Here is a 137,351-nt window from a genome sequence, read left to right as displayed (position 1 = left end):
GTTCCCACTGCTTCTGAACACCTCTTTGACATGCAATCAGTAAAGGAAACACTCTTGTATTTTAGCTAGCTGTTATGGGCTTGGCTCCTTGCTATTCCATCTTCCTGTGAGGGGTTTTAAGTCAAGACTGATGCTGCCCAGCTGATTTCAGACATTTTGCCTTTCCAGCCACTCACCACCACCATCCCGAGGGCCTGAAAAGCTATGGTAAGAGTCAGGTCTGACTCTGGACATTCAAAGGACACATGAGTCATGACTTTATGGGCTGCTCAGTGACATTTTCCAGCCTAGCTGCCTCTCCCTTCTTTGAAAGGACAAAACTTTGACTTCTTCCTCTCCCTATGGCCTGTACCGGCTCTGCAATCCTCCTTACAGCCCAGATCTGCAGTGTTATGGTGTAAAAAGGACAAATTCCTCTGCCAAGTTAATGCTGAAATCAGTTGGCATTTATCATAGGTACATGATCCTCAAAAAAAAAGAAGGGTTTTGGGTGCTTGGTATAAGGAGAGCTTCTTACCTCAAGATTATGTTCCACAGCCACCTAGGAAACCTTAGCAAATTTATTTTGTGCAGCACAACAACACCATTTGTTCCTGGTTTGGTTTGTGGAAAGATCTCCCATTTGCAGGGGGAGAAGATGAGGTTTGGAGGTGCCCAGCCTGGGTTGGTTCAACCTGGATGAGCAATTTTCAGGAGTGCATTTACATGGGTAAATGATGTGGTTCATCACAGCCTGGAACAATGCAGCCCTGAGCTACAAAGTTAGGAAAAAGAGCCAGTAATCTCCTAGCCATCAGCATGATTCTCCTGTTCCATAAAAGAGCTGTGCTGCTACATGGGGATGAATGGCTGGGTCAAAACCAGGAAGAGTTACAGGTCTACTGTGCAAGAAATCCTATATTAAGGGGGTGATGCAGGCTACTGACCACCAGGTCTAGTAGGTCTTGGTCCTACTAGAGATGATGCTCACAATAAAACCCAGTTGACTTTTCCAACTTGCACACTTTTATGCTCTTGTGAGAGAGAAGGCAGCAGTTCACCATTGGGTCAAGGTCTGGTTGACAAACACAAGCTTCATCAAACCCCAAATATCATCTCTGCAGATTACTGATTGCACCTCAGCCATCCCAATAAGAGCATAGGTCGGGACCTCATCCGTACCAAGTGGCTCCAGCTCTAGTCACCGTGACACCATGACAATCAGCTTGTTTGCTGTTTCAGAAGAAGGTTTACAGTCTAAACCTCCTTGGCATGTCATTTGCAGAGCAATTTCCGGAAGGCTTTGTGTCGCTCTCCTGTACCCCAACCCTGCGAACACACTGAAAGGTTTCTTTACACATATGCATAATGAGCGAAAAACAAAGGAGAGGAAATTTTCACTTCCAGTAGCATGTTTCATATGAAATGTACCCTAAACTGGGTGTGAACATAAATATAAGAGCTGGATAATCATATGTTTGGGGGGAAAAAGGGAAGTAATTACTGAACAGAGGGTAGAAAACAACCTAGGAAGTTCTAGGGTTGGTTCTGGCAGAGTATATAAGCATGTGTTTAACTTTAAACCAGTGATTGGCAGAAATACAGGAAAGAAAAATAAAAAAAAAAAACATGGAGAAAAGATAGTTTACTGGAAGAAGAGAGAGTCGTGATGATGGAGAGTCAGTTAGTTTGTGCAAGCTGGCAGCCAGGGTTGATGAGTAGGGTGAAGGGGAGCAGCAGCGTTGGCTGGAAAGGAGCTGGTGGGTCTGAGGGGTGCACGAAGGACTGTGCCAGGTCACTGCATACATTGAAGCCAGCGTGGAGGCTTGTGACACACTGTCCACAGTGACCTGAGCTCTCTACAACTATCTGGTGGCAGAAAAAAAAGGTATGGGTCTCTTCCCTCAAGTGGCAAGTTGTAGGACATGAGGAAACAGTCTGAAGTTGCACCAAGTGAGGTTTAGGTTGGACATCAGGAAGAATTTCTTCATGTAGAGGGTGGTCAAGCCTTGGAACAGGCTGCCCAGGGAAGTGGTGGAATTCCAATCCCAAGAGATGTGTGGACGTGGCACCAAGGGACATGGTTTTGTGGTGGGACTCAGTAGGTGATGGTTGGACTTGATGATCTTGAAGGTCTTTTCCCCCTTAGATGGTTCTATGGTTCGATGGTGCATCAGGTGGTATAAATCGGTGTGGGTCCCCTGTACTGACTGAAGCTCTGCTTATTCACCAAACCACAACCAGGCTGTGGGCTGCTTGTGCTCGAAGCATCTCGATCCCCAGGAGCTGAGGACAGGCGTTTCCCATCAGTTTTCCCATGGCACCTTCCTCACCTGCAGCCTGGTGCAGTCCCTGTCCAGGATCCTCCTTTCAGATTTGCAGTGATGACATGGAAGATAAATATCTTTTGCGGATGCTGTGAACCTTGAGACTCTGTCTGACTTGGAAATCAGCTGTTTTTTTTGGGAAGGACAGACTTTACAGCACAGCACACTGACATTTCCATTAAATGATGCTGCAGCCCCCTGCACTGGTCACAGCTGAGTTATTTCTCAGCCCTAAGTATCAGGAACACTTTAAGGCACATAATTTTGGCGTAGCTCCTGCCTCGGGACCTAGGGCAGCAGCCAGTGTTGTTTGGCACCGATGCCCAAAATAACCAACAACTGGAGTACCTCTGAAGAGCTTGTGAGCAAAATACCCATCCCCTACTTCTGCGGGGAAGTACTGGCAGCCAGGCAGACAAACCCGGGAACTGCAGAATTACAGCCGAGATAAAACACACACAAGGCCAGTGCACGGTGCTGTGATAGCACAGTACAAACAAAAAAAAAAATCAGGAGAGTTATTAATGGAGTTATAAAAGACACAAAATACGTGGTTCACCATTTAAACCCAGTTGTTCTAAGCCCAACTCATTGCACGAGCATTTTATCTGATAAGCTGAACAAGCAGAAACCAGGGGTGAACTCCGAGGGTGAAATACATATCTGGTGAGAAACACAGCCTCTTCGGAGGCTGCCCACGGTTATTTATACGGCTATTCAAGCTCTGCACTGCAAACCCAACTCCTCACTTGCATACGTAGCGTTCCTAATAAGCCTTTGTGTTGTTTTTTTTTTTTTTCCCAGCAGATAAATATACCTGCAAGCACCAACGCAGCATCAAGCTTGAATATTCGTCTGTGGCGAGGGAGCAGATTGTGTGCTGTGTCCCTCTCCGAGCAAAGCAGGCTTTTGTGAGCACGGCGTAAGGCTGTCACAAGGCAGCAGAAGGGTAGGTTTAATCGTGCTTAATTCCTCAGCCCTGCCTTGTTCACTGCAAACCACCCGAATGCCTGTAAGCACATCCTGTATGTCTGTGTGGGTCTGTGTGCTACTCCTTGTCGTTTGCCTCAGCATTGACTGGAAAGGGTTTTCTTAAAAAATTAATTAATTAATTAATTAAATGTGATCCAAGACATGGCACAATTTTACAACCTTCCCATGCCAGGATCAGCCCAGTAGAGGCAGTTAGTTCTTGACACAGGGCATTTTAACACGTTCATAATTAAGCTACATCCTAATGTATATTCACTGTCTGTATCTGCCTTCTCTCCCTCATGCTGCAGGTGGAAACCCTCGCACCAGACCCAATTTTATGTGCCTGGACATGAGCCTGGTGTTTTTTCAGATGTGTCGGGGTCACCAGACTGTCCAGAAGGACCTGAGACCTTTCTGGAGCAGCAGCTGGAGGCTAACCCAGACCAGATTCTCCCACTGAGAGCATGGGAGCAGCTTCCCATCTAGCTGCTAGGTGCCTAAACCAATGTGTCTTCAGTCTGTCAGTAATTAAATATTTTTAATAATTTGAAAGCTGAGGCAGACAATAGGCACACGTCTGTGCTAGGGACTGGCCCCAAAACATACTTTATTTCCATCCTGATTTTTTCCAGTATGGTACTGGGTAATATATATGTAATAAAATATATATAGGATGGAAGTCTGCTCTTCCTGTGTGCCTTGTTGGGAACGAGCCCAATAGAAAGAGTCAACAGAGAAAATGGAAATTGGAGCAGAATGGGAAAGGGATCGAACTTAGGAACGAAGGCTTTTTTCCTTTTATGATCATTGCTGCTACTTTTAGGTTTATTTTGGCATGAATTAGGGCATTCAGGGCCTCCTAGAGCACATATGGATCCTGTAGCATACAGAGCATATAGACTACGTGTGGAGCAGTCGGCGGGCCAGCATCAGTGGCTCCTCGTCCAGCTCCAGCCGCATTAAGCAACAGGCTCGGCCATTTGCTGTCATCATCGGTGTCAGTATCCTAGGAGATCTCCTGATCCTGCATAATCACATCCCGATAAATGAGTACTTTGTGCTCGCAGCAAAAACACTTGCAAAATTAATATAACTGACAGATCGCTCCGGGTGCCGTACGCGTCTCCAAACCGTTAGGAATATCGTGCAGAAACATTTTATTTAGGGTCCTCAGTTAACACCCACCTGTAGTTTAAAGTAATAACATCCATGGACTTGAAAATGTTGTCATTGCTGAACCAAATTTCACAGCCTGTGTCAGGGGCTTAAGGATGAAAAACGATGCCTTGTTACCCCAGTAAATCCCTTGGTAAAATAAAATCCAGGTAAACAAAGTGGAAGGAACTGTTTCAAACAATCTGCTCACAGTGAATGCCGTTCCAGGTCCATGGGGCCAGCTCAGTGTGGGCACTGCGTGAAGATGTTTGCTGCAGGTAAACTGAATTATGACAATCCCTGGGTTCATAGTATTGGTTTTGTAGTTAAGAGCAATAACCCTTAAAATACCAATACATGCTTTCAACTATAAATCGATCTGATGCAACCCTTGTACGTAAAGAAGTGAGGTCTAGGGATAAATATGAAAATCACAGAAGCATAAAGGCCAAAGAATGCAAATTAATGTTATGACAAGTGTAAATACCTAGATACCTAGTGTTGGACAGGTTCTTCTTTCCAGACCTTTGTTTTTTTTCTCAGCATTTCTTCCTTACACATTTTGTGCCTGGAGTGGTGAAGGGAGGGTGGCAGCATGTGCAATGGGATGGGGTGTGGGACACCGATGCTCAGCAATGCTAACGGGTGGAAAGGGGAAACCCCAAAACCATCACCCTCAATCCTCCTTCCCCTGTCAGGATAACCCACTTGTGCTCTGGAACGCAGTCCTGAAAGCCTCAAAGCATGCAGAGAATTTCCTTTCTGCTTGCTGAGGAAGAAATAATTCAACTTCTAGATAAAAATACAGCGCAAAAGTAACTGCTGGAAGGTATTCAAACTCATTTTGTGGATTTGCAAATGCGGTTCCTGTTGCAATCAGGAGAGGCTAGACATTTTCAGATGCTAAAATGCTTAAGTAACTTTCAAAAACCTACCATCAAAATGGCTGGAGATAGAAAGTTGCAAATTGGTGTGTTATGACATTCGCTTTAGCAGAGGTGCCCACGCTCTTCCCACAGCAAAATGACTTTAATTTGCCCAACCCCAGAGTCCTTGAAAATGACACTCCGAGCATTTGCCGTAATGATTTCTCACTAAATTAGAAAAATGCCCAACTAAGGAGGGATTATCTCCGCATGTGGATGTGGCATAATGACTGTCGAGTGCACTGAGAGCCCCAGTGGGCTTTGCAAGGTACACAGGGTCTGCGGCAGAGGCCAGCATGCATCGGAGAATATTAATACTGTCGTGTTGGGGGCATCCATTGCGATGCTCCACCGCTGCTCAGGCAAAATTATACCATCCGGGGGAATTCTCTCTGCTGCTTTACATACATGAGGTGTCTTTTAGGGCTGAGGATTAGCCCTAAATTGTCTGGCTGACAAACTCAGTCCGTAAAGGACACGGGCACGTGTGTGCACACGCTGTCCGTACCGGGGACAATGTGTCCGTGCACTCTGCCTCGCAACCTGTGCACGCCGTGCCTGCAGCACAGAAACGTTGGTGAGCTTGCAGCAGTGCACCCAGAAAGTCTCCTAGCTGAGAGATGGGGAGCTCCAGCCTCAGCACCACGTGTGTTTGTCCCACAGGTGCCTGCATGGCCAGGTCTCATGGTGAACGAGGAGCAAGCCAGGCGGTCAGTGCCACCATGTCATTTTTTTTTCTCCTTTTTTCCATCAGGGCTTGCGCTGCGAAGGACCAAAGAGACGGTGGGAATGTGCTGGCAGAGCAGGACGTTGAGTTTCAACACAGCTGCCACAATAGCAGTTTAATAGCAGCTCTAAAGCGCCCGGCGCTGGTGTTCCTCCCACCCCACTGCCAGCCAGCTGGCTCAGCCCCATGCCAGAGGAGGCACAAGGAGCACACACACACACACACACACACACACACGGCTCCGAGGGCTCCTGGTGACTCCGATGCCAGTCCCCCGTTGAAGAGGATGCCAGGCCCCTCGGTGAGCCCGCATTGGGCTGCTTTTGCCTCTCTGTTTTGCAACGACTTCGCAAAACAAGCCTGGTACATGCGGCCAGGAAGGGGGGCAAGGGCTGGAAAGGCTGCAGGGCCCTGCTGAGCCAATTAGCCGCAGGGTCCCCGAGCTGGAGCTGGGCCACCAGGGAGGGCAACGAGGGGGCATCGCAGGGCCAAGCACAGCGTGAGGCTGGCTGACTCCTGCAGCAAGGTCGGGCTCTCTCTGCTCCGTACCCCCCAGGGCTGTTTCATCCCTCACCCACCGATTAATGCAAAAACAACCATGGGAAAAGGAGCCCAGGTGATGCTGGATGCAGCATCCTAAGCAGTAGCTTGCCCAGCCATCCCACGCCAGCCTGGTGATGTGCAGAGCCAGCAGAGGATGAAGCAGGCACTACTTTGAGCCTTGTCTGCAGGGTCCCCCCTGTCCCACACCTCCTGGGGTGCACAGGGAAGCCCCCAGTGCTCTGTGAGCTGTGGGTGCAGCAGAGGCAGGGTGTGAAATACCTATTTTATGGCCGGGACTTGAGGCCATGTGGGCAGAACCATTTTTGCCGACGACAGAGCTCTGCTTGGGGTAAATCTGCCCCTTTTCTCCAGCCTGTGTGCCCGGGGACCCCAACCCCACACCTCCCCACGCCGAGCTCAGGCTGTGCTCAGGGCTGTGTGGATCCTCCCCGCGGGTTTCCCCGCACCCAGAGCTTTCCTCCACGCAACCACAGCGGCTCCCCCATCCCCGCGCCGTGCGGGGACCCCCGGGGTGTCCGGTCCTGCCATCCCGTCCAGGTCCGGGGGTCCTGGCGGGGCCGTTTGTCACCGCGGGGTGACAGCAGGGCTCGGGGGCTGTGTGAGGGCAGCGGGGGGGCTTTCTGTCTGCTTCCCCCACGGGTTTCTCCGCCGGGCAGGAGCACGAAGCCGTGCGTAAAAGCGTGCGCTCCTCTCCCCCAACAGCAAAGGCTGCTCCGGCCCCGACGGGGCTACTCCTGCCGCCCGGACACCCCAGATCGACCGCGGATGGGATGGGGAAGCGTGATGGGAAGGCAAAAGTGTCCGGCACAGCCCGACCTGGAGCTGGGACTTTGCGGGGAGGCAGCGGGGAGAGCCCCGGGGTTCGCCCGCCAGCCTGCGGGGCACCGGGCAGGGACTCCCCCGCTCCCCGGATACCTTTTCTCCGCGGAGAAAGGAGGAGACCCCGCCGCAGGCTTGTCAGGGGAGGCTACTGGAGGGTCCCGGTGCTTGTCCCGGTGCCGGGCTAGGGCGGAGAGGTGTCCGTCGGGGATGGGGAGCGACGGTGCCGCGGGTACCCGCAGCGAGCGGTCGGTTTCTACACGAGGGGAAGGGAAATAAACCACCAGCGAGCCTTTTATTGTCATCACCGTCATTATTATCATCGCCATCATCATCGTTTCTCTGCACATAAATAAATAAATAAATATCTCCCGGGAGGACGGGGACGGACCGCTACAACCACAGCTGCGCGCCCGGCAGCGGCGGAGCCGAAAACAAAACCGAGAACGATTTGGGAGGAAAAAATAATAATAAAAACCAAACAAAGAAAGAAACAAAACGAAATAATAACATTATGATAATAACCCGACCGTCTCCCGGCTCTCCCCACCCGCCGAGCTCCCGGCTCTGTCCCCGGGGGGCTGCGAGGAGCCTGCGGGGGCTGCGGGGACACAAGTGGGACAGCGCTCCCGGGGGGCGCCGGGGGTCCTAGGGAGCAGTTTATTTACGGCCCTCGTGAGCCGGGGGGCTTAGAAAGGCGAGGAAGTCCTTCGTCAACGACTCGGCTCGTAGAAAACGGTACAAAATCCTCCGGCGGCACGTCGGCGCTGGAGCGGGCAGGACTCCCCCTCCTGCTCTCGGCACAGTCCCTGGGGAGCCGGGGGGGTGCCCAGGGTGGGCTAGGGGGTGACGGCGAGGCCTCTGTCGTCCTTCCCCGAGGAGGACGGAGACATGCGCAAGTCCTCGTCGTCTTCCGAGCACTTGGTGGTGGAAAGGGACGAGCATTTGCAGCTGTGGCCGGGCCCCCCTCCCCGATGGGAGCTGCTTTTGCCTTCTTTCTTGTGCTTGACCCGGCGGTTCTGGAACCAGATCTTCACCTGCTTCTCGGAGAGGTTCAGGTAGGTGGCGATCTCGATTCGCCGCAGCCGGGAGAGGTACATGTTGGAGGCGAACTCCCTCTCCAGCTCCAGGAGCTGCGTGCTGGTGAAGGCGGTGCGCATCCTCTTGCTGCTGGGCAGCTGGCTGGACGTGCTGTCTGCGGAGCCGAGCCGAGAGCACGGTCAGGACCCGCCGGGACCCACCCGGTTTGAGCCCACGGGGGGTCCCCAACATTTCCCCGGAGCGCCCTTCGAGCCCACGGGGGGCGCAGGGCCGGGAGCCCCCTCCCCGAGTGCCTTCAGCATCCACCCCCAGCATGCAGGCGTGCGGTGCGCCCCCCTTTTCCCACGGGTGTCCCCCTTTTCCCACGGGTGTCTCCTCTTCCCACGCGTGTCTCCCTTTTCCCACGCGTGCCCGTTTCCCACGCACACCCCCTTTTTCCATGCATACCCCCTTTCTCCACCCATGCCCCCTTTTCCCACCCATGCCCCTCTTTTCCCACGCGCACCCCCTTTCCCCATCCATGCTCCCTTTCCCCCCCCGTGCCCACTTTCCCCACCCGCCCCCCCTCTCCCCACGCGTGCCCCCCTTACCCACGGAGATGCAGTGGAACTGCCGGGGGTCTGGCAGCGGGTAGGCGCCCTGGTAGAGCGCCGGGGGGTGCCCGACGCTGACGGCGGAGACGGAGTGCTGCTGGCGACCCAGGGGCGAGTGGCAATACTGGGAGCCGAAAGGGGGGAAGGAGGCTTTGAGGAGGGGGATGGCGGGCGGCGGCGGGTGCAGCTGGGAGGCGGTGACACAGAGCGGGCAGACGCAGAGCAGCCCGGCTTTGCGAGCGTGGCAGGCTCCGGCCGGCAGCCCGGGCAGGGGGTGCGAGGGGTGCACGGCGTAGGGGAAGAGGGGCGGCGGGGGGCTGCCCTCGCCCTTCTTCTCGCCCGCCTCCCGCAGCACCAGCGAGTCCACCAGGAAGGAGCGCGGCATGGCCCCCGCGCAGCCCCCGCGCAGCGCCCGCGCAAGTCCCGCGCAGCGGCCGCGCAGCGCCGCTGGCCAGCCCGAGTGGTGCTGAACGGCGCCCGCCCGCCTTAAATAGCGCCCGCGCCATGTGATGGCGGCGCCGGGGCGCTCAATAGGCTTTCTGTGCCTCTTCTCTTGGCATTCACGCCGCACGCTCCCTCATTATTTCCCTTGTTAACTAAATGAACTGCATAATGTACTCTATTCTTGTCGACCCCACCCACGCCGTAGCAGGCGGCCTCTCCCCTCCTCTCCCTTTGGCGGGGTTATTTTCTCATTCTCTCGCGATTTAATATTCTTTTCTTTCTCTTTATCGCTCTCCTTCGCTTTCAGCCCAGCTTTCGGCCCGGCTCCCCCTTGTTTATTTTTGCCGGCTGCAGCCGCGCTTCCCCTGCCAGCCCCCCGGCGCCTTTCCCACCTGTGGCACCAGGTCTGCCCCCTCTCCTCTCGCCGCCGGGACGTTTCGCCCCCCTTTTCGCCGCCCTCCACCATCCCCAACCCCTCGGCTTTGTTCCCAGCTCGGGACCGGGACCCGGAGCCTCACCCCCGGTCCCCTCGAGGTGACAGCCGCCGCTCCCTGCGTGGGTGCTTGGGCACGGAGAACGGCCACAAGCAGCGTGGGTTTTGGGGTGCACGGAGCCCCCCACCCAGCGCCCCCCGTCCATCCTCCCGATCCTCCCCGCAGCCCCCGGCATCTCCCCGGGATGCGTCCGGAGCGCCTCCGAGCCCCGGCACCGGGAGCCGCCGGCAGCGGAGGGGAAACGCCGGGCTTCTTTCCGCCCTACAAGGCGAGGCAGCACGAAAAGAAAAGGTTTTTCCCCGATTCTGAGCGCAGGGGACCGCAAAACTTAGCGGCGTGGCCCTAAAGCGACTGTCCGAGGTAGGGCGCAAAAGCGCGCAGGGCTCGGCGTTTGGCTCCCCGCAGCGCGCCGGTCCGGTAGGTGAGGAAGGAACGGCAACAGAGAGGAGGAAAGCACTCCTCGGGGTGTATTCTCTTCCCCTTCTCCCTCTTTAATATATAGGAAAAGAAAAAAAAAAAAAAAAAGAAAAAAAGAAAAAAAAATCACCCGCCGCCCGACAAACAAAATTCGGGGAGATTTGTCCCTTGCGGGAACCTGCCCGCCTCTAACCCCAGTGCACATCTTCCAACGAAGAGAAAAACTGGGAAACAATCTCATCCCGTGTCCCTGGCTCGTCCAGGGGCTGCCCTTGCTTGCAATCTCATCTCTCGCTGAAATCTATGCGAGTTTTGCCGAGATGCTCTTGATGCCCGAGCCTGAAAACGTACGGATGTGCCCGAATAAAAGCCCGGAACGGTGAAAAACGAATGCTGGTAACAACTCAGTCCTGCAGTGATTTAGTAAGGCTCTCCGACTGTCTCCCCCTTTCAAGCGTTAATGGTTTGGGAATTTTTTTTAATTTTATTTTTTGGGGGGGTTATTTTTAAGGAGCTCGTGATTTAAAGGGTTTTCCCCTGGAGCTTGCTCCCGGGAAGGGGCAGCTCTCCCCCAGGCGCCGCCGGGGGGCCGGTTCCTCCCCAGCCCGAGGGATTCCCGCTGCCCAGGGGCTGAACCCCAGCGCTCCGAGCCGCGGGGAGGCAAAGGGTTAACGGCTCCTGAATGCACACCAAGCCCAAAGCTACTGGGAAAGAATATCCCAAAAAATAACCAGTTTTTTTTTCCAGCCGCTGGACCTTATTGAATGTCATTGAAGAAAGTTTTGAATGCCAGATAAAGAGAGGCGAATTAAAGTGTGTGACAGCAGAGGATAAGCAAACACAAAGAGAACTCTGTCACACTTTGGGCAAAATCCGTGGGCTTTTTACCAAGCCTCTTCGCTATGATTGAATTAAGTAATAGGAAAACATTTTCTTTCAGTTTAGAGCCATTAGACAAAAACTTCAAAGCGAATAACACTTTTTAATGTGCAGCCCAACAATGGAATCGGTTTTGTGCTGAAATGTTTAAATGGTTTGTTGTGCAACTGCGGGCTGAAATAACCCAGACTGCAGCAAAATAAGCATCCTTCAGGCCGTTTTATGAGCGCTTGAAACTAGCACAGACCTTTAATCCTGGCGCTTTAAACCAGCCTCCCCTGTCTTTTCTGCCCCGCTTCGTGTTGGCTTTTCCCTCTCTATTTTTATTTTTTTCACTTTTTTTTTTTTCCCTTGTTTTTTAATTTTTTATTTTTTAGGGGAAATTCACCTCCCATGTTTGCCACCTCGAAGCCATCCCCGCTAAACGAATCTGGCACCGGGAGCAGGAGGGAGGCTTCGCCCCGGGGGTACGCGCTGCGGGCGGCTCGGGGGGCGCAGGGGAGAGCCCCCCACCCATAGGGGCTGCTCGGTGCCTCCCCTCCGCTGCTCCCTGCCCTGCCCCATCCCTATTCCGCCACCCCAAATCTCCGGAGCCCGGGGAGCATCAGCGGTGCGAGGTCCTTGCCTCCGGGAGCGGTGGGTGGGAAATGGAAATGTGTCCCCCCTCCCTCCCCAGCCCCGGTCCCTTGAAGCCTCTGTCGCATCCCCAAGGGGATGGGGAGGAATTAGGGTGCGCATCGATCAGGGGAGAGGGGTAGCAGAACGAAGGGGGGGTCGTGGGGTGGAGGAAAAAGGGTGCCCCCTCCCTGGTGCTGCCCGGGAGGTGTCACACTGCTCTGCCTGGGGACAGCGCTAAGGACCTGGGCTGGAAAAGGGGGTTTTGAGGGACCTGCCGGTGCCTTTTGCAACGGGTCCTGGTTATTTGGGGTCCTTGGCATTAACAGCAGGGGTGGGAGGCGACACGCACAGCGCGGGGAGGCGCAGCACTTCGGGGCAGGGGCAGGCAAGGATGCTGTCCCTGCCGGCATGAGGGATATAATCCGTATTTCCAAGGAGACGGCATCCTCGCTAGCTGAGGATTCACGGCTCGTGGGTGACTGCGGTATTCCCCAGGAACCCAGCCTTTAACGGCAAATGCCAGAATATGAAGCAAAGCCAACGCCACGCACCGGCTGGTGGATTGCCTTGGGCAAACACACCAAGGAGCAGGTCAAGCCCATAAGGTACCTGTGCACCCCTTTAACCTGGGTGTCACAGAATGAATCAGAGTTTAATAGAGCAACCAGAAACGTATTTTTCTAAAGAAATCACTGTTTTTTTTTGTGGCTGCTGTATATTTGTCACTGAAGACCCCTGCTTCATGTAACAAGACTAGCTGCACAAACAGGTACAGGTCTCAGGGTATTTGGAGCCCTGGCTTAAACTGTACTGGATACAGAATTAAGGTTTCCTCGAGGACTCACCTGCACGCTGACACAGCAGGGGCCGTGTTCATGTGCACAGCATCGCTCTGTTCTGCTGATGGACCACCGAGACAGAGTGCTGAAGGCTGGGACCAGCCAGGGAGACAGTGAGAAATCACAGCTACTGAGTGACAAGTGTGGGGTGATCCTTCCCTGGTTTACTCCTGTGATCCGTAATGCAAGGGTGTCCAGAAACAGTGGTCATTCCTTTGTGTTTAATTCCAATTTCTCCAAAATAAAGGTAAAATGCAGCTTTCTTTGACATTAGGTTGTTCTAAGTGTTTCATCAGCTACCTTCTGAATTCATCACAGTATAAATGTGGTAACCTAACAGCAATGGCCCATGCAGCCCTGCCATGTTCCCATCACAGTTCCCATAGTTTCATCTCGCTGTCACTACAAGATATCAGGGCAATAATTAACATGAGCCAGTGAAAAACACTCCATAAGGACCAAATCAGTTTCTTGTTTCCAGGACATGATTTTTTTTCCTCGATCACTTTCAACAAGCAGATACCTAGAGCAGAGACCTACCATTTAGCTTTTCTTCAGGCCTGGTGCTTGCTGGCAAGGTGGGTCTCTAAGGGAACCCTGTAATCATCTTTCAAGAAGACAGTTTGCAGTATTGTTTCCCCTCCTTTTAATTCATCTTTAACTCAACAGGAGATGTCAATGAAGCAGCTGGACAGAAATGGTGAAAAGTAACAGGAAAAGTAGGAACATGTTAAATATACAACTCATAGAGCAGGAGGCTACATTGTTCCTGCTATTTCTATGAAGCATTTGAACATTTTTTTTAATTTTTTTTTTTCAAACTGATAAACTTCTTTGCAGGTTATTATCACACTTAACTTGGAAGATACCCAACAAACCATCCCAAAGGCACAAGGCCAATGTATTCGTCTGTAGCATGCGTGCCTGGGATTGTGGTATGAGGTTTCACATCTGGCACATCTCCCCCTTCCTGGTAGGCTTGGAGGGTTCTGCAATGACCATGGTTATTGCTGAAGAAGGCATCAGGTTACCTGTTTCTGTGATGGAAGAGAGGAAAATAAATATCCGTCCACAGGTATAACATTGTCACTATTGAAATCTTCAATTTTCCCAAGTGCAGTTGTACAGGGAGCTGATGGGACAAAGCAGAATTTTCCTGAGCCATTTGAAAAGTAATACCAAAGAGATGAAGAAGCTGGAATGAACAAAGACAAGACCAAACCCTTTGCTTGGAAGAATACCAGGAATTTGCAGAGTTCCCCAGTACACAGGAGACATTTCCCAGAGGGTTTTGCAGTGCTGGGGTATTGCCACATGCAGGAACACACTGAGAGGTGCAGCATTGACAAAGGCAGAGTTCAGCAAATGCTGCAGGGTGTTTGGGGCTGGATCAGTGGCTGGTACATCACATGTGGAAAGTGGCAGTGGCTGTGAGAAAGAGGGAGGCTGACTTGTCTACTTGCTCTGGTAAAGCAGAGCCCAGGAGCTGCAGGCAAGGACTGCAGAGCTTGCGCCTTCCTTTGATGTTGGCCAAAGAACAGTTCCTCCAGTGTTTATCACATGTGAATGTGAAGAGATTATCTTTACTCAGCTTGTGTAAAGCAGACCTCACCAAGGTGTGTTAACTCTAACTTGCCAGTCCTGTCAGCAGGCTAAGAGGAACACTGTGCTAACTAAACCGTTTTCTTCTCGTTATTACATTTCGAAGAACTAACAATAATTGTGAATATCGCAGACTATTCGGGATATTAGTTTACCTGTGTTTGTGTGTGCATATCTGAATATGAACCTGTATGTTGTATTATTTCATATCAATTGAGGGTACAGGATAAGGGTGTGCAGCCATACATTGCTGTATTGTGGCAACATTTTGAAGAAATGATTGCCTGGAAGCCAAGCAGAGGCATTTGTTGACCTCCTTCTTTTTGCATGGAAATGTTCCGATACACAACAGAACATTTTTAGAGATACTAAACAAACATTAGTTAAAAACATCAACATGAATAGCCAAGGCAGTATACCACAAGCATACATGATCACAATGCCTTTTTTCTTTTTTCTGTACTCAGAATGCAAGGAAAGCCTACAAATCTCATTCTTCCACTTCCCTGTTTTCGTTAGTATAATGCACTGGTGCTGGGGGAATTACTCTAGGTTTCCATCATCAAATCAGATAAACCAGTTTTTAACCTTAATCCTGTACAAGATGAATGTGCACCAGAGGGCAGTGCTTGGACTTGGTGTCACAGGGCCACCTTGGCCAAGCTCCAGGGAGTTCCAAAAATTTAGCCTTGCTGTGCCTGGAGTCTGACTGTAAAGTCTTAATTCTACAAATGTGAGATTTCTGTTGGCTTCTCTAGGGTTGTTAAGGAAATCCATGCACAGAGGAAAACCTGTGAGATAAGGCTGGGATTCTGACATGGCAAGAAGCCCAGTTGCTGTGGCTCGGGAGCTGTACTGCCTCACAGACCTGGCATCCGTATTTCTTTGGTGCAACCACATAGGGGTTTGGATATCTATTTGTTATAGTCTGTCCCGGGCCAGCAACAGACCTGTGAGTTCTCCTCCTCAAAATGTGAATCTCACAACTCTGACCTGTGCTTCAGTCCCCTTTGCCATTAGATCTTTGTCTTCCACGTTTTGAGAGTGGTGACAAAAATCTCCTGTCCTGTGGCCCTGGGTGCCTCATGTCATCACAGCTGGGATGGGATGAGTTATGCTGAGTTATGCATGAGCAAGGAGGCTCAAAGTCTGAAGGAGCTCATTTCTTGCCTTTAGTTTGATGCTCCAATCCCTCCCATTATGGGCTAAAGGTGGTACCCTCTATCATGCTTCAGAGAAACTATCCATCACAGGATCCCAGGCAGGGTTTTCTTGTATTTTGGGAAGATATACAAAAGTTGTGTGCTCTGATAGCTCCATGGAAGAGGTTATCCCAAATTAAATGCCCTATCCTACTGTCAGTGAAGTTCAATGGGAAGACATATCCCAAAAGACTAATAGGATGCCTCAGATTTCTGGAATCTCACAGAGCTTGGCAGAGCCGTGGACTCCCAGCCTTGCAGTTTGTGTGAAATGCTGACCTATAAAATGATGAATTTGCAAAACATATAGAATGACAAAGAATTCCTCTCTTAATGTTTTGTTTAATGTCTAGTTCTTTTTTTAATATTTGACCTACAGCAGCCAATGCTCTCTGCTGTTGTGCAGAGCATGAGATATACTAGATTTCCTTCTGCATGTGAGACAGACACATTTCTAGCAGTATAAATGCTTACTGTCAGCCATTCAAAATATTCCTTGTTTCCTTTGAGGAATAGAATGATATTAGTCAAACCTTGTTACCTTTTTCTTCATGTGGTATTGCTGTGGGTACATAAACACTTTGCCATCTCTCTGTACTCTCGTCTCCGCTGTTGCCTTTTCCCTCTGGAGCATGACCTCCCCAAAAGCTGTGGGGTTGCCACAGTGAGGTAGCGGGAAGAAGGCTGCTTGGGACCCCTCTACTCCATGGCTTCTCCCCCTGGTGACTTCTACATGTGAACGATTACTTTTCTGATGCCTTGGGGGATTTGCATAGATGAGGCCAGAACTCTTCAACTTCATGCCTGTCCCAGAATATGGAAATTAATCAGAAACGTGTGTGTGAAAAACATGCATCCTCAGGAGGATGAATTGGTCCATGAGATTTTAGTCAGCCACCCCCTTTACTCTATTTTCTGACTTTCCCTCCAGTTTTCCTGCCTTGGTTTTAATCTGCATGCTTTCCTTACTTCTTGTCTTGTTCTTCAGATTCATTTTCTCCATCACCATCTACACATTCAGTCTTTGCTTTCTTCCCTTCAGACAGATCTCTATCTCGGTAAATGGAGAGGTCCTTCTAATAGCTTGTCATGCAGAAGTGTGAGAAAGGAGGTCTGAGCCTGGATGAATGAATTATCCCCACCAAAAGATCAAACTAGAAGGGAGAACAAACAGGATTGATAGCATCTTCTCCAAAGTTTTCACATTGTCCAGACACAAGGTTAGATGGGGAAAAAGCAAAAAAGAAGAAGAAAAAAAAAAGAATTTTCCATAAAAGGACAGCATTTTGTCTGCCACTGATTAGGAGACTCCACTGTCTTGATCACAGGCACATGAGTTGGAAGGATAAATTAATCTCACCATAAAGGCAAGACTGAGGTGAGACGACTGCTGTGATCAAGTAAGATGAGGAGAGAAATTTCAGAAGTCTCTGTAGGTGCCTGGAAACCAGCTGTGGACAGAGATAGAAAAATAATTAGAAACAATCTTCAGCTCCAACTGCAAAAACTCAGCAACTGCACAAACTACATATTTTTCTTCTTCAGATCATCTTCATATACGAAGCTTGCAAGCCTTGGCCTTGCCACCGTACTCTTCATGAACCTACAGCTGTTTTTTGTGTGATTCCCTCCCTGCCTTCCATTTGCCAGGTCCTGACCCACCACTGTCCCTTCTTATCATCTAGCACTCGTGACTCTTTATATATTGCTATGAATATTCTCTATTTTATTTTTGTTTTGTTTTGTTTTGTTTTATTTTTGTTTTGTTTTGTTTTGTTTTATTTTATTTTATTTTATTTTATTTTATTTTATTTTATTTTAATTTAATTTAATTTAATTTAATTTAATTTAATTATATGTATGTCTGTATGTATGTGTATATATTTTAGATCGATACCCATGTCTGCTGAAAAACATCTCCAACGTGTGTTGAGTACCCTGGGGAATATCATGGGGTGCTCAAGTGAGGCATCTCCCTTATTTTACAAACATCTCAGCTGCTCATTCCTTGACTAACATTTAGGAAAAGGCTAACAAACTGAGCACTGCAATGCCAGGGAAATCTGGTCCAGGGCAGCACAGAGCACAGCGTGGTTCAGACCAGTGGCAAGAGGCTGTCACCATGCTGGTGTCACTTGGGCAAGTGGCTTTGTGTCCCACCTGGTGGTAAAAGACATGGAAGAGACCCTCCTCAGGAAAAGGTAGAGTGGGGAGTATAGGTTTGAGCTGCTTTTCTAGTTGTTTCATGGCTGGCTTGGCCACTTGGGAGGCTGGGTCTGCATCTCCCTCCTGCATGAACAGAGCTCACTCACCAGGTTTGCTATAGCTGTAGATGTAAAGAAAGTAAAGTAAATATCAATGTAAAGGAAGGCAAAGTTGCATATATGCTATTGGTGATTACACACTGAGAAACATGTACACTTAACTTTGTCCAAATTAGAAGTGAGACCTGATTCCCAGACTTTACTTGAAGCTTAACCCCCAGTCTTTGCTTATCCAAGACATGCACACAGAGAAATATATATATATATTAAAAAATAAAAATAAAAAAATAATAATAATAAAAAGAAAAAAAAGCAAATGGGAGCAGGTTTTTGGTACCATGATGATGCCAGTTTCCATTTTGCCCTCAGGTCAGGAGTTATGAAAAGCTGGTGAGAGACACAAAAGGGCAGAAATTGCTTTCTGACCGGGTGTTTGTACAGCACCAGGCACAATAGAAGATCCTCAGGTGGGAGCAGGGTTCAGCAGTATGTGGAGTCAGTCTGGAGGATTTGCAGCACAAGAGAAAAAGAAAAGCAGCTCTAAAACAGCTCTTCTGTCAGGTTCAGCAACGAGAAGCAGCTCAGTAATCAAATGTAGATCAAATATAAATCTAGCTCTAGATCTGGCTCTGGAGACAGCATTGGTCTTCTTTGGCTCAGGGGAGGAGAGAAGTGATGTGCTTCCTGAAATGCCATTGCAGAAGAGCATTTCTTGCCATGAAATGACATACCAGAAGAGCATTTTTTGCCATGTAAGCAGCCTTCTCTTGTGCTGGTTGGAGAGGTGGATCCAAGAAGACCAGAAGACAACAAAATCCTTGTTAAGAAGAATTAATCCTTGTTAAGCTAGAAATTCTAGGTATTTAAATTCTCATATTCCCCAGAGTTTCAACAAATACGATTTCTTTCCTACGTAGAATTGTATAGTGAAAATGAGTTAATAATCAACAGAAATTCCCTTCCCCATGGAAAAATGTCGCCAGAAAAGCTCAGGGGAGAAAAGCACATCTTTCAGTAGAATTTAAAATAATGTTTAAAGACATCTTGAAAAAATACAACAGATTTTATAAAAATGTTGTTCTAAATGCATATGCCACCTCTTTTTTATTTTTATTTTTATTTTTATTTTATTTTTATTTTTATTTTTATTTTTATTTTTATTTTTATTTTTATTATTTTTATTTTTTTTATTTTTTTTTCTCTGACAAAGGTATCGTACCTGCTCTCTTATTGCTCCCTTCTGCATCCTGGCAGACAGCCACAGTGAATGGTTCCTGGCATTTGTCCACCCCTCCAAGCCTCCAAGCCAGACCAGAGCTGTGGGTCCTTGCAAGGGAAAAAAAACAAACTACCACATTCATGCTACCTTCAGGTTTCTGGTCAAATGTGCTTTGAGGTCAGAGGCAGAAGAACCATTTCGTCCAGTGGGTTTCCAATAACTGTCACCTTGCAATGCTTTGCAGTATTTTGTTGCTGTTCAGTCTTCAGTGGATTTGTTTTGAGCCGCTTTCTACACCAGCATCAGGAATAAGGGTCAGAAGTCTCCAAAGCTCATTCTCCTTTATGGTTTCACAGAGTCACAAAACAGTTAAGGTCTTTGCAAAGCTCCATTTCCCATTCTAATGTGTGGGAGCCCCTGGAGCACAGCCCAGACATCTTCTCTGTGTCCTGAAGGTGCCAATAGCAACAGCAGCAGCTGCTGAACATGTTGGGGGGACTCCAGACAAGGGGAGTCTTATGTGACTAAATGCAATGTAGGAGCTCATGTCAGGGAGTACATCAAAAGCATTTTAGCAAAGTCTTCGATGCCTTCTTGAGAATAGAATAGAATAGAATAGAATAGAATAGAATAGAATAGAATAGAATAGAATAGAATAGAATAGAATAGAATAGAATAGAATAGAATAGAATAGAATAGAATAGAATAGAATAGAATAGAATAGAATCAGCAAACCATATGTACGTCATGGACACTTGATCCAGGGGACCACTCCAAAACTCATTTAAAAACAAGCTCATGTGAAAATAATGTAGAAGAAGGAATTGCAGCACTGTCTGCTTTGTGCCACACACATGCACCCACTGTGCTGAGGTTCTGCTGGTGTAGGCACAGCCCTGGAAGGTGCAGGGCATCCATTCACTGGGACAAACATATCTTCTCCTTAGCCAGGCCATCCAAGATCACTATGCTGAGCCTGTGACCTTGTTTCCAAGTTATAAGTGGACAGAAAGCTGAGATAAAATGAAAAACAATACAAGTAAAACCTGAGTGCTGTCTATTCTGCTCCTAGTAAGTGTCTATTATTTTGATCACATTGCTGAAGCAATAACAATGATCTGGGGCCTTACAGTCAGCTTTTTCGTGCTGGGAAATCACCAGCATTCATGAGTGCAACTTGCATTCCTCACACATCCATCCTGGAAAAAAGGAAGCCACAACTGGTGCATGGCCTGTCACCCTTTACCTGTATACTTGGGGATATTTCCAGGAAGACCACATTTCTGAAGGCTCGCCCCCTAAAAAAGAGCCTGGAGCAGACTCCACACTCACTGCTACCTGCCACAGCTTCTCCTAGAGCAAAATTGCCCAGCAAGCTGGGCACAGCACAGCATTTCTTCAAGCACAGGAAGCTAAATCCCAGAGAGAGAATTATAAGATGCATGAGTCCCATTCACCACTTCCTCATGCATGCCACAGCAGTGCCCCAGAAGTAGGACAGCATTAAAGAGAAAGGGAATCAAAACACAGAAACAGCCCAAGACCTGTTTTCTTGTTTAGTTTGGTACAATATATCTTCTTTAATATAGAGACTTGGTAAAATCAATGGGGTTTTCCCTCAATGATGATACCAGCTGTAGGAGAAGGCTCTGAATTTACAGCTTTTACATTGGCTGACATTTTAAATCATTTTATAGGTTTTGCTTGCTAGTTGCATCATTTGTGTAGAATGAACAGGCTTGTGAGAGACAAAGTCATAAGTGAAATGCAATTAATTAATGCAATTAATAAAAAGGACACACATCTTTCTATAGCACAGGAAGAAAATCAGACACAAATGTATTCTTGAGCTTTTTTGTCCTGCATATGAAACTGTTTCAAAAGTTCCTTTGTCCGCTTTCTAGATTGCTCACAGAAATGCCTTTCTCAAGCAGTGATTATTCATGGTTTCACAATGGACATGGAGGTCACTATTAGGATCAAAAAATTAAAACCTCTAAATTTTTCTTTTACCATTAGCTGCAAATATGAAACAAAAAAGGGTCTTTATTTCTGTCAATAATAGATAAGGGTCAGAGGCTACAAATTAAAATCCCCTCCATTAGGCACAGTCAATTGAATTTTGAAGTTTGGTTTTCTATTCTGGACTCTTGGTTGGGAACAAAATGTAAGAAGAAGTCCCATTTCCTGGAAAAAAATAAGAAAAAAGGGAAGAAAAAAAACACAGCCTGAGGACAAAGGGACCTGCTGGGGAGCGTTCACACGACTCTGGGCTGAGGCAGCAGCACGGACCGGGCTCTGACTCCGGGCTCTAAGGAGGCAGTGATGGATGATGTCCCGGCGCGAAGGCTGAGCAGTGATAAATGAGGCAGCCACGCTGAGCACACGCAGGGTAGTTTTACAGCACATCATAAAACAGCACTGTCTGCTGCTTTGATGGACAAAACTCGCGGAGACCGGGGAGGAAATATCAGCTGGCTGTGATAAGGCACTGGGAAGGTCTGGCTGGCAAGCGAACCCAAACAAGAGCGCTTTCCCTGGTGCCTCTGCTGGGAGGGTAAGCACAGCTTTTTGGAGGGTAAACACGGCTCGTGCCTTTGCTCTGTGGGGCTGAGGATGAAGAACGATAAGGGACAGCAGAGAGGAGGCCTCTGAGGTATTTTGAGGTGTCTGTGTGTCTCAGACACACAGGTGTGGTGGGACATTTGGGATATACACCTGGCTCCTGGACTTTGGAAAGAGACGGGTACCAAATCTAGGTGGTACAAAATTTAGAGAGCTGGGGTCCGTGTTTTCACCAGTGCTTTGAGGCGGTGTTCCTGGCTGAAGAGGGGCTTGGGAGAGGCAGTGACACAACTGGGGCAGGAGCTGGGTCTGGCTGAGACAGGGGCAGGGGAAGGTGTTGGAAAGGAGTAAGGTGAAATCAAAGAAATAGGCCTTTGTGAACACAAAGGTGGATCGGTAATGGGTTTGTGGTGGAACACAGCCACAAACATACAACCTCCAACAGACGGGGACTGGAAAGGGGGAGCAGGAGGAAGGGCCGAGTTATCTGGGCTCCTGCTGAGGCTGATGGAGGGAGCTGTACACCTCCTGCTCATCCCCTGCAGGGTAACCTCATTTCCCAGGAACTCACCCCAAAACTCAACCACTTACATGTATATGGTCTGTTATAGTCACACTTCACCTGCGATTAATTGGGTTCACTGTGTTACACAGCAGTTATATTAACAAGGCTGGATACCGTCTTGCACTTGTCTGGCTTTCCATATGTGAGCATGTATCAGGTGTTGCATTATCAATAACTAAATTAATAATATGGCTCCTAAATTATTAATATAGACCAACCCTATATAAAAACTACACAATAAATTAGTTAATGCCATACTGAAGTTGTATGCTGAGCACTATGAAAATCTTGAGCTGATTCATTTCCGTATTAACATTTGTTGTTGTTGTTAATTTTGATACAAGTGAAAATTCACATACTTTGCACAATCCAACACATAGGCCGTATACCATCCTTTGATTTAATTAAATGTGTGGATCAGTGAAAGCTGTATGTCAGTTTGTTTTATCCGATCCAGAGTTCAGCAGCAGTCTCGGAGGGAAGACTAAAGACTGAAAGCCTCTAGGGCAACTTTCAGTCCCTTTTGCCCTCCACGAAGTCAGAATGTCTTTTAAAAGGACTCATCCTTTATTCAATTATGTGATTCAATTTATGTAATTTGATTAAATTTGTCCTGTGTAATGGGCTAGATAGATGACCTAGAGTATCCCTAGAATATTGGCTTCTTTTGTAATCCCTAACTTCCTTGATTCTGTAAATGTGTGTAACACTGGGGTCCAGGTCCAGCCTGAAAATGGGGAGATCTTCACCAGAACAAAAACAGAGACCATGCACCAATGAACAGTGCACCTGAACAGGAGCACCAGTGATGTATTTCAGTGCAGAATGTATCTGCTTTGTAATTTAGGCTGAGACAAAATCATAATCGATCCCATAGGACCAAATGTATGCGTTGAGTTTAGGAAGAAGAGTTGCCCTTTAGGCTTCATGGACCATTCTGAGGACATCTCCACCCACAATATCTGTGGGAAATTGAGCTCAGGGGGAGATACCTGCACCGAAGTACCCGATCCTCCCACCCAGTCCTACCCCAGCCACCTACAGCCGTGTGGTCCTATGGAATGTATGGAAATATTCAAAAGTCGGATCTCAGAGGTGAAATACCACAGCAGTCAGTTGTACTACAAACCCAACATACGAAACAAAGTGTGCTGTCCTGCCATGAGCAGCCATGTCCGTACTACAGATGGCTTGGCACCTCTTTTCTGAAGAACCCCTGGTCCCACTTCAGGTCAGTCCACTGCCCTCTAACCGTGAGGGCTGGACCACATATTGAAGGTGTTTATTCCACAGCATGTGGTCAAATAAGTTGGAGATTTTTGAGAAAAATATTTTTCTGCACATCTTTGATACAACTTCTCTATTTATTCTGAAGCTCTGCAACATGCTTTGGAGAAAGGATTGGGAATTTGCCCCAGAAAAAGACAACAAAGTGGTGTTACCTTGCTCTCTTCATTAGCTGTCACCTCATTTTGCTCCATGTTCTCGAGGAACATATGTTAGACATGCTCAGTACACTTAGCACTGTAGAAGGGAGCAGTTGTTCCTTCAATATACCCCAGGCACACATTGAAGTAAAACTGCCAAGAGCTGTGAGCATGGCTTGATACCTTGAGCTCTCACATGTGTACCAGAGAGCACTCTTTTTGCAAAGCAAGGGAGTAGGAAGCATGCTTCAGACCCTTGAATCACTAAATTTCAATTCATTTTAGACGTTGTCCTATGGCTGCCAAAGGTGAATGTAGAGGAATAAGAAACCTGGACCCAGTCCCAGGCAGGATAAGTTTGGCCTGATACAAACAAACAAGCTTGCATTGATTTGTACCTCAAAAATGCATCAGGAAATGAAAACAGCCCACAAGCATGAGGACATTAGCCCTTCTGTCTCAAGGCCAAGATGTAAGGAAATGCTGGTGTAAGAAATATCAATGTGGCATTTACAGCAACAGCCTTGCAAGGCCAGGGGACCTCAGAGCTACTGGTGCCAGCGAAATGCTCAAAGATTGGCCGTGTAGTTTTCCTTTCTTTTTCCTTTGAGTTTTGAGATGCACGAGGGTCCTCCGTTGTGTGTTTCCTTTTGGTCAGGATATGGTACAGAAGAATACACCTGCAGGTTCCCTGTTTTGTACTGTGGGGAGTTAGCTTAGGGTTCATGATAAGACAGTGTCATGACTGGTGCAGGATGCTCTCCAGGTTCAGCATGAGGCTAGGCATCATTGCTGCATCTCCAGGATAAGCAACATCCAGCTTCAGTGAGTAATAAGTCCAGCTTTCAGAACTTGTAGACATAGTAACAAAACTGAAGTTTTTCTTTCTTTCTGCAGTGCTTTAGCTGATAGCTGCCACCTTTCAAATTCTTCTCTGCAATTACAACATGATAGATGTGTTCTGTTGCCTTGTGGCTGTAGCTGCTGTTCCTCATCTACAGGACAAGCCCATCTCCAACCACCTTCTGAACAAAGTCTGTTTTTTCTCCACTGCTCTTTCTTTACTTTATATCCATTTCAAAAGCTGACACTGGTCCTGCCTGCCCTGTTCAGCACACTGCTCTGTACTGAGGGCAGCCTTGGAGAGGAAGAATCTCCCTCAAGAAAAGCTTTTCCCCCTTTTTTATCTTCTATTCCTTAAGAAAATGATAAAAAATAGATAAAAATCTAAACTCCTACTTGAAGCTGCCTATATCCTAATATCCTTAAAATCACTGGAATGACTCTAACATACGTGTATACAGATGTAAAAAACATATTATAGAGTTTATTCTAACAAATATATCAATGTTTCCTTCCTTGGATCATGAATCTTTACAAATAATTTATTCACACTTAGAAGGTTCTGCATGTATGTGAGAGTCTTTTTTCTTTGTGGTTTAAAAAAGAATATTTAGTTCTCCTATCATAAAGAAATAAACATTAAAGAAAAAAGCGTACCTACCACTGCCTTCACCTTCCCGGGTGAAACAACTCCCAAACTCCCATTTTCTATCTAACAGATAACAGTGATAACAGGACCTGAATAAAAACCCTAATGACATTTTTTTGTCATACAGAAAGCTTTACCAAAATCAAAATGTGTCCAAGAAAAATAACAAGCCTGAAAAAAAGAATTAAAAATTGTTAGAAGTTGCAGTGTTTTGTCTCAGCTTTATTATTTTATACTATTAACATTGTAAAATATATAACTTTGATAAATTCAAAACATCATGGTTTCATATTTATATTCCAAAACTGCCCTTATTGTAGCATATATATATTATCATTATCTAACATTTTATTGTAATGCTTTCATTTTACTGAAGTTAAATGAATTGTGAAATGAAAGCATGTTGCATTACTAAAGCAAAATCCTAAATCTCTTCTTTTTTTTTTTTTTTTTTTTTTTTTTTTCTCCACAAAAAATGGCTTTGAATTTGGATACAGTTCAAAATCAAATGCCATTAAATGGGATGTTTCTGCAGCATCCCTCTACTTTTCTCCAACCTGCCTGGAACGGAGCAGTCGGCTCCATTGTGTGACTCCTAGCACCATCAGAAGTTATTGTGGCTGGTGATGGAAAAACACACTTCACAACATTATAGACTGGCTTTAAAGTTGTCATGCCTGATAACAAAATGCGTCAAGCACAAACAGTATTATAGCTACTGATGAGAAAGTCTCCAATTTGTTCTCGGGTCTTAACTGCTAGAAATGTTATCAGTTTCAAATGAAAACCCAGAAGCAAACAAAGTTCACACTAGTGCAGATCAGATAAAAAGATAGTTCTCTGCCTCTTTTCAGATTCTTTTTACCTCTGAAAAGCAGCATTTCAGGAAACCTGCCTAGTAAATCACCAAGATTAAGCTTTTTGATTTTGATTTAATGAAACTAAATCTTAGTTGACTTGAAATGGGATATGCATTTAAAACAAACAAGTATGTTCAAAAAGCCTTTCCACCAGATTGGTTTAACAAGTTAAAACTCCTGATTTCAGGCAAACCTGAGCCACATTATGCCACAGATGAAGCTGGACCAGTATGTAGAAGGAAAACAGCTCCTAGAGCCAGCAAGGGGAAATCACAAGTGGTCACAACACCTCATGCTCCAACTTCTCTGTTGCATGTCCACCTTCTTGACTTTCATACAAAAGCCTTTATAGCCAAAACCTTGTTGATGTGCCCCTGAGAGCAAAACATGCTTGCACAGGACATCTGGCAGTGATGATACCTTCAGACAGGTTTAATCAGTCCTTCAAACACTTACCGGGAGCAGCAGGAAAGCCAAATATTGAGATGTTTGTTTAGTCAGTGTCTACCACCTCATGTGGAGTTGTGGCAACAGTTAGCTAAGCCAAACTAGCAAGGAATATAATTGAAAACCTATGGAAGTTAACTGAACGTCTTCGACTTCAGTAGGCTTATGACAAAGGATCCAGAAAATTATTTTTATGTTCATAAACGTTTGTGGCTCAGTAGGAGGACATTAACGTACCATGAATTTTAAAACATGAATTTTCCTGCCCAGACATTGCGTATGGTTTCCCAGGTCAATATATCATTTGTCCAACCCTACAAGAATAAAACATTTCAGCAGATGAAATGGAAAATCAAGGCAGAAGCCATGGGCAAATTATTGCTGAATTTCTTCATGGCGTAATCAAATGGAGATAATCCGAAGTATTCTCTGATTCATGTGACCTTTGAATGGATTAGAGATGTTGCAATGTAATTCCTCTTATTTATTTATTTGTTTATTTTCCCACTGATTGTGGTGCCAGTCTATGTTATGCACTGGCTTTACTTTTCAGCATTGCACAGGTATAGATCACTTAGATTAGACACTCACAGCCCTATAACTTCTTGTGACCTCACCCACAGAATTATCTCTGACTGACTTCCCTACATTTTTTTCACCTGTATCTGCCTTTACATTCTCTTCCCAACAAAATCTTAAAATATCTTGTGAGAGAATGGGCAGTGGTCCAGTAAACTCTTCCCTCTCTTTATACACCAGCTACCATGAGCAGAAATAAAAGAAACTGAGACTTTGATTTCAGGGAAGCTTCGGTGTCAGGGCAAGACCCTCCCAGACTCTTGGTGAAGTATGGGAGCCCCATAAGAGAGTTGTTAGACATCGCTAAGGGCACCCTGGAGGTGGTAGGGAGATCATGAGCACTTTGCTTTTCCTTCCAAAAACTGTAGCAGCTGCTGTTCCTTACTATGCCTCCTGGAAACACTCCATCTACCTTAGTTCCCACCTGGCCCTCAAACACTGCTACAGAGAAAACATGCTGCCCACCAGACCTGTCCACCCTTGAGCTTTAGAAGCTGTGTCTTAGCTGTGCAACTGTAGTCATCCACCTATCATGACAGTTATGGTACTCAAGAGAAAGGCAAAAGGATCACAGACGTTATTATGCTTATTTCCACCAGACATTTTCTCAACAATATTTCCCTTTCTTTAATGTTGAGTTGTGAAATAGTGGGCAGTTACAAGGTGCATTTCTCTCCATTGTCCAACTGTGACTCTCAGAGCAGTGTATATTGCTGAAGATGTTGCCTTCTTGAATCTTTTATCATTCTCCTTCCTGATGGATGCTAGGATAAACATAATATCCTGTTGTCTGCAGTCCTATGTGATACAGGTGCTCTCTTGCTACCATACTTTGGCTGAAGTCTCCTTGCATGCATGGGTTTGATAGACATACCGTTACCATCAGAATGAAAGATATTTATATTCTTAGCATTTTAAACTACTGAGTTGTTAAAACCTTCGGGTTTTATTGCATGGTTTGTTTTTTGTTTGTTTGTTTTTGTTGTTGTTTGGTTGTGGTTTTTTTTTTTTTTTTTTTTTTTTGGAACTTAAACTTGTGAATCTAACATTTTTGGAAAAAGCTCAGATTGTTAAGGAATCAGCAGGACACATCACCAAGCTACAATAGGTTCACTTTCATGTGGATGCTGTAGCAGGCAAGCCTTCATGGAAAAACTCTGAATGTGAATTTAGCTAGTTTTGGATAAAGACGCCTTTCAGCGTCAATAAACACCATGAATGCAGCCACGGTAGAGTTACAACTTAATGAGATGAGGGGAAGTGCACAGGGTCAGGCCTCATCTCCCGGCCTCTGTCATGCTAATCAGCTGGGCAGCCTGCAGCTGAAAAACTGCTGGAATTTTTATTTGCATTTCATTTAGTTGGAAGGAAATTGACCCAGATGGTCCACAAAGGCAATAGAAGGCTGGCAAGCAGTCTAGTGCTGCACACTTTTCAGAGGGGCTGCACTTGTCCGCCCGTCCCTCTTGGAGCCCAAAACATAAAAGATTAAAACAGCGTAAGGGAATTGATTTCATGATTTTTAGATAATTTCCCTAAGATTTCAGAAAAGACCTAAAAAAACTAATTTAATCAGCCAGGAGCTCAATAGTAATTAAAGAGAAGAAAGGCTGAGATAATGAAAGAGGTGGTAGGGATTTTTGCTGTTGCTGGTGGGAACCTTTCTTAATTAGAAAAAGTCTAAAATCTAAATGATGTTAATGATGACAAGCATGAACATTTACCGCAAAGACACTGTATCCTTGGTCAACTTAGATGATTGATTGCCAAATTTGATAAACTTCCTTAGAAAATGCTAAAATGATTTGCTATGCGTTTGTCCAAGCCAAGTATTTCCATGCATTTGCTCAAATGAACAATATTGGTGTCACTATTATTCATTGGGCCAAAGCTTAGATGTTTGTGCAAGTGATGTGTGGTTCCACACCATCTGCTCGTAGCATCTCCTACTTTGCTTGGAAAGCTTAGTTAAAACTCTAACTTAAAAGCACTTTGGACTCCACCTGCTTTTGCACTGTAGTCTTAGAAATGATAACATTTCAGAACAAGTGGAGCAACTTCCTGGAGGACCAGCCAATGGCATGTCTACTTAATTGGAAGATACAAAACCTAACTGAATACACAAAAAACGTTTTCAGCAAGCACTCTTATTTCATGTAGCTTCTCCAAAAGGAAGTTAAACACCATGGAGACGGAACCTAATATAGAATGATGAAATGGTAATCACATTAAAAAGAGTATTTTGTAAAGGCAAAATTTCAGCCATAAATGGTCATGGCATTACAGAATTTTATGAAGCTGGAGTAAATGGCTGGGGATCCCTTATCTTCTGGTTACAGCCACAGAAGTGCTGCCCTTTACCTTCACCCTGCTCTGAGAGGTTGGAATCTACATTGCCCAGAGAAGCTGTGGATGCCCCATCCCTGGAGGTGCTCAAGGCCAGGCTGGATGGGGCTTTGGGCAACCTGACCTGGAAGGAGGTGTCCCTGCCTGTGGCTGGGCATTGGAACCAGGTGGTCTTTAAGATCCCTTCCAACTCAAACCTTTCACTGATTCTATGACTATGACTGGTCTTCATTTAGTGAAGTCAGTGTGAAGCTTCATCTCCTTGTACAAGCTGTCCTTCTAGATAGTTTTATTGCCTCAAGCAGCAGTGTGCTAATGCTTCAGGTTTGGTTAGTTGTTGAGCACATCCAAACTAGCGTTTCTGATGCAAGTCCTAGGAACCAAACTCTGCAAGGTCAGTGGAATTGCTTCTGATTTAGACTCGTATAAGAGCACACATAAATCTATACTAGTTCCCTTGATTTCTGGGCTCAGTAACCCATATTAGAGCACCTTACAAAGGCTACATTTTTCATGACAGGAGTTCTCTCTCGGAGGAAATGCGATAAAAGGAGCTTGAGGTAGCCACTAAACCACACAATGACATGGGCAGTATGACAGGACTTGTGGGAACTGAATTGTATGGGATTTTTCACCTCCTGGTTCTCTGAGGACTTCAGTTAGTTCAACATGTGGCAGCTCACATGCTAAGCAGTGAGGGCTGCATGAGTACACCACCAAGGTAGCCCAAATACTCCTCGTGGTGCCTGCTACAAAAAAACAGGTCTTTGTCTTCCAAGGCATCAGTGACTCCAGCACAAGTTATCACAAGGATTATTCCCTCCCATGGTTAAGACAGTAACACTTGAGCTCTGCCTCTATAAAGCTTTCCTAAAGCACTGTCATCTTCATTGACTAGGACAATTTTTAGAACAAATATATATAAGAGAGTCAAGCTCTATGTCATTCTGAAGACCTAATACTCAAGACATAACACTATGAAATCATACTTAAGCACCATAAGGCAGTATGAGTAGCCACTATCCACACTTTAGATGCCTGAAAGAGGTCATCTTCTGGCACTGAAAGCACTTGAATTATCTTCTCTGAAAGACAGGAAGAGACCAGTACTTTCTATGTGGCTCATCACAGTACAAAGGAAGGATGTTGATTATGTGCAATGTTCTTCAATGAACATTAATGTTCTTCAAATATCCCTTTATATATATATTTATATATATATATATATAAAATAGACTCTCTCTATATATATGTAATAGAATTTCTATTCTATTCTATTCTATTCTATTCTATTCTATTCTATTCTATTCTATTCTATTCTATTCTATTCTATTCTATTCCATTCCATTCCATTCCATTCCATTCCATTCCATTCCATTCCATTCCATTCTAGCCTAGCCTACCCTATCCTATTCTGTTCTATACAGCTCTTCCCATTGGGATTAGCAATGGCATCACTGCAGGATGCTCTCTTGGAAATAGCACTGGGCTCAGCAGTGTAATGGCATGGGGGACTTAGGTCTGGATGGATATTCAATATCAATGGGACAAACTTACAGATTTGTGTGGTTCTGTCAACTCCAGAGTCTTCAGTGCAGCTGCAATCCAGCTTTGAAGCAGAATATAGGCTCAGCACCAGGAGTGAGTGTGATAGCACCTAGCACCGAAGTTATGCCTAAGCTACTTTTTGACTGGTACCTGAAACCCAGATATAAAAACAAAATCGCCTCATCTTCATACTGAAAAACAGAAGAACAAAGATGAAGGTCAACTTGCACCTTTTTCATGGTATCTGTACCTCTGCTGACCCAGTGCTGTTCCATCTGCAGAATGGATGAGGTGTTTGCTCCCTACCAAGCTGCATGTTTCATATATCAGCATTGCATGAAATTGTCTTCTTGCTGCACTCTCTGGGGTTAGCTGTTGTCTGTAGATAGACTGAATTTGACGTACCATATAGGAGGGCAGCAGTATGCTGTGCCTTAGAAGTCCCACTTGTAAGTCCTGAAGAATGTCCACAGCTATGTGGGATGATGGACTGAGCTTGCTCTGTAGCCCATCACCCTCATGAAGATCATTCTGGAAGAATTTGGATGAGTGTAGTAGAAATAGAAGTTAAATTGAGAGGAAGGAAGGAAGGAAGGAAGGAAGGAAGGAAGGAAGGAAGGAAGGAAGGAAGGAAGGAAGGAAGGAAGGAAGGAAGGAAGGAAGGAAGGAAGGAAGGAAGGAAGGAAGGAAGGAAGGAAGGAAGGAAGGAAGGAAGAGAGAAAGAGAGATAGAAAGAGAGAGAGAGAGAGAGAGAAAGAAAGAGAAAGAGAACGAAAGAACGAAAGAACGAAAGAACGAAAGAACGAAAGAAAGAAAGAAAGAAAAGACATTTGTGAAAACCAGCAATTTCTTTAAAAGTTTTTAATATGGTTAATGAGACGGACTATCTTCTCGGCACACTCCTCAGCACCTAGCGCTAACAGGGGTTACTAAAGCATAAGCAGTAACTGCTGCTGGAGGAAAAGGAAAGACTCAGGTCAAAGTATGAAGTGTAGCCCTATGAAGAATGGTTAGGATTAAAACTAAAAGCCGTCAGATAAACTAAGTGCAATTCTGGGACTACTGAGCCAAGTTGACTCACTGCAGGACCTTTAACAGTGCTGTTTTTTGGATAGTCCATTTCAAAGCACTTAACACATTTTCCTTGAAGACTGTAAAAGCCAAAATGTATTGTTTGTGCTGAAATCCTGCGAAGGTCTTCAGAAAAACAAGAATTGTTTACTCCAATATCTGGCAAGGAGAGCTACAGACAGAACTGGACCCCGGCTCTCTCCCTCGCTGCTCTGCACTGGTGTGTGCTCTGCTGGGGCTCAGGATCTAGCCTGGACCCCACATATCTGGGGAGCTGGCAGAAGAGGACAAGATGAGTGAGAGTACATCCAGAAAATGTGCTGTACAGTGAAGGAACTGGGGCTGTTCTAGTGTATGCTAGGGATTTTCTGATATTTTCCAAATACATGTATGCCAAGAGCTGTTGCAAAAAAAAAAAGGGGGGGGGAGAAAAATACCCTTCTTGCTCATACAGGACAAGCTGCAGTGAGGAGGTTCCAGTAAGACACTAGAAACACTTGCTAATAGGATGGGCAGTGAAGCAGCAGAGTTGTGCTAGAGATGTGTGTGCTCTCCATCATGGGAAGTGTTTAAGAATGGCTTGGAGAAAACTCCATCTGATGTGAAGGTGATCAGATCTTATGGCAGTGGTCTGGACAAAAAGACGACTTCAAAACCCTTTCCAGGCTTATTCTTGTACTTGGCTTTTTTTGCAGCCTTCCAGAGTGCCTTTATTTAGTTTGATGACTTCAGTTCTCCAGATAATTTTGTGTTAGTTATGTAGCATCACCTTATACCATGCATAAGGATATCTGCACTGGTTCATCTCTCTGAAAACAAAAAAAAGTTCAGTCAAATGCAGAGCTACAGCACACGGATACTAGTCAGCTGAATATAATGTCTGCAAATTCTTGTTCTAAGTCTGAATTTGATCTCTGTAAACCCTATAGGAGAAAAAAAAAAAAAAAAAAAAAAAAAAAAAGGTGTTACAGAACTAGTAGATTAAAGGGAAATCATGCTAAAAAGCTAAAGGATTTTAACAGGAGAAAATACGTGCTACAGAACTCTGCAGATTAGTTTGAAATTCAAGAAAGTGAATTCATTAGCAAAGTCACTCATGCTTGACTAATAAGAGTTTGAGCCAGAAAATCTAGCAATTTAGAGTAAACCTTTAGTTGGGAGCATAACTTGATACATATGATGCCAGCTGCAGAAATTGCCATTTCAAACCTCACTCGGGTTGGCACAAAGGGAACAAATAGCTCTCAGCTGCAGGTGAAGCCTACCAGACCTTTCTCCCCAATCTCTGTATAGTGCCAGTTCTTCTTAAAAAACAGCCATTAAATTATCGCCATTGTTTTGGGGGAATGGTGATTGATGCCTCCTCTTTTATGCTAACTCAGCTTGTCTCTCTGCTCTAAATGGCCTTGTCTTTGGTGTGGGTGTTGGTAGTACATCATTAGGTCGTGGTGCGTGCCGTGCTGCCCGCTCGCAGCTTGGCAAACAAGGCAGTCGGACAACGTGGCATTAAACAGATTAATACAGCTCTCCTGAACCCCTCGGTACAAAAAGCTGTTGGCTCCCACCTGTTGGGGCTCGAACGGGGTGCTTTGTCCCCCGTGGTGCTGAGGTGACAAGGTAGAATTGCTTCGCTTTGCACTGCTGCAGCATCTCTGGGGCTTCATCCCAGCTGCTGCAGGCGGACAGGGAGGATATTTGTGGGGGAGCGAGCTCCCCAGAATGGCAGCAAAGCCTAAAACAGTTATTTCAGGTGCTCATGCTCACTTACAAGCACTGCTGCTTTGCTGTCGCACTGCAAATGTGAGCTACTCCCTTGTGTTTCAGTACTCTGCAGAGGATGTCCCTTTCTCCATCCACAGCTGGTCACAACCATATCCAACCATGCATCTTTGGAGAGAGAAGGACAGAAGAGAAGCCCAAAGACTGATCCTCAACACCTAAATGAGAAAGCTGTAGGGGTCTGCAGAGTGCTAAAAGCCCGTTCCACTTTCACCAGCCCACAGCAAGCCCCAAGGCACTGGTGGTGCACTTATTCCCATGACCACTGCCACTACATCTGGATACTCACTAGGTGATTTCTGAAAGCAAAGGAGTATTTCTAAAGAGCTGTGAGATGCTTTGACCAGGAGACTGGAATGGAACAGGGAGGAAAAGGTACAAGTGTTTATAGATAATTTTCTTGTGTGAAAAATCTTCCTTCTCCAGACTATAAACGTGGAAATTAAAGAGACTGGTTCAGCATCTCTCTGGTCCCCATATATCATCACCCTTCACTTCTCTGCTCCTTTTCCCCTTTTCCTTCCCTGCCTATGCTGGTTGCAAGTTCTCTGAGTAGAGAAAACTTCCTGATGCGTTGGAATTGGTGTAATATGTGTTTCGTGCTGACTGTGTTTTGTAAATATGAAATGAGTCTTAAAATGATTTAGCTTTTCCTTTCTGGTCCTTGATCAGCCATAGTTTGAATTAGCTATAATCTTCACAGCCTGTAGACTTCAGGCTTCCAAGTAGAGACAGAAAATACTGAAATGAATATACATGGTTATCTTAGTCAGTGAAAGGGTGAAGAGAGGCCTGAAACCTTATTTCTCCCATACACTGTGTGTTGGGTGCAGTTTGGGTCTCTGCATCTCAAGAAGGACGTAGTAAAGTCAGAGCACACAGAAAAGGACACTGAAAACAACTGAGGGGAATTGATGTAACAACTGTATGCGGAGAGTAAAAAGACCCTTCAATTTACAGAAGGATAAGTACAAAGTTCATAACAGTTTGAGGGTGAAGGGAAGGCAATTGTGGAACTCTTCTTCACCAACCCCCTCCACGCAAGCACTGGAGAGCGCTCGGTAGAACTCAAGGTAGATAGGTTTAAACAGTCAGTACATAGCTGATGGGGAATGTCTGGAAACACCATCCTGGGAAGGCACAAAGCAGATGGTGTCAGCAGGTTCACAGGGGTTTAGACACATTTGAGGAGAGCAGGTCCATGAGATGGTACCCAGGAGCCTGCTAGCAAACTTCTCATCAGCTATAGGGCTGGGGATTCCCAGCAAAGCAAAGTGGTGAAACCCCTGTGCTCCCTGTCATAGCAGAGCCTACCAATGCAGACAGAGTATGAGGTAGGTGACCACTGCTCTGACCCAGTAGGGTGTTTCTCAATCTCAGCTTCCACGGTGCTTCCCCAGCAGCTGCTTGCTCTGCCCAGTCCCCAGAGAAAACTCCCACTGCAAAGGGACCACCATGGGCTGGCAGGAAGGGGGAGCGTGCCATGGACTAGATGGTTCCCACACCACCAAATGTGGTCCTGGGGTTACTTTTATTCTGCTTTGGTGGCCGGGAACAATACCCCTTTATTGGAGACACTCTAGTTTAGAGTGACTCTGTTTACAGCCAACTCCAAACAGATTTCCACAAATGTTTTCCCAAATATAAAATAATCACTCTGCTTTGGTGGCATTCAACTCCTTCATCTCATTCCCTTCCAGAGATGTGAGAGGATATGGTTTACAAGGATGCTCATGGACACAGAGCCTCTGGCAAACATGATCCTCCATGAAGAGTCACAGTAGGAAGGGATCATCTGGTAAATCTTCAAAGCTTCAGGAATTGCCCAATTTGACATCAGAAAAGAAGAAAAAAAAGTGTTTCTCAGTTACCAATTATAGCTCAGTCACAAAACATTAAAAAACATTTCAGGAATGTAGAAAGCAGTAGACAAGGAGTCTGCAGACAATCCAGAGATTGCCTAACTGCTGAGCAAATCACTACAGGTGAATAAGAAATAAGACAAATAAAATCCTTTTACAGAAAATTTTTCAAACAAGAAAAAGTCACATAAACTATCCTTGGCCAAGGGTCTCGTTCTAGCTTTTAAAATTTAGATTTTTGCACAAAATCAGAATCATGGAATATAATGGCACAAATGTCTGTTTTAGATCTGTTTTTCATTTTATTTTGGTCTGTTTTTTCTTTTTTTCATTATGTTCTCTTTTGAATAAAAACTACAATCTTGGTCGATGTCAGACTGACCCTTCTCTTCTTTTTAAGGACAATTCATCCAAAAGCTTAAGAAGCCCTCATTCCTACATTTTTTTCCAGCCAGCTTTTTTGTAAGGTGACCCAACACTGAAGGCTTTCCATCAATAAGGATCACCCACGTATCTTACAGGCACTCATCCCTGCTCGTCTTTCCAAGCCATTCCCACAAGGCGCTGTGTGCAGCTCCATGCCAGCTGCTGGTGCTGACCTCCTGCAATGCACAGGAAAGTGGTTGGAAATGGGGTTTAAGGAGAAAATGGGACAGATGTCAGGATCAGACACACATACCAATCTGCAGATTCTTTACACAAAACCAGCCTTTTTATTGTCTTTCCTTCTGTTTTCCCACACTTGCTTTCCCAAGGCACCTTGATCCATCTCTTTCCCCAACCTTTAGTCCTTCCTGCAAAGTCCCCACAGCAAATCTTGTACAATCCTAGGATTTTCTTCCCCCTCTTCCCATAATGAGTCCCATACCCATGTTGGCACTACTCACCCTGCAGTCTATAAAGTGGTCTGCGTTTTGTCCCAGACAAAACTCAGTTTTCTCCAAATAGCTTATTGGGGTTTCCTCTCCTGTCACTGTTCTTCTGTGCTTTTATGTGTTGGTGAAAATGAGCCTTTAATCCCATAACCTAGCACCTCTAGGCAGCCACTCCTAATGTTGGTCATGAAAGTAACAGTTTCTGGAAATCTGCACTAAATACCTGGATCATTCATGATCCTTATTTTTGAAATTGTACGTTTGCAGATCATCTCAAGGCAAGCTGTTCATTTTGAAGATCTGTGTGGCCTTTCTTTTGGCCAATATTTACTTTCATATTTGTATTTTTTTAATTCCACTGACCAGTGTGTCTCTGTCATACGTGTGTCAAGATAAAGTCACCAGCCTGCACCCACCGTGCACAAGTGCATCCCACCATCCAGGAGCCCTTGGACTTCTTCTTCTTCTTCTTCTCTTCCTCATCCCTGCAGGGTAGGACTCACCTGCCCGTTCAAACTGGCCTGCCCCTGCTATCTGACCTCCAGCCACTGGCAGGATAAAAGCTTTACTTATAGTACGGGAAACCCATCTCACACCTGCTATATCAGCTGGGTCCACCACAAGCAGAAACACCCCTGCACCAAGACTCTTGACTAGGGATGAATAAAAACCCCAGGTTTTGAGCTTTTTGATGTCTAAATCCTGGTTTAAAACTAAATTAAGGCTTAAAACACTGTTTTGTCTCTAAAGGCCTTGGGTTTTCTGCTGTATTCCAAGGAAGAGTACACGCTAGTTCTGAAACTTGGTCTCCAAATGCAGAAGGTTTATTCCTTTGTGCATAAAAGCTCCTTACCCCCAGCAGTTCAAGTGACCACAATCATGTCAAGAGTCTAATGTATGGCACCAAACCTCATCTCTGTCTGTCATTGTGCTAGAGATACAAATAATATTTATCTGAACATTGCTACGCCCTGTTAAAAGATGACTCCAAGCAAGAAAAAAACAGTAAGTCTGCAAGCCTTAAGTTTTTTGTCCTCATTTAGGAGAGAGAAAGCTCCGATGAATCCCTTTAATGCTCTTGAAAAAAAAAAAAAAAAAAAGTGAAAAAAAGTGGACAAAACTGCCACTCCAGCTATAGCCCACACTTCAAATGGCCGTGAGATGGCCTTTTCTAAACGTTACATAGTTCAAGGAGGCAGTGAAGTGCTCGGTGGAAGATTTTGTATGGGAACTTTAACTTCCCATTCCATTTGACTTTTGGTCTTTAAAATACAGGTCAAATCAATGAATTTAATGAAGGCCGTGGAACACAAAGGCTTTGCCTTGCATTTTGACCTAGATAAAGGAGAGTCAGTCCAGGTCAAAAGGCTTTAGCAGCACTTTAAGTGGTTAGTACACAAATGTGACAGAATGTTTAGACTCTCGGAGACTTGCAAGACCCAGTGACAAGCCGTTAAAAGTATTTGAAATAGCTGCTTGAATGAACTTTGATAAGGTAGCGCTATTGTCTTCCATTGTTTCTTTCTTTTCATACCAAAACACCCCCAAAAGAACAAGAGTCAATGAATGTATAATGCAGTCCCACTTTTACTGGATTTGGGGCTTCTTTCGGCCCTTTGGACTTTTTTTGTGAACTGTTTATGCCATTTTCATTCATTTCCCCACATTAAGCCTTTCTCAGATGCTGGTGATTAATGTGACTTGTCAGTAAGAGCTTTTAAAGTGCAATGATACTTTCAGAAGCCATAATGTGTCAATCGAACCCAAGATTAAGATCAAATTAAGATTGAATTTACTCTTACTGAACCTTCTTGTGAGTTGGAGCTAACGTACGTGGAGGTGGTGGTGGTGCCTTCAAGCTCCCACGCTGCACTTTCCAGGCATCTCAAGCAAAACTACCAGAGAGTAAAAAATTTGTATATTAAATTTTGGACTCACACCTTTCTTCTCAATGGGATAAAACGTCCTTGAGAGACCATCAGACTTCGCACATGTTCACGTGCTCCGCACAAGCATCTAAATTAGATGGTGGAAATCAGCTTGTTGGTAAAGGTAGATTTCTATTATCAACAATAAATATATTTTAATGGTGGAAAGCATACTGTCAGAAAGCCCAAGATTGTAACATCTGCCAGAAAACAAATCTCCATTTAAATACATAATTATTCCCCATTACCAGAAAGCATTTGTCTAAGGAATACTGGTAAAATGTGTAACAGTTCATTATGCAGGGCTAAATTTGTGTAGAAAGACACAAATCCTGGTTAATTTGTGCATGGAGGGAAGGTTTAGTTTTGTTTTGCTTTTCAATTTTGCTGTAAAAAGTCTGCTTCTTGAAAGCTTTCCAGGCCAGAGATCAGGTTCCCCCTTTATAATGGGAGCTATTAATGCCTGAAATGGGCCGCTCTAAAGAACCACATGGCGGTTTCACATGGTTTGATAGTTCCAAGATTTTGCTCACTGTGCTTTTGGGACTTTTCTCAGTATTCTCTATAGCGAGATTTTTATTGTATTTTACTCTTTTGTCTGGTTTTTGTGTTTGAAAATTTTCCCTTATTCATTGACCAGTAACTTTCTGTCACCCATCTTTGACTTTTCTTCTTACATCTGCATTAAAGCTGTCATTTACTTCTGCTTTTTCCCCTCTCTCCATATTTGACAGCAAAAGCCTTCATCAGCTTTTATCCCTTTTTGTTCACATTATGACATAACCTGCGCAAAGTGGCACAGCTCCCCAATTCTTGTATATAAAATTTGCAACATTTTTTGAGACGGGTCAATGCCCATTTTTGGGATCCTTTTCTTTATCTGAGTACCGTGTTAAAACTTTTTGCAGATGTGAGCTATTCAGGAGCAGCCTGCGGCTGCATGCAGAGATGGGGAAAAGAAGAAAAGGCCTTCCTATTTTGTGATTGCCATAGTAACTCAAACATTGCCAGTGTGTTTGTCGGTTTGGTAGGGCACAGCCAGTGAATTTTATTTCCTGTGCAATCAAGCCCTCTACTGGAGATCATGGCTTGTATGACACAGGGTTACAGAGAGGACAGTGTGCTTGTTAGGCCCGGTATTAAGCATTTCACTTTAAAATAATACCCATTTGTATCCATTTTGTTCAACATAACAACAGCTGCTGTCCTTGGGATGACAGGCTTGCCTTTTTAGCCAAAGTCGTATGACATTTATGAATGAGGCAGGCTCCATTCATTTTCACTACGAATTTGCAGTGGTTGTTTTGGGTTGTTTGAGTCTTTATTTTTTTAAAGCATGTGGTGAGAGCCAACATTATCCCAAGAAATTATATTCACGGTTTATGACAGGGGAAAATTCAGATTTTTTTTTTTTTTTTGAAGTGTCAAGTTATCACTTTAATTTGCGCGGAACCAGGTTAACAAAGAAAGGAGAAAGAAGCAAAGAAAGCATCCTAGGTCAGTAGGATGGAAGTCCTTCATCTGGCCAATAGATAAGGATGGAGAAGCCATACAAAAACCCCCAGGCCTGAAGCAGGAGCTATGGACATTAGGTTCAGTAAGTTTCTGCCTCCTTTTGGGGTCAGAAGGAGGACTTGCTGTTACAGGTGCCTGCCTGTTTTCCCTGGTTTGGCAGCCAGCTCCTCTGCCCCTTGAAGCAAGTAAAAGGGCGAGGACCACGCTCACCCTGGCAATGAGTTTTCCACACAGAGGAAGCAGGGAGCTCTGCAGCTCTGTCTCTCGTGGCCTTCAGCCCCAGTGAGCACTCACACTGCTGTCAGGTAAGTGCAGGACATTCATGTTTTTGTCAGACAGCAATTGCACTCCTACCTGAGACCATGCAAAAAAGCAAGGCTGGAGTGAATCATGCCAGAGGTTGCATTTTCCTACCATAGCTCCTCGTTGCTGCCCCTCACAGAGCAAGTCCCAAAGCTGAGGCTGCCTTGAAGTCCTGAGGAACTCAAGACATGGGCACAAGCCCCACATGTCCCACCAGCTCCTCTTCCAACTTCCCTGCTCCTGCAGCAGAGCTTCCAGAGGCTCCCAGGCCTTTCTTGACTCATCTCTCCAACCTAGGACTCTCCATTCCCTGAAGACTTCCAGCTCCATTTAAATACCCCAAAATAGTAAAAGTTCTTTTAATCTGGCACATTATGAAGGTGTAAGGAAAGACTGCCTTCTATAAAGCCAGAGGTGAAACTTGGCTTTTCTTTATCTTTTTTTTTTTTTTCCTTTTTTTTTTTTTTTCCCATTCGCTCTGCACTCCACCTTGTAAAGCTGCCCTTTTTATGGACTAGACTTTCCTCGATGCCATGTCCTAATGTCTTCAGGATCCAGTTCCTGGTTCACTAGTGAGATGTAGAGAAAGCCAGTGAAGACTACAGTTATTTTTCTGTCAAATATGGAAATGAAGTAAAATCTTCTGCTTTCATATAGAGACTGAAGCAATGACACAATACACCAAGCCATCATTAACCAAATCTACTGGTTCAAAGAGGGATTTTTCCTGCAATTGTAAAGTTGTTAAGAGATTTGAAATCTGGCTTGTTTTGCTTTTCTATTCCAGAGCTTATTTACGGCTGTGAGATTTGAAGGTACATCCCATACTTCCACATGGCTTCAACATTTACCAGGTGGGAGTGCAGCCACAGCCATCACCCAGATGAGCTTTTGACAGTGTAAATGCCTGGACTGAACTGATGTTACCCACCAGCTAACAGTCTCTGAAGTTATTTACCCAAATAAGCTCCAAGAAATACAGCACCATGTGCCACAGGGTGATCCCCAGCTTGCCCTGTAGCCCTGAATTAAGCTGTTGTAGCATGAAGGGGAAAAAAAATAATCATGCACATTAGATTGATGGAGTGGCTGATCTACTTAACTCTCTTTCCACAGAGTGTCTGCTTACAGGTTGTAAAGGTTAAGTAAAATATTCAGCTATCTCCCTGAAACAAGCAGGATGTATTAATTATGGCCTTTTTCCAGCGTCATCAGAATTTTGAAGTCTTTGCAAACTATTTCCAAAATATTTAATCAAAACTAGATATTGTAATGAAAAAGAATCCTAGAGCAATCAGCAGATTTGAAGCATTCTCTGCTGTGGGTATGATGAGTAGGTTAATTCAATTTCACTAGAGATGAGGAGCACACTCAAGGACTAGAAGGACCATGGCAGCATGGGTTTTGTAGAGCAGCCTGGAAGCTTTCTGGATGACAGGGTCATCGGTGGCACTGCACTAAGTCTGTGCTGGATTGCAGCACCCCTGCATCCCTTGCCCATTGCACTGTAAGGCAGGAGCATGTGAAAACAGCACCAAGCTCACCACTATGACTGATGGCAGGATCTATGCATCTTAGCATCCAAATTCTGCCCTGGGAGAAATTCAGTTATCTCAAGAAATCTCATAAATAGCCCAGATGCAGACTTTCCTCATTGACAGAAAGCTGTCTACATTTTGCTCTCCTTTGACCTCTCCACTTTTTTAGTACTTTCCATTTTCATCTCTCCCTTTCCTCGCCCCAAACATCCGATCCTTGTGAGAGTCACCATTCAGAAAATAAATTTCATCATGTTATCATAGTTGACATTATTGTATTCTTTAAATATTTCTCTGTTCCCACTTCCAGGAATTCTTCCTCCTCCCTTACTGCAGGTAAAAAAAAAAAAAAATTGGGGGGGATTTGTGGTATCCATTGTCTACATTCAGTGAAATCAGTCCTATTGTTATCAGTACAAGTTTAACCTGTAATAAATCATCACGATATAATAATGTAAGACTAAGATGCTTGAAGTTACTCATATCTCCTTGGAAATACCCAAAAGACATCTGGACATGGTCCTGGACCACTTGCTGAAGGTGTCCCTGGCTGAGCAGTGGGATTGGACCAGGAGACCTCCAGAGATCCCTTCCAACTTCAGCCATCCTGTGATGCTAAGTTGAATGCAGACCATTATAATAATGCTAAAATCTCATTATGACATCCGTACACTACTGTAAACAGACTTCAGAAAGTAAAGATAGCAAGAATTGACAAAGGATGGTGAACTTTAAGGATAAGAGAGACTATGAAACTGCTTCACTTCTAATTTTCACCAGAATGAAATCTGAGTACCCTTCTGATGTCTATGGATTTGCTAAGATGTAGGAAGGGAATCCTGCCCAAGTCCCATAGTTCTCTGAAACAAGAATATTTTTTAAAGGCCAGGAAAATACAGAAATTCAAGAAAACCCATTTTGTAGAAGATTTCACTTGCATGCCATGTCATGCCATGCCTACTTGCATTATTTGCAAAAGAACTTCATATTTTTTTCATATAGGACTTAATTTACAAGGTCAACAAATTACAAATGTTGTGCCTGAATGCAGCTGCTTTCATCATGGTCAGACCAATAAACATGGCTCAGGTTTGATGAGACCCTTCTCCTTTCTGCAGGGGGGTCATGATTCACAGGCCAGCAAGGGGTGGTGGGGTTGGGCCTTGCCCTTCTTCCAGGAGGATAGGCGTGTACGTCTGTCTTCAGAAATAGGTTAGAAATACTAACATCCAGAGGGTGGTGACCTCTGAAATAGTGATGTAATATGTCCTTTACACGATGAGATTTATATGTAGTGATACAATATGTCCCTTTTTATGTCCTTAATACTTCACCATCCCTACTGAAGTAATATGTTCTTTTTTTTCTCATGAGACCCCATCTGGAGTGTTGTGCTCAGTTCTGGGGCCCCCAGCACAAGGAGGACATGGACCTGTTAGACTGAGTCCAGAGGATGGCCATAAGGATGATCAGAGGGTTGGAGCACCTCTCCTATGGAGACAGGCTGAGGGAGCTGGGGTTGTTCAGCCTGCGGAGGAGAAGGCTGCGGGGAGATCTTATAGTGGCCTTCCAGTACCTAAAGGGGGCCTACAGAAAAGCTGGGGATGGACTTTTTATCAAGAGACACAGTGATAGGACAAGGAGGAATGGCTTTAAACTAAAAGAGGGTAGGTTTATATTAGGTATTAAGAAGAAATTCTTCCCTCAGAGGGTGGTGAGGCCCTGGCACAGGCTGCCCAGAGAAGCTGTGGATGCCCCATCCCTGGAGGTGCTCAAGGCCAGGCTGGATGGGGCTTTGGGCAACCTGGTGTGGTGGGAGGTGTCCCTGCTCATGGCAGGGGGTTGGAAATGGGTGGGCTTTAAGGTCCTTTCCAATCTTAACGATTCCATATACATTCCCAGATTTGCTCTGGAGGAACACCTCTGCACTGTCCCCAGAACAGAGAGCTAGGAAATACTGAACTAGTGCATGGCAGGCTGAAGCCACTTCTAAGGAGGGCACAGACGTGGTGCTGTTTTCTATCCAGGTATGCATGTCTGAAATATTGGTGAAATCTCAGCCTTTTTCACTACGGTTCTCCTATGAAGATTATTACATGACACCTAAAATACTGCTACAGGGAAAATCAGCTCAGTTAAGCTCAAAATTTGTAAGACAAGATATCTGTCTAAACTACTTCCCTCACTTTATCATTTACAGAGAGAGGCTGCAGCGGGACTTAACAAAACATCAATAAAATTCTCCACCAGTATTGCATAGCCAGGTACTTTACATGATATAGGCACTACGTAAGCAAAATAAAACCTGCAGCCAGCTCCTCGGTGAGGTGTACGGTGCACAGCTTCACTGCCCCTGCTTAGGAAGGATGCTCAGACAGGATGCCTAACGGCACAGGAGAGAGGAGAAAACAGCCCTCAGCAGCCATGGCATTTCTTTAGCTGCATCCAGCCCGGGAAGGGTTAAGCGCTTTGTGGTGAGGTGGGACAAACTTCCCTTACGCTCAATTCTGTGTGGAGCAGCGATTGTTTTGACACCTGCACTATGTGAGGGATGGCATGGGCTCCTTTGTGGCGCATAATGGCACATCTTCATTATTGTTCTAATACTCTTAAAAAAAAATCCCTAATCTTTCTGTGGTGCCAGTGACTGTAACAATGCTGGGACGTTTTATTTTCTGCTTGCTCTCTCTTTCCCTTAACCCGCTATTGTTGCCATAGCCACGATGGTGCAGTACTGCTGGTTCGGGGAAGTTTCTGTACTGTACCGCCCTGAGCTTATTGTTTAAATCTTTATTATTCAACTGTTCTGAAGATTTACATTTTTAATGGCTCATTTATGTAATCCCATAAATAAAGTAGCAGAAAAGCATCCCACACAAATGAGTGAATTGGGGTTTGAAAAAAGCTGCTGAAGCAGGTCACTCAGGGTCTCAGCTGCGGGGCCTTGATTGGTATCAGCGATATAGCCACTGTGGCAATGGACTTAAGACCACCCAGTCAGCCCCAAAATGGTGCATTACCAAGGAATAGTGGAATGGTGCTATAGTTCAATCTCCCCTATTTATCAGGGAGCAGAGTTCTGCCGCAAAAACCATTTCAGTCCCAGACTCATTTACCTTATTGCTTTGACAGCTGCACCTCTCCCGCAGCAAAGTTTGGATGATTAGCTTTTCCCTGCTAGCAGCTGATGTTGATAGTTTTTTCTTTTTTTTTTTTCTTTTTTTTTTTTCTTAACCAGTATATTCCTGGGGCTGATAAATTCCCTCTAAAGAGGCTGTGAATTCAAGCACCTGCCCGAAGAATTTGTTTTATAAACCGAGCGCTGAGATGGAGATATGTCCGAACAATTCACTTGTAAAGCTTCTCCCAGCACTCCCCTCGCAGCTCCCTCCCCACATACAAACCCTTGGCAAACTGCAAATCCTCTGAGAGGGTCCAGCGCTCTTGTAGCTGAAGTCCTGACAATGGCACATGGGGAAAATACACTGTTTCTCACTTAAAAAGTAGATTTTTAGTCGCTAGCTCCAAGAGAGGATGTGTAGCCACTGTGCCTCCCAAGGCATCTTTGCTGTAGGACATTTACCTTCACTCTGGAGAACAGGGATGAGCAAGGAGCTGATGCCCCACACCTCACACCCTTACATGAGCTCACTAAGATGTCCCACAGGAGAAACCCACCCGACTGACTACAGCCAGCACTAGCAATTAGTCAAAGTAATTAAATAAATGCCATGCTGCTGGTATGTCATTTGTCTTAGGGTGGAATTTAGGAAGGTAAGGGAAAGCAGGACGATAACATCTCAGGTGCAGAAGAGAGGAGACACTTCCAGACCTGGGGACCTGCCTGGTGTCCCCTCTGCTGGGACACGTCGTCGCTGCTGTGCCCGTGCACGAGGGACGAGCATTTTAAGTGCAAAGACCTCGTTCTGCCCGGCTGCGTGGCGCAGAGTCAAAGGGAGCTGCTCGGAGGCAGCCAGCAGGAGGGGAGACAAAGGCAGGAGAGCACCGGCCGGCCCAAAGGAACAGTGGGGAAGCCGGTAATTGGGCTGCCTCTGCTCGGCTTTTGCCAGGCCGGCAGGTTTGTTTTTCCCAGGCTGGAGCCCAGGCTGAAAGAGAGGCGAAATTATTAAAGATCTCAGCCTAGAGAAGTGTCTAAAAGGAGGGGGAGGCTGGAGGTGGATCTGGTAACGAGAGCGCTGTGGGGGACGGCTGCTCTGTCCCGAGGGCAGGGGTAGCTGGGAAATTATTTTCAACAGGCAAGGAAAGATGAAGTTTGGGTAAAATTCATCCCTGTGGACTTTTATAGATGGTTTAACTCATTTAAAGTGAGTAGGAAGCAACAGGTCCTGCTGTGGAAAGGTGGAGCCGAGCCTTTCCAGCCCCTTCCTCGCTGCATGGAGCTGGTTGCAGGGATCCAGGTCCAATGGGACCAGCTGGAGAGACAGACCCAGAGATCCCCTCATGTCAGGCCTTGCCCCAGACAGACGAGCTTTCCTTTATCATTCTGGACACCTGAAGCCTGCTACAACCATCAGAGTCAACAACTGAGTTTCAGGGCCTGTGGCTTGAGGCTGACAGGCATGAAGGACCTTTGCCACCTCAGCACAGAGCGAGACCAGTCAGGACGGATGGGAAACATGGGAGATGGGCACCTTGTGCTTTATCTGCCCCCCAGGGAGAGCTCGAACTGGGTGGGATGTGGTAATTTGGGTTAATCCCACACGAGGTGGAATAGGCACAGGGGTGGGCAGGAGGCAGGCAGCAGCATCATTACCTTGCTGCCTGATAGCAGGAGGCCCTGGGGGCTCTCTGGGTTGGGCTTCCAGCATTAGAGTCCAATTAAATCCTGTTACATTGGTTTTCTACCATAGCCTTTTCTCATTCCGACCATTAAAAGTAGCATTGCCTTCACTTTCTGGCGAAGCTTTTATTAGAATTTTTGCCTTTGTGACTGGTGTGTCATATCCCTGTAACATACACTTCTTGGGACAAGTCCCAGCCCATGATGACACTAAAAAACAGCAAGAACACGAGTCTGTTTGTCATGTCATACCCCAGACCATAACCCCAAACCACAAGTGATACAGAACGCCTGAGATCATCAGCATGAAGCCGTGTTGCAATTTTCTGAAACCATCCCTTAGTTACTATGTTGGGTATTCTTACATTTCAAATCCCCATTTACAGAGAAGAAACTAAGCCCAGGATCTGCCCCGCTCACTGCCAAACCCACTGTGGCCCTGGCTTGCCCACATCCATAGTCAGACTCATGGCAGTGGTGGGTCTGGAGGAGAAAAGGCTGCCCAAGAGGGCTGAAGAAGGGTGAGAAACACAGCATATGCTATTTATGATCCTGCAAAATCTGTACTCGTCTTGTTTTCCCTTACAAAAGTTTATTCTTGTTGCATACAGGCAGAGATTCAGTTTTTTCAGTTTTGACAGATGCAGCCTTCTGGAAGCATTTTAAAAGGTACAGGGTAATGGCCTGGGAGTTACTGAAACCATATGTGATAAAGACTAAGCAATACCAAACTGATATATAAATTTTTAAAAGACATATCTACAGCATTGATTTGAGACACTGAGAGGCTGCTAGATACTTGTCATAAAAGTATTTTTTTTCTTGTATTAAGACTATCCTCTCTAGAAGTCTAAAAAATGAGAGTATATATATATAATTCACAATTTTTTGTCTTTTTTTAAATTAATTGGAACTATGCCCTCTTTAGCATTTACTGTTGACTATTTCCCATTGACAGTCAATAAAACAAAGACTGTATATTAAAGCAGAAAAGAGTTTCATTCATAGAGTGTGAGCTACAACGGGATTATTTGCAAGTGCAAAGATCACTCACATGAATAAAGATTTGGTGGATCAGTTACTCTACTGATAAAATGAATGAAGTCCGTCTCCAAACATAATCCAAATATGTTTTCTTGCTACTTATTCAAGCAAGTCTACTTTTGTGTTGTTCCAGTTTAATTAACTGAAAACATATAATTATTAATGAGAGCTCCGATGGGACAGAAGCGGAAACATGCTTCTCAGTGATGAACTTGCAGCCAAAACACAAAAAACAGTTCTGTTTGTGCAGGAAAAGCAACCCCCTCCTGCTACATTATCCCATTGATCTAAAAACATTTACATCTCCTTTGTTAACTAGTTTTCAGTAGAAATTTCATAATCACTAAAGAACACAGTTACAAGTGTGCCTCAAGAAACTCCTGTGAAGTAAACTTGGATCTGTCTAAAAACAGGGTCTATTTTCCCTTCTAAGTTTTATACATCAAATCTCTTAGGCTTTTCTTGTACATTCATTGCTTTCCTGATTCATCGTAAATAATTCAAACTGGACTTACAAAAGAGATGAGGTTGTACAATGAACATAAGAGCCGCATGTTATATCCCTGACTTAGTCAAAACTAATAAAAGTACATCAAAAAATTCGATCATAAAATGTTTTTTCCTCTTTTACACTTCTTTGTGATCTACATTCAACATCAGCTTGGCGAAAATAAACCTTTTTTTGAGGATTTCTGTCCAACATAATAATGAAATCTGAATAAACAGCTCTTGTGGCTATGGCAAGAGCAATACTCTCACCTGAATAAACTCTGTTATCTGTACAATATGCACTGAAACTAAACAAAGACAACATTAACAGCTCACAGATAAACAAGAAACACCTTTGAAGTATTATTGCAGCAGCATTAACGTAAGGTGCATTCCCCTCCGAAATGAGTAACTAGGCTGCAATGCACTACTACAGGAAGCTGAGACCATGAGTACACAAATGTATTTATTATTTAAGGACCAGGGACTTCTACAAGAAACAAGTATTCAGAATTACAGACGTTGAAAAGCCACGTTCAGCTTTACTCTTCAGGTTTTAAAACTTATCTTTAACATACCTTATAAATGTAATGGTCATGTCACACAATATGAGCAGACACTTAATGCATACCTGGCCCTATATTTTAATTTTTGATTCAAAAAGTGATCAATAAGTTAAGATTTGCCTTGAGAACAGTTCATGAACTGCATTTTTTTTTTTTTTTAATTTGTGCATTTAGGAAAGGTATTGCTGAAAAATGGTGTCAACAAGTGAAAGACTCATGTATGTTCTCTAAATGAGAAAAAAGTGGAATTGCATCTGAACCTACCTCTGCTGATGAAGACAGACGTTTTCCAGCTGTCTGGTTTAGGTCATGTCAAATCCTCTAGACCAGCATTGGAAGCACTGTCTACCAGCTAGCCAGGTTAGTTTTGAATGCACACATTCAAAATAGGGAGAGGAATTTGCCACTGCAAAGCCACATCTGCCAGCACTCACATTGCAGCAGAAGCTGGCTGGAATTGTAAATGCAATCCTTCAGATAAAATTATTGAGGAGAAAACAAGCCATGTCCAGTAAAACAAGGACTACAAATGACACCTGTTTATTTAAATCAAAGATAGCCCTAAATTTTCCGAAGATGCTACTTCTTCTTTGGTCCCATTTAAATCATTGGAAAATTTCTGAGAAGGTGGGACTTCTAACATAGTGCTATAGTTCCTGCAGGGAAATAGAGAAAAATAGCTGTGCTCTTCAGTGGAAATGTGAAAGTATCCCACTTCCTTGAATAACGAGCCTGGCAGCCACTGCTGGCCTCACCATCAGTTTAACTACCTCCCCATTATTCAGAAGAGTAATTCTCCGCTGCTAGATCAAAATTCAGTCACAGCAATCTCCACTTTGGTCTCCCCATCTCCTAGCTCACACGATCTTCCCACGAGAGACGACAGGTAAGTATAGCAAGACGAGGTAGAGCTGTGCCTATAGGTGGCACTCTTGCCCTGACACAGCATTGAAGGACCATGAAGTGCTCCTCCTTTTCTGTTAGACGACAGAGACACGATTCAGATAAGAAACCCATTAAAAGCAAAACAAAACCAAAAACCACAAAACACTTTTAATGAACATTTCAGATTTTATTGTCAACACACGTAAAAACTGAAACCTACATTCAAAACAGTCACTTCTGAGAACACCGAAATACAAAATATTTCACACATAAGTTTGTTATCATAACATAAACAGAAAAAAAAAAGGACAGAGTATGCTGATGTGGATTATATGTGCTCGAGGTCACACGTTTAAGAAGTGTACCGCTACAAAATCGTCACATAGGTTTGGGAAGTGAGCATTTGATTGTGTTTAAGTATCTCCTCTGAATTTCTAGTATTACACGTTTACTTGGAAACTTCATAGCAGTGGACAAAAACATGATAATTGTCTTCAAGGATTGTTTTGAAAGCACCATGACAACAGACTGTTCAAACTAGTTCCTTACAGAGGGAAGTCTAAACAGAGACAATTATTGCAGTTATGGCTTCTTAGGGGTAACGTTTAATGTTATCTATGACAAAATTGTGAATATACTACACGCAAAGTTGGTATTTCCTGGTAGCTCCTCCTGAAAAGTAAAACCAGCATAGCCCATTTTAAATTTGCTCTTTTTATACTAAAGAAACCAAACTCTTACATGCTATACAAAATAGATGTGCATTGACCAGTCTTCCCTTCTTCCAGATCCTGTAAAACTAAACTAACCCAAACAAGCAAAACTTCTTCATTGGTTAAGCAGCAAAAATAAGTTCTGCCAACTTTACACAATAAATAGACTTCTGCTTAAGTTAAATTTATTTCCAAAAGGGTGACATGACTAAAGAAGTTGTATTGGACAGTGACGCACGTATCACGCTCCATTACCAAGACCCTAAGCTTAGTCAGAAGGGGAGTGAGGAAAGGAGCAATGGGAAGGGAATGTCTGTTCTCAGACAACTGAAAGATTTATGCTGCACTTTGCTCTTCTCTTAAAGGTCCCGAAGAAACATTTTATAAAACTACCTCTAGCTACTTCTCACACAAGCAACTCGGTTCAAAAATCAATTCTGAACAGCATCTCCTTCCGGAAAAAAACTAACATCCCTGCAGTCCGACGTCTAATGACATTTCTTGGCTTGTAACAGCACATACCCATCTCTCCTCATCGTTTGCTAGATCGCTTTTCATACTTATCCTTTGTGTGCTGGTTCCTGTTTCGGTGCCTAGGAGGAGAGTAGCTGACTCTCCTTCTGGACTGAAAGCTGGGTGTGTATGGATGAATTCTGCGTTTCTTTGGTTTTTCTTCTTTCCTGCTTTTGTTTGGCTCCGGCTCTTTACTGACTTCCCTTTGCTCACGTTCTTGGTCTTGTTCTTTTTGAGATGGTAACGTGTTTTTGATGGTATTAATAAGAAATCTTTTATTCGCACCAGCAAGAGGACATTTTAACCTGTAAAGACATTTAAGAGTAATCAAAACACAGGATAAAAACATCCTGAAAGAAATGTGAGAGTTTAACTTCAATAATTTTAAGACAGTTTTGTGTTTTTGGCTTTCCTTGCATGCCACCTAGTGTAAACTCTCAGTACAGAAAGATATGCTCAAGGTTGTCTTCATTCTCCTTTTATCTTACTCTTTATAGGATAAAAATTATTTTACTTTAACGGAGTGAAAGTTCACGTGATTTTCACAAGGCAGCATGCAGGGAGAAGCAGATAAGGCGAGACTCATGCTTAACTCACTGCGTAAAGTGACGATATATTTTAAAAGTTTGTCAGTGCTTAACTTTGCTATTCAGGAATCAAATATTTAATAACACATTCTGAGTCATATGAGAATGGTTAACATGATCACAGTGCTGACCATAATAGATTATTTAATGAACTGAGATACTCATAAAGGATACACTTGCATGAAGAACCCAAACAACTGTAGTAATAAATCAAAGGAGGCATACCGATTTTAACCTATGTTTAGCAACCACCAAATAAAACGCTTTTTCTTTAATAGAAAGGATACTTGATTAAACTTCTTTTTGTTGTTTCTGACTTTCCCCTCTTGCAGCTTAATGCTTTTGCATGTAATTTATCAGCTCCTCTTAGTAAACAATTACAGCGTGTTACATTTATCCTGTTGTTACCAGTTGTACTACTTACTCCCAATTTATCATCTCTTAGGGAATGGAATGAAAATAACAGAAGTTTGAATACATTCCTTCAGGAAGCCAAAATCATTCCGAAAACTTTGTTTATTGTGGAAGCTACTGTGAGTTTGCCTGCTAATATAGAACCTAAGGGATTGCTCAAAAAAAATCAGAGATGTTGGAGATCGCAGTACCTCTGGATAATCAGACTAAGCGGAAAAAGAAGAAAATAGCATACTTCATGACATTGAACTGTACATGGAATTTACTTCAGATCTACTTATTAAGCATTACTGATAATTGTTCTTGTTATAAATCCTCCAAGAAATTAGTCATTTTAGAAACATACACCAAGCAGACACTGTTTTATTTCTGCTATGTATTTCTTGATATTTCTATTGCATAATTACAGTTTGTAAACTTCCTGCATATAAATCTACCCTGTTTTACTCAAACCCAGGTTAAAAAAAATCAAATTTAAAAAAGTAGATGTTCTGTACAGATGGTTTTTTTTGTAAACTAGGGAGGCAATCATGCATTAGCTCTATTACTGAGTGAAAGTGCAGAGCTAACATTTGTCAGTAGAATAGGGTTTCCATTTCAAGCTACACCAGCTATGAACGTGGCAATGAAAATGCCATGGCACGGGCTGCACTTGAGACAACACAAAACAGCCAGCATTTAAGTCCTCTGCATGTTTCATGCCAGCATTACGCTGTTGTACCTCAACACTTCCAACAAGGAGCCCAACTTTCCCTAGGATGGATCCAGGTACAAACTATTTTACATTCGTATTCTTCCTCTTGCTTTTTCTTAAAAGCTAATGTATTGATTAAGCACTTATATATATAGCACCAGAATGAGACAATCTGCCCTAAATAAATCCACCTTGCTGAAGTATTTATTTCTTTTTGGCACTACGAGCGGTGCCTGAGCTATACTGAGAATGAAAACTGATGAGAAATGCAGGGCTTCAGAGTCAGCTAAGAGATGTCATTAATTCACTATCACACAGCAATAAAAGCGAGCCCCCGGGTTTTCAGGGAGCAGCAATAAGTCACAGCACTGAGGAGAAACGTCAGTCCTTGGTTTTATTGACTTCAGACTTCAGCAAAGCAAATTCTGCCTTTCAGTCTTGAAGGGAAATGAGATGTACGGCACACCCGCTACATTACACGTGCACACACGCAAATTCATAATGTTTTCATGTGTATGTGGCATATCTGGAGCTGTGAGGATTCAAAGCGAACTGTATTATTAATTCATTGATGCCTTTTTCAGCAGTTCCAATGGTGAGAAAGACGTAGGATACTTCTATAGCTCACTTCCCTGAAGACAAGCCTGTGGCTTGCTGCAGGTCTGTCTGATGCTGAGATGTTCAATTCACCGACAGCTGTGCCCTCAATGTAATTCTGAAAAACTGCAAAAAAAGCTCAGTCTATGCGAGGTGAATCACAATCTGCAAGCCAGTGAACAGTTCCACACGACAGAGTGCAAATGCTTTGTTTGTTTTCAGAAGACATGTGAGGAGAGCATTACGGTTTCCAACTCAAGTGTGCCTGAAGCAGAACTGCAGGCACGGCCAAAGAAAGCAGCCTACCTGCAGCTCTGAAGCAATCTAGCTTACAAAACTGACTCCAGTTTTGGAGTAATGTTTTCATTCAATGTAATAGTTCGCTTTGTTTTGCATGTTTGGACAAGCTGAAAACCTATTTTTCTACGTAGAATCCCTTCCTCCTCCAAACACCCCTCACCCCAAAGTTTCTCTGCTGTCTAATGATGAAATGCCAACTCTCCAATTTGAGCAAGAAAAATAAATAGAAACCATTCTTGCACACACAAATCAATGCTTAATCCCACTTGTGCTGCACAGAAGTGGACTTAAAATGTCAGTCCTTTTACTCTCCAGCAATGCTGGCCACCAGGTTTGGCACTGTATTTCAGCACAGCAGTGCACGTTAAGGCTTTTTACCAGAAGAACTCACTGACACTGCGAAGACTGGCGAACAGAGCCACGAACCACAGTCTTTGAGCATGTCACACAGGGCTGGCACTGTCAGCCTTGGCATGCAGAGCAAATCAGATCTTTCCAGGAAACGGTTTACTACTTACAAGTACATTTCCAGCACTTCCAAACTGCCACGGAAAACAGGGTATTTAGCAGAATAACGGCTGAAGGCACAAAAAGCAGCTAGAGGTTGTTTTGCCAAGTGAGTTGCTAGAGCAAGCTGCATGCTCTGGGCAGCCAGATGCGGCTGGTAGGGCAGTGCATGGAAACCTGTGCTGTGATCACTCTGCTTTACCATACTCACTTTGCAGTCTCTGTTCCTCCTTCCTCCTGCTCCTTACATCCACAGGAAAAAGATGAAGCAGAATCACACTGCAGTGCCTGCATAGCGATGCAACATCCATGCAAAGACGAGACACAACACAGCGTATCGCAGCTCCCATGCTCTCAAGGCTTTCTGCCTCATCCTCCTCATTTCACATTCTGCAGTGCTTCTGACCAGCAGGTTTGGTATTGAACAGAAAACCATCTATAGGCATGAGAGCAATTTTAGGAGTGCTTTGAAAGAAATAGGACTACGAGTAATTTAATGCTTCTAACATTTATCTGTTGTTTGCAACTTCATCTGCTCTGACAACGCAGAGCTGAACAAACCGTCCTAAAATATGCTGTTTTCTATAGCTTATTTTGGGTAAGCTTTTAAAGTAAAGCAGAAAAGACTATGTTCAGTTCAGCCCTAGCTCACTTGCTACCTGGTTGTAGCATCTATCCATGCCGTCCACAGCAAGCTTGGAAGAAAATATAACAGTGGCAAAAACATTGCCAAACTGGAAAAAAAATAAATACTACCAACACTGTTCTGTATTTCAAGTCTGAATCTCTGTGTTGGAGACCAAGGGGTGAAGGATGACCACCTGGTACGTGACTGTCAGCTCTGTGATGTTTGTGTTTGCAGTACAAGCCCAAAGAGCAGCTGACTATCCATCTCAGGAGACAGGACTGCAAAAAGCTAGGCAGGGATGCTTGGGGAACTTCTTCAAGCTGTGCACTCGAGCTATGGAGAATTAATCACTCTGGAAAACAACGGAGCAGTGGCATGAACCTGAAAGCAGTCCCAGAACAGCATTCAGAGGTTTGCTGGAGAAGGTTTTGCTGCCATCAACACCCACCAGGAGACTCCACTCTTTGTTATGGCATGCACAATATAGCTCCCTGTGAATGACACCTTCCCACACACCTCCCTTTATTAACTAATTCCTGTCAAATACCACTGACTCCAGACATATTCTGCAGCATCAACTGCTGCTGGAGAGCAACACAAACTGGAATCTGCACAGTATGAGCAGTAGCAGCCTCTGCCTCTCCTCACCCAAAGAAAGATGTCAAAACAAACCACTTTTCACAGGTCAAGTTACTTTCTCTACCTAAAGCCAATACGGGATTGATGGCCTTATAGTACTTTTCCAGGGTTTTTGCATCTCACCTCCCCAGCCCTCCTCTGACAAAGGGTTGAAGAGATCCCACAAGTCCTCATGAAACACACCTGTAAGCATTCTGAGTTTGGCAAGCAACGGAGGCTTTCAGTTTTACCTGTTAAAACCGTGCTTTAGTCAAGTAGGTGATGATCTCTGGTGGCAAAATTTCAGCCATAAATTGTCACGGCACCACAGAAGTCACACAGAAGAAAGAGCTGTAGTAAATGGCTGGGGATCCCTTACCTTCTGCTTACACCCACAGAAGTGTAACCTTCCCCCTTTACCTTCACCCTGCTCTGAGGGGTTGGAATTTATGTTGCCCAGAGAAGCTGTGGATGCCCCATCCCTGGAGGTGCTCAAGGCCAGGCTGGATGGGGCTTTGGGCAACCTGGTGTGGTGGGAGGTGTCCCTGCCCATGGCAGGGTGTCGGAACTAGACAGTCTTTCAGATCCCTTCCAATCCAAACCATTCTATGATTCTGTACTTGTAGCTTGAGTGAGTAATGTTATTTCCTTGTGCTCTTCTTACTCTGCTTCCTAGGCACTAGCTATTGCCCCCTGACAGAGTTGGATGGATCCCACCTTTGAGCCAGTACAGCTATTCTCATGTTCCTCTGCAGTTAAAAGGATCCTTACTTCAACAGTCTCAGTTCATAATATCACTTTTCCAAATCCCCATGTCAACAAACTTTCTCTTCCTGAAGCCTTCTCGGCCATCTCTTCTCCTACATCTTTATCCCATCACAGCCAGCTGAGTGGGACCACTGCTCCTGCACTGACAGAGAATAAAAAATAGCTGGGAGCAGAAACCCATACGTGCTCCTGGAAAGTATTGCAGACTGCCCAAGTGGCAGAGAAGTTGCACAGGGACAGCTGGGTATTTTCCAGCAGAAATTTTTGGTTTCCACACCTGGAATTACCTTGCAAATGCTCAGTAACAGGACACACACAACACTTCATGATGCTGATTATCTGCATTGGTTTACCTGGCCATTTTGCAAGGCTTGCAGAGAAAAAGCATGCTGCATCAGTACAGCTGTAAGCACTTTAGGAGATTAAACCAATTTAATTATTTTCACATAAAGGGTATAAATTGTATCCCTAGCAGAAATACTGGGTAAAATATACACAAAAAGACCCCTCAAGTCTTGTTTAAAAAATATAAAAGATTAACTTTTTAGAGCAAGACACCAATTTCATCTCTTCAGAGCTACTAAAACAAACATAACTGAGAAATCAGCTGAGAACTTCATAAAGAGCACAGGCTTATCTTGCAATACTGCTGGTGAAAGAAGCCAGACCTTATCTACAAATGAGTTTATCAGAATGAATTGGTGCACTACTTGTGTGAACATCCTTGGTTTTGGGATGCTTCTTATCAGTCATATACATAATTGTGAGATGAACGACTCTACTCAGCATGTTAGTTCTCCAATTGCTTTGCCTTCAACACATTTGGTCAAGCAATTTTATGCAGGCAGAATTCTCCTCAACTTCTTTCTTATCTGGAGTCAAATTTTTGCCCAGACAAATTAATACCTGGATGAAGACAAACTATTTAAACACAACGCAAATTAAAATGCAAAGACTTCTGTCACCCATTAAATGCAAAATTTACTTTGGCATTGGTCGTAGAATTCATTTCCTCTTGGCACAACTTACCAACCCATCGCTCCCATTGTTTCAGCTCTGGTTCTCCCACGTTTTGCTTCTTTAAGCAACTCTTCCACAGCCTTCCTAAACATGAGAAGAGGAAAAAAGTTAGCACTTGAGGAAAACAAGAACTTGCTACTTTATGCACTTACATATAGAAGTGGAGAGCCCATTGTTTAATTCATTACAGGCAATAAAGAGGAAATGTTGCAAATACAACAATTGCAACACTAATTTTCATTGGAGAGTAGAAATAAAGCGTGCAAAACTGGTACACTACACTGAAAAGCACAATCCCTGTGCTTTTGGGGAATGCTCTTCCTTGCTGTCATTTAGGTTCTTCCTGAAGTCCTTCAGCCACAGCAGATCTATTCTGAGCACAGCCCAACAACAGTAGTAAACTACCAAGCAGTCAGTTGACAGAACTTCTACCACTGCATCCACCAGTAGTTAAACTGCCCTAGCTTTGGTTTAACAGGGGAAGAAAGGAGCTCATCTCTGTGGTTACAAAGCACTGTCGTTCAAAATGACTACATTACCAGGATCTTCTGTAAAAAACAAAAACAAAAACAGCCACACTCACATGAAAGCAATTAAATAACTGTGCTCACTTAAAAAGTCAGAGAGTAAATTATGCAAATTGTAGATAATTCCTACAATGTTGGTCTTTCAGTTCTCTTTAGACATTAATTTCAATCTCAAGTAAAACTTTAATAACTCCTCTACAGTATGTGGTTGAAGTTAATGGGAAAACCAATAAGCAGATAATGGGAGCCATTTATTATAGGAATTGAACGCGGAAGCTGACAATTAGGTTAGTTAACTGTAAGCAACTATACACGTCAAGCGACAGGAATTGCAAGACAGAGAAGGGAAGCTCTGCACCTGGCTCTAAACCCAGGACACGAAGCTCAGCGTTAACACTGACATGGGTAAGACTGAAGGCTCGAGGGATGGAAAGCAGGGGGTGATGGAGCGGGGCACGTGTCACTTTGTTCTCCCAACTGCGATGTGCCATGAGGGCTACTGGTGTTGAGGCTCCGTGAGCAGGGCTGCCAGCATCTTGATAATGCAGAAAGGTAGCAGGCAACAGCTTTCAACCTGAAGAAAGTCGCATCCCATCGTGTCATGGTGTTATTAGCATAGCAGGGTTTTGCTGCTGTGCCACAAGATTACAAAAAACAACAACTGAGTATTGATCCTGGTGTCAAGCCAACACCGAGACTAGAGAAGCCAAGGCTCATCATTTAATAGAAGAAGCAGAAGAAAAGAAAGCAGTTTACATAGCAGGGCCACGTGAAGACCTAAGGAGATAATGCTGGGCTCTAAACAACCAGCAGTCATTTATTACCATTTCTACGTCTGCACAGAGAACACCAGAGGTCTTAGCTTTAATTGCATACACTACACTTGTGTAACAGGGCATGAACATGAACAGTACAGAATTTCTGTCAGTAGCTAATGAGAAAACTTTATGCTATTACCCAGCAGCTTGCAGCTGTCAGTCAAGATCTAACCCTCTCCAGTTAATGGTTCCTTTCAGAAGTGTCTCTGAGGTTATTACTATGATCTCAGCTGTGCTTGGGATACTTCAATTCCTTTTTTAAGCATTCATCCCAATGCCAGGACATTTTACATCTCCAGTCATTCACAAAATTGAGCATCTGCACAGGTGAGCTGTCATTTGTTAGAGTTACCTGCATGCTAAGCACTGCTTTACCAACCCAGCCAGGTACTGCTGCCTCCCCTGGCAGTGGGATATGGGGCACAGCAATTCCCCAGCACCCCAAGAAGTGCCAGAAACACAGGCTCTGTCACTGGAACGTGGGAGATGTTACCTACACAGGTCTTGGAGAAATCGAGGCAATATTTTACTGTCCAGACCCAGAATTTACAAACTAGTTCAGGCAGCAGTGGGCACGGCAGGAGCACACAGCCTTTTCAAAACTTGTCTCGAGCCTTCAAACAGAAATACCAGACAAAAGGCAGGAAAGAGGGGAAAAAAAAAAAAAAATCCACCTGGCTTTTTCTACCATGGTTACCAGACTTTCTGATTCTGCTGTAAGAGATCTGTAAAGCAGTCAGATTAAAAGCCGCTATATCTGTCACTATTTTATAAACGGAATCATAAACCAAAAGATTTGAGCCATAAAACACTAGGAAAACATTTTAAACAGCTACAGTTCAACTTTACGGGAACCATCAGAATAAATTAATACGGTGACATCAGTTCTATAACTTTATGGCTTATAATTCCTAAGGTATTTGAGACATTATTTTTGCAATGTTTATATCACAGAGCAGGCTGACTTGGCATCCACCTTAGCAAGCGAAAATCCTCCTTTCTTATCAGCAGTTGTTTCCTGATAGTGGTCTTTTAACATTATTCCTAATCACTGCATCTGTACAAAGCCCTCTGGACTTGCACAGACAAAGGGGAAAAACTGCTCAGATAATCTCTGAAACAACGCATTTCCACTGGCTGAACTTACATTCGCTGCACAAGTCAGTCAAAATCTTAAAAGCTATGCAAACGGGGTCACATTTGCTTTTAAAGGCCTCCTGGGACTCAGCATTCCTCGCTGTCTTCATTTGTACAGCTCGGTTACAACTCAAACATTCCTGCAGCCGCCTGATTCAGATCCAAGAAGAGCAACATAAGCAAAGGGAACACAACACACAACTTTCACATGAGAAAAACCCAAGCGGAGGGAAAACAGGAATGAAAATTAAGGGCAGGGGCACATTTGAGAGCACTGTCATCATTCTGGCATCTTTCATGGCAAGGAGAGCAAGCACCACTTAAAACTGGCCGTGGCAATCCCTTCCGAGCAATCAGGCTCTGCTAAAAAACAAAATACAGTAGCATGAAGATATGTGTATATACATACATATATTTTTTTTATCTCCATGAGTATGGTCCAAGAATTATTTACATTTCTGTGGGATGAGATTTCTTCCTCCATATTCCAAGGTTACAGGCAAAAGTCCCATTTTATAACCCTAACAACTCGCATCACAAGTGCCTGGGCCCAAAGAATGGGAGAATGTTAAAGGCTCTGATGTTGGGCAAAAATCACATCTGTTTTCTCTTCTTCGTTCAGGGACAGGACTTTATCATTTTTCTGAAAGAACAAATGCAAAACAGAGCCCAGACAAGAAAAAATTTGAAAGGAATGTAACAAGAAATAGGACAGCCTGTGCTGAGCAGGCACGGGGCACGGCCAGACAAGCACGTCCCCACCAGCAGCCTGTTTGCAGGTGCCCAGCCCTTTCCATCCCCTGACTCCTGTTTTCCCACTTTTGCTCCTCCCCAAATCACCTACATCCAGCCCTTTCCCTGCCTGTGGTTCCTCCCCTAAACATCCCATAATGGGCGTTGTGCAATCTCCAAATGCTCCTTCCCCTGCATCTCCTGGGGTGCCCCATACCCACAGCAGCAACACCCTGAGGTCCCTTCTGGTGGTGGCTCAGCACTGAGTCATCCTGAAGGGTGTGACAGCAGGATGCTGAGCACCCAGGGAGGGGCCCGGAGGTGCTGGTCATTCCTCCTGGTCCTTACCCTGGCTTCCTGCCTCTTGTGGAGCCCCTGAGATCCTCAGGGCCTGGGGAGATGTGTCCCTGGTGGGCTGATGGCCGCAGGGTGGGCCTGGATCAGCCCCACTCATTATCGGGGCTCCCCCGCCTGCCTTTGTCCCTCTGAGCTCCTCCGTGGGTGTGCCCAGGAGCTTTTAGCTCATACCTACCAAGCCCTGCACCTCCGCCCATGCCATCATCTCATTAAAGATCCCAATCCCAGTGAGAACTGGGGTGGCAATAGAGCTATGGGACTTGCTTCATAGCATGCAATCAGCTACTGAAATGCACACAGTAATGAGCAGGAAGGCACCATCCCCCAAACCCCTGAGCACTGAAACCTACCTCCTGAGGCTCCGGGACCTGACACCTAGCTGCCAGCCCAGGAAAAATGAGCAGTTTTCTTAAAAAACTTATTTTCTCAACGTGGTTTTATGCTGACTTCTGTATCTTTGACCATGCAATAGAAGCAGATGTTGGTGTGCTGGTTACATCCAAATAATATCAAGACCTGCAATCAGACAAAGGTCTGAAGATATTGCCTCCTAAAATAGAGGAGTGCTATTTGCAATCAACTCCTAGGAGCTGCTTTGTCCCATCTTTGCACACTTACTAGGAAATTTGATGAAAAGGGATGTCAGAAGAAAAGCTTAAGCCAGAATACCGCATGCAAGAATAAAGAAGGAAGAATAAAGAAGGCACAAATATGCCACAAACTTCTTAACATGTGTTCAGAGGAAAAGCACTCTATAGCAGGCACGTTAATGCTCACGTCTTTTGTGGATCAGGAGTCTCATTTCTTAAATATTCTGGTTGTCAGTCCCCAAAGTGCTATTTCCAGGACATTTCTGCGCTGATTTTCTCAACAGCTCGAGCAGTGAGGATACCACTCAGCTCAAACAATGATTTTAGCTTGCAGACAACTTTTTCCCATAAAAATGGAAAAGAATGACAAACTCAATTACGACACCTAGATTTTAAAAGCCAATAGTAAGAATAGTTAGAGCTCTCATTTAATTTCTCCAAGGGGCAAAGCCTACTTGTTAAGAAGTGTAACTGGGACATCTGTGCTGTAAAATATTAGGCTATCAATTCTCAGCAAAAGGCTTCTCATTACAAGAATGAGCAATAGCTTTCCTTGGAATTTAGTACAGTATCTCCTTAGAAAATGCTTATTTCTAAGTAAATGATGCTCCAAGCAAGCTTGGTAGGCAATTCTAATAAAGCATGATATTTAAGGTTGTGAAATATTTATAGCTGATGAGATAAAACTGATTATGGAAGAATGTGGATACATGGTAAAACACAAAATTTCTCTGAGAATATAAAGGAGATGTGCTGGAAACACGAGACACCGAGCGCAAAGACAATTTAGGAACGGGAACATAAAAAAGTATGGATATTTAGTAGAAATTGCATAGGAGAACAAGTACACATGCTTGCATGGGAAACCAAGTAAACAGTTCCTAGGAGATGATTTGTAATTCCCCTCCTCCTGGATCATGTATCTTACCAACAGCATTAATTATATATTAACACAGAGTTCACCCTAGAATTTTCTTTGGGTAGCTAAGAATTCACCCTTATGTTCGAGATCTTCACTGATGTACCAGCAAGTTTACGGGAAAAATACCAGTTCATGCTTCCAGCAAAGGTTATTGGGAGAGATGGAGGAGAGGAAATAACTCAGGAAAACGTAGCAAATAAGAATATTTTAGACACTCGTGATATTTCAGTTTTTTAGAATCACAGAATGGTTTTGGGTTGGAAAGGACCTTAAAGACCATAGTATTTCAACCTCCTGCCATGGGCAGGGCCACCTCCCACTAGGCCAAGTTGCCCAAAGCCCCATCCAACTTGGCCTTAGGTTTTTAGAGTATTTAAATCCATAGCATGCAACAGTCTCACGGTAACTTCCAAGTCAGTATTCACCTTCAGCAGTGACTACCACCCCTATTAAAGTGAAGAAAGCACCAAACACAAGATCAAGCGTGAGTCAGATGCAATAATAGCAGGGAAACCCGGCAGTAAGGACAGGATAGAGCAAGTAGGATGAAAACACCTCTCCTTAGATGATCGCAAAAAAAAATAAAAAAAGTAGGACAACTGGTTTCTCCTAGCACATCACTGTTTGGAATGCTGAGACACAAAATTCACACCCAAAAAAGCACGCACAAAAACAGTTACACTTCCACCACTCCCCTCCATATATTAAATAAGAAGTCCACATACAGACTACTGAAAATACTCCAAAGAAAAACATTTTCAAACAGTAAAGCAAAGTTAACACTGTGGCTACAGAAGTGCCATTTTTTTTTTTAGGCTAAAGCCATATTATAAATTATGAAATTTATAAAATAAAAAAATAAATAATAAAAAGCCGACAAATTATGAAACCTAGCTAGCACTGCTGCGCTACTGACCCCAGAATATGGTGTGGTGGTTTTACTCGGGTGGGCGGCCGAGCTCCACCACAACCACTCTCTCGCTCCCCCTCCTCAAAGAGGAATGGGGAGAAAATACGATGCAAAGGGGTCAAGGGTTGAGATAAGGACAGGGAGACCGTGCAGTAATTATTGTGATGGGCAAAACAGACTCTGCATAGGGAGATGCAGTAATGTCTGCCAGCCACAGGATAAAGAAAGGTCTGCTCCTGACTACTGAAGACTGCCTGGAGAAACATTTTGGAGCCAGAAGTACCCAAGCATGACATCTAAACGCATGTAGCATGAATTGAAGTCAGGGTGCTAGTAGCAAAAAGGAGTTGTGAATGCTGAGGGTATGAAAAAGGAACTATCTAATGGTAGGCAGAACCAGGACAGAAAGTGATAGTCATCTGGTACACTACACGGGTTATATGGTGAGCATGGAGCCACCTCAACTCTTATGGCACAGTTGCACAGGTTGAGGATACAGGACACCTAAACCCTACCGTGTGTCACTCCCTAAGTCATGAAGTTCATCCTTATTTTCTACCACACTGCCAGGGAAAAGGAATGGCGAGTCCTGAATCCTCTTGAAGCTATGTGGCAGGACAAAACTTCAGATCTGGTTCCTGGAAAGGAGAGCAGCAGCAGGGGACCCTGGAGCAGGCTGCTGCACCCCGGGGGGCTGTCTGAGCACCCAAATCCCCAGGATGCCAACAGCAGCCAGGGGCAGACAGCACCGAGGGAGAATGGCAGAGAGTCAACAGGCTGTGAATGAAAAAGGCTCAGGTTGGGAATGGCACTAACAAAAATAGCATCCGTGCATATATAGCAAGAAGCTTTAATAATTTAACTGATTATCGGAGAGCCGAAGTGGCTTACCAAGAATTAAAGGCCTCTTAGAAAGCTTGGTGCTTTCTATCCTTTCTACCACCCCAGTGGTGCCACATTTATCCCATCTCAATATATGTGCTAGATACAAGCAGAAACAAGTGGTTTTGTCTAACCACCCTCAGATATATTTTCTTAGAAGTTAGGGGACGGGACCATGGGCGCAGTTCAGCGAGCCTCTACTTATCCCTTCAGTGCTGTCACAAACCAGCCGGCACACGCACACAAAATGCAGCCTTTACAACAGATATAATGGAAATGCTACCCCCCAAAACCTGTAATATAAGCACCTGAAGTCTGATCCTAAAGCCAAAGCCCGCGAGGCCTGCAAAAGGAAACACTCAAGCGCAGAAACCGACCTTTTGGTTTTGACCCCAAAAGTGTTTACCTGGGGACACCACACTCAGTACGCATCGCAAAACGAACCACGTTACCCCAGCAAGATAGAAATTTGTGAAAAGTTTAAGTTTTTAGTATACCAGGGACGAGGCCTCGGAGCCCGGCCCCGCTCGGCAGCGCCGAGCCCCGGGCTGAGGCGAGCTCCCCCCCCCCCCCGGGGGAGCCCGGCCGCCATCTCGGCGCTACCCCCCCCTCCTCCTCCTCCCTCCCTCACCTCTCCAGCTCCGGGTCCTCCTCCTCCTCCTCCATGGCGGCTGCTCTCAGACCAAGCCGGGCGCCATGCCCCGGCCTCAACCAAGCAGTATCGGGGCGGAGCGGGGCGGAGGCCGGCGCCGAGGACCCCGGAGGAGAAGGAGGAGCCGGGGCGGTGCGAGCCGGGGCCGCCACCACCGCCACCGCCACTCCCCGCCGGGGGCCGCCGGCGGCTGCGGGAGGGCTGCGGCTCCTCCTCCGCCTGACCTCGGCTCCCCCCTCACCGCCCCGGGAGTGCAGCGAGCAAAAAAGGGGGTGAAGGCAGCGGGCTGGGTCCCCTCAGCACCCCCCGGGGCTCGCCCCTTGCCCTGCGGGCAGGAGGAGCCGCCGCCGGTGAGTAACTTGGCTGCCCCGCCGCCGGGCCTAGCCGGGGAGGCAACAAGTGCGGTGTTTTTTTTTGGGGGGGGGAAATTTGGGGTGTCCTAAAGCAGCTCGGGGACTCCTGGGCTCGGCTGCTGGAGGATAAGAGAGGGGAGGTGCGGCGGGGCTGGGCTCGGTGCCGTGCCGGGTCGCTGGCGGCTCCTCCAGCCCGCCCCGGCGCCGGCTTTGCCCCCCTTTTCTCGGCTTTCAGCTGCTGGGAATGTGGTCGGGGAGCCCCAAAACCCGGCCTCTTGGCAACTTGCAGGCGGCGTGCTCGAAATGTGCTCGTCTCGCCTTCAATATTCAGCCGGCGAGGCGAGGGAACAATTGCTGCGGGAGTGCCAAACACGCCTGTCCCCTGTGACTTCTCCCACCGCGCTCCTCATGCGTGGCACCGGCTGTTTACCTCTGCCGAAATCCACTATTAAGCACTTCTGAGCTTCGTTTAATTCCTTTTTTAATTACACGACAGCACGGGCTTGTTTTCCAACCCGCGCCTGCAAAGTAAAAGTGGTTGTTACGGCGTGGCTGTGGGGTACGGCTGATGGTCTCTGCAAATAAATCCCAAATCGTAGACGTGTCCGAGCTTTGGTTCGAAAGGGAAATCGTTCAGAGCTAGGCTCTCTTAAACAAACAGTCTGAATTACATATATGTTTTTATTATTATTATCATTCCTCTCCCCAATTCCTCTTGGCTCCACGGTGCTTTATTCTAAGCTGCAATCCAGCAGCAGATCAAGGAGGCTTAGGGGGAAACATCAGATGGTTCCAGTTAGTGGCCCCACCGCCTGGAAAATCGGCGTGCTACGACCATATGCTGCCACGGCTTTATTAAAACAAATTTCCTCCGAGTGGAAACAAGGTATACAAGCTTACTTTCTGGGGCCAGGAGACCTGATGGGGTCCTTCTTGCATTTAGTTTCCTAGCATGATGAGTTTATTGAGGGAGGAACCCGCTGTTTCCCGATGACAGTGCTGTACGAGATGATTAACCTCAGATTCAGGGAGTTGGGAGGAATGCTGTTGTGCCCAGTTAGGGTTTTGATGTTGTTTTCAAGGAAAAACGTATGACATGTCATGGTTTTAAGTGCTTGAGTTATTAAAACTGGAATCTCTGAATAAACACAAATAAAATGCATGGTTTTAAATGAGGATTTTCTATAATGAAATCCCACCTGTACTTACTCTTACTCACTAACTCTGGTTACTGACTTCACGAGAGATAACCCGTGGCCTTGGACTCACGTCTACGATTGGCAAAACCAACTCCATTTCCCAAGACAGGACTCAAACCTTCCCTGAAAAATAAATAAATAATGAAAGAAGCTGCAATTTAAAGATGAGTCTTTGCAAGAGGAATGCGAGCAGGTGACTGCGTGGAAAAGTTTAGCTCTCGAGAGAGAGAGTTGTTGATTTAAAAAACACGCCTACTGAAGGCAGCTTTTGCCAGTGTTTGGCATCTGCTCTCGTGGAAGCCTTCTTGACCTCAGTGAAACTTCTGTGTCATAAGGCTTTTCCAGTGCTAAATGGCCTTTGAACCTCGACTTCTCTACATATTTATGGGCCTGAATCACTAAAAACCAGCAGAAGTTTGTTAGCTTCTAGTAATAACTGTCTGCTTGAAAATACTTTGAAATACACCCTTTTTTTACTCCCATTTTTTCTATGGTCTTAAAAGATGTCTTAATATATGTGAAAGCATCTGTGAAGGAGAGGCAATACCAACAATATCACTTCAGAAGGGAAATGTGTAAGCATATGATGTATATTAGACATCGGTTTAATATAAATTAATGTCATAAATCAGCAAGATGCTGCTTGTTTAAAGAGCTATGGGATATTAAGGGCCATAACTAGTAAGAAAACAGCATTCATGCAGTGATAAAATGCTCCCTGGTGTAAAAGGCACCAGAGGAAGCTGATTACAGATTAGATGTAGTCAGTGGCTTGTCTCTGATATTTGAAAATTCGTAGTTTGTTTGGTTTGCAGAATCGATTTAACGTGACATCAGTGAATCTTGTGCTTCTTAATTGCTTTATGGGGTCTATGGAGCTGGTTTAGGGACTGTGGAGCCTTTTGAAGACGAAAATTCACTTAAACATCATTAATGATGTAACCGTTATGTCACGATGCCCATGGGGCAATAAAAATAATGATGTTGCGGTGTGTGCTTCTTATGGCCCCAGCCCTACAGATCTGTCTCTTAGATATGTTTAATTGTAAGCATCCAGGTATTTCTCCTGGAATTAGTGGGCCTGTTCTTGGGCTTAACGTTAAGCCTGCGTGTAAATGGTCTCAGGGTCAGGATTCATATTCGCAAAGTTCATGGGCTAAGCCTGCTGTGTGTTTTCATCCTGACTGTGCTGTCTTTTGTGCGAGGTGATACAGGTGATGACTTCTGGTTTGGGACTGAGGGTTGCTTCATCTCCTGGCACGCACTGGGATGCTGCCTCCATCCTTACAGCGGGCTTTGCAGTGCTGCAGGCACCTCCTTCGTTCATCAAGTATTTCTGGTGGTATAGACCTACCGAAATGTCAGGCCTTTCCATGTTCTGAGCTGTTTATTTCAATTACTGAGAGTTTTATGAATAACTTGGGACAGTTTCCTTTTTGAAATTTGGTAAAGGCTGATAAAGAGGGCTCCCAAGCCAAGTCTCTCACTATTAGTTGTGCATTAAATGATGAAAACAAAACCTTCTCTAAGTATTCAGATTGGTATAAAATCAGATAACTTACGGCATGGTTTAGTGGATGACATTGGTGGTAGGGGGATGGTTGGACCAGATGATCTTGGAGGTCTTTTCCAACCCTAATGATTCCATGACTCTGTGATTCTATGAAAATAGATTTTAAATTACATTTTGCATTTCTGTGATTTTTTTCCATCCGGTTAGTAGAATGTATTTTTATTTAAAAATGAAACTTTGCAGTAGCTTAGATCAACATTTGCAGTCTCGTTTTTGTTTAAAGCAAACAAGTGGTGACGTTGCTCTGGATCTCTGGCATGTTGCTAGGAATGTCTCGAATTTTCTTGCTGTCATTACAGCAGAGCAGATCAAATCAGTCAATGAAGTGATTGTGAGGTTATAATAGTGTCAAATCAATGTTGTTTCCGAAGTTAATTTCTGCCTGTCAGTCTGTGGAAGGGTAGAGCTGGTTTACTTTAGGCTGGAGTGGTGGATGCTGGGTTTGCCAGGCTGTTCTCCCTTCGTGCTGCAGAGGAAGATGTGGTTTTATATTTCCTTGCAGAGATTTGCTAATGCTTAACTACAGTTTGATGGAGTGTGCAGAATTGTTATGAAGAACAGTTGTTTGCAGAGCAAAATTCAGCCTGACTGAGGAATATATCCAGTATACGAAGAGATCCTGTTTTAAAATGTAGTAAACAACAGCAAGTGGTAGGTTTAGATCATGAAAAGGATGGAAATAGACTTATTTATCTTGTTCCTACTGCTGTGCTGCTTGGAATAGAGCACAGCTGACAGTGGTATGCGTTAAGGGAGCACACATCTGGGCCAAGGAACAGTAGCTGTAGAGGGCAGAGCAGGGATTTGGGGTCAGGTTGACTGGGGGAGTGCAGTGCTGGCAAATATTGCTGAGCACACAAGGGGGAAACGAGTGGCCAGCTACCTGCTTCTGCATCAGGGAATTATTTACAGGGGGGAGCGATTTCAAAGCGTGCTCTCCCCATCCCAGCCCCCTGCGATAACATGGCAAGTTTGCATTTTCCTGATTATCTCCTAAGAGCTTCCTCGAGCCCCGTGGAACCTGTCAGGATGTTGGTGTTACCCATCCCTGTGGGCTGGCTGGTTGGAGAATCGTCAGGAAGGAGCACAGTTCATCCTTACTAACTGCAGTCAGATAACTCTCTGCTAATGCAGTATTATATTCAAAATTTTCACCCTGAAAGGCCAAATAATATCAGAGGGTTTAAAATTCGTACTTTCCTGTGGCTTTCTTTGTTCTCCAGATTGGGCGTTAATCCTCATTTCTGAATTCATACACAGAAAAAAAGACCACTGGGGCAGCAGCAGTAGTATCTGATGTAGCAGAAGTGCAAATTCAAGCAGAGCTAACAGATGGAGGTAAAAATGTCAGAGTTGTATACCGAAACCAGGCTATGGAAAGTTCTTTGCAGTGGCTGTTGCATTGTGCTTGGATAAGCTGGCGTGTTCTGCCACAGGAATTTTGTGTTTACTGTGAAAGGGCCAGTGCACGGTGGGTTTTTTGAATACACAAGCAATGTTTCAGAAGCTAGATTTTTCTGCCTATCAAGTTTTGGTTGGCATTCCCGATCAAAGTCTTCATTTAAAAATAATAATAATAAAAAAGGTTGGCTGGTATCAGCGAGCCTTCTTGAGTCAGTGCGTTTATTTTGTCATAACATGAGTGTGCATTTATCTGTGCACCTTGTGTTAGTCCCAGATGAAATTAGGTGTGTCAGCAAGTGTTCCCTATGACTGTCATCGAAATCATTCCCCTAATTGACATTGCTACCTGCTACACCAGCAAAAACAAAGCAAAACCAAGAAACCCAACAAGTCTCCCAAGCTCTTACACTAACCACATCTTGATTTCAACAGAGTTAGCTCTCTACCACCTTCAGGAACAGCCTGTGTGCAGAGCAACACATTCAAAGTCCATCTTCTGCCTGTTTTTACCTGGTGTGCCAGGCAGTGACTCACCCACCCGAGGAGGAGATGTAAAGAGCAGCAGCAAAAGCCCTAGCACGTGGTGCAGCGCCTCAGTAAGTGCAGGGAGGGCTCTGGAGATTTTCATACCCATAAGGAGACTGATGGACTGCAGTAAGTCAGATCCCTAAGTATGGATGTTAAGCTGCTTCTACACATTTGAAGGCTCAAAATTACAGAAAAAAAGTTAACACCTATTACAACCTCATGCAGGGGATGCCTAATTTCTACTTATTTTTACCTCTCCAGTTAACTTATTTCTCAATAGTGCACCCTTTAATACATTTTTACACTTTTTAGTAGATCTCTTGCCCTGCCCCACATCATCATTTTCTCCTGTTGTAATTTTTTTTCTCAGACAAATTTAAAATTTGTTTGTAGCCAGACCGAAATAGCTGATTGATGCATCACGGGGCCACGTAGATCCTAACTTCTTCTATATGCTTTCTGGTCATTTTTAAATGCTGTAAACTCCATTATGTTCATATGGCTTAAGTTGCATCCTTCATACAATATGGGGATGCCCCTGTTGTTAATTGAAATAACTTTTAAGAACTTTATTAAAAAGCCAAGCTTCTTCCATAATAGGTTGATTAGGATTGCCTCCTGTGCAGGTTCTTTTTCCTGCCTTTATTTCCTGTTCTAGAGGGGTTTTCTCAGCCTTTTATTGTTACAGACAGCAGCTAATGAAGCTCACCTAAAGTGGAGATCTTGATGAATTAGTAAAACAGTCCTGTATTTGTGCTAGCTCTTCCATTTATATTAAAAATTATACAGTATAAGTCCATTCCAGCACTGTTTTTACAAATAGTCCATTACTAATCTGTCACTGCTTCTTCTAATTAAGGTTGAAGCTTTGAAAATCACAGGGCTTCCTGCCTTATAGGAAAGGAATGTAAAAAGCTATTTGTGCAGTATTGAATGCCATCAGAATTTCGGTTTGCTTCTTAACTATTCTGATATTTTGTAAGTGCTGAAAGTAAAATTGATCTCATCTAGGGGGCTAAAAAATGCAGATACATTTGTGTACTTGTGGGCCTGTCAAGCATTTTATCTGAAAGCCTTACAAAGATGTGTGTGTTGGATCTTCACTTGCACACTACAAAGCTTCATAAGAATTCAGTGACAACCAACCAAACGCATTTCTTTTCTGAATCACTTGTAAAAAAAAAAAAAAAAAAAAGGTATCGTTCTACTTAGTCTGCCAAGTAACCGCTGTGCAGTACCTATTATCTGCTGGATGGCTCAGCACGCCTGTGCAGTGCTGATACTTTTATGTCCTACAGCTCGTGATATGTGTCCGTGGCTGGAAGTGAGACGAGCTGAATTAGGCTTCACCGTGTGTACGGCAGCAAGCTGTCTTGGTGTATTTTTACAGTGTGGGCATGATTCTGTATAAATAATACTTGCATTTTTAGCTGTGGGGAGTTTTTTCCCCTCTGAAATCCATTTTGACTGATAGCTGCTGACTTATCTATTGACTGTGGCTCTCCTGCTTTCTGTGGGGAAAATAACTTTCCAGTAAAGCAAAAGTGAAGGTGAATCAGTAGTTGTAAAAAGGAGAATCAGTAGCACAGCTTGTCTATGCTCTTGACCTGGGCTGTCTTTGCCTTGTAAGCAGAAAAAGAGAATCTATGGGAAAATTAACACTGAAGTGAGTGGTAATGCAGAATTTTGGACTACTGGGCTGTGAAATGAAACTGTTATAGCTCTTTCTTCAGTAAGGGATGTGTGCCGTGCTAATGCAGAAATGCCACGGAAGTGTAATACTTTCCTAAATAATATTTTGAAAAGTTTGGAAAGCTGTGAAGCCAGGAAATGTTCATCGCTAAGAGTCGTGACATTATGAAGTGCCAGCTGGTTGATAAAGAACTTTTGGAAACAGCTTGACATGTTATTTCCTATAAATTATTGCAACAATACAGATCTCGCAACAGCTATCATTTGTCTTTAAATAACAATCTCGAGTTTAGCAAAGGCAACTCATTTCACAGAGCTCCAGTGCTGTTAGGATGCAGTAATGGCAACATCATGCTGTGATTTCTGGCCTCAAAGGGTCAGAGAGGAAATATTCCTGGTTTAGCTATGATACCGACTCAGGTAAGGATAAAAGATGTTTTATTCTAATAGGTGAGGCAATGCATAGCTGAAAACCTGCTAAATTTTAAGGTTAAATTGAAATGGAGGAGATAAGAGACTTCAGTACAATGCAGTAGTGTTAGGAATAGCTGCTATCCCATATATGCCTGTCCCACATACTCTGTTTTTCAGATGGTGCATCACATGCTGAATACTGCTCAGTCATCCCTACAACTTGATTGTACGATTTAATCTGCAGCTGTGACTTCATGGGGTCCTTTGTGGGCCTGAGAGTCCTTCTGCCTGGCTCTGCTTACAGGAGAGTAACCGAATTCAGCACAGTTAGGATGATGTGATTAGAGCAAGGCGCCCATTATGGGATTTCTTTTCTGGGGCTGAATTGCTGCTGGTACAAATCTCGTTAGCATTCTACTTGTAACTTTATATATAGTAAGTTTCTACATATAAACAATTTTCTATTTATAAATAAAACAAAGCCTAAAAAAGGGGGAAAAAAAGTATTTAATCTTTTCAACATTTTTTTGCTCACTTTTCTTTCTTTTCAGATCTTGACTAAGAAGTCTTTCCAAACTTATTTCTAGCAAAGGACACTTTATAGAAATCTGATCCAAAATATGTGTTGTGTTTGTCTGTTTGTTTTTTGTTATTACCAATTTAACTGCTGTTCACTCGAGCTTTGCTTTTACTTGTTGGTTGTAGAGTAACTTTATTCTTCTGGTGCTATCAGCAGTTAGAGTGGTGAGCAGCTTGAGTGATGTGTTGTTTAGATAGAAAATCTGTATAAATGCTATCAACATTGATTGTAGAAAATGTCATGAACAATGTCTGGGTCTTACTGGGGGGATTTTCACATAAACTGTCACAACAAAAATTTGGAAAACAGTAAATTACTGATGGAAAAGTAATAAACTTTTATAAGGTAACACGAGTTATTGTCCTAATTTTCCAGCTGATGCATAGGTGGACGTAAAGGGACAAACATCAGATTGCTTTTGTTATCATCATATAATACATTTTAGTGTAATCCAAAATTTTTTTTTTTTTTTTAAGGATAAAGTTACTTAGTTTTCTGACTTAAAATAAGCCTGCTTCTCAAATTTGAAAGAAGATGGAAGCAACAACCAAAAGAAAAGGAATAACAAATTATTTTGTCAAGAGCAGTGATGAGATATTAAAACTGTACTTAAATGTATTTAAATACATTTTAAATACAAGTTCATAAAGTTGTATTTAAGTACGTTGATAAAACTCTTTAGTGGAAAAATGCTCTGCCTTAAACATGAATTGGAAAGGATTAGGATTTAATAAAGTGAATTACTGTTTCTGTTTGAGGGGGAAAATATTTTTCCCCAAGGTTTTGATTTTTAAAACTACCGGCTTTCTTCCCAGATGTTCTAGAATATATTATGCATTGTTGTAAAACAACTCTAATCTCTAATACGATTATCTGTAAACTTCCTTTGTTTACTGAGGGATTTTTCAGATTATCAAATCATTCTGTATACAAATCCTACTTCTCTTGGTGCATACTTTGAAGTCGACACTGCATTCTCTAGGCAGCACCCCAAATGCAGCTTCCCAACGTAAATGAATGATGATTATTGTCCTCACGTTGGGAAGGGAAATTGAGTCTCCTGTCTCAATTCGTGGTTCACTTCCAACATAGGGTAATGAGAGCAGGTGCACTAAGGCACCAGAGCGTGTGAATTGATTTGCAGTATAAATATAGACAAGTTATTTATGAGTGTATGGAATTCAGGAGAGAAAAGGGTTGGAGCCAGAGTTGTCATTTGCTTTTTAAGATTTCATGGGTATGTTTTTCATAATACCCATACACCGAAATGAGAGGAACTGTTGTCTGTTATCATCACGGTGGCACCTGTGCTCTGGGGCATGGGATGGGGCTTAATAAGAGGGAAGTGTCTCTCAATCCCAGTCCTCTGTGTAAATATGAATTATTCAGAGCCCAGTGTGGAATTTCTTGGGACAGTGCAAGCTGTGCAGGGATGTGTTGTGATTTTTTTTTTTTTTGACTGGAAATACGAAAATCTGCCATGGGAAAGACATTCGGAGGTCCTCTTCCCCAGCAGCATCCTTCCCCTGGATGCAAGAGATCGCAGGCAAGATGTAGCAGGAGAAGGGAAAACTAAGCAGAATAGGATGCGTCTTCGAAGGACAAATCAGTGCGGTGAGAGCTGCCTTTGCTGGCAAAATCCTGAGTAAGCAGGTGGGCTTGGCGCCGTGCCCTGAAGGTGAACGTGCTCGGCTGGCAAGCCAGCAGGGAGGCACAGCCCTCGCTTCTGCCTGTGATCTCCAAAAACATCCTTTGTGAAAGCTTCTGGCTGCCCTCTGCCACTTCACCTTGGATGCTGGGAGAAAGAACTGGCCTTTGGTAGCTAGGACCGAGGGGACGCAAGGCTAACAAAAAAAAATCAATTGGTGTAGTATCAGTTGCGTTTGGAAATGGCTTGGTTTCTTTTGTGCATGCTGAGCAGCAGCAAGGCTGGGATTTTATTTCTTTATTTGGTGCTCTGGGCAGCAGGAAAGCTGGGCCAAGAGGTGTCATAGTGCCAAAGCGTCCTCTGGGCACTTCCATTCCCATTCCTCAGCCTCCCCCCATGCCAACCCCCAGCTTTCCGGAGGCCCCTGGTGCCCCCCCTGCCCAAGCAGGGACACCCAGAGCAGGCTGCCCAGGCCCACGTCCAGGCGGCTTTTGGAGCTCCCCAAGGAGGAGACCCCACAGCCTCTCTGGGCAGCCTGTGCCAGGGCTCCGTCACCCGCCCAGCACAGCAGTGCTGCCTGGTGCTCAGAGGGAGCCTCCTGGGTGCCCGGCTGTGCCCATGGCCTCCTGTCCTGGCACTGGGCACCACTGAGCAGAGCCTGGCTCCGGCCTCTCTGCACCCTCCCTTCAGGGATTTAGGGACACGGATGAGATCCCCCTGAGCCTCCCCTTCTCCAGGCTGGGCAGCCCCAGCTCTCCCAGCCTCACAGCAGAGATGCTCCAGCCCCTTCACCACCTTGGAGTCCCTTCTTTGGACTCTCCCCAGTGTGCCCAGGCCTCTCCTGTACTGGGGGGCCCAGAACAGGACCCAGCACTCCAGGTGCAGCCCAACCAACGCTGAGCAGAAAGAAAGGATCACCTCTAAGCCAAGCTTCCCCAGTCTGTTTCAAAACGAACAGAAAAGGTGAAAAGAATGACCAAACTCACCAATTCTGGCTTGGTGTAGCTGCAGATCCACCCAGTGAGCTGAGGGAACCTCATAACCTGTGAGGTGCCTGGGCTGCCACGCTGTGCCTGCTAAGGTTTTACGGTGCCCCCGAGGCGAGTCCTGGATGTCACGCCTGGGCTGGAGAAATACTGCCAGAGGTACTTTTACTGCTGAGGTCTAGCCGAGTACAGACGGTGATATTCTTAATTTTCCAGGCTGTTGCTATCTTATTCTCAGCTGTCCCTAGACGTCCTCACCATTTTATGTTTCCCCTCTAATGGCATGAGCCAAGATGTCATAATATCCAAAATCAAATGTACCAGAAAATATAATAAATTAGAGTCGGGCTAGCAGAGTAATTGAAGAATAAACTGAATTTTAAACAACACGAGATTGCGTTATGAACTGATTGCTATGCACAAAATGCACCAGAGGAGTGCGACTTCATGTAGATTTACTATTGATGGCAGTATTTCCTAGATTGCTACTAGTAATAAGGAAATGAAAATGGTTTGAACTTTTGAGTTAGTACCGCTACATAATATTGCAGCAAAGGAGAAGTACCATTCTAGTTACGCATCAAAGTGATTCTGGGAGAAAAATTTTCTCAGCTATTTATTTATTAATTTAAGAGTTTTTCGTGAGTTTAACAATCCTGAAGCTTCTGAGGCCACAAGTTTTTGTCACAGAAAGAAGTAAATTCATCTCCAACTCTGTATTTTTTTTTTTAATAATAAATTGTTTATGTAAAGTACTTGGTGCAGCGGATCCCTCTCAAGTGAGAAAATTGAGCGTAGGGACATCTGGTGTCCCAAAGAAATGCTAAGGTTGTCTGCCAGGTCAGTTTTATGGCAGGTAGCCTGCATATTTTGTTTGAATAATTTTCTCCTAATATTTATTTCATTAAAAAAAAAAAAAGGAGCAGATAACACACACGTAGGACATTTTAAAAATAACCCTCCAGCTGCAATACCACTAGAGATGTTGGGAGACAGTCACGCTTATCTGAGATGGCATGAGAAGGTCTGGGTTTGTGAGCCAGAAGGCATCTCAGCTGAGACGTGGTGAGCATGCATGCTCTTCTGGTCTCCTGAAATCAGAAATGAGATAGCGCTGGTAAAAGCCATCCTGAGGCTGTTCTTATAACTCAAAGTTACGGGAAAGCTTGGGAAATGCAAATAGTCGGTAGGAGGTATTTTCTGAAAGATTACAAGTGGCTGGGTTGAAGAGTTTCAGTGGGCTGTACCGAACTCGATTCTGTGCAGAAGAGTTGGTGTCGAGGCAGTTGGGCTGTTGATATGCAGAGAAAACTTGAAAAGCATTTTGGACTTTCTTTCAGTTTCATCCAGATTTTGAGAATATAAAGAGAATTTTGTAAGGATGAGCTCTTTGGCAGCAGTAGTTCCAGCTCAAGTCAAGACTCTGATGCTTCATAAATTGGGCTCTCCAGTGGCATACCAACTAATGGAAGGGCTGTTCAGTGGTGGAAATGAAACCTAGGGCTTGTTCGGTGGCAGGGAGGGCAGGAATGCAAAAAAGCAATATTAATGCACTGAAATAATGTCATTGTGTAGTGGTAAGCACTGTGATTTGTGCTTTAAGTGAGAATTTTTAAGTTTAAAAGTTTAAGTTGTATTTCAGCATGAAATTGTATTGTTGATATTCATTAGTCTTGTAAAATTTCAGTAAGATTCTCTACCGGGAATGGTAATGAAATACATACTACTTGTAAACTAATTTTTTAGAATAGTGAAAGTGGTAGCTCGTGAGTTAAATACGTGAATATATTAAGTGAGCTTTATCGTTGTGAAACTTATTTAAAGTGTCGTAAATCCCTTGATTTATGTTCCTTCTCAATGCCATGACCTAAAGGAAGCTGAAATTTATCTAGAAGAAACAATTATTTCCCGTGTAATACTTATTTCCCCTGTGTAACTTGTAAAATTAATTATTTTTCTGTATATATTCTGATGACTTAATAACTTATCTTCTTGCATCCATCCTCTGTTTCCATAGAAATGGGTTCAGAGATCACCAGGAGGCAAGAGCAAGGACTTTAGTGTATGACTTCCCCTCCACGCTGCCTGTTGAGATAGTAAGTGGCACAAACAAGCCTCCAAACACTACTGCTCCAGCTCTTAAAACTTGTATGGCAGGAGGCTTGGGGAAATCAATCTGCCTATCACTTGGGGAAAACAGGCAGCCCTTAACCTGTTTAAAAAAAAAAACAAAAAACAAAAAACAAAAAAACTCCAGCAGTGCAAGAATTCCTACAGGAAGGTTTTGAGGAAAATCATTTTCAGGATCCGGAATTATATTTCCACTCGCTTCAATGGCAAGTTTTGATGTTCTGTGAAAGATTCAGAGCTCTCTTGTGCTTTTCCTTTTTCCCTATCACACATCCCAGGTGACTTTTGATGACGTACCCCAACAGCATGAATCTGTGAGAATCTTCCCCAGTGGAATATGATACTTACAACAAATGTTTGTGCGGCTCAGCCTTTCTCTAGCTGTGGTCAGTCTCTGCTTTCTAGTATTTCTTACCCACTTAACCCTAGTAGTGAAATCTGTGCACCGTGGCAGTTTACTCTAGGGAAGACCACTCAAGAGCAAACTGTTGGTGAGGAATATAATGGGTAAATGGAGTTCTTTAAAGGAGTTTTGGAGCATCGTTTTCTTTCAAAATATATTAGTGTCATGGAGGAAAGCAAGCATTTCTGATAAAGTTTATTGCAGTAGTAAATGTTAGGAACGAGTCAGCAATATTGAGCAGTCCAGATCATTTTGGAGGCTGCAGGCAGTTGAATGATGCATTACAATTTAAGCAATATATTCTTTCTAGCGTTCAGAAGCAGAAAATCTAAACCACTTTTACAGGCTGAATACATCCTGAAAACATGCAGGAGTCATCAGAATTAACCATTGGAAAACAGCTCCGTCTTCAGTTCTGCAGTGAGGTGCCTAACAGAGTCCTCAGAGGAAGGATAAAGGAGTGAGGGAGCACTGAAAACGAGCACGGAGGAGCTGTTCCTGGGGCACGGGCAGAGCTGCTGGTTTGCTGGGAACACTTCTGAAGAGTTAACACTTGAAAGCTGGAAAGCCTTCAGGAAAGACTTACAAAAATGAATAGAGCGTATGCCGTCTGGTATTTATTTAAGAACCCTTCTTTCCTCATCTAACTAGTAAATAAACCACGGCGCATAAAAGTAACGGGAGTTTTCATCATTTTAAAGAGCTGTTTACATATCTGGCTGCGCTTGGAAGCTGCCGACAGGCAGCAAACGCAGCTAGGAAGGCCTGGTGATGGTCTGCTACAGGCTGAGCAAATATCATAAAGGCTGGAGAATGGGAAGCCCTCAGGAACAGCAAACACGGATAGCTAATACCGATCGGTAAGGATTTCTCTGTGAGATGCGAAATGGCAGAAATGTGTATTTAATGCGTGCAAGCAAACTAATTGCTTCAGCTAGACCCAGCACACAGCGATCCCGTTGCCATCAGCACTTGGTGGCATAATTTATATCGAGGGACGCTTTTCCCGTGGCAGGCGGGCAGAGAGCCAATGCCACGTAAAGTCATTCGTGTCATCCCAGGGACAGGTGGGACCGGCGGGCTGGGGGCTGGTTTACGAGGCAGCTGCATCCATCCTCGCATACCAGGGCTGCTGCGGGGTCAGGCCGCTACGGCTCGTTTTGTGGCGTGTTGTGAGTGCTCCCAGTCCAGTATTTTAGCCTAGTGATTGGTGTTTCAGTGGACACTGCTATGCTTGAAGAATCTGCCCAGTCTGTGTTTTTTTTTTTTAATTATGTATGCCACGAAGCAAGTGTAAATGAATGCTTTCCATGCGCGCATTGGATAAGGAGATGGACAGCTTATAAATGCACTTGTTACTCTTTCATATTCAGATAGACTTTGATGGCTGTAATGTAGCAGCACAAAGTTTTTGTGAACGCCAGAAGGAAGATGAATTCAGTTCAGTTTCATCCCTGAAAAGTCCAATAAAAAAAGAGAAAAGGCCTTTCACGTGTTTTCTTGCCTTGTTTTCCTAGCATGATAAAAGCTGCTTTGCTGCAGCCTTAATGAAGGATGTAACAGTTGAAAGGAAGCTTTTCCCACCTGAAGGAAAATGTTGAGAAATTGCAAAATGAGTTTACAAGATCCTCAGCAGAAATATTTCACGGGGCTTAAGGAGGATCCCATTGTATAAAAGTGGGAGAACCACAGATATAAAATAAATCCCTGCATCAGGCAATACTTCGTTTGAAGTGGCATAGCAATAAAACTGGTTTGTTTGTTCTTTCCACCCTCCTGCTCTTCTGTGCTCTTCAAGAGAGCATGGGCTGGTGGTTTCAAATCAGGGATGGGGGTATTTTGGCATTTCTTCCTCATGTAGGATGAGACAAGTACCACAAGCAAATAACTTCAGGTGAGCTCATTATTTCCATATGTAAGCTGAGGGAAAAAAAGCCCATCAAAAGAGTTCGTAAAGGTTAAAACCTTAATAGTTACCGCTGACATTGAGGTTCTTAGGTAAAGGCATTAAGTAAGTGGAATATATTGTGACTGTATCACGCTCATTGTCTTCTTCCCTCACACCTCACAAAGTTAGAATGTAAAGAGTTGAGAGCATTTTTCCTCATATTTATGCACAACACAGAGCAGTACAATTGCTTAGCTAAATCAACGGGACTTTTTCAATTATAAGGTGCCATTACCTTTCTGTGTTCTTGTCATTTATGAAATCAGCGGGTGGTTAATTAAATTGCTCCTTTGGACTCTTCTAAAAGGATGCGTATTAATTATATTTTAGTGATGGTGTGGACATTTCTCAACTTTTTAATGAGGGTCAAAGTTGTTTACCTCTTTCTTAGGAAATAGCTATTTCTTTATTGAGGGTAGTATAATACGGGTGGTTTTGTTTGTTTGTTTTAATAAAATCTCATTAGCTGCTCATTGGGATGTTAAATGCTGTGATCACGTTACATGCTTGCTTGAAATCAAATCTTAAAATCTGAATTTTCCTGACTGCAAAGCACTGCTAGGTCTGCAGAGTCCATGAGATAAACTCCATGTCGATGAAGGGAGTAGGCTCATTGCTCAGAGAGGACGTGTTCCCCTAAACCATCCAGCTCTTTTGATTTCGTGGCTTTGGAAAGCAATTTTGGGGCTCAAAACCAGGATGTCTATGTAGCTTGATGGAGGTGAGGACCCTGGTTTTACTCACATTGCTGTGCAAAGTTTTGCTGGACTGTTTCACAGTATGGATAAGATCCATACTTGTTGTCCTAAAAATCCTAGAAAAAAAAAATCATAGCAATCACTTACAGACATGGCTGTTGGGTTTTTTAGTTAATGGCACTTGCGTGCTAAAGGAAGCCCCGAGAAGGTGTGCTAACAACTGAATGCTTTTGCCAGGATTAATTTATATTGGTTCCTGGATGAGATAGCGTGTTCCTGTCAAATGCCCAAAACCAAACAAAACCCCCTAGCCTGGTGTAAATACCAGCGAGGCTGTCACTTAAGTGCCGCTGTAAACGTCTCGAACAGATGTGTAAAGTTTCTGTAGCACTCCCTGGGTCTTTGAAATACCACTGCAGGTTTTATCTTACAGGAAGGAGCAGGATGGCCCTCGCTTCTCATCTGACGGGTTATTGACAAGTTATTCCACGGGGCTGGTGGCTCCACCGGGGCTGCTGTCTCCTCTAGACCGTGCAGCTCTTCCCCATGAACCAAAAAACCATCAGTCTTCTTTATGCTTTTACCTACCTTCATTTATTTAAGACCACATCAAGCCAAAAAAGAGTTGAGAAAAGCAGTTTTGGTACGGTTTCAAAATGCAATTTGCTTTGTAATCGTGCTTTCTCAGACAGAGGATGGTATAAAGCCACCCTGAAGTCTTCTGAAGCATCCATTGAGCCATCGAGCTGAACCCTTCTCATCTGGAGCACGTTCATCTGCTGCTAATTTTTATCTTGTTTGTAAGTTTAGGGCTTTTTTTTCCCCACTTGATGGAACAATATAAGTGAAGGAAGGGGACATTTCCATGAGGGATGTGGCAGTTACCATATTTAGGTGGCAGTAGACTGCTGCATGGCATTTCTATTAGGTACAGTAAAATGGGATAGTAATATTTAGGTATTCAACTTGAAAATGGGGTTACTGAAGCCCAGCATCCTGGATTTTATAGAAGTAGTGGCCACTGTGGAGCACAGTGGTTTGTAGTTTGTGGGTCTGGAAATATTCATGACATCTATCATTCAAAAAAAAAAAAAAAAAGAAAAAGAAAACAACAGGGAAATTACTTTGAAAGAAAAATAGATTTATTTATTTTTTGGACAAAAGCAGAATAATTCAAGATGTACACTTTCTGCACCAAACACCCATCTAGTATCAAGATACCGAATTATAAACCCACAGAAACTGAAAATTATTAAAGTAAGCTTGGTTTGGGAAACATTTTAAAACTTTAACTTCAAATTTTATTTTCTCGTAATACAATTTTCTTCGGGAGGAGGAGATAAGAAATAAGATTATATAATCCAGTTTGCTGTTTTTTCCTGGAAACGCCGTGTCTGGAGCAGGCTTTGCATATGGTTTGCAGCACAGGGACAGCGTGACGGGGGCTTGAAATGCCCTGCGTGTGCCGTAAAGCTGCTCTGCTCTATGCGTGGAGTTATTGGAACTATTCCTGTGTGTGTGATACCCACACATGCTCTCCGGGAGTGCTTAAAAAAAAAAAAAAAAAAAAGAAGTAAGGCGCCAGATATAGTAGCCCTGTTTCATTATGCATTCGGGAGAAATTGCTGACGACATTTCAGCCTGCAGTTAATTTTAATGTTAGGGTTGGTATTTGAAAAGGACACGGCGTAAGAGAACGCCTGCGGATCTTTTATGCTGGCTGCTGCTACGGCCCCAGCTATTCACGTGAGGGGAGGCGAGCAGATGGATTCCCTGCTGTAAGTAAAGCAAACCCTGCGAGATGCTCCAGCGGTTGTAAGGGGCCGGTCCTCCTTTTGATTGCCCGCTGGCGAATTCATTTGGGTCCACCAGCCTGCTGACAACCTTTTTCCTTGAAGTTCTCTGTCGTCATGTGCTACCCTCCTCCTCCTCCTCCGTGAGAACAGCAGCGTGGTCTCCGTGCCCTGTGCAGGTATGCTGGCCTCCCTCCTCTCCTCCTCCAAATTCGGGAGCAAAAAGGGTAAGAAAAAGCGAGGAAGGAGAGGGGCTGCCAAAGGTTTTGTGACGGATCCTCAGTGCCGGCTGCCTCCCTGCTGGCCAGGGGCTGGCGAGGAATTAATCGTACCTGGGTGTTTCCAGGCTCTGCCTTCTGGAAGATGCTCTTCTCCAGAGGGCTTAATTGCAGGCTAGACCCTCTGGCGAGACTTACAAACGAGAAAGGCAGGAAATACTCTGAATTCAGCCCGTTTCGAGTGTGTAGGCTTCTCTAAGCCAAAGTGTAAAGTGAGTCTGTCTCGAATTAACTGTTTCATGCTTTCTGTTTATTTGTTTATTTATTTTTGCATTTGTCTTTCCTAAATGGGATGTTTCTCTGAAATGTTGTGTTTAACAGGGTGATGTTTTGCAAAAAGGCTGTGGTCAGGAGTCTAAATTTCACTTGTACTAGGCTGCTTTTTGGTGATTTACATGTGCGTATATTAATTGTCTTCTTAAAGATTTAAGAATTTGAGCTTTGCTTAGTTGTAAAATCCAAGTTTAAAAGCACATTTCATGAATTACAAGGGATTTATGACATCCTTTCAGCCTGAAGGTGACAAAGACGTAGCAGTGAAATAAAATGAACTGTTTGTGCTGATGCAAGCAAAGGTCAGTGCATGTTCTGGCTGAAATTAAAGCAACTCCTTCCTTTCTCACAGCTGTTTGTATCGGCTATAAATGCATGAGATGGGTATTGAGAGCGTGGCTGGGAAATAAGCTCTTAAATACGAAAGCTCTTTGGTCTCCTAGGATACATATGTGGTTATAGTTGTACAGTTATCCGTGAGGCTTTCCCATAGAAATCCTAGAAACCCCGTTAAACTTCCAGCTAGCCTTATAACCCCGCCTTACAGCGAGGACTCCTGGTTTCATTGTGCTTTGTGCAGTGCAAACTTTGAAAAACAGGGGTCCCCCTGGTAAAGACTTCTTTAAAACAAAAAGCTTCAAGGTACTTTTAAATATAAAACAAGAAACAAAAGATCATTCATGCTGGTTTTTTATTATTAACTCTGCTTACTTGCAGAATGTGTTGATAGGAAAAATGAAGGTTAAGAGCTATAGTGTATAGGTATTTTGAATTAACTGTGTGTAATGTTGTACACACAGTAGTTCATTGTATGCTTTGACCCCCAGTTTGCAGCTAAATGGGAGTGTGTTGGAGCAAAGGATATCCCTGTGTGCATTCCCACATCCTAAAGGAGTAGGGAGGGCAGTGGAGAAGGTGTGTCTCCAGCTAGCTGGCATCCCAGCAGGAGTGCTCTTCTCCAAACCAAGAATTAAAAAAAAAAATAAATTAAAAAATCCATTTTTGTTAGCATATGGGAAAGTTGCAGTGATTTTATTTTAACTTAATCAGTGAAAAATACAAGACTCTTTGTAAACCTTTTAAGGTTCAGATTTACTTCTATTTATTTCTGATACAAAGCATTGACTGAAGCCAAAGCAACAGAACATGCTCCAAGAACAAAGGAAATATCAGCTCAGGCTTTAAACTTAGCGAAAATTTCATGTTCGGTTAAACCAGTTTGTATGGACAAGCAGTAGATCCCATTTCACATATTTCCAGTTCTGAAGTTCATAAAGGGAAATGCATGCAGATTACTTCCCTGAGCCAAAGCATGCTACATTATTGTAGTAGGTTTCTAGGGTAACTTCTAAGATTTTACCTTTTCCATGTTAAAATTTTTCAGCTGGATGGCCTCTTCAGGACCCTTATGTATCTTTTTTTTTGCAGCAGCAGCATTCAATACCTGGAGGCAGCCTAGTTGCCTTGGAATTTATTTCTTGTCTCTCTCTTCTCATCCCACATGACTGATAATAAGAAGCAGCGTTGTCTGTGGCTGAGTGCTGCTTTTACAGTAAGATGTCTCTTTTGAATGAAAATCTCATCATGTTCTTGACTGCACTTCTGGTTGTCAAGCTGCACATAAAAGGGGCAGAAAGGGCTTTTAATTATCCTATATGCCCACTTTTGGGTTCATTAAATTTAAATTTGAATGCTTAACTTTTTAACTCCCAAAGCATGTGAAAATCAAGGTTGCTTTTTTTCTTTTTTTTTTTTTTATACTAAACAGCTGTTTACAGAAATGGGAGGTATTTTTCTGACCCCTAACTGTGTCAATATGGAAACTATAGAGCAGATTTTTGATGTGTATTCCCTTATACTTCTCTTATGACAAGCTTAATAGAGAGAGGACCTGTCTCAGGATGAAGTGCTCACTCATTTTCTAGTTACTCCTGTGGGAATAGAAATGTTGTTTTTGCAGAGTAACATTGTTTAGAAGGAGGGAATGTGGTACTGAGATATGCTTACAGTGATAAGAAAGTTTAGCAGGCGACCTAGTAAAATGCAGACAACCAGACTCCTTAGGACAATTAGGTGAAAATCACGGTATCAAGTCAAGTCAGATAAGTGAAGAAACATTACCACTTCAAACAGTAAAAATGTCAAAAAAAAAAATTTTTGAAATTTAACAGGCCGGCAACTGAAGGCCATGCATTGTTTGTGAAGCATCAGATAGATTGTGAACCTGGATTACCCACTCAGTGGGGAAACAGGGGAGGGTCCTGCCATCAAAAGGTATATAAACTGTGTTTTGGAACTAGTAGATGCGCTCTCTCCTGCTTGTGGGGCGCCCGCCATTGCAATCGCGAATAAATTACTACTTCACTGAGATCCTCGCCTGAGCCTAAGTTATTGGCTACAGAGTGTTTCTCACAATTTGGGGGCTCGTCCGGGAGCCAGTCACCTACTGGGGAGCTCCACCGCCGCAGCAGCAGGAAGGCATGCCCCGCTGATTTCAGCGGTCCTGTGCATCGACGGTGGCGGTTCTGCGGAAAGCTGACAGAGGGCCCGAGACTGGTTAAAGAGGCAGGATCCGTGAAGTAGTGGGGAAAGGAAGAAGGTAGGCACTCTGGGTTTTTAAGAATCGATCCGGTAACTCTGTGCACAGACCAAGGTAAGAAATATTAAGTATTGCCTTGGGGGTCGGGTATCTGGTGTATGGTAAGCCCTTGCACGGGGAAGTGCTGGCACTACACCAGGGGAATCTGGTGTACGGTAATCCTTGCACGGGGAAGTGCTTGGAAGTACACCAGGGAATCTGGTAAACTCAGGTGTGCGGTAACGCTGGCACGGGGAAGTGCTTGGCGGTACACCCCCATCTTTCAGTACGTTGGTGTGTGGTACACTGCAGAAGGGAAAATTCTGTAGCACATACTGGCGAGGGTTAGGAAAGATGGGAAGTACGAGTTCCAGGGAATCTGGTAAACTCATAGGTGTGCGGTAACGCTGGCACAGGGAAGTGCTTGGCGGTACACCCCCATTTTTCAGTACGTTGTTGTGTGGTACACTGCAGAAGGGAAATTTCTGTAGCACATACGGGCGAGGGTTAGGAAAAATGGGAAGATATGAGTTCCAGGGGACAGGGAGATATCCCTGGGGGAGTGCCTACTAATAGTTCTTCCTGAAGAATTATAAGAGATTGGAAACATAATCCCAAAATTAGAGGGATTGTAAAAGAAAAATAATTAAAAAAAAAAAAAGGTTAAATATTGTGTATCAGTCTGGACAAAAGAACCAATTAAGGAAACAGCAGTATTTTGGCCAAAATACGGGTCTGATGAAAATTCAGGCTTTAAATTTATGTGTAAACAAGAAGATTCCTTTTTCAGAGAAGGAGCCAAGTTATGCTCCCTATAATCTTAATATTGAACTGGTGGCAGCAGCAGTCACTCCAGGAAGGGAGACAGGGACTGTAATTAACACTGTCCCTAAAAAAGTATCGTACCCTAGGCTCCGGCAAGAATTAGAACAAGGTAGAAGATATACTGAGAATTTTGCCTTCCCTGATACTAACAGTATTAACACTAACTGTGTATCCTCTTAGGTGAACTACCCCCCCCTCCTTACCAGCAGAGAGGTTAGGACTTTTAAGAAGGAGAGGAAGTCTTTATTTGAGGACCCCGACAGCCTAGTTGAACAATTAGACCAGTTCCTACGACCTGATTTATACTCTTGGGGGAGGGAATTATGTCTATAAGTATGTTGTTTACAGGGAAAGAAATGGGAATGATCAGGAGGAGAGCTGCTATACAAGAATGGGAAAGAGCTCATCCTCCAGGACCAGGGGTAATACCGGCAGGGCAGAAATACCCACTTGCCAATCCTGGCTGGAATAATAATAGTGTGCAACACAGAAATCATATGAGAGACTTGGGGTCAGAATGAGAAAGTACTTGGGGATAAGACCTGAGGACCCAGTAACCCAAGGGCTCTTGAAAGTTCATTGTGTGATTAAAGCCTGGCAAAATACGCAGAAAATGATTCAGAAGGTGGGGGGATGTAGTGAACAGTCACTGGGGGACCCTCCTGCGGGAGGCCTGGGAGGTGTGTGTCCGAAGGGGAGATAAGAAGGAAAAAAAAAAAAAAGAGCGAAACTAATGGTATTGACAGTGCAGCGGGTAGTGAGGCAGAGGGTTGGAGAAAGAGGAAGAAAATCTTCAGGGAGAGTCAGGGCCAGGATGGAAAGGAGAGGAAGAGAGATGAAGGAATGGCAGGCAAAGAAGGCTGCCTGTGTTGTGGCCTGAGTCCTAGCAGGGACAGGCTTTGATAAGATGTTTTAAGTGTGGCCAGGCTGGCCACTTCGAATAGGAATATGTGGAGTGGAAGAAGGAGGGAAGAAGGAAAATGGGATGAAATATGCTATATTGATATGTTGTTTATCTTGGAGGGAAAAAGTATGGAATTAAGTTGGACCCTGACTGAGCCTTTGGTGCTGGTATTAAAGTACAGGCTGGAGAAAGATAAAGGAAGTGTTAAAAGGGTTGCTGAAGGGGTTAAAGGTGTGGCATGTAGTATTTAACAGAGCTGTTTGAAGTTGAATGAGCAGGGAAAGGGGATGTAGGCATTATCTAAGTAACAGTCTAGAAGTTTTGGTATATTTGCATATTTGCTGTGGTGTTTGGTCAGTTTCCCAAGCATCGGGGAGGGGGACGGTGGGGGGGAACAGCCTGCTCCACCAGGAGCCTCTCCAGCGGCCGCAGGGGGGCTTCGGCTCCAGCGCCTGGAGCGCCTCCTCCCCCTCCTTCTGCACTGACTTTGGTGCCTGCGGGGGGGGTTTCTCGCTCTCCCAACTGCTGTTGAGCAGCAGGTTTTTGTTTGTTTGTTTGTTTGTTTGTTTTTGTGGATGTGCTCTCACAGAGGCACGGCCTGTATTGCTCATGGCTTGGCTCTGGGCAGCAGTGGGCCCCTTTAGGGCCAGATGAAATTGTCCCTTATGTGCCACGGGGAGGCTTCTGTTTTTTTTTTTTTTTCCTCACAGGGGCTGCCACTGCAGTTTCCTACCCCCCCCACTCACAGCCCCCGAACCTTGCCATCAAACCCAATACACTGGGGAGCAGCTAGGTCATTACTGACTTGTAAAGTATCAGGGATTAAATTAACTAATGAAACCCTAAAAAGTGATGGGGGTAGAAGGGGCTGGGATAACAGTGCCACTTTTGGGGGATACCAAGCTGAGACCAGGGGATAAAATGATCACTGGGTAATTATTGTATGTACCCAAGGCAGGGACTAACTTGTTGAGAAGGGATTTGATGATTAAATTGGGCATTCAAATAGTAAATTGTTAGACTGGAATAACAGTGTTATTAATGGAGTGCTCTCAGGCCCTGAGAGCAAACATACATGTATATTCACCTCTGACTGGAAAGACCCTGAAATGGGGGCGGAAGCAACAATATAGGTGGACAATTTTACCCCAAGGGTTTACTGGGCCACCTATCTATTTGGTTAAGTTCTAAAAAAGATTTTGGAGCAATTACAACCTCCCAAGGGGGTATTAATGTTAACAAATATATGGATCGTTTTCTATTGTCAGGACAGGAGAAAAGAGTTGTGAAGAAAGCTACTAACAAGCTATTCAACTTTCTGGGAAAGCAGGGCTTGGGAGTATTAAAAAAAAAAAAAAAAAATAAATAAATTACAATATGGAGAAAGAGAAGTCAGGTATTTAAGGCATCTAATGTCTGAAGGAAAACAAAGAATAAATGCAGAGAGGATTCAAAGAATTGTTGAAAATTAAGAAAGAACTAAAAAGTTTTAAAAGAAAGATTTTTTTTAAGAAATCAGGAGCCATGAAGTCTGAAGGAAAATGGATACTCCCTAATGGGAGAGAAATGCTGAATAAAGTGATAATGAGGCAAATATTAACTGTTTTACATCAGAAGAGTCATTGGGAGGTGCAAGCAATATGTGATAAGAAAGTATGTCTGTGTAGGAATATACACTTTAGGGAAGCACATATGTAGAGGATGTACCATATGTCAAAAGGTAAATAAAAAGGTCTTCTGTAACCCATCTAGAGGGGGACGGGAGCCAGGGGTTTGACCTTTCCAAAGTATACAGGTAAACTTTACTGAGTTACTTGTTTGTCCTAATTGACCACGTGACTGGATGGGTGTAAAGCTTTACTGCAAGGGTTAAAGCAGGCCTTAGAGATTGAGTGGGATTTTCACAGCCCCTGGTACCCCTCCTCTTCTGGGAAGGTGGAGCGAATGAATCAGACATTAAAGAAGCAATTAACTAAACTAGTGTTAGAAACCCAACTTCCTTGGGTAAAATGCTTACTCCCACAGGTTTAAACAGCACCAAGAAAGGATATAGGAATTTCACCATATGAGATGCTGTTCAGATTGCCCTATCTGGGCAGAAGGGATGAGATACCACAATTTAAAACAAGAGAGTTTTCTTAAGAACTGTATTCTGGGTTTGTCCTCTTCTTTGTCATTTCTCAGGACCTGTGGGTTGTTGGCTCAAACCCCACCTTTGGAATTCCCCATTCACCACCATCACCCAGGAAACCGGGTCCTGATTTGGACCTGGAAAGAGTCAACTCCGGCCTGAATGGGAAGGACAATTACTAACCACTGAAACAGCCATAAGAACTGCGGAAAAAGGTTGGACTCACTATACTCGAGTGAAGGCATCCGTCGACGCTAGTACCTGGGAAGCTGTTCCTACAAAAGACTTGTTGGAAGTTGAAATTGAATAGAAAAATCTCATAGTGGACTCTGAGCAGGATAAGAGCTTACAATTGTAAACTAACCTTTATTTTCACAGGTAACTAACGACTGCGACTTGTGATTGAAAGAAAGAACAGACCTATAGCAAAATGCAGTGCTCCCAAGGGGGGGGTTGTTATAGTAGTAGTGTACATCTTATTTTTTTGTATCGATAATTATTTGGAAACCTAAGGTTTAAAAATAATGACAGGGAAAAATTGATTACTAATTTTGTTTTTAGTGATTCTAGGCCTCAGAGAAGGCCTTGGTCAATTGGCAACTTGCAAAAGGCATGACCAGATAATAGCAAAAACGGGATACCCCATCAAAATATGGGTGACTGTGACAGAGGGTTATGTACCACATTCTGTCACGTTTGATGTTTGTGAGGTGTTAGCTTGTGGAGATCTAAATGCCCAACGACAATTGAGCAGAGAGAACAAATAACTGGGAGAGACCCAACAGCCAGATTGAGAATAGCTGTATGGAAACAATCCTCTATTGCCATCAGAGAAAGGGAGAAACTCAAGGAGAAAACAGGAGAGAAAACAGGAAGCCCTCTGAAATGTGTCAGTTCAAACAAGGTATGGGGATGTGAATGCCTGGATAGAATGGGTCAAATATACCGTCCAGAGTCTCAACCGTAGCTACTGCTATGCTTGTGCCTCGGGATGACCGATTGCCCAGATAGTGCCTTTCCCATGGGGGTGGACCAAAGACTCCCAAGGGATGCGATGTATGATTGCATTGTACCAAGAAAAGACTGCCTGGGGAAATGAGGCCTGTAAGTCTCTCTTTGCTGTTCCTTGCATGATAACAGTATCACGGTTCCCCCTGCATTCTCTACAGCTATAGGTAACCATACAGCTTGCCTCTCACGGCAGGGTGTGAGTGCTACCTGGCATCTACGAGAATTTGCCTTGTGCTACCAAGGACTTGATGGGAAACTGCTCAAGACTAGAGATCCCCAGGGCAGATCTCTGGTGGTACGGTGGAGGGAAGATCTTACGGTCCACCCTACCATCTAATTGGGAAGGCACTTGTGCACTTGTTCAATTAGCTATACCCTTCACCCTGGCATTTGAAAGAGAAACATCACAAATACCCAGAGGAAGTAAAAGAGGCTTAGGAATATCATTTGATGATAGAGTATACATAGATTCTATTGGGGTACCTAGAGGAGTTGCAGATGAACATAAAGCCAGAAATCAAATTGCTGCAGGGTTTGAGTCACTGTTCTGGTGGGTAACAATCAATAAAAATGTGGATTGGATTAATTATTTCTATTATAATCAGCGGAGATTCATCAATTATACCAAGGATGCGATGAGAGGAATCGCTGAACAACTAGATGCCATCAGCAAAATGGCTTGGGAAAACAGGATAGCATTAGATATGATGCTCGCAGAGGAAGGAGGTGTGTTTGTGTGTGTGTAATACTGAGCAACCATTGTTGCAATCTTATACCCAACAATAGTGTCCCAGATGGCTCGGTAACAAGAGCATTGCAAGGGCTTACCACCCTTGCCAGTGAATTGGCAGAAAAAAAAAAATAAAAAATAAAAAAAAAATAGGCATATTTGCAACATTGATCGTAGTTGTAGGAGTTTTGACAGCCATTGGTTGCTGCATTATCCTCTGTGTAAGAGGACTAGTACAGTGGTTAACTGAAACTGCACTATTGAAACAAATGACCATGGAGCTACCACCTTACTCAGATAAGGAGATAATGAGGAGATGGAAAGCAAAGAAAGCAAAAAAGAAGAAGTCTATCAAATTACACCTTAGAGAAAGGTTTTGCAAAAATCAACAGTTTATAAAAAAAAGAAAAGGGGGGAATTGTGGGAATAGAAATGTTGTTTTTGCAGAGTAACATTGTTTAGAAGGAGGGAATGTGGTACTGAGATATGCTTACAGTGATAAGAAAGTTTAGCAGGCGACCTAGTAAAATGCAGACAACCAGACTCCTTAGGACAATTAGGTGAAAATCACGGTATCAAGTCAAGTCAGATAAGTGAAGAAACATTACCACTTCAAACAGTAAAAATGTCAAAAAAAAAAATTTTTGAAATTTAACAGGCCGGCAACTGAAGGCCATGCATTGTTTGTGAAGCATCAGATAGATTGTGAACCTGGATTACCCACTCAGTGGGGAAACAGGGGAGGGTCCTGCCATCAAAAGGTATATAAACTGTGTTTTGGAACTAGTAGATGCGCTCTCTCCTGCTTGTGGGGCGCCCGCCATTGCAATCGCGAATAAATTACTACTTCACTGAGATCCTCGCCTGAGCCTAAGTTATTGGCTACAGAGTGTTTCTCACACTCCTTGTCTTGTTGGTGACTGACAGGTGAAGGTGATCTGGGGTTGAGTCCTTCTGACCCACTGGACTATTTCTGTGAGGCTTGAGACTGCTCTGAACCTGGTTGCAAGTTGGAGTCCATTCTGACAAGACCTGGATTTTAGGAACTCGTATTTTGCGGGTGAAATTCTGACTAGTTCCCAGCGTTATGTAGTCCCCTGTTGCTCACAGGAGCACAGAAGCCTGAAATTTTGTTATTTTCACTGAATCAGGGAAACATCAGGATCATGAAGTCCAACCATCAGCAAGTCCCATCAGTAAATCATGTCCCTTAGTGCCATGTCCACACATTTCTTAAATACCTCTGGGGATAGGGACACTGCTGGGCAGCCTGTTCCAATGCTTCAGAGTATTTCCAAATACTCCATCACCTGCTTATGCTGTTTTATTAAGCTAACCTGACATTATTAACAGAGCTGCTACCATTGTTTTTTCTTTTAAGAGGAGTAGGGTGGTGTCTACAGCAGGGCTAGATGGTGTATGGCATTTCTAGGGTCTCATTGTCTTGACACACAGGACTGCTCTTTTTTTTATGAAAAGGGTTAGAGATCTCCCATGTGGATGTTGGTCTTTATGTCAAGGGGACAGCATTTTCTTCTACAGATACTTTCTACAGATACTAGTACACAAGGAGCTTTGCCTGGTAGGGTTTCTTGCTTGGTGTAGCAATTCAAAAAAAAGGGTTTAAAGGTTTACAAAACGTTTCGTCTAAGTGTCTGGCATAAAATACGTGAAAACATTTAGCATGGGCTGTGAGTAACAAAAAAAAAAATATGGAAATACCTGAGAGTTTGAATTTTTTATTTCTGTGAGCCTAACCTAACTTGTTGAGAAGTGCTTGGCTTGGAAAATGAGCACTGTGGTTAGGGAATGCAAAGAGGCTAGGTACTCCTGAGGCTGAATTGTCTGTCTCTTAAAGACCTTTTTCCAAAAGCAATGCTAATGAAGTAATATCCTTCAAAGTGAGGCTGGTAGTTTAAGAGCTAGTTCTTAAGGGTTGAATAGATAGAATAAATGAGGAAGGGAAAACTGTATCATCCCCCACAGAATCTCAAATGTGAAATTTTGGCGTGCTGAGAAGAGATTGGGCAGTGACGAGGAGGAGGAGAAGGAGGAGGAGGAGGAGGAGAAGCAGGTTGGCTCCTTCCCAAGGTAGCATGCTTCTGTCAGCCTCTCTTGCTGGAGCCATTTTGACCACGGGCACAGAAAACTGGTGCCTGAAGTTAGGCTTTGGAGCATCCGATCTGTTGGGGCTTTTGAGCGTGTCACTCCTTTCCCCTTCTCTTCCAAAATGTGGTGAACCAGAGTTTCCGACTGAAGTAAGTACCTTCTATATGTTTTGCAAATTAATTATTAAGTCTACGAAAAACTAAGTGTATTTTTCTTTCATAATTCTAGGCCTTTGCTTTTTTAATGACCTAGCTTTTGTTTGCTGGACAAGGGTTGTGGTTGGAAATCTGTCCTGTGATACATCCCAACCCCACCAGACTCTTCTTGACCCTTCCCCTCTTTGCTTGTAGGATGAGCACCCTTCTTGGAGCCCTTGTACTTCTATTGGACAAGAGTCTTCTCGTTTATTTCTTTGTGTATATAAATCCCTAATTTCTGCATGTGGCTACCGGTTTGGGTTTTTGCATAGGTGCCACCTATTATGTGTCTTTAGTGTCATTTTTTCCTTTGATTTTATTATAATTTGTATTACTGTTTTAGACGGTAATGATTTTGATTTGTCTGCCTTTAAGAATCCTATTTTTTTTGTTTAAACAAAGAATGAGCCTACCAAGGAAGTGAGCAGAAATGCTTTAACAGCAGTTCAGCGCTTACTCCTCCACGTTTTTCATTTTGTAAGGGGGAGGTAGAAGATGATTGCTTAATATTTAGCCCCTGTCACTCATACCACTCATTGCTATGTGGTGCTAATACTATGCATCTTTGCTGATGTTTTCACTTGAATCTTAAACGACTGGATTTTGACAGTTCTGCCGAAATAGTTTCTTTCCAAGAACGTTGTAACAGGATTCAGGGGAGATGCTGCAGCAGCCAAACTGCACCTCAGGCAGATGCATAAATGCACTGTAAAAGGCTCTCTGTTTGATCAGTGCTGAAATTCCGTTTATACATATATATGTTTGTGTGTGCATATATATTTAACATGCAGGCAGCCAAGATAATATGAAAAATAATTGAAATAAACATCCTGCAAACATGGTTAGAGACTATAGAAGTGCTTTAGGAAAAAAATGTGGTTCTTTTGGGTTTTGTTTTCATTCAACAAATGCTATCTCCAGTCTGTCCTTGTGGCTGTGGAATTACAAGGACTGAAGTGGAGGATATACGACTCTCACAGTTTAACTAAAAAACAAATGCAGTGTTGTCTTTGCTTCCATATACTTTGTCAAGTTTATTTGTATAACCAGCCTTGACTTCACATAGCTCCACAGCCACTTCCTTCCCCGAGCCCTGTCTGAAGGCCCCAGATCAGGTTCTAGCACACTGTGTATGCAAAGAGCTGTTTACATACAAAATATTTAAATGATTTTTTTTTTGTTCAAGGTAATGTTTGAGACTACAACTTCTACATCTAACTTGCTGTTGTTATGTAAATCCTGATTATGCATGGAGCCATTTGTTTTCAGTATCTCTGCACAGAGTCTGTGTCTAAGGTATGATACGTGTACATCTAGAGAGCTTAAGCAGAAGATCTTGATGGGAGCGTTTTTGGTTTTTGTTTTTCTGACAGACAGATGTCCTATAAAGCAACACGGGGGTGTTTTGAATAAATATAGGAGAGCAGGAGGGTAAGTTGAGCTGCGAAGCTGGCTCAGGCTAATTGTGCCTAGGCAGGGAGCTTGAGATAAATGCTGTTTTGACTGCTGACTTCAGAAGGTGGATTCATTTTCCTTCTGTTTTGAAGAGCTGCCCCCGTCCTGGTGTGGTGATTTCTGTTTTCTGTTATTAGGGAGCATGAGGGCTGTCTGGAGGCCGGGTAGGCCGGTTTTGGTGATGACTGTGGCTTTTCAAGCAATGCGGCTGGAGCGTGGGGGCTCTGCTTGGCAGGTGGAGGCCTCAGCCCTGGCCCTGCTGTCCAGACCATCCTCTGAGCTTTCTCAGGGACCTGTGGGTTGCTTCTGCTCATTGTTGGCTATCCAAAGGGCTCTGTGGGCTTCTGGAGGCCCTTTGGCTCACACTTCTTGGCATCGGCTATCCAAAAGGCTCTGCAGGCTCCTGGAGGCCCTTTGGCACGCGCCGCCATGTGGGAGGGAGCCCTTGGCTCTCCCTCTGAGGAAAAACTCGTTTTGAGAGAAATTCTTCTTTTTCTCTTGTTCAGTAGGGCACACCTTCATTTTTGAATTATTTGGTTGGCTTAAAGGGCTGCTTGGGAGCATCATGGTGTTGTGGTTGACGGTGTGGAGCTGTGGTTGACGGGGGACATCAGATGTGGCACGTCAAATAAGATGGCATACCCCTGAAGGAAGAGCTTTGCCTCCCCGAAAATAGATAGTCCTGCGATTTAACTATCCCAAAAGCTCTTTTATCCTTCTTTCCTCCCATCCACCCCCAGTTTTTCTTTGTCATCAAAGCTGTTCTGAGAATAATCCAAGAGCGTTGCTGTCTCCTTGATTTTCCTCCGTTCACACCCATAGTGATTGGGGCTTGCTGTACAGATAAGCAGGGAAAGGGAACATGGCTCACCTCATCCTTCTTTATGTTCTTTGAATTGCCTCAGCTCCTTAAAATTTATATTAATCAAATCAAATTGTATCTGTGCGTAGCCAGGAACTGGCTATGTTTAATCTAGTTAAGTGTTTTCTGTTCATCCATGGAAGCCCTCATTTCAGGGCAAAGAGCGCAGGGGAGGGCTTTACAGAAGGTTTAGCATCTTGATCGACAGCTTTCTGCTGCCTCCATCCCTCCAAACAGAAAGGGTGGCACATATGTCAAGGGCTGCTGGACAGATTGCACTGCAGAAAATAACCATGTTGGGTAAGCACATGTTCTGCTCTTTCTTGCCTTTCTCCTCTGCTCCGTAAGTGAGAAGAAAGCCTCATTTATTGACTGCTTGCAGTTAATTTCTGACTGTTGAGGTATTTTTTTTTCACTCCCACTGGATGTAAAAGCCCACCTGTTACAGCAGTGGTAATGAAATACTGCTTTTGCTATGCTCTTCGTGCTGGGAAGGAAATCTGTCTTTAGCTCTACCACAGGTAAGCATGCATTATTCCCACTTTCATTCCACTTCGCTTCTCTTTGTTTATTTTTCACCGCTGTGAAACCCCAAAAAGGATATATGTAGGAGCTTGGAGGAGGTTTTGTGTAGGATCAGGCCTACAAGCTGCAAACCTGTGGTGCCCATGGCTGGTGTGCGACCCAGGAGCGGAGAAGAGCAAATCCTTGTGCCCAAGGCTGCTGGTTGCTGTCCCTGCTGGCAAGGGAAGAAGCAAACTCAATTCCCATTTCCTTCTGAGGGCTTCCAAAGCCCCTTTTCCTGACCATCAGGAAACACAGGGTTTGCTCTCCTGTAGCTTGATTTGTGCCTTTCACTCCGTTCCTTTTTCAGAGCTCCTCTTGTTCAGTATGAATATTCAAAGTTTAATCTCTGTATTTTTTTGATGTGTAGATGTGTCTTCATTAAAGATTCATGTTCTTGTCTCTTTTTCATCTATTTTGAGGTGATTTATCTGATGTAGCCCTGTATTTTCTATAAAGAATTGATTTTTCATATGGTTACAATCCTCATCCTCCCTGTCTCGTTTGAGACTGATTTGACTAAACTAAAGCTATTTTAATCTCCCGCTCTCAAAATAGAAACCATTCCATTTGTGCTGTAGAAAATGGCTGCTGGATGATCTTCGCCTGCTTTGAGCACAAACCTTCTGGCTCCTTCCTTAATCTTGCAGAGCCGCTTCCTTCCATTTCGTCCCACAGTCCGCTGGTTTCAGGGTTCCCTGTTTTTTTGGAGTCGTGGTTTTGGGAGATGGGCATCATCCATGTTCTGTCTAACGGAAAGATGGTCCTGTGTGTCCCATCGTGCACGGTTCCGCCTTCCTTTACATCTTTTCATTCGATGCTGAGATTGATGCTCGGATCCCCGAAATCTCCTCAGTCTGAGGACACTGCATGGGTGTCCCTGTGCTGGCTTCCCTGCTTTGGCAGAGGCGTTTCGCCCACGAACGCATGCAGCAGGTGCCCTGCGGAGAGACACCCCTGCCGAAAGTGGCTGCTGTAATTAAAGCCCATCGTCCCTGTTGCTGTGGAAACGCAGGGAGCCCGACTTGCAGGCAGCTTCGTTTTCCCAAATAGTCCTTCTTCGCCAGTTTTAAGCAGGGCTTCGTTCTCGGTGGGGCCGTGCCGGCAGCTGGCGTGGTGCGAGCGCTTTGGCTGCGTGGGCATTGCCCCTGTGCGTGGGACAAAAACCAAGCAGAGGGGTGGAAAATCTGCAAGGAGATGGGTTTGTTCTTAGCCCAGTGCTGCCGAATGGTTCAGTTGTGTTCAGGCACAACTGTATTCAGCTTGAATACAAAAATTCCACTCATTCTGCTGGATGCCTTCAAATGCAGAGGAAATATAATCGGGATTCAGTGAAAGTGTTGCTGATGCATTAAGAGAAATCCATCCTAGTCTAATTCCTGTACGCATGCCATCTCTCTTGTTGTTTTTTATTTTTTTCTGTGACTTTGAGCTACCAGATGTCATCTTTTGACATCATAACATTCAGTTTTGTTTGTGTTTTCAAACAAGCAAGAGTCAAGCAGCACTACTTTCTCACAGACCTGCGCTGGAATCGAGTTGGGTTTTTTGTACTGGACGACAGCAAAGCCCTCAGACATCTGGATAATTAACGTGGATGTTATGCAGTCAGTGCAAGTTGCTGGTTCTGCTCCACTTGTTTGCTGTATGGCTTTAATATTAAAACACAGATTGTATCTAATGAGCTAGGTCACGCTTATTGGAAGACGTGGGATAACATTTTTCCCCTCTAGTACCGCATGCCAGCTATTTATTCTCCTCATATTTTTTATTACAGAGCTGCTGCTATCTTGTGTTAGTCCACTCGAACTATGGTCTGCTTTGAAAACAGTTCTGAATCATCAGCCTGATGCTGTAATTCCTGTGAAGGATGCTGGACTGGGAACAAAGGACTAATTTTTCATGTTATGATGTGGTTTTAAGCCATGAATGTAACCACTGTCTAGTTTCCCTCTCCTGTGGCTTGTGTTTATCCACTCCTGGCTGCTAAGAGATGATGTTCGCAACCCTAGCGTTTGAACAAGGGGAATTTAGAAAACATGAGGTCTTTTCCAGCTGGGGTGCCATGGAAATGGGGATGTAGTGCAAGATTGAGAACAGACTTCAGAAATCCTGCAATATTCAGAAATTAAGAAAACCTTCCCTGAAATCCGGGGTGACGATCATGCTACTGTTCAGAGTTATTGATGGGTACATAGGAGCAATTAGGCATTGCCTTGTAAATACAAATCTGAATGGCCAGAAGAGGATGAGCTGAGCCTTGAAAAAAGAAGACTGAGAAGGGATCTAAGTAATGTTTACAAATACCTGAAGTGTGGGAGACAGAGGGATTTGGCCAACCTCTTTTCAGTGGTTTGTGGGGACAGGACAAGGGGCAATGGCCACAAGATGGAGCCCAGGAAGTTCCGCACCAACGTGTGAGAGAACTTTTTCACGGTGAGGGTGACGGAGCACTGGGACAGGCTGCCCAGGGAGGTTGTGGAGTCTCCTCTGGAGGTATTCAAGGCCTGTCTGGACACCTACCTCGGCAGCCTGCTCTAGGGAACCTGCTTTGGCAGGGGGGTTGGACCCGATAATCTCTCAAGGTCCCTTCCAACCCCTACAGTCCTGTGATTCTGTGATGAATTGTCCTTCCCACCTTGAATTTTTAATGTTATTCTGGCAGCACTGGCAAGAAAGAACAAATCTCCAGTAAATTCATCTGGTCCAACAATGTTTGCCATTCCAGGTGAGGCCAAAGTGACAGTTTGGCTTTCTAAGGACGTGTCTAAGAGCACAATAAAAAGATAATTTCAGATAGTTTCTAGACACTTGCCAGGGTTCATCTGAAGCTGCCAGTAAATCTTAGGCTGGTAACATTTAGCGCACATTAAGTGTTTTTCTAGAAAAGTTATAACTCACTATTTCATTTTCAGGATATTTCCAAAAAGCTTCATAATTTTTTTTAAAGCTTCTCCCTTTTCAGTCATTCATATACCTTGTTTTTACTTTTCAAAAAGTTCTGCAAAGAAAATATAGCCATATATAATTCTTGTTCCTCTTCTGATTCTGCTTATCCTGATTCTCAGTTTCTAACCACAATAAAGCAATAGACTTCTCATGCCTCTGGAGATCATCGTTCAGCACGCAGCTTGAGGTTCCCAGAGGAGGCTCCCACAGGAGCAGTGGCCTCGTGGCCAGCAGGGACCTCGCTGTGGCCAAGGTTGCAGAGAGCGGTGGCCTCCAGGCAGAAGGCTCCGGAGGACCACATCCATCCATGGGGAGCGATGGGTGTGAGCATGGCCATCCACAGGGCGTGCAGAGCTCTCCCACCCCACCCCTTTAATTTAAGTTAAAATCTTCCAGATTCAGCCATGCATAAGCATCCAGACTCGGTTACATGGGTGACTTCAGAAAGCAGCCCAAGCACCCATGTCCCCCTTGGATGTGCCTGGTCCAGAAGCCCGTGGGTGCAGGAGGAAGAAGCAACCAGTGGGGACAGAGGCCATGGGGAGGCTCTACCAGGAGCACCCAGACACTGCCTTTGTCCCTTCACAGCTGTCAGAGCCAACTGAGAGCTCTGCACAGCCCTGAACCCCTTCACCCCTTCCACTGCCTGTGCTGGGGTCAAAAGGGTGTTTGCATGCACTTCATTAGCACCTGGCTAATTAGGTCCAGGGATATCTGGATCCTTCCCCATTAATGTGTCATGGTGGGAAGGATGAAACTGAGAACAAAGAGTACAACTGTGGAAGAAACAAAACCTACGGGGCTTGGGGCAAATGTGTGCCAGAGGCTGCCCATATGTAAGAAACATGGGATCAGCACAGCATACTTCCCTGTTGTCCCAGCATACTTCCCTGTTGTCCCAAACCAGACTCTCCAGAAGATTTTGGGGAAGTCACTTGGCTCACCCCATGCTTCAGGTCCTTATTTGTAACAGGAGTCTCTAAAGCAGGGGACTTTCTAAAGCAGAGGGGTTATGAGGAGAAGAGGGCAGCAAAATGGGAGGGGAGTGGGGAGTGGGGAGTGGCGGCCCCCATCCTGTGTCATGAGGGGGCTGAAGGTAAAAGCAAGGGGAAATCAAAATGTCAGGTTGTGGTTGGGCCTCAGGATGCGGGGACCTACGTTGCCTACCAGGAAAAAATGTCCCAGGAGAGGAAAGGGTGCCGTCATGAGGCATTGGGACTAGAGGGAATGGCTTCAAGTTGCGCCAGGGGAGGTTCAGGTTGGCAATGAGGAGACATTTCTGCTCAGAAAGAGCAGTCAGGCACTGGGACGGGTTGCCCAGGGAGGTGGTGGAGTCACCGTCCCTGGGGGTGTTCAAGGAGAGGTTGGACGTGGTGCTTGGGGACATGGCTCAGTGGGTGACAGTGGTGGTAGGGGATTGTTGGACCAGATCATCTTGGGGGTCTTGTCCAACCTTATTTTTTCTATGATTCTACGAGTTCAGGGTCATATTTCATAGTAGTTCTTATAACTTCTTTCCACTACAGTGAATAAGAAGGGGATATGCCAGGGCATCCCTGTGCTGTCATCAGGCAGCAAAATTTCGAGCCCTCCCGGATAAGAAGAACCAGCCAGCGCACGGTGGCCTTGAAATGGGAAGAAAGATGTGTGGGCATTGTCTCACCATCACTTCGTTTAATCACTTTGTTAAGGGTGGCACTTGTTAAAGGCTGTTTTTCCCATCTTGGATTTTGCTTGAGGGTATCACGTTAAATAGAACAGGAAACTGGTTTATTAAAATAGTTTTAAGAGGGATTTAGTCGGGAAGATGGGTATTTTCCCTTATTGCTGCTGTGGCATGGTCAGTATTTTTGTGGGATTTTGAATGGTCAGATCGAGGGATCTGACTTTCCAGGTTTTTAATAAGACAGCTTAGGAATAGATTACTTGAATCTCTGATAGCATTCATTGCAAAATACATATTTCCATTAACTCCAACTTCAAATTGGTGTTACCTATTTGTGACTTATGTGGAAAAACAAACAAAAAACATAATACAAGTTCTGTTTTGCATGTGGTATGTTGCTTTTTTTGTTGTTTCATTTTTATTCTTTTATCATTCCCATCCAGAGAGAAGGAATAAGCATCATGAAATCTGACATAGGTATGAAGCCTGACACTGTACGCTTTTGGAAAACTTTGCGAAATTTCTCCAAAGTACGTTAGTTGAACCAATAAATCAGACCTAGAGGAAGCCTATGAATCAGGCTACTGCTTTCAGACTAAAGTAGCTGTCATGCATGCTCTGCATAAAAAATACATAAAAAAAAAGCACAGTTGGATGTCCAGTCTCGTCCAGTTCCCAAATGAATTGTGATTTAAAACTGAGAGCAGGGCACCACCTGCACTGTTCTGCTGTCGTAATGAAGTCCCAGGTGAATTCTGTTCTAGGGAACAGAATTCTGTTCTGTTCTTCTGTTCTTGAAAACCAGTCCTGGCTGGCTCTTTTACCCTCCTCTCTTTTTTATTATTATTTTAATTCAGACTATTTTTCCCATTCACAGCTTTCCTGAGCTGATACCGTCCTGAGGAGCTGACAATCTGCCATGATATGAGAGATAAACAGTATAAGGGATGTATGAAGAGGGATGAAGCACTGTGTTATAAATGGCAATGCTCTGGTGTTGTGTATTTCAGGGGTACGTTGCTTCTACGTGGGGGAAGTTTAGACCCTGCTTGCTATCCCTGTTGTCTCTCAAACCATAAATACCGTGTGCGTAGGCTTGGTAAACTGATTGGTATTTTGCACTGGGAACAGCCCCTGAAAAGTCTTGGAACAGATAATTAGGCAGCTGTGGTGTACAATCGATACAAATCCCAGTGAATATTTTTTCTGTTATTGAATGTGCTTGTCCGAAATGCAACCAGCAGCAGCACAGGAAGCAGGCAGCGGTGCTGGGGTGAAGAATTCCCCAGGGTTTTTTTGGTTTTCGGTGCTCTGTGAGATCCAGAGGCGAGCAGGAGTTCCCAGGAGGGGAGGACCAAAAGCACAGGTCTTTCTTTCATGAGATGCTGTGCAGGTAGAGAAGAAGCAGTCCTGCACACAAGCAGGGCACGTTTGAGCCACGAACAGACACTCGTTTTGCAGAGTCCCACAGGTTAAAAACACAGCCATCTGTCTGGCATTCCCTTCTGGCAGGGCACCGCCACCACCACAGCTCTGCCCACAAGGGCTCTCGGATCATCAGCTGCAGAAAAAGGGCTCAGGTTAGCTCATATGATCGTTATTGATCATTGGCAACACTGGCACTGGGAAGCAGCTAGAGGCAACGTCAGCAGCCACAGAAATAGGTCTGGTGGAGCACGCCTGCCCGCGGCCCAGGCTGCCACCCCCCCAGCAGAGCATCCACACCCCGACTGCCGGCGGGCACATCGAAAATGTGGTGGTGAAAGCCAGTTGTCTCAATAACTTTTCTTGTTTTACTTTTTGTTCACAATTTATAGTAACCATTTTAAAAGTTTAGCACACATAAGGATTTCATTACAGCCTCTCAAAAGCCTGGTGCTGGTATCTTTAGCCACAGCAGCTATCCCACAGGTGACTTCACGGGACAGAAGTGCTGGAAGCCTGTTCCTTTTGAAGGAACTGTTCCTAAGAGAGGGTAGGTTTAGATTATATGTTAGGAAGAAATTATTTACTTGAGGGTGGTGAGAATCTGGCACAGGTTGCCCAGGGAAGCTGTAGATGCCCCATCCCTGGAGGTGCTCAAGGCCAGGCTGGATGGGGCTTTGGGCAACCTGGTGTGGTGGGAGGTGTCCCTGCCCATGGCAGGGGGGTAGGACTGGGTGGGCTTTAAGGTCCCTTCCAACCCAAACCAGTCTGTGGTTCTGTGAATTCACAGTGCTCAGGGGTCCACAACTGGAATGCACAGGATGGTGCCAGGACATTTCTGTAGCCTCACTCATGTTGGATGGGATGTTGGGATCTTGGTTACTTGGAGAAGGAGGAGTCCTGTTCTTCATCAGCAGTAGGGGCAGTTTGGACACATAACACATCGTTGTCCACATGTATGGACACATCTTTAACACCAGCTTTCTGAGCCCCTTCTGCACACCGGTCGTGCCACCGGTGCCGCTGACATGCAGAGCATCAGGCACCACATGCTGGCTGGCTGTGCTGGTTTGCCTAATGCTCCACGGGGCAAGACCGTTTGATAAAGTCACAGAGCAATGCAATGCCTTACTAGAACACCAAGCTGGTTTATTTTGCATCTCATAAAGAAGAGCCATTAGGTGGGTCTCCTTCCTTCAGAGCTTATCTGGGAGCAGGAACATGCGGTGGAGAGCTGCAGTTTGTGCATGAGAGCACTATGTGCTGGGCTCCTTATCTGCTTTCCAATCTTTGAATTTTTACATAATGCGTTTAAGACTGGTTTTGAGTAATCTCTTTTGGGGTCTCATTTTGCATTCTTAGTCTCCAGTAACAAAGAACTGCTGTGCTATTCCCTCCTGAAATCCTTTCCAGAAGGTGCACATTATCTGCTACAAGGCAGGGCAATGAAGAGCATCAATTTCCACAGCAGAATAGAATCCTGGATTACAAATTACTATTTAATCCTTTTTGCGTCAAAGGATATAATAATCCTTGCAAAATGTGCTCTAAGTCTTGTGCTTGGCTGTGTTAGGTTAAGGGGCAAAAACTAAAACAGGAATTCTCCTAAAATGTACAACATAGCGAAACGCATGTGTTCTGCATGAATTTGGGAATGTGGTTATGACTACGTTTCAGCAGCTAAAGATAAAGATGATGGGCTTGTGCTGCTAGAAAACTAGCAGTTTTCATTTCACTGTAAGCTTGCGATTACTCTGTTAGAATACAGCCAGTCTCTCGTGAGTGTTGCTTGGCTGTAATAAAGAATTCAGGCACAAAATAGGAATTGCTCAAATTTGATTTTTATTTGTGATTGAGAACATTTGCTGAAACTAACTAATTAGCAGGACTCTTAAAAATGTGAGAAAGCTTGTTTTGTTTTCTAAATCATCCTGTTACAAGATTCAAGCAATGTGATTTTGGGTAAGAGGGAAGAATAAATAAAGTTGGGAGGGGTAAAGCTTCTCAAACTGTAGACTGATGGTTGTACAGTTTCCTGACCATGGAGCTATTTTAAGGCAAAGTTTAACAACATTTAAAGTTTAAAAAATAAATTCCATAGTGACAGATCTCCAGTCCTTTGACTGATGTGATTATTGTCTCATTGAGAATGTTGTAATTTGAATTTTGTTGGATACAAAGCAAAACAGGTTAGTTGCTTGGAACCACGTTCTTCATATAATCAGTTTATTCCATGTTTTTACTTCTGGCCTCTGTACTAAATCGAATGTGTCATGCTGCATAGAATCAGCCCCTCTTAGCTGTGTAGGAATGAATCCACAGAGAGAACCTGGAGGTAAGTGGTGGCATATACTCAATATATGGAAGTAACAGGGTAAGCAATCACTGCTGTTACGTTTAGTACAAAATACTGAGACCTTTAATGTGTAATATTTGACATTAATACACAAAATCCGAAAGGAAGAGTAGGACCAGATTGCTGAATAAAATCATAATCGCATATTAAAGAACACATTTAATTACTTGGTCATATCACCAGTGTTCCTCAGTGGAGTGGTTTTGTGCTAGACGCTGGTGGCATGCATCTGGTGTGACATTGCATAACGTGGTGTCCTTGCTCTCAACAAGCTGCTCCTCTTGCAGGTGAAAGCTATGCAGTGGAGCAGCTGGCACAGAGCTGTAAAATGTTTGTTGTAACACGAATCACACGGGCGTATTTTCTCATTGCTCTTTTCCACAGCAAATGTACAGAAACCAAAAATGTTCTCTTGATCTAACTGCTGTTCCTTAGTGGGTTTTGGTAAACCCCGAACAAGTCGATAGGTCTGACGAGAACTTTCATACTTCGTTCGGTATTAATGATTTTTATTTCTTTATTTGCTGCAGAAAGTGACACTTGACTGAAGAAGGGAAGCCCCCTTTTCAGAGCAAACCCATCCTATGAGGAGGAGGAGGAGGAGCACTCCGCGTTCCTAGCTGCACCATGGGGACTACAGGTGACGAGATGGCTGCAGTGGAGCAGAATGCCTCCTTGAACCCCTTGTGCTTCGAGTGCGGCCAGCAGCACTGGACGAGGGAGAACCACCTGTACAACTACCAGAACGAAGTGGATGACGACTTGGTCTGCCACATTTGCCTTCAGCCCTTGTTGCAGCCATTGGACACTCCCTGCGGACACACTTTCTGCTACAAGTGCCTAAGGAACTTCCTGCAGGAGAAGGATTTCTGCCCGCTGGATCGAAAAAGACTCCACTTTAAACTCTGCAAAAAGTCCAGCATCCTTGTTCATAAACTGTTAGACAAGCTATTTGTTCTGTGCCCCTTCTCGTCGGTATGTCAGGAAGTCATGCAGCGATGTGACCTGGCAGCACATCTCAAAAACAGGTGAGCCATGCAGATGATGGCATTGGTAGATGAATACTTACACACTTAGACTGATTCTCATAAACTGGGGAGAGAGGGGGAAGAGGGGTCGTGGTGGCTTTGAAATTTACAGTAGAGCAGTTTAGGAAATGAGCAGCTCATAACAGAGCACAGGCAGAGTACTGGATCCAGTTCTGGACGTCACACTGCGAGAATGGTGGGGAACACATAGAGAGAACAATGCAAGTCAGTGGAGGTCTTGTAAAGGTGAAAGAAAATGGGGTTATTTAAGGTAAGAGAAAATAAATACAGGGAGGAAGCAAGGGGGGGAATGAGAGAAATGCAAGCCACGCCTGCAAAGAGGAAGGAAATGGTGGAATAGGAACAAAGGAAATTTAGTTCAGATTTTAGGTCAAAACAAAACAAAAACAGTCTGGCACTGGCATAGATTGCTTGGGGGTGGTTGTGTATTTTCCAGTTTCAGAAGTGTTCACAAACACATTAAACCAGCCTTTGCCAGGAATAGTTATGGCAGCACTAATTCTGCCTTGAGATAGGCAAATGGACAATGTATCTCTTGAAACTCCTGCAGGACCTGTTCTTCTGTTGTTGTTTTAAGATTTATTTTTTAGAATCTGTTCACAGGTTGACTATATGTTGTGTATTTATGCCATGCTTTTTTTCTAGGATTTTGTTTTTTTGGTGGGGGCGACTTATTCTGAACCATTAATGTTTTAAAGTTCTCCTCTTTTATGCCTTCCTACTCAAAGCACTTAAATACTGAAAGGAGCACATGATAGAAAAAGGGAAATAAGCTTGTCAAATTCAGATAAAGTAATATTTCAAACTGGGTAGGCAAGTGCTCTTCATTCTTCCAACAAAGGAAAGCCTCCCTTGACTGCATGAGGTACTTTGCTACATGAAGATGTTTCACCCTTCTGTGGAAGGCAATGTCACTTTTCTCATGGTCAAACATTAAACCTGTTTTGAGGGGTGCACTTAACTGCTTTTGTTTTCTCTGTAGTTTAGTGGATATTTTTATAAGCAAATAGGGTTTTTTTAATTATTTTATTACATGAGCTGTGACATACCATTGACATCGGGCATACCATTTATGTTAAATCTAAAGCATAATGGAAGTCATGAGTCAGGACTAAAAAATATTATGCACATCTAGACCAAGTAACACATTTTTAAACCGGTAAGAGATTTAAGAAATTACAAGAGGAGAATAGTGAAAAATTATGTAGGGAAGGAAATAATGTATTCAAAGGCAGTGCCTCTGCATTCAAAGGATTCTGTTCAAGTGAATTGCATCTGATATCAGAAAATATTTCCTGTGTACAGCTCAACATTATTTGTGCCTTCAATTCAGATTGCATATTGTGTTTAACTTTGAAAACCCGTGTTTATTTTGCAGAAAGAGGTTTCAGAAAAATACGTACCTGTCCCTGCAAAAAAGCTTCAAACGCAGAAGAGTAGGCATTGTGCATATCTGTTGAACATACATAGACAAAATGCACTAAAGAAAAAAAACTCAGAGAGGGAGCATTTGTCAGCAGTGATTGTAAAAACAAGCACAGTGCCTGGTGACTCTTGGCAAAGGGAGAAGGTACATGTTCTAACCCTTCTCTTCTCAGTCACCAGGCTGAGATGAGGTCTTTCCATTTCCATTCCTCATGAACTTCATCACAGGTTTTGTTGTTACCTGCTTTGTTTTATTTAATTATTATTTTTATTATTTTTAAGTCACGTTGAGCTTCACGCTTGCCTGTTTCATGTGGGACATTTCCTTGCTTGGTAGGTAGCTTTGTCTGCTCTTTGGCCAACAAGCCATCTCCACGGGCTTCAAACCAGAGGCCCAGAGGGAGAAACAACAGTGGCTGCAGTGTCACACGGGAGAGGTTTTCTTTCCTAACTCTTCCCAAAATGCAGGTAGTATTAGCTATGTCAGTCCAGTCCAGCCTTGTTGAAACAATTCATTCAGGTGCATCTTTACAGAACAGCCTTTTCCATCTTGCTCTAAGCCCCAGATGCTTCCAGGAGCTGAGAGGACCATGGACATGCAGGACGTGCAGCATCCCTGCAGTCTGTGGTGAGCATGGAGTTGCCTGGGTTTTGCTGGTTGTTGTACCCACAGCAAGGACATACACCTGTGCACTGTCCATGTCAGGGAAGTACAGGTACAAATGAGCAGCCTTTCTTGTTCCTTCTCCCACCCTTTCTTTTCCTTTTTCTTTTTTCTTTTTTCTTCTTTCTTTTTCCTTTTTCCTTTTTCCTTTTTCCTTTTTCCTTTTTCCTGTTTTCTTTCTTCTTCTTTCTTCTTTTTTTTTCTCTTTTCTCTCTTTTCTCTTTTCCCTTTTCTCTTTTCTTGTTTAAATTTCCCAGTTTTCATGTATTATCTTAGGTTCTTGCTCATTTCCCCTAGGCAAATCACTTCTGATCTGTACGATCACTTTGAAGGAGGTGGGGGAGACAGCCTACCTGTTTGTTAGGTTTATAACCCCAATATGAAACTGGTAAGACTTTTATAAAAGCCAAAACGCAAGCAAGACCCCTGCTACATGTTTACTTCATCTTCTAGTTTCTCACTGCCATTTCCCTCACCTTTTCAGTCCATTTTCCTTTATTGGCATCTCTTTGAGTGACATTAGGGCTATTTACAGCAAGGACACATAACTTCTTTGTACACGGAACACTATGTATGCTCACTTCAGGTATATATGAAACACTCATTTACCTAATGCACAAGATTATCATGAAATCTGCGTGAGCAGAATCGCGAGCTTTTCCTGTTTGTCAGCTGGAAAAAGCTTTCAGTCGCAGGCTGCTCATCTTGAATTCCTTCTCTTGTCTTGGGATGCGGATGTGCATTTTGAATACATGGTGATTTTCAGTTTCCAATTAAGTTTATTTGCAAACATCTGAACACCAGTAATTATCATTGCTGCCATAAAAGATGGCATTAACTGTGTAGCTTGAATTTGATTTCGTGTGGATTAGTGAACCTAGGAAAATCCTGGTACTGATTATTAAATGTAGGAAAGAGATATAAAATTCAATGCTACTGTAATTTTCAGTATAGATTAATATAAACGAGTCTCAGTAAGCACTTACATAACTTGTTTGCATTTCTAAGAAATGGAACATGTTTGGTTAGTTTCGGGAGTTTAAAAACATTCACACTCAGGTTTTCCAGTGTTGTTATAATTGGCTCCCTTTGAGCATAGAAGCTGGAAGAAATGTCATAATATCCACCAGGCAACTCAGAGTAGAAGGTTACTGCAAGCTACTCTTGAAATAAGAGGCAAGAGACACAAATGTGATTGCTTCATGGTCACTAATTGTATTTCATGGTACCTTGTTGCTCAAAGAAAATATTAATGATTTATCGATCTTTCAGTTTAGTCAGGTTCATTTGGGAAACGTGGCTTTCAAAGTTGAACACCGTGAATATAATCTGCCTTAAAGGAAAAAATGCATGATGATGTTGGGTTGTACTGTTTTTCTCTGTCAGTTGAAATAGAAAACTTGGTAATGTTTAGTAAAGTAGGTGCCAATTCCACTTCTAAATATCAAAGGCAATTTATCAGAACAAAATCCGGGAAGATTAGTAGGGCTTTTTCTGTGTGATTTTGATTCAGTTAATTCTTACAGATGATTCAGACCTGAACAAATTCCATTGTACAAAACCATATTCCTAAATTTGTACGACTTTTTAATAAGAGGCTTAAGTATCATGTTTATGTATTCCTTTTGAGTCAGGCTTCAATTTTCTCCTATGTTCTATTCTGGTAGTTTAAGTTGTTATTTTGGATAGGGACATTTTTCCAAATGTTTTGATGTTGAGGTTAACATTCAAGCCAACTTTGTGAAAGGCTAGATATGAACTTTAAAAAAGATTGTATTTTCTGAAAATGAAGAACTTTTTGAGCTACTCACTGTGTGTCAATTAGCATGCTTAATATACAGGTTTAGATTTAGAAGACCTACAGGCAAATTAGCTGTATAAATGCAAATACTTATTCAAAAGCTTGGAAATCTCTCTTATTTTGGTGTTTATTATAGTGCTTCTAGGTTATTTTCCTTTCTCCCGTTCTCATGCCAGCTACAAGCACTGTCCCTACGCTTCTGCCTTTAACACCAAGAGAGTTGAAGAGGATCTGCAGAATTTAACCCTCTTTTGGGCTGTCCTTTCTTATACATAAGTATACAACATATTCAGGGCTTCTCCATATTGTCAAGGACTTTTTCCATTGCTGGAAAAGAGAAGGATCTGTCTGGGGCTGGTTTCTGCTCTAAAGCCCTCTGGCACCTTGTAGGCTCCTCAAATCATTAGATGTGAGAAACAAATAAGCAACAAAAGCCCTCTTCCTTGTGTGTATGGGTTTTTGTTTTGGTTTGTTTTTTTGTTTTTTCCCCAAATCCTCTTGGTTCCCAAATCTAGTTAACTCCTAGTGCTTCTTTATTTTTTTCTTCTTTTATTTTCCTCCCTTGGCAAAAGAAACAACAAACCCCAAACACTTTGCTTTCCAAAGAGGCAACATGTTTTACTCTGAATTGCAGCTGTAAATCTTGCCAAAATTACTGTTTAAGGTCACTTTGTGGGCATAGTTTTTTTGAGCGATAGCACAGGCATTTCAGCTGCTTCTCTGCAATCTTTGCTTAAATTCAGGTCGTACTTGGAAAACAATTTAGTGCAACTAGTTTGAGGCTGTTCGGTGTGTTTGCTTTTATCAAACCTCTAGACTGGGCAGAAAGTGATGGCGCAAGTTACAATGAAATCTTTCTTTTCAGTAGTCAGTGAGCAAATGTGTTTTTCAAGCCCCTACTGTTATTCCACGGAATACACTATAAACTACATCTTAATTTCGTATGAAAGCTCTTTTTATCTGCAGAGAGGGATTGCTGCTGGTGTTCCAAGAAGTCAGCTTTTAAATGAGAAACCATCGGGCTTGGCTGCTTTAAAATCCATGTATAAATAAATAACAATCTGGTATGGATTAAGTGAGGTTGAGGATAAAAATTACACATACACGCAGAAGCTCATTTTACATCCCAAGAACAGCTACCCTTAAAGTTCCCTGATAAATTACATCACTTGGGTCCTTTTGCTGGTTGTTTCAGCATTGTAACTCTCAGGCAGCTGCATTCATGAAAGAAATAACTTCTGCATGTTTCAGAAAAACGTGCCTTCTTTTCTTCTCACTTGTGGCGAAGTTATTCTGGCTTTGTAGGTAGATATGAAATGCCATTCCTGGGAGAGACATTTCAGTCTCAAGTCCTTCTTTATGCCATTTGTTGTAAGAGAATGGATTCCTGTGCTTATAAAAAGCATCTTTGATGCTAGCTTTGATTCCAAGATGTCCATCTGTGTACAGAACTTGTTACAGGATTTTGACAAAAACGCTCTTTATCCCGAGCATTTGGTAAAAACAGTGTTAGTGAAGTTGTGCACCTTTAGAGATTTATTGGCACTTGCTATCTGTTACAGCTGCTGTATGGTTTCACCGTTTGTGAGTAATACCTTCCTACTGCCAATAAATACATTTTTATGTTGCAAGAGGAAATGAAAAATCTTATAAATGTGCTTGAATACCAACACCACCTTTTGCTGCTCAGCAGGTGGAATATCATGTTTAAAGAGCTGGGAACTGGCATCCCGTGAGTTGATGTCTCCACCAGACAGCTCCTTTCCTGGCCGTGCAGCCCCACTCTACCAGGCTGAAAGTCTTAGCCTGTTAGTTACTGATTCATTTGGGGCAGAAGAGAGGAATCTGTTACCAGAATTAATTATTTTTTTATTTTATTTTTTTTATTTTTGCCTTGTCAAGCGTTGCATTAAAGGGATCCCGTTGAGCTATGTAGGTGCACTCAGGAGGTTGTTTACATTTCTTGCTGTTAGCCTTTGAAATGATAATGAAATAGCACTGGCAAAAATAAACCTCAAACCTATTTATATTTCGCGTGACGGCTTTAATCAGCTGCCAAACAATGATGGGGCAATGTGCTCTGCGAACGAGGGTGGGGGAGAACCTGTCTGTGGACTGGAAAGCTTTGACAGAAACAGGACGCTGCCAAGGGTGGGTTTTGTTCTGTCCTGTTTTGGTACAGCTTAAAAAAACAACAAACAAACAAATAGACAAACAAAACAGGCTTGCAAGGTGAGCTTTGCCACCTACACCTGCTCCTCCATGATCCACAGGCCTTGTTTTGGAAGAAGATGCATAAAGAAACGTCTGATCCACAGAAATAGTCCAGCAAGGCTGGGCTCCAGCCTCCAGGCTCTGTGGGATTGAAGCGTTGTCATCTGACAGCATCAATTTTGAGCAATTCATTCACTTCTTAGCCTAAAATCACCACACCTGAAGTAGGGCAGTTCAGGGACAGCAAAGACATGCAACGCAGGGAGGCCTTGGCCTAACCTTGTCAGAGCTCCCAGTAAACAAGGTGTTTCCTCCTCAAATGCCTTTCCCCTTCCCATGTTGCTCAAAAAGTGAGTTGTATTGAAGTTTTTTCTTTATTATTTCTTTTTTTTTCCTTTTTTTTTTCCTGTTGCCAGTGCTAAGATTTTGGAGGAGTGTGTGGCTAACCCATCAAGTTAAAGTACAGTAGAAGTCAAGCATTTGCTTTGGGGGGTTGCATCTTTACTTTTTTTTGGCCTTTTGGGATTCTTGCTTTGAGGTTTGTGTTGCAAAATGGTCAACAATAAAAAATTCTTGCTGAGTTTCACCTGCAACTTTATGTCTCACCAGATTAAATTGAGACCAGCCTGATTTTTTATGTTTTTTTTTCAACCCTTTTTGGCCGATCAGTCTCTCTTTGCCAGATTTTACACAGTAATAATTGCCTGAAGCAAGCCCAAGAAGCAGATTTGTGTTCCTTCATTAAAATCAGATAAACCTTTTCACAAAGCAACACCTTTCAAGCAATTTTCATCTTTCCTGCCTGCACTTTCTGAAGTTTAAAGATGACTAGCAGGTGTAAAACACGTCGTCTTGGGGAAAGCTCCAAGAAGTGATTTCTGAAATGTGTCATTTCATAATGTGAATTGCTTCTAATTTATGTCGTCAGGCACATTTCACAGCACATTTTGGTTATTTCGTTCTTCAAAACTTACATATCATGATTGTTACTTTATATATATATATGTCAGTCTCACTTTATGTATGTATAACTGCTAAGGGGGTCACAAAATCTATACAGGTGTTTTTATCGAAATTCTTTAGAGCTGAGTAATTTTGTTAGCATTTCTTCAAAATCCCTCATGTCAAAACAGTCAAACCATGTAATTATCAAATCCCCCTCGTGGAATATCAGCATGTTGTGATTCTCAAAGCATTCCAGTTTAACAAGTTAGGGCATCATTAGACTTTTGGCGCCTTTTACTCTGTTAACACATTTCTTCTCCTGTTGCAAACAAAAAAATTCTTGAGTGTAACAATCTGTCAAGATGCTAGACAAGGAGTCCTTTCAAGAACGTGGCTCCTTTTTTTTTTTTCTTGGCACTGCTACAGTATGATCATCCTTATGTGGTCAGCAGCTCCAATAGCAGAAGCTATAAGGAGGACGGCAAATACTGCAGGGCATGAAACAGCCTTAAGAATAATATGAACTGATGGAAATCAGCTTACAACGGGAAGAAGAAAATCCTGATGGTGGATTGTTATTTGGGGGGTAAGCAAAAAAATTGGACCTTCCATGTGAAGTCAGGAAGAAAAAAAGGGAAGATGGAGAATGAAAGGCTCTCTGCAGATTCAAGAGATCATGAGCAGAGCTGCTAATTACTTTAAACTTTTCGTGCAAATGTCAGGTGTAATATTTTTCAGTATTTTAATACCTACATTGCAGTGTAGGTAAACTTCTCATCTCTCTCTTTCCTTCCCCAGGTGATTCCAGGAAAATGCAGTGTTTCTTTCTTGGCTTACTAAGGTCAAGGGTGATGACTTCAGGGGGTGCTCAGATCTGTTTTGGAGCAGGGCTCCTCTTCTGTGGAATTTTGTCCTGATCCTGTTAAGTATTTTCAGAAAGATTTATCTTCCAGAGACTGAAATACACATAGCAAACAAGTCCAAACTCAGAATGCATCACAGCACATTGAGTTCATGGCCAGAAAACGACATAATGGAAATTTTGTGAAGAAGGCAGTCTATAGTTTTGGGGTGCTGTCTGCTGACATGCATTTTGGCTGTAAAATCCAGTGTGTTTAACATCTTTTATGATTCCTTTAAAGCTATGTCTTTGCAGAAGGCTGATTTTGCTGACTGTAGAACTGGGGTGTTTTGTGCTGCAGACCTGACACGTGGTGTAAATGTTTTCTTCACAGGTGCCCCGGGGCTTCCCATCGAAGGGTGGCTCTGGAGAGACGGAAAGCAAGCAAGCTGCAAGCAGAAGCCGAGGGCGAGACTGGTCCCGGTGGGACGGAGCAGCCCAGCAGCGTGTCTCCGGACGCAGATCAGGGAGTGGTGCCGGCCGAGCAGAACTTCACACCCGCCCTCTCCACCTGGGCAGACGAGCCCAGCATCGACAATCCTCCTTTTGAAGAGAACACAGGAACAGACAGTATGTCATCAGCTATCTTCTCAGCCCTGTCACGGGTTGATTTTACCAGATGTAGAAGTGGTTACGGTGTCAGAGCTTGTCTCTTTGCAGGCTGTGAATGCACATCTTCATCTTCTGCTCTTTCTCTTGCAATTTCTGGAGAAGTGCTAGTGGGTTTCTATTATGGGCAAGTATGCAGCTGGGCTAAGAGCAGGCTTCCTGCACATGGAGTACTGTCCTGCTTGGATGAAAAGGCAGCTGAGTAGCTCCTGCACCCACCTGCATTGAACTAGCAGTAATGCCTCTAGCATCTGGGATTTTAGAGAGGAAGCACTGGGCCTGACTGCAGAAGAAGGTGGTCTTTTCCCCTTCCTTTCCTTGTGTATTTGCTGTCCCTTAGCATCCCATTTTTTCCTCTGTAGTTGTCTCCATGTTTGCTTCATACTCAGGCTCCTCCTTGGCACCTGTTAACACTTAATTCAGGTGTAAGAGTGGCCAACAAAGAAGCACGGTGAAGACATGCTCTGTGGGGTGCACCCCACAAGTGATCAAGTTGGAAAGGAAGTATCTGAAATTTATGATACAGGACAGGACCCAAAGGGTTCGGAATATCCTTTTCAAAAACAACCCCCTTTCACAAAGCATGGGTGCTACTAAGATGCTGTAGATTACTTCTAACGGCATAGGTGTCCCAACAAATAGTGGAATAATCCAGTCACACTTATTTAGTTTGTTATTAAACCATTGTTGTGTGCCGTGCCTATCTTGTCCTCTGGTGATTTGCTTTGTTGAAAGTGAATGCGGTATAAAAGACATTAATCTTCCTTTTCTTTTTTTTTTAATTGACAGCAAACCAACAGCCACCTACCTTGCCTGAAGGAGAGATCACTACTATTGAAATTCATCGGTCCAATCCTTATATTGAATTAGGAATTAGCATAGTGGGTGGCAATGAAACGCCTTTGATCAACATTGTTATTCAAGAGGTTTATCGGGATGGGATCATTGCCAGAGATGGAAGACTTCTTGCTGGAGACCAAATACTTCAAGTATGGAATCTCATTGCATATTCTGTCTGCTTGCTTTCCATTCAGTTGTTGCAGAGCTGTCTGTTAAATGAGATGGGAGATTTTCCTTGGCAGACTTATGTTGTGTAAATGTTAGCTTTGCAATTATCAGTTGGAAGGCCAATTAATATTCAGAGCAGAGCCTGTTGTTCTAGCACATTTGGCTGTGATGCTTGGTGGGGTTCATGGGATCAGCCCCCTGGAATCAGTTTTCCTCCTTCGCATCTCTTATCAATTTTTAAAACACAAGCATATTTTTTCTGTTTTTTGTGGGCCTCGTTCTTTATTTCAATTTTACACATGCTTTCCAAGGAAAGCAGAGGGTACTTCTGGGTAACAAGTTGGCATGATTTGTCCCATGTGAAAAGCAATTTGTGGATTGTAAGACTGCCTTTATCTTAATTGTTATTTTAATCTGTCTTCGGTGTTACCTTCCAAAAGCCTCTGCAGCTCATCTGCATCTTTCAGTATTTATAAAAGAGAGAGTCAGTGATGTTCCTCACTGGCATGATTTGAAGCAAAGCGCTCCAAATATTTTTCTGAAAAAATAAACTATTAGAATTTATTTTGGTTATGATAACATGTGTATTTTATTGTTGTTTTAAATTCCTAGCCATAGGCAATGTAAAAAGATCTAATGCTATTGATTTTATGTTGGGAACAGGGTTAAGTACAGTACTCTGAAGAACAGCAGTAATTGAATTCTGCATAAACAAGATAGTCCTCCACCTTTCTTCTGTTGTTGAATCATTCCACCTGAAACAGATCTGTTACTATCATTTCAAAATGACTTCACTAAAAATGCTTGCTTTTGATCTGATAGCCTAAGATCAGTCCAAAAGTAGCATCGGCCTTTTTCATTTCAATTTTTTTGAAACCCAGGAGAGGGAAGTAGCTTAAGTATTGTAGTTACACTTAGAATAAAATTAGTTTGCACTTCAGAAAATAGTCTCTTTTGAGAAATGTGCCTTTTTCCTCTCTTTGAGTGTTAGGAGAGTAGCTGGCCAAGAGAGTAACCCAAGGGGCTTCCAAAATGTTGCCTTTTTAACGAGCAGTTGCAGACACTGATTGAATGCTGCCTAATTTATTCCCATACTCAAGGGCTCTCGTTGGTTGCAGAATAGGAACCTTGTCACTGAAGCTTTGGAAATTCTTGCCATTTGGGTAGGTGTCAATTATAGTTTCCAAAGCCATAAGTGGCGATAAATTGACTATAAATAGGATTTATAAGCTGCAGTGTGTTCTCCCTATCCATGTGCTGACACTGAGGCTGTCAGATGCTAGGAAAGTGCTCGTCGGAGTCCTTTTGTCGCTGTGAGGATGAGGTGCAGGAGGTAAAAGTGAAACTTTTCGAAAGATAGGATATTTCTATTGCTTCAGATTTGCCTGTGCAGGTGCTGAGCTTTTGTATTCAAATTACCAGGCTTGGTCTGTGCAGGTGTAATTAGGCATAGGGTTAGACACAGCTCAGTACAAGCTTCAGTCAGTTATTTCTGAAAACGTCTTCAAAGACTTTTTAGGAGCAGTGAAGGACTGAAAGGAAGCCAGGAAGGACTACGGGGTGAAACTGGGCGTTTTCTTGCCCAGTCAAAAAAGATTTGACATCTAAGATCCCCTTTTAAGATGGAGGGGAGCAACATTTAGTAACTGCTACATGCAAGTGCATGTTGTGTATGACATGCAGGTAGGTGCCTAAAAGTGCTCTAAATTGTCCCTTTTTTATGCTGGACTGTGACAGCAATTTATGTAAAATATGTTCTAATGAGAATCTGTTTTCACAAGGAATGCTAAGGCTGTTTTATTCTGGAGCTGTGAACTGCCTTGTAGAAAGAAGAATTAAATTTTATTGCATATCTTCTTGTATGCCCTTTGCAGGCTTCCATATTTTATGTATTTACTTTAGCTAGCGACAGCTAAAAATAAAACTAAATTTAATTTAAGGGCTCTGACAGATGAGCCCTGGTGGATTTCGCTGGTGGCAGCTTTACATGTTATTTCTTCAAGCTGTGCCTCCCCTCCCTCTGCTCAAGGTTACATCTGGTCTGGGGGCAGCAGCTGCATTGCCCAAAGTCCCTCAACTCAGATGTGTGATGTAAACATGATGGTTATTGCACATAGAGTTTTGGATCCTTCTCTTCCTAGTTGTTGTTGGTGGTTTGTTGTTTTATTTCTTGGTTTGTACAGATTGTAATTTTTGGATCAGTATTTGGAATTAATTTCTTATGATTTTTTTAAACTTTGGTATAGATATTTGGCATCAATTTTTGTAATTTAGTATACATTTCTTTTTTGGGGGGTATTTTTTTTCTACTTAAATCGTGGGCAGGGGCTCTTCCATCAGGGCACAATAATATGTGCCAAGGATGATGTTTCAGTGTTAACTACGAACCCCTTCTTACACCTCTGAACAAGGCAAATAATGCTTTGGGGCTAGTTTTTGTCGTCGTCCTGTTTTCTGTTAACTCATTGCACTGTCAGTTTTTATCTTAACTTTACAGTGGAAGAGACGACTGAGGATAACTGATCTTTGCATCAGTGGGCCACATAACAAACAGAGTTCTTGTGGATAGGGAGGGAGAGCTTAGTTTGGTTTTCATTTACAATTGAATTTTGAATGATACAGGTTGGAAGTCTGAAGTTCTGACCTCTGCTGAAGTCAATGGAAAAGCTCCTAAGTTCATACTAAGGCTTCAGAATCATAACAACTGCCTTGTTTTCTGTCTTAATGAACAAATTTAAGTATTCTGGTTTTCATTTTCTATTTTTTTTTTACATCGTGGAAGTACTGAATATTGTTAGATGTAAGCTTTCCTTGGAGATTTGGGTGAGTTCTTTTTATAGCTATTTTTATAGATTTAAGTGATAACGAGCTTGATGCTGAAAGCACACATGAAGTTCTTGTTCTGGAGAACAAACTAGGTAAAGATCTAGGGAATACAGGAGACCAGGAGAACAAAAACCATGGAGTATGAGGATGGGGGGCATTCACCATTAGAGAGATGTTGTTACTTTTGTGGGAAATAGGTTTGTAGACTGAGCAGCCAAAGTGGGTTTGCAGAAAAGGGTGGAAGGAAGAGAGAAGAAGCCCAGTACAAGCAGATAAGTAGGTTGCTCCTGGTAGGTTTCCTTGGATTTTGCAGAGACCTCTGAATTTAGTTTGAAGAGGACTTTATGTCCATAATGAGGAACAATTAAACACATGAGAACAATATTCTGATCTTTTTTTATTCTTTTTTATTCTTTTTTTATTCAGGTGAATAGCTTTGACATCAGCAACGTGTCCCACAACCACGCTCGAGCTGTGCTGTCGCAGCCTTGCACGGTGCTGCACCTCACCGTGCTGAGAGAGAGGCGCTTCGGGAGCCGCACGCACGGCCACGCCGAGACCACCACCACCACCACCACCACCTCCTCCTCCTCCTCGAGGGAGGACAGCTTCCAAGTCACACTGCACAAACGCGACTCCAGCGAGCAGCTTGGCATTAAACTCGTACGCAGGACAGATGAGCCAGGAGTCTTCATTCTCGACCTCTTGGAAGGGGGATTGGCTGCTCAGGACGGCAGGCTCTGCAGCAACGACCGAGTGCTTGCCATCAACGGGCACGACTTGAAGCACGGGACACCAGAGCTTGCTGCTCAGGTTATACAGGTAAATTGCATTCCCTTCCTGAAGCCATGGCTTAGCTCTTTGTGCGAAGCCTGGGGTCGAGTCTGTCCCAGACAGAGCAGCTTGAGTGTGATACCTAAAAGCCTACAGCAATGCAGTTTGCTGTGATATGTGTGCTGGAAATAATGCTGCAAAACAGGGTCTGCTTGGCACCTTGCATATGAAGATCATCTCATTAGAAGTGAAAAGTGCCTTAATCTTCCCTAGCATGCAGCCTGAACATTAGAAGGGTGCTTATGTGAGTATCATGTAGCCTACTGCTTAGCCAAAAAAAAATAAAAGGAAAAAAAAGACTATTATTATATTTGTGTATGCAGGTTTGATTTTTACACTTAGTGAGACCTATAAAAGTGGGCATTGTTTTATATTGATTTACCTGTGCATTGAATTTGGGGGTTGGAATAGGAAAGTGGTTTGCCAGGCTTCATAGGAGAGGTGGCAGCTAGGAACACAATCAGTCTTCCATTAGTCCCATACAGTAAAATTCATTTCCTGAGTGTTCGGAAAGGGCTGTTCCAAATGGCTGGCTCGGCTCTGATCACAAATACTACCCAAAGCATTACACAATCAAGCACGTGTCCCCTTCCTATTCCTGCAGGAAAACCTCAATGCCACACCTGTCTCCTAGTCTATAAGGAAACAGCTGCAGCACGTTGCTGCTTCCCGCTGATGGGATGTTGGGAAAAAATGCTCTGTTTTTGGTAAAGTTGGAATAGACCGGTAGCAGGTTCTTGCAGTCTAGTGTAGTTGCCTTTGGTTAACCCCAAGTTCCAGCACCAAACAGAGAACCACAATTCAGATGAATCATAAATACATGTTTCAGGTATCATTTTAAGAGCTTCCATTGCAGTTAAAGGCAAGTAACAATGATCCTGGGGATTTTAATGCCAGTTTCGCAGTTTCAGAATACAGCAAAATGGTCAGAATTTTACAGTGGGTAACTTTTTTTTCTCCTGAGGTATGTTTTTAAATCAATGGAAAGAGCTGATACTTCATTTAACATCTATTATCTGAGTCTCCTGATATTCCCACATCTCCAGAATTTGTTGGTCTGCTCATATGTAACATCTTTCTCTGAAGTCTCTTTGGGAAATACCAAAGGTGTTCAGAGCTTATGATGCATATCTGCAGATCCTGGAGCCATCATGTGTGCATTTCTTCTTTTATTGATAACACATTGCACAAATTCGTAGAGGTTGCAAATGTTTTTTTTGTTGTTTTTTATGTTTGAAGCTTCATAAAGCAGAGAGAGTTGGTCCTTTTGGCAAAGAATTTCCAGGTGATGCAGAGGTAACACCAGGGAAAAAAAAAAAAAAAAAAGAAGAGTGTTACTGTCCTCTCTTTCTAGGGGGAATTGCAGCAAGAATCGAGTAAGGGACTGTGTAGTCTGAGAAATCTGTGGCACCCCCAGGAACTGAAAAAGAAGTTCTGGTGTCTTCTTGTTTCGTCATATAATTTTCTTCCCCTCTGATAATTATCAGTATCCAACCAACTTCTTTATTTTGCTTTATATATTTGACAGGCTAGTGGGGAGAGAGTGAATTTGATCATCTCTAGACCCACGAAGTCACAGACAGTCAGTATCATCCGAGACACCGGGACTCACAACAGCAACCCACACCAACACCAGTCCCAGCAGCTGTTCCACAGCAGACCCAACTCGCATAAGGTTGGTGTTTCTCTTTTAAGAGCTAAAAATAGAGTTTTTGTCATGTGATGGTCTAAGTGAGTAGCAAGGCAAGACTGGAAGAAAGGGTTACATCTTCTTTTCGACCTACTTAACAAAGATTTCCAAGTTGTGAAGTCCTGCATCATGTCTGGAGTAGGAACAAAAGATACACGTTTTAGTATTTTTTTGGATTTGCTGACTGCTGTCATTCAAGAGTGTTCTTGTTTCTGCCCCTATGCTGGCTGCAACCAGCAAGGACAGGAGATTTGGTGCACATCATCCAGTACATAAAGAGCACATTGAGGAGATGTGTCATTTCTTTCAAGAGCCAACAGTGCCATTTGCAACACTAAGTTCTGCAGGGTCAAGATAGGAGAGAGAGGCAGAATGAAGAGACATTCATGAAGCTAGTGTCAAATTATCCATAAGACTGCAGAAATAAAGCCTGTGCCTCAGGTGTTCCTGTGGTTAGAACAATGTGACTTCTCAGTGTTCAGATTTTGTGAAATAATTTTCACGTTGACCATGTCAACCAAACCACTTTTCCTCCTATCCACTCTGTTGGCATCACTGTTTAATGTCACAATTCTGCTGGGGGAGCTTTAAATGTGTTGAAAATATGTATTTTTTTAAAAGTTTGGGTAATTTCATAAAGGTACAAGGGGTAAAGGTGAGGCTCTTTACCCTGAGGGGTAAAGGTGAGGCTCCCAAATACTGTTAGTGCTTGCCACAACAATACTCCATATCAACAGAATCATTACAGCTCATCTGTAGCAGAGCCTGAACCCACTTTCCATCTACCAATATATCTTGTATTCATATTACAATTCCAAAGCCGATTAATTGGCTGAGCTGATTTCCCTAGCATACCAGTACCATTCATGGGCTCTTTCGAAGTAGCAAGTCTCATACAACTGAAAGTGACGACCAAGCTAGACTTGTCCTAGGTTTCATATAATTTATCTTTGCTTCTGTCTCATTAACCTACAGTTAGTAGGAAAAAAAATGTTTATATAATTGCGTGGCACCAGCCAATTAGTCCTAAATCCTGAAAACTCCAGGAGGAATTGTTCTTATAAGCTATGATACATATATTGTGTGATTAACACGGATATGCAGGCAGAATACTCAATCAGAAGGGACATGTGGCACTGGAAGTGGAAGAAAACAGTTTCCATTTTCTAAGAGAAAGTGGGAGAATAATGAAGTGTTTGTATTCAGAAGAATCTTCCAGGTTCTTTCTAATGTTATTTTGGATTCTTTCCAAGTATTTTGTTGATTTAAGATGTTAGTGCAGGTGTACGTGCAGTGGTTTGAATGTATCACTAAATATCCTGAAGGGGAAAGGCTTGAGCGAATGAAATACACTTTGACTCAGATCTAAATCCTCTAGATAGGGAAAAGCTAAATAGGGGCTAAACTTTGTGATTCATGTGTTAGAAAATGAAATGCAATGTTTTCTTCTTGCTTCAGGTTTGGGTTATCCTTACAATCATCAGGGAGTCTGCACAAAGCATCCATTAACAGCCCAGAGCATTGATTGGCCTTAGCTACTCCGTGCTCTGAGAGAGGCTACACACCAGCTGTGAAAGAAAACATGGCACATAAGGGTTTTAAATGGCCCCTCTGTTTGATCATGAAAACATGTGGTTTTGTTTCTTACGGAGCTTTTTTGTAGTTGTGGGCCATATTCTACTTACAAATGAGATAATGCTGATATTCACCAAGACATCAAAAGATTTATTTCTGCTTGGTTTCTAATCTTTTGACCATACGGTTTCACGGCACAGTCCTAAAATTTAACCTGTTCCAGTGTAAGAGCTAAAAGAAACTGTAGTGAGATTTTCAAGAAGAGCCTTTATAAACTTTCTGTCTATACTCAAGCATCTGCATGAGTGGCTTTTTTATTTGATCTGATGTAGAAGAAATCAAGATGAAGCCAATTTACACTACGGACTTAGTGCTTTTAAACCTTGTCCAAGTGCCAAAGTATAGCTTTGGGGTGTATTTAGTTGTGTTCTTAGTTTTTGTTTTGTTTAAGTTTTAACAACATTATTTATTCTTGTCAAACAGGATCTCTCCCAGTGTGTTACATGCCAAGAAAAGCACATTACTGTGAAAAAAGAGCCACATGAATCTCTTGGAATGACAGTGGCAGGAGGCAGAGGCAGCAAAAGTGGCGAATTGCCCATTTTCGTGACAAGTGTACAGCCTCATGGGTGTTTGGCAAGAGACGGCAGGATTAAACGAGGTAGGGCTTGGCTTTCCTGGTGGCACGGGTGGCCTCTGATTGGTTTTTGATGAGTGCATTCACTGAAATCAGGTGGTGCCATAATGTCTTTTAACAGATGTAACAAAGCCGTGATGAGTGCTTGTCTTCATGTTTCAATAATGGAAATACAGTATTTATTATCACACTTTTAGGAAAGGGATGTTTAGAGAGCGATAGGAGGGGAAGTGGATGAGATCAGGAAATGTCTGGCTAAATTCTTTACAGCTGACTGTAAACCCCTGAGCTGAGGGTCTGATGTGGTGCTTTGTACTGTAGTACACGCATCCTGTTTTTGTGTTTAATTTGGAGGGATGGGCCCCATCTCTGTTCAAGGAATCTCCAATCCTCACTATAATATCTGAGCAGCTCAGATGATGGCAGGTCATAGCTCACCCAGGTGAAGTTTACCCCCAAAGCTACTTCTGTAACAACTGTGACACTTGAGTGCTCTCTTGTCCTTTCTCCAGCACAGCTTGGACTTACTGATCTTCAGGTGTGCTGCTGCATACGACCCTGTTCCTTGGCTTTGCAAAAGGATAGAGGGGACTGGGAGGTGGAGGTTAGACTCAAAAGAGTTTAGACTCGATGAAAAAGACAGTCCTGAGTGATCAATATCTAAGCAGTGATGATTAAAACATTGTGCCATATGTGAAGCAAAGACTGCATATGGAATCTTTGCAATTCAGAGTTCACAGAATCTCAGATCGTTTTAGGAAAGAAATTCAGGGGAAAAAAAAAAACAACTTCACAAATCACAAATTTAAAAAGAACAGTGTGGGAACCTCCTTATATGCTTCTGAGATGAATTACACCCACATACCAATGTGTAGTCTTTCTTTTTCTGTACTACTGTGAAAAGTACAATTGATGGAAGAATCACAATTGCTGTTTCATTATGTAATATTAAAGTAGCAAAAGTGAAAGTGATTTAGAGTTAAGCTGCACCTCAACTTTATCTTTCCTTGGGAGACAAAAGCTTTCAAAAAAAGAGTCTCATTCCAAAGGTGACTCAGTTGTTCACGTTTTTACTTTGAGATTCCTGACTTTCACCAATAAGTGGACATTGTGTGAAGGAGACTACTGTTTAGACCGTAGATTACGTGCTTGTTTTCACCCTGAGGCATTTAAAAATTATTCTGAAATAAAATAAAGATAGTGGCTTTGTTTTTAGTGTCTTGGACTGTTTCCAGATTATTATCTTTCCACAGATACTTTCATTCTTCTAGTGGATTGGTTTTTGCACCAACCTTTCCAGTAGTTTTTGAATTGCTTTCTCTTCTCACAAATTACAAGCTAAAAAAAAAACAGACCTAGAATGCTCTATAGAGCCTCACTTACCTTTAAGATTTGGTTACGTTGTGGTGCCTAATTTGTTCTTTTCCGCATTCTTCCTTCCCCTGTAATGTTTGGGTGAACCTAAGATACTCCACTGGGAACAATTACACGTTAAAGTTTTAAACAGACAGGGTAAAGCTTAAAAACTAATGATGCTATTCACATTCCCAAGGTGCTAGTTCAGACTGTCTCAGCTTCAGAAAAATACAGTATTAGATGAAATCCTGGTGAGAGAGGTGCCGCAGGTATGAACAATCCTGGCAGACTGATGTGTTCTTATTTGCACCTCTCATCAGGTGATGTGTTGCTCAACATCAACGGCATCGATTTGACTAACCTCAGTCACAGCGAGGCGGTGGCCATGCTCAAAGCCAGTGCTGCCTCTTCAGTAGTCGCCCTGAAAGCACTGGAAGTCCAGATTGTAGAAGAACAACCCCAGGCTAATGAAGAACAACTGAGTACCATCAGTGAAAATGAGTACGATGCCAGTTGGTCACCGTCGTGGGTCATGTGGCTGGGACTTCCAAGGTACTGAATTAATTAATACGATAATTAGTTACCAAAGCAGAGGTGTTTTTAGTTGCAGCACATCTGCCCTTATTTCTGCCTGCCCAACCATCTCGTTCTGTTTGCCTTGTGCTCACAGTGAGGACCATGAACAGGAGCAATGTTTTCTTAGGCAACTGAAAGATGAAGAGACTTGGTTTGCTCCCTCACAAACCATAGTAGCTGCCCACATGGATTCTTCTCATTGAATAAAAGTAATCTTTTCCATTGCTTAACCATATCAAAATTTCCAGTAGAGTATCTAAAACCAGAGAGATAATTAATAAAAACCCAAAGTGTTTGCCCATGTGTCTCTGTGCTAATCTACTACTTAAATTTAAGAGGCCAAATATATCATGTTAGAATAGTGGATCAAACTTTCCATTCTCAGACTTTTTACACATCTCTTACACACAAACAAGCCTGTAGTTACAAATCCTCATGTATTTTTTTTCAAAGAACCCACTACCATCTCTGCCAAACACAAAAGCTCTTGAAGATTTGCAGCTCCCTCCCTCCTCTTTCCTAATCTGCAGTCTGCTTGACATCACCGTGCTTCATTTTTACTGTTCTGTTTTTCAGTCTCTTGTGGCTTCAGTATAAACTCATTCTGGCATTGCTTGCTATCAAGAAGAGCTCCCACTGCAGTGAAGAGTGTTACTAACTTCAGCCAGAGTGGGCAGGTTAATTCCTCTCCCTCTGATGGAGTTACCAGGCAAAGGCCAGTAGTTAAGTGTAAAACAACAAGAAAGGAGAGTACTGATGGCAGAATACATCTGAAGATAACAGAACCAGGAGTTACCTAATCTTAGTAACCAGCTCTCAGCTTTGGTAAATTTTTGGCTTTCCATGCCACAGCAGTGGTTTATTGCTTACATGCTACAGAAGACCCTCTGTTGCTCCTAAGGTTGTTATTCATTGTGCTGCTGTTCTTTAAAGAGTATTGTACTTCAGTAAAGAACGTGGCATCGTTTTTACCCAGAAGTTAATCTCTAGTTTCTTTCTTTTTTTTTTTTTTTTTAATTACAGTCTCTATGTCACTGGCAAGAATTTTCACTTAAGAAGTAAATATATACGCACCAGCACAGTTAGTGGAACATGATCAAGATTATTTACCTTCTGCATAACAAAATGGTTAATCATTTATGTTTTCATTACTGGTGATGCATCGGTTCACAGATAAAGAAGGTGGAGCATGGACTTTCAGATCTTTTCTTTGAGTAGAAAAAGCCTGAACTGGCTGGGGGTGGAAGAATAATGCACTGTATATTTGACTTGCAAAGTAAACATCGGATATCCATTTTTCCTCCACATTCTTGCCACCTGCGAAATCCCTATAAAGCCATATTATTGTCAGTGCGCAGAGTTAACTGCGTTTAAGTCATTATTCTAGCACCGCATGATTTCTTTTTAAACACGTTTCTGTCTCAGGAGTGTGAGGTTTTTTGGTAATTGGCTCGAATATCACAGAATTACCCTGTCTGGGAACAGAACTGATTACCATACCTCCCCTTCTCCTCCCTGCTTATTGCAGCGGTGGTGGTGTGAGAGCAGGTGTTCTGCCTAGCATGGCAATGTCTGTATGAGGTATCCACGGCTTTTTCTCTTGCTGTCCTGTGCTTCTCTTCCACAGCTGCCTCCATAGCTGCCACGACGTAGTGCTGCGGCGGAGCAATTTAGGAAGCTGGGGTTTCAGCATCGTCGGTGGCTACGAGGAGAACCACACCAACCAGCCTTTCTTCATCAAAACCATTGTTCTGGGAACTCCTGCCTACTTTGATGGGAGATTAAAGTAAGTTAAAACACGGGTAATAATAATAATCAATGCTTGTAACTAGTTAGGTGCGGTGCAGCTCGTTGCTCAGTGAAATATGCTGCAGCACCTGGTGCTTTGCCTTCCTCGGGGTGTGATGCAGGGCAGCACGGGCTGCTTAGGCAGAGGGCAGGGTGTTTGTCACAGAGGTGATGCTCGTGCTGGCACCTCTGCCATCTCCTGTCCTCCGCCCCAGCTGCAGTGCTGATGTCCCCTACCATTTCCTTCTCTCCGTTTAACTTTTTTTAAGCATAAATTTTACAAATATCTCCATGTGCAGGCCTGGTTACTTTTTAATATATTTGTCTTCCTAGAGAAGTGTTGAAAAATTAAAGAACTTTCTCTAAAATGGGGGAAATGGCTTTATCCTTTCATAAAGCCTTCTGAAGGCACCACTGAAAACTCTGGTACTACAGATGGGTGCTGCTGCTTCAAGAGAAAAGTGTGAAAGTGGATGGAGAAGTCAGTACCTCTGAAGAGATCATTAAGGAACAGTGCCTTGAGAGTTATTAGCTGGCAGAAAAGACAGGGATAAATAGGGCAGGTTCCATGGAGGCCCTGGAGAGCTGCAGGAGAGGCTGGGGGAGCTGGGCTTGCTCAGCCTGGAGCAGAGCTGGCTCTGGGGCACCTAACAGCCCCTTCCAGTTCCTGCAAGGAGGTTATCGAGGACATGGAGCCTGGGCTCTGCATGGTGGTGAAGGAGAGAGAACAAGAAATGGCAGGCACAACTGAGCCAAAGAGGTTGAGACTGGGTATCAGGAGAAGCATTTTCCCCATGAGGATGGTGATGCTATGGCACAGGTCACACAGGGAGGCTGTGCAGACAGGAGGTTTGTGACACCCAACTGGGAAAGCCCTGGTCAGAGCTTATAGGTGACCTTGCCTTGAGCAGGAGGTGGGATTAGAGACTTCCTGAGGTCCTTTCTGGCCTTAAATACTGTATTATTCTACTTACACGTTACACTGGATGCAGTCCCCAGGTCTAGTATACATCTATGTATCTTAGCCTCTTGTAGGGTTTCAGAATTAGGACTTACAATTCCTATTAAAGGAACCTATTAAAGGTTCTCTTGCTCAAAAACTGATCTTTATTTTTTTGTGCGTGAAAGTGGGAGTAAAAAATATGCCATAGGTTTGTGAACATTACGTGGCTTGAAGTTTTATGGCATGGTTTTCACATGTAGGTTTACTTACCGAGTAACTTGAGAAAAAAATGTGCTTATGCCTAGAGCCCTTGCCAGTAATTGATTTTTCAGTTCAATGACTAAATAAATAAATGAAAAAATAGTTTGGCTGAACACAAAATTAGATTTTTTGGCCAGCTATGAAACAGTTTGGATTAAATGAAAGATTTCAGTTCAACCCAAAGTAAATAATTTCAGATCGGGGAATTAATAACTAGAAGTCTTAACAGAAATGGAAATATATTCTTAAGAAGGGAAGAGTGCTTGTGGCCACACTCACCCCTTGTAAGGAATGGAAAAGATACTCGTCTGCAATATTGTGATGTAGTGCCCTCTGTTCAAATCTGCTCTTACTGAGACTATGGACTTGGAGCTGGGCCTCTCCCATCAACAAGGGCTACCGTGGGGCCGGTCTTTCTGAAGCTGTTCCACTTTGTTGAAATTTTCTGAATGTTTTGTTAGGCTAGAGAGAAAGTGAGAAAATAATTTCACAGCCCGGTAGTTAGGACAGTTTTCTGCCTACAGTATCTGTCTGGTATGATTTTGTAGAAGGTGAAAGGACTTCAGCAGAAAGGCTGAGGGAGACCCCACTCAGTGAATTGTAGCATTGTGGGTTTGATGCTTTCTTGGGTGGTGAGGTACCTTGGTTAAAGCAGAGAAGGGCTTCCAGTTGCCTGTTTGACCAGTGTTGGTCACACTGCTTCTTCCTCGGTTCTGTCCTAAGTGGGGGCACCAGGAGAGCTTGGGAGAGCATTTTTTTTGTCATCCACTTTTGGTGCCTTCAGTAGTTGGGAGGATCAGTGTCAGGAAAAGTCCCGTTCAGTCTCCAGCATCTCATTCCACTACACTAGGGGATCCCAAACACGCTCAGGTTGCAGAGATGCCTGCAAGATGGAGCTTACCTAATGTAGGAAGAACGTGTGTGCTTTTTTGAAATTTCTCTTGAACTTAAGTAAAAACTGAAGTGTAACCCTCTAAGGCCAGTTTTCTCAAGGCCAACATACAGCCCCCTCCCAAATTTCTGTTCCCTGATTTAAAACACAGAGATGCTACAGCTTCTCCGCTGAACCATCTGCTGTAGGAGATTTCAAGCCAAATGGTTACATTTCAGAAAATCATAAGCCATTGAAAACAAGGGTCTTGGTTGGAATGTGGTTGGTAACCATCAGTATCTTTACTTACACCTCCCACAGTAAAGCCGTGCTTGGTGTAAATGTGTTATAACTCACACAAACAAACATAAATGCTCTGTTATGCACACGCTATCTCATTATCTTCTCCTGACTCCAGGAGATCTTTCCAATTCTCTCTTCTCACATTTCCCTGCAGGTCCGCTTTTAATACAGAACTAATTTGGTATTAGTGTTGAAATCCATTGATTTGGGAATTTCCCAGATGAGTTTCGTTAGTAAAAGAGACTTAAAAAAAACACACACAAAGGGGTTCAATTTTGCTAAACTTCCAACCTGATGGAAAGCTACCGCCCCACGTGCTGTTTGTCGGGGTGTGATGGTTATTGCAGAGCCGTTCTCATCGCTGGGTTTTCTTCTTGTGTCTTTTAGGTGTGGTGATATGATTGTTGCTGTAAATGGACTATCAACGGTTGGAATGAGCCATTCTGCACTTGTTCCAATGCTGAAGGAGCAGAGGAACAAAGTAACTTTAACCGTGATTTGCTGGCCCGGAAGCCTCATATAGATTTATGAAATCATTTCGGTTCAAGCAGCTTCATTTTCTAGATAGCTGGCACAAAAATCTCTTTTTTTTTCTTTTTTTTTTCCCCCTATTGATACAGCTGGTTATAAGCAGGGCCAAAACTGCTCTACTCACTTTCTTTGTTCTTTTTTTTTTTCATGGGCCTCTCAGACTCGTTGTATGTTCTCTTCCCATCCTGAAATAGCCATTTCTGTTCGCTACACCCATCGCTGAGGCGAATACAAATTCACACGTGCTCACACAGAAACTCCCACTGCAATAAGGCTGTCATTGAGCTTTCCCTGTCGAGCAATAGCCTTGGACAGCCAGCAGAAGAACTTAGCGGTTCTCTGGGTTGCTCTGAGCAGACCTAAATTTCTATGTAAGATATAAGCCTACCAGCCACGTGCCCATTCGTCCCTGAGATGAGAATGTGTGTCGGTAAGGCAGAGGCGCATCCACCTGCTGCTCTGAATCAGTTTCCAAAGGTACACCTTTCCATTTTGTAAGCCTTTCCCTTCGAGTCAGCATTTCAGACTCACTCAAGGAATCCATCGTACTCACAAGAAATTATTCAGCCCCCGTATTTTTCCTCGCAGGGCATCAGTGTTCATAGAAAAGTAGGACAAAAGCCTGATATTACTGGAATTTTTATAAAGTGCAATAATTGGACTCTTTGTTAGGAAACTTTAATATATTACAGAGTTTGTATCCTATAATGAACAGAAATGTGGAAGTAATTACTGTTGCAATGCTGGCAAGAATACACATGCCCAGGGTCGCCTTTGAGTGAATGGCTTGCAGTATTAGACTTTCCTTTACAAATGAATGTTTTGCTATGTCGGAGAATTTTGATGAACATTTTTACTGAGATCATTTTTACCGTTTATATTGTAGCTGTCAGCTCTCTTTATTCACGTGTGGAAGCGATGCTTTGACTTGTACTTTGTAAATGAGAGAATTACTTGCAGAAGCAGCACGCTATTAAGAAAACTCGCGTTCTGGTTTACAGGTGGGCAGGCTAGAAGGATGGCTCTTTTTGTTCAAGTCCAACTGCAGAGGAAGCTGCAAAGTTCACTCGTACTCTGTCACCTCCTGACAAATGTGCAAATGCCTTGATATAAAATGCTGAAATAATCTGTCTTGCGTTTCAGGATTTTATTTTTCCTGTAGAGAGCACCTGCTATTAAGTTGTCAGTAAGAATAATACTGTTTATCTTGGATTGTATTTAGTATTTTTAAAAACAAACGTGTAACTTCTAGACTTTGCCTTTCCATGAGATTTGCAGGCTAAACACCCATTTGTTTAAAAAAAAAAAAAAAAAAAAAGAGGTGTGGGGCACGTCAAGGAAACTTGTAAGTCGTCAGTGTTCCGCATATTGGAAAAAGAACTTCATTTGTAGACCAGGTTCACAACCTGATCTGATTTTATGAATGACCTCTGTATTGTATTATTCATTACCAGAGAATGTATTTGAGAATCACGGCATATTTCGATTGTGAAGCATGAACTTTCTTTTCCAATTTAGCCATTATAATATTGGGGCATATTATCGCATGTCATTAATTCCAGTAGCTTTGTTTTAAAAAATAAATAAAGTTACTCTTTTACAAAAAAGAAAAAAAAAAGAAAAAAGTAAAAACCTCGTATGAACAAAGTGGTTTTATTCCTCTCTATGATGTACAATATTAGTTTAATTTCATAATACAAACGAATGTCCTCTACAGTATATTACTGTATTGAGAATCTTACTTTCTGAAGCAAACACCAAAACGATTTGATACTTTAGCTGATTTGAGTTTCTTCCCATTCCAAAGTGGTGATTAACTGTATACTTCGCTCCTAATGCAGATTTTTTTTTGTAAAGTATCTCTTACTGTAGACCTTAGGGAAGATCTTGACATATGTACTAGATTTAACTTTTTTTTTTTTTAATATTATTTTAAAAGTAACACTTTTCATTCAAAACCCTGCAAAAAGCTTTTTTTTTTTCTTTTCTATGTGTATGTAACAAAAGCATGGGTTAGCTTAAACTGTGCAGTTTTGTTTCAGTGTGTTGTAGCTTTTGATCAGAATGCTTAGTGAGAATTTTTTTTTCTGAATGAATTCCTTTCCTGAATCATTTTGCCTCTTTCTCTTGTAGCTGCATAGTTTGTTTTTCCGTGCCTTCTGTTTTAAATTATTTCAAGATTATTTTTTTTTTCAAGATATTGCTATCTAATTGTATGGTATTAATGAAGGATGAATGAAAATAAAAGTTCATTCTACACATTGTAATAACTCAAAGTTTTGTCTCACTCTTTGCAAAAGTTACGGGTACCTAAATGCAGATTCAGTTTAAAGTTTTGGGGTTTTTTCCATGTGATTTATCACAAATCACATCCTCATCCAACCAGGGTTACGTATCAGCTGTTTAAATAGTAATTCAAGCCCTGAGAAATGTCTGTAAAGAGGAGGTAAGATCTGTGCCTTCTGGTTCTTCACCACAAGGAGCATTTCCTCCTCTCCCCTCTATGCCAGCTGGTACTGATCAGCTTGGGGATGTTTTCACGGCGCTGATTTGATGCAAGGAGACAGTCTTGCTGGAAACATCACTTTTTTAGGATCCCAGAGCTGAAATGTGAGCCTGCTGGTAATCAGTTCCCATCTCCATCTCCTGCAGGCAACTGTGCTCCGTCTTAAGATGTCTGCAAAGCTGGAATGAGCCTTGAAGCAATTCCTTGATAATTTACCATAAAGCCTTACGACTCACGTTGCCCAGCTTCCTGTTCTCTACAGTAGTTAGTGGGTTAAGAATAGATGAATTCCTCTAAAACAAAAACATACTTATGTACAAAAATACGCAGGAAGCCTTCTGTAATGCAACACACTGTGAGAGTTTTGATTTACAGGCAGATCCATGATCTTGTTGTTGCAGCTGAACGTGCACAGAGCTGTTTTGTGAGGTGGTGGACCTAAGCATATGCATGCTGTGTCTTCGTGGGAGGAACACCTTCCCCAAACAGCCCTATGAATCCTCAGCAAAGAATATAAAATAGTTTATTCTGCTTCACGGCATGCCAATGAACCCGCATCTGAAGACATAAGAGTTCATTTGCTGCTCTAAACTTTCTTTTTAGACTCAGTAACAACAGAGGGGAAAATTCAGTATTACAAAGGAATTTAGAGCTCTTTTATTCACAGATTCCCTGATGTATTTGGGCTGGGCATAATGAAAGCCTACGCGTGGTTCTCAGATATATTGTGGTAGATAATATTGGAAGCGAGGCAAGTCCCACTCAGTCAGGAAACTTGACCATTTTACTTTTTTACTTTACTTTTACTTCAGGCTGTTTCAATAGCTGGTGGAAACTTGTTGACCATCTGAAGTGTGAGATCCTGATGAGATGAAATAACAAATACACCAGGCAGGGCAGCAGCGATGGCAGACGTAGAGGTAAGCCCACAAGGCGATCACATTGCACTGTCTGACAGCACACAGCCCAGCAAGATGTTGTAGCACAAGGGCAGGTCAGTTAACATCCTCATCCCAGTTGTCTCAGACAACTTCTAGGCAAGGTTTCCTACTCAAAAAGTGGATCTCCTCCAACACATAGATGATGGAAGCTTGTAGCAGAGGGAGGGACAGAAAATGATTTGCAGTGACCTCGTCTTCCCAACACGTTGCCTAAAGGATGGGGAAAGCTTTAGACTTCATGCTTCCATGACAATTCCTACAATGTTATATGGGTAGGACAGCTAAATGGTGATGCTGTCCTTCTGTTGCCTTATCATGTGGGTGGATCACCTGCATGTTAGCACTGCAGTGTGGATGCAAGCAACTTGGGAAACTTCATCAACTCAGAAATCAAAGACGTGAGAGTGCAGCTGAAGGTGCACAGCCTGCTTAGCATCAGCTCTGAGATCTGCGGTGCGTGGTTGAGAAGGAGAAAGAATGTGTTTGGGTTTGGGGGCTGTTTTTATTGTTAAGCTCTGCTGGTAAAGGCTGGCTGGAGGAGTCTGTGGGTTGCGAGTACAGCCAAGCAGAAACAGCACACTGCTCAGCGGGGAAACCAAATCCGATTTTGCCAAAGGAGGAATGAGAGCCAGCCACTCCCATCACAGGCAGGAGGAGGAATTGGGCACGGGATGGGAGGGGAGAGCCCCCGGTTGGGGACTATCGATCACAAGGGCACATGCTGCATCTTTGGGCTGCCCCAATTCTCCCTTCTTCCTATGCAGCAGCTCTGAACTATTTCTTTGTACACACCCACATATACATATATTTCTTTATAGCTTTCATCTGCACATCTCATCACATTTCATCGTCCAGCCAGCAGCTGTGGTCTCATTGATAGCTCAGCCCTGGATGCTTTTCAGAGAGGCAGTCTGCAAAACAGCCCGTGCTGCCTTCTGAGCTGCAGCTGCAAGGTTTTATGTGACCAAAGCAGAAGCATAAGTGTTTGCTTACCCTCTGTAACCCTGAGCTGGGGTTCCCCAATGCTGTGGGTCCATTCAGTGTCATGCACAGAACCTCTGCTGTGTAGGGGTGCATCTGGCAGCTCTGCTTTGCCCCCAGATCCTAGCGTGTGGTGGTGGAAAAGCACCAGCAGGTAAATTTGGACTTACAAAGCTTTTCTGTCATGCTGGTGTTGGACATCATTGGAGGAACAGCTCAAGCAGAGATGAGTTTAGTAACATCAAGCTCTTTCTTCATGCTTTTGCCTATATATGTGGACTGATCACATTCTCTGCAGTGCATTTTGTGTCCTGTGCCGTCAGATTTGTAATAAATTGTGGCATATGAGCACTAAATGGCGGTGGAAATTAGAGCTGGATGTGTTTTGTTGCATTAACTAGTTTACCACTGGGCTGGACTAGGTACTTCACGTACAGGAGATGGTATCATAAGCAGAGGGAGAATTTAATTACAATGATGAATTTAATGCTGTGATGGGTTTTAGATGCAGCGGTGCCATCCACTACTTGCAGTTACTCCATTGCTTAGCAACCCCGGCGCCAGGCAGCGAGCCCCAAAACGCCGTTCCTCGTCCCTTAAAGCATGAAGACATCGAAACCTAAACATCCTCCCAGGGGATGCAGGCAGTGGTTCAACATCAGACCGATATCACGAGCTCTCCTTGGCCAGCAGCTCCTCTGACACCAAGCAGACCCAGGTTTGCAGTTTGGGGCAATGTCTGCACATGAAATAATGAAGTACACACGTAGGGAACCTCTTTGGGTTTTCTTCTGATCTGGGGCAAGCCCAACTGCTGGTGGCCTGGCTGCCAGGTTTGGGTATAAAGCGATTGCGGAAAGCTACTGAAGAGAAGCATTTTAATCAGATTAGAATAGATAAAGAGCATAACCCCTCGGTTATACAATTGAGCTTTATAATCATATTAAACTTTAATACTGGCATTAGTGCCATATTGGAACAACAATCGCAAAAAGCTGCAAGCATAAAATATTACAGATCCTTAAACATATTACAAAATGTCATCCACTGAAGTTAAAAATGTTATCATGTTTGGGGAAATGTGCCAGCTCAAAAAAAAAAGAAAAAAAAAGCCCTGGAGCCTGAAGCCCTCTGTCCATGTGCAGATTAAATGCAGCACAGCAGAGGCAAGGCTTGACCTTTTCGTTTCTTACTTTTTTTTTTTCTTTTTTTAATGAAATTGCTTCCCAAACAGCTCCTTCTGCTGCCCCTATCCCCCACCTCAGTCCTCATCCACTGAGGATGGGCCAGGAGCCCCCACGTCCCTGCAGCCATCACGCCTCTCCTGGGGAGCAGCCCCGGCCCCTTCCCAGCCACCCAGCTGTGTGGATTTTCCTTCCCTGTGCCCCCGGGGTGATGTTTTATTCAGCCGAGTCCTCAGCACCTCACAGAGGCCTTCTCATCCTTCAATTCCAACAGCAGCTCCCAGCCCCCTAAGGCTTCTTCCAGGACCGGGCTCGCCCTTCAGCATTAGGCTCGCCCTTCCAGCAGGCCGTGTGGGCCTGGTACCCTGCCCATCCCAACAGCTGATGCTTTCCACCCCAGCCTAAGTCACCGCAGGCTTTCTGAAGTAGCAGGGGGACTACACTGTCCCCTCAGTGGAGGATGGTGGGCCCCTGGAGGCCCCTGGTGCCCCCCCTGCCCAAGCAGGGACTCCCAGAGCAGGCTGCCCAGGCCCACGTCCAGGCGGCTTTTGGGGATCCCTAAGGAGGAGACCCCACAGCCTCTCTGGGCAGCCTGTGCCAGGGCTCCGTCACCCGCCCAGCACAGCAGTGCTGCCTGGTGCTCAGAGGGAGCCTCCTGGGTGCCCGGCTGTGCCCATGGCCTCCTGTCCTGGCACTGGGCACCACTGAGCAGAGCCTGGCTCCGGCCTCTCTGCACTCTCCCTTCAGGGCTTTAGGGACTTGGAGGAGATCCTCCTGAGCCTCCTCTTCTCCAGGCTGAGCAGCCCCAGGTCTCTCAACCTCTGCTGGGTGCCCACAGGCACAAGCACACACACAGGGACCAAACCAACACAAGGAATAATGCCACAAAGCCATGGCAGTGGGCTGGGGGGGTGGGAAATCCAGCCCCAAGGGATGAGAAGGGAGCAGTGCCCCTCGCATGGGTGTCACCGTCCCCTACTGCCCACCCCACAGCACCAGGAGGGTGCCATCAGGTAGAGCCCCCCGAAGTTTGGCTCTTTGTGTTCCTTGCCGGTCGACACCCTGGTAATTACACACCTTATGGAGATATGCGGTGTAATCATACCCTTCTAAAAATGCCTTGGATTAAAAGCTTTTCCTGGGTCTTTAGGTGATGGGCCCGCAATTACAGAAAATGAATTGCATTTTAGCTTTCCCCTGAAATTAATAACAGTGGTTCTCCAGTTGACTCCGTGAGTAGTTAATGGAACAAACTGGACGCTTCGCTGCGAGATGGGTTTTAAAGCTATTTGAGAGAGATTCTGCGTTTCAAATAGGAAAATAATTCACACGATGCAAAACCATTTTGTCCACATCTCTGCGGAATAATGGCTGTGTGCAGCTCTGGGATGTGACTTTATGGCGGGGGATTTCGGCGTGTGCCCCCATCCCTCGCTGCCTTCGGGGGAGTGACCCGTCTGCTCTGCCCTGGATGAACTTCAGGAAGAGAAAAACAAGGCAGGGAGTTAATGATGCAGAAAAGAGCTACAGCCTGTCCTGAGCTGCCCAAATGGCTTCTACCATCAAACTCAAAAAAATGTATTTGTGGGAGTTCACGCCAGGGCACGATAGCAAATATTCCCGGACTTGTTGAGTTCCGGCCACCCAATTTCGCACTCAGCTCAGCCAAACCATGACCATCAGCAAATTTTGCAGTGCTGCCAGTGGGCTGCAACTGATCCCAAAGGATCTGAGGAAAGAGACGCTGTCGGCTGCCTTACATGCCTGTTCCCCTGCCCCATGGTACAGCCACAGCATCAGGAAGGGCTGCGTTTTCCAGGCACATATCTCAGCTGCCTGAAGCAACCCGAGCTGCAATTGAAATCAACTCAAATTTGCAGGGAGATTTTTTTGTCTGTCTAAAGGCTTCTGCCAGAAATCTAGTGACGCATCAAGCATCGAAAAATATTTTTCACCCCCTGAAGTTTCTCCCTACACACGCAAAGGAAAATCCTCCCCCAGAAAATGGCCATATTCATGATGCTGTCCCTCCACAGCATCCTCAGGCAGCTGCCCTGAGGTTTCTTGGGACTGATTTCCAACAGTCTGCTCCAAAAGCCCCAACCTGGGGCTCTTGGCCCCTTCCAACACCAGTGCTCACACCAGTTCTGGTTTGGGTATCACCCCCGCTTCCCAGCCTGCAGGTGAGACTGGATGCAGTCAGGAAGGAGGGCGTGCAGTCAGTCAAAACCATGGGACAGGAAAATTGTAGGTGGTTTTCTAGTATATTTCACAGGTAATGAATATATTTGACAATCTAGATATCATCTGTTATCCATAAATTAAAATCACCCACATAATTTACTATAATTACCTGTACATTATAGGTACCAAATTGCAGATAATTGCCCACAAGGTTGCAGCCTGTGGGGTGGCCCAGCTTGGGGAAGGTTGAATTTCATGTGCTCGCTCCCACTGACAGGAGCTCCTCAAGGCATAGCTCTGCTGCCTCGCAGAGCTGTAAATCACTCGGGTGGGTAGAAAAACTAATTTTTTTCTTTGCTTCCTTCTCTCCTTATTCTCCTTCCCCTCATTTTTACCTAATCTAAGTGGAAGCCCTCTTGCACTGCATGCCTTGACTATGTCAAGGTCTTTGCAGGTGTTATTTTCTCGTGGGCTCTGTGACTGCACCATGCAGGGGTTATTGACAAGGGTTGTCCATGACAGCTTGTCTACGCCTCACGTTGTGCTCTGTTAGCACAAGAGGCCACAGCTCTTCAGCTATTGCTGCTTTTCATGGCTGGGGAATTCAAGTTTCCTCTTCCTTGAAATAAAA

At 43.7% G+C, this 137,351-nt stretch overlaps 3 protein-coding genes across 6 annotated transcripts; 1 reads left to right on the top strand and 2 right to left on the bottom strand.

The window, feature by feature from the left end:
- Positions 1-7,635: 7,635 nt before the first annotated feature.
- GSX1 (GS homeobox 1) lies at positions 7,636-9,552 on the bottom strand. Its single transcript, XM_068670301.1, has 2 exons — positions 9,104-9,552; positions 7,636-8,667 (listed from the first exon to the last, which is right to left on the bottom strand). Exons 1-2 carry the CDS (start codon positions 9,489-9,491, stop codon positions 8,312-8,314), a joined length of 744 nt encoding a protein of 247 aa, XP_068526402.1. The 5' UTR covers positions 9,492-9,552; the 3' UTR covers positions 7,636-8,311.
- Positions 9,553-49,735: 40,183 nt separating this feature from the next.
- Positions 49,736-64,620, bottom strand: POLR1D (RNA polymerase I and III subunit D). Of its 2 annotated transcripts, none has more exons than XM_068672201.1 (3): positions 64,435-64,620; positions 56,938-57,012; positions 49,736-51,100 (listed from the first exon to the last, which is right to left on the bottom strand). In XM_068672201.1, exons 1-3 carry the CDS (start codon positions 64,467-64,469, stop codon positions 50,815-50,817), a joined length of 396 nt encoding a protein of 131 aa, XP_068528302.1. In that variant the 5' UTR covers positions 64,470-64,620; the 3' UTR covers positions 49,736-50,814. The 2 variants fall into 2 exon arrangements, with proteins under 2 accessions (XP_068528302.1, XP_068528311.1); XM_068672210.1 differs by having other exon boundaries at positions 56,938-57,008; positions 64,435-64,569.
- An 11-nt stretch (positions 64,621-64,631) lies between these two features.
- LNX2 (ligand of numb-protein X 2) lies at positions 64,632-131,200 on the top strand. Of its 3 annotated transcripts, none has more exons than XM_068672171.1 (10): positions 64,632-64,805; positions 104,648-105,145; positions 113,451-113,686; positions 114,515-114,714; positions 117,986-118,381; positions 119,922-120,068; positions 122,142-122,319; positions 123,972-124,203; positions 125,855-126,013; positions 128,781-131,200. In XM_068672171.1, the coding sequence occupies exons 2-10, from the start codon at positions 104,745-104,747 to the stop codon at positions 128,914-128,916; spliced, it is 2,085 nt and encodes a 694-aa protein (XP_068528272.1). In that variant the 5' UTR covers positions 64,632-64,805; positions 104,648-104,744; the 3' UTR covers positions 128,917-131,200. The 3 variants fall into 3 exon arrangements, with proteins under 3 accessions (XP_068528272.1, XP_068528289.1, XP_068528280.1); XM_068672188.1 differs by lacking the exon at positions 64,632-64,805 and adding an exon at positions 81,790-81,983; XM_068672179.1 differs by lacking the exon at positions 64,632-64,805 and adding an exon at positions 92,626-92,792.
- The last annotated feature ends 6,151 nt before the right edge of the window (positions 131,201-137,351 follow it).

Source organism: Anas acuta, chromosome 1 (assembly GCF_963932015.1).
Source record: "Anas acuta chromosome 1, bAnaAcu1.1, whole genome shotgun sequence".
Taxonomy (NCBI): Eukaryota; Metazoa; Chordata; class Aves; order Anseriformes; family Anatidae; genus Anas; species Anas acuta.
This window is presented reverse-complemented; position numbering and strand designations above follow the sequence as displayed.

What these genes read in the sequence shown, in the direction of transcription:
- POLR1D (XM_068672201.1), bottom strand. Translation starts at nt 64,469, where the DNA reads ATGGAGGAGGAGGAGGAGGACCCGGAGCTGGAGAG. An exon ending in GAGGACCCGGAGCTGGAGAG is followed by an intron (nt 57,013 to 64,434) that starts GTGAGGGAGGGA and finishes TCTCATGTTTAG; the next exon opens with GAAGGCTGTGGAAGAGTTGC. An exon ending in ACAATGGGAGCGATGGGTTG is followed by an intron (nt 51,101 to 56,937) that starts GTAAGTTGTGCC and finishes ATGTCTTTACAG; the next exon opens with GTTAAAATGTCCTCTTGCTG.
- GSX1 (XM_068670301.1), bottom strand. Translation starts at nt 9,491, where the DNA reads ATGCCGCGCTCCTTCCTGGTGGACTCGCTGGTGCTGCGGGAGGCGGGC. An exon ending in GTTCCACTGCATCTCCGTGG is followed by an intron (nt 8,668 to 9,103) that starts GTAAGGGGGGCA and finishes TCGGCTCCGCAG; the next exon opens with ACAGCACGTCCAGCCAGCTG.
- LNX2 (XM_068672171.1), top strand. Translation starts at nt 104,745, where the DNA reads ATGGGGACTACAGGTGACGAGATGGCTGCAGTGGAGCAGAATGCCTCC. An exon ending in GCAGCACATCTCAAAAACAG is followed by an intron (nt 105,146 to 113,450) that starts GTGAGCCATGCA and finishes TTTTCTTCACAG; the next exon opens with GTGCCCCGGGGCTTCCCATC. An exon ending in TTGCTGCTCAGGTTATACAG is followed by an intron (nt 118,382 to 119,921) that starts GTAAATTGCATT and finishes TATATTTGACAG; the next exon opens with GCTAGTGGGGAGAGAGTGAA.